General features: G+C 39.3%; 1 protein-coding gene across 7 annotated transcripts; it reads left to right on the forward strand.

The window, feature by feature from the left end:
• Nucleotides 1-16,621: 16,621 nt before the first annotated feature.
• Nucleotides 16,622-110,529, forward strand: PUB49 (plant U-box 49). 7 transcript variants are annotated; one of them, XR_015692687.1, is made up of 13 exons: nucleotides 16,622-16,894; nucleotides 18,439-18,501; nucleotides 48,619-48,722; nucleotides 53,039-53,130; nucleotides 53,251-53,340; nucleotides 94,701-94,776; nucleotides 94,923-95,290; nucleotides 95,385-95,641; nucleotides 107,950-108,238; nucleotides 109,082-109,186; nucleotides 109,326-109,578; nucleotides 109,679-109,778; nucleotides 110,028-110,527. XR_015692687.1 is itself a non-coding variant. In XM_087689839.1 (12 exons), the coding sequence occupies exons 1-11, from the start codon at nucleotides 16,767-16,769 to the stop codon at nucleotides 109,533-109,535; spliced, it is 1,782 nt and encodes a 593-aa protein (XP_087545965.1). In that variant the 5' UTR covers nucleotides 16,622-16,766; the 3' UTR covers nucleotides 109,536-109,578; nucleotides 109,679-110,528. The 7 variants fall into 7 exon arrangements, 5 of the variants coding, with proteins under 5 accessions (XP_087545965.1, XP_087545964.1, XP_087545968.1 ...); XM_087689839.1 differs by having other exon boundaries at nucleotides 109,679-110,528; XR_015692686.1 differs by having other exon boundaries at nucleotides 16,623-16,894; nucleotides 109,326-109,778; nucleotides 110,028-110,526.
• The last annotated feature ends 33,650 nt before the right edge of the window (nucleotides 110,530-144,179 follow it).

The following is a 144,179-nucleotide window of genomic DNA, read 5'->3' on the forward strand; positions in this document are numbered from 1 at the left end:
AGTTGAAGCATCAATTATCTATACTTGCTAACATATTCCTCCATCTTTCCTTGTGCTTGCTTGAGGTTTCTCCACTCGTCCCTTACCTTGAATTTTACCATCTTTGGGATGAAGTAATCTTTGAGCTCCTCCTTTAGTTTCTCTAATGAGAAGATAGTGTGGCCTTGCTCTTGCTCCAACATGTACCAACTAACTGTATCTGCTTCAAGATAGATGGTTGCCACTTCTCCCTTCCTCTCTTTAGTGATCTTGGCATCCTTCAAATACCTATCTACCTTTGTGATCCAGTTCTTCAAAATGAGCCCATTGCTCTCTCCCTTGTACTCGCTCGATTGTGGTATCTTGAACTTCCGACTATAGTCATCTCTTGAACTCCCACTCTCCTCTCCATCATTTGTGCTTTGTCTCTTGTCTTTCTTCTTGTCTCCTACTTCAAATTCCTTCTCTTTGGCCTTCATAATATCTTGGTATTTTCTAGATGCTTCTTCCATAGCTAGTCTATTTGCCAATCTATCTATGATCTCCTCTTGTAGTTTGTATCTCTTCTTCTCTTTTTCTTATTGTTTCCTCCTCTTTATGTATCCTTGCTCTTCTTCAACTTGTCTTTTCCTTTTCTCCTATTCTTTCTTTAGCTACACGCTCTTTTAAATTGAGTCTAATAGGCTTAATATGCCTTCTAACTGCTTTTCTAATCCAACTACTTTCTTTTCTCGAGCTTCTCTCCATTCTTGACCTTGACTCTTCTTCCTCTCTTCCACTACCATAGGCGGATTGGGTGCATTCTTTGAGTTGTCCTCCATGTGATTGTGGGAAGTCATGCTTGGGTTCCGAGTGGTATGCCATGAGGGATTCGAACCTCATCTCTAGGGTTATTACTGCTAGGAAGCTACACTTCACCTATGCGTGGTAGTTGTGCCATGAGGACGCCATGTCATGTCTTTAGACCATATATTGTGTTGTGGCATCACAATGTGGGTTGACGCAATGTGGAGCATCGTGATGTGGGTTGTCGCGATGTGGTTCGTGGCTCTAGATCTTCTCTCTTTGCTTCTATGAGCACTCCTTGACTCCAAGTAAGAGTTGCTCTGATACTAAGTGTAATGGAACTGCTCTCATTCACTCAACACAACATAGAAAGGTAACATAATATATAAGAGCAAGGCATAATGTTGTATTATTTGATGAAATAAATGGTACAACATAGGCATACCCCAAGACTACACCCTTGTGAAACCACACAAGTGAAGGTTCACCACTGGGTAAAAAGAATCACGCATAAAAACACAACGCAAGCATAACTTGAGTGATCATCTATCTTACTTATTATCCTGGCTGGAGGTTCGGTTATCTCCCGAACCTCCATTTTTCTCCCGAGCCTCCAATTTGAATTGCATGAAAGATTTGAATTGCATGAAAGCTTTAATTCTCCCCCACGTCTTCACGTCCTCCCTCTCTCATGATGAGGATGACGAGGATGATAGATATATCGAGGCCAGGAGCTTCATTCAATCGTTTGTGCAGGTGGAAGAGGAGCTTCAAGAGCGAGCAAACGATCGTGATTGCAAGTTGCAAAGGAGCTTCAAGAGCGACAATTGAGGCTGCAGGTGGAAGAGGTTGAGGAGCGAGAGAACAATCGAGCTTCAGGAGAAGGTTCTCTCTCCTTCTCTCTCTTCTCCTCTCAGCACCTCTGTGCCCCGCCAAGTCGCTGCCCCCCACCACCCTCTGAAAGTTGTTGCCCCTCTCCTCTCCCCTCCGCCCCCATCCGCCTACCCTCCCGCCTTTGCCCCCCATCCGCCTGCCTCCCGCCCTCTCTCTCTCTCTCTCTCTCTCTCTCTCTCTCTCTCTCTCTCTCTCTCTCTCTCTCTCTCCTCCGCCCCCATCGCCTGCTCCCGCTCCGCCCCATCCGCCTACCCTCCCGCCCTCTCTCTCCCCATCCACCTGCCCTCCCGCCTCCACCCCCATCCGCTCCGCCCGCACCCCCCGCGCCTGCCGAAATTTGCCTCCGCCTGCGCCCACGAAATCCCCCCCCCCCCCCGGGACGCGATGATGATTAGTTTATTAGTTTTATGTTAATAATGTTAATTAATGTTAAATCACTTAATCATTTAATTGTTAATAATGTTAATGTTAAGTTAATGATGTTATGTTAATTGTTAATGATGTTAATGTCAAGTTAATGATTAATGATGTTATTTTATGTTAAGTTAATTAATTAATGTTAATGATGTTAAATCAGTTAATGATGTTATCAATAATAATAACTATTAATTATTAACATTAACATTAACTTATTATTATTATTATTATTATTATTATAAGTAGATATAGATTATTTATTATTATTGTTATTATTATGTTATTATTATTATTGTTGTTGTTGTTGTTGTTGTTGTTATTGTTGATTGTTGATGTTAAATTATTAATTATTAAGTTATATTATTGTTATTGATTTTGATTATTGATATTATTGTTGATTGTTAGTTGTTAATATAGTCATAGTTTAGTTATTGTTATTATTATTATTGTTTTTGTTTTTATTAATTAGTTAAGTTTTAAGCTATTGTTATTATTGTTATTGTTAAGTTATTATTATTGTTGTTGTTGTTATTTTTATTTTTTATTATTAATTAGTTAAGTTATTGTTATTATTGTTAGGTTATTATTGTTATGATAAGTAGATATAGATTATTTATTATTATTATTATTGTTAGGTTATTATTGTTATGATAAGTAGATATAGATTATTTATTATTATTATTGTTAGGTTATTATTGTTGATTATTGATGTTAAATTATTAAGTTTTATTATTATTATTATTATTATTGTTGTTGTTGTTTTTATTATTATTGTTATGATAAGTAGATATAGATTATTTATTATTATTGTTGTTAATATAGTTATAGTTATTATTTTATTATTATTATTATTATTGTTATTAATTAGTTAAGTTATTGTTATTTTTGTTATTGTTAAGTTGTTAAGTTATTTTTTAATTATTATTGTTGTTGCTATTTTATTGTTAAGTTGTTATTATTATTAATTGTTATTGTTATTGTTAATATTGTTAAGTGAATGTTAATTAATGTTAATAATAATAATTAATATGAATGTTAAATTAAATATTTGATTAATGTGAATGTGAAATGAAATTGTGAATGTGAATGTGAATAGTGAAATAGTGAATGTGAATGTTAGTTTATAGTATATTTTATTGTTTTGATATTATTTTATTTAGAGTTAGATATTATTTTATTTTATTTTGTTATTATTATTTTAGTTATGTTAATAGTTAATAGTTAGTAGTTAATGGTATAGCTAATAGTTATTAGTTATTAGTCATAATTTATTAGTATTTATGTTATGTTATGATTATGATGATATGATTTGATGTTATTATTTATTATTGTTGTTAGTTTAGATGATATGATTATGATTTTTTAAGTTTGTTGTTAGTGTATAGATTATTTTATTGTTGTGGTATTATTTTATTTAGAGTTAGATATTGTTTTACTTATTATTTATATTATATTATTATTATATTTTATTGTTATGAATGTGAATGTGAATGTTAAATAGTCAATGTGAACGTGAATGTTAGTTTATAGTTTATTTTATTGTTGTGGTATTATTATTATTATTTTAGTTATGTTAATAGTTAATAATTAATAGTTAGTAGTTAATGTTATAGCTAATAGTTATTAGTTAATAGTTATAATTTATTAGTAATTATGTTATGTTATGTTATGATTATGATGATATGATTTGATGTTATTATTTTTTATTGTTGTTAGTTTAGATGATATGATTATGATTTTTTTAGTTTGTTGTTAGTTTATAGATTATTTAATTGTTGTGGTATTATTTTATTTAGAGTTAGATATTATTATTATTTTAGTTATGTCAATATAGTTAATAGTTAGTAGTTAATGTTATAGCTAATAGTTATTAGTTAATAGTTATAATTTATTAGTAATTATGTTATGTTATGATTATGATGTTATTATTTATTATTGTTTAGATATTATTAGTTATTTAGTTTGTTGTTAGTTTATAGATTATTTTATTGTTGTGGTATTATTTTATTTAGAGTTAGATAGATATTATTTTAGTTATTATTTTTATTATATTTTATTGTTATATTAATAGTTTTATTATATTATTCATTTTATTAGTTTATTATATATATCTAAATCTAAATAATAATAATAATATCTAATTAGTTTATATGATGGTGATGATGATTGATTAGTTTATTTATATCATGATGATGATGATGTTTAGATTAAGATAAGATTTAGATATTGTTTTATTAGTTTATTGTTAGTTTATTGTGGTATCTATTTAGATATTATTATTATTATTATTAGTTTACTAATATACTAATTAGTTTATAGTTATAGTTTAAGTTTAGTTATTATTATTTATGATTATGATTATTTATTATTTATGATTTTTTTTATCTAATTAGTTTATATGATGATGATGATGACTAATTAGTTTATTTATATGATGATGATGATGACTAATTAGTTTATTTATATTTATACCACAATAGTAATAATAGTATCTAATTAGTTTATATGATGATGATGATGATGATGATGATGACGACGACTAATGATGATGATGATGATGTTTAGATTAAGATAAGATTTAGATTTAGATATTGTTTTATTGGTTTATTGTTAGTTTATTGTGGTATCTAATTAGATATTAGATATTAGATATTATTATTTATATTTATATGATGATGATGATGATAATGATGACGTTTAGATGTTTAGATTAAGATTAGATTTAAATATTATTATTATTATTATATTATTATCTAACTAACTAATTATAGTTTATTGTTATCGAAAATGATGATGATGATGATTATGATTATGACTATGATTGTTATTGTTAGTTTATTGTTATGGTATTATTTTATTTTATTTAGATTAGATTTAGATATTATTAGTTTATTATTGTTTAGATAGATATTATTAGTTTTTATATATATAAATAATAATATAATATAATATCTAATTAGTTTAGATGAATAATATCTAATTAGTTTTGATGATGATGAATTATTTTATTGTGATTAAGATAAGATATAAGATTTAGAATTTAGATTTAGATCATTTAATTAATTGATAATTAATAATTAATAGTTAATAGTTATAGTTTAAGTTTAGTTATTATTATTATTTATAATTAGGATTAGTTTATTATTGTTGTTGTTTTTTATTTGGATGTTATTAGTTATTAGTTTATCACTGTTTAGATGGATATTATTAATTTATTATTTGTTTATTTATGATGATGATAATTGCTATTGTATTGTTTATTAGTTTATTGTTAGTTTATAATTGATTGTTGTGGTATTGTTTTATTTTATTTAGATTAAATATATTAGATAGATAGATATATTAATATATTAATATAAGATTTAGATAGACAAGATTTACATTTAGATTTAGATATTGTTTTATTTGTTTGCTGTTGGTTTATAGTTTATTGTGGTATTATTTTATAGTTTATAATAATAATAATAATAATAATAATAATGATCATGATCATGATCATGATGATTGCTGTTGTATTGTTTATTAATTTATTAGTTTAATGTTATAGTTAAAGTTAATCAATTAATTAATAGTTAATAGTTATAGTTTAATTATGATGATTATTTTCTTATTATTATTGTTTGTTGTTATTATTGTTTTTATTTAGATATTATTAGTTTATTATTGTTTAGATATTATTAGTCTATCTAATTAATAATAATAATATCTAAATAATAATATATAACTAATTAGTTTATATAATTATATAATATAATAATAATGATAATGATAATGATAATAATGATGATGATGATGATTACTGTTGTATTGTTTATTAGTTTATTTATTGCTAGATTATAATTTACAATTTATTGTGGTCTTATTTTATTTAGATTAGATTAAGATAAGATTTGGATTAGATATTGTTTTATTAGTTTATTGTTATCTAATTAGTTTATAGATATAGATATAGATATAGAAGATTAGATTAGATAGATATAAATATTAGTTTATTGTTTTTGTTATCTTATTTTATTGTTGTTTTTATCTTACTAATAAACGTTTTAGGATATGTGGATAGAACTATCCTTTGCCTCATTGATTGCAATTCGTAGGGCATTATTCAACTTAGAAAGCTATTGTTAATTATATTACTATTTACTTATTCGTGGTCGTGACTTTCATTATTGAGAGGTACAACTATCCTTCAGATCAACTCATTGCAATTTGTGGGGTTGGCATGGATGTGGTAACCCTTCATGGCATTAAAAATTTGTTATTGACGTTTTTAAACTTAGGAGATTGTTTAGTGTGTGAATTATAGTTTCATTGGTAGGGGTGGGGCATGATTTTCTAAGAAAGGATATTGTGTGGTGTGCACCATGCAATGTTAGGTACACCACCTAAAATATCAACTCACTGGTCATTGTGGCGTTGGCTTTGATCCTTGACTTTTCTCATTATGCAAGGGGGGTTTTGCATCATAAAATGGATACATCCATTGTGACAAAAAGCCTAATCTCTAAACTAGGGAGCCATGAGAATTTGCTTGAAATAATCCAAATGCATCTTGAAGACCCACTTGAGTCCTATGTGTGGGATAAACAAATTGAAACCTCACTTTAGATGCTGCTTACTATAGCAAATTCTATTATAGTCAATCATATGGTCTAATGCACGTATGTTTAAATTTAATGCATTGGAAGTTAATCTAATGTCATGTACGATCTTCCACTGTTTCTAATTTTTAAGATAAGATAAGAATAGTTGATATGCACCTGGATGTTGACGCATGTGTTTTGCACAGCATAGAGGAAAAAAATGTGTCTGTAGCAAATGTTGTGCAGTGCGCTCCCAGTGTGCAATTGAATGTGTGCAAAGGGAAAGAGGTTGTAAGGAAGAAGACAGTTCGTTGTGCACTCAGGCATATTGGAGGATATGAAAGTTCTGTTAGTTTTTTGAGAGTCATTCATCGCTTGGATGGGCTTGAGAAGCAAGTAAAGGCACTATTTCGACGTCAAAGGGCTTTGATTTCTCTTGGTGAGAGCATTGATAGCCTTCTACAGAGGATTGAGAGAATTTTGGAGGAGAAATATGAAGGAAACCTTTGTGATGGGGTGAGGATACAGGATGAGTTGGAAGAAATCAAGGTTTACATGGGGGAGATATATGACCATGTCCGAAAGTATTGACCACATATTGGATCCTTGGATGATCATGATGAGAAGATGAAAGATCTTATTGACAGTGCTGGTCATATAGAGGATGGCGTATGTGAGTTAATTGCTCACAAGAATGAAAATGTTTCCCTTGATGTGCAACTTGCTTCTTTGAAAGTTTCCCTTAATAGGTTTTCGGCAATGTTAACCCAGATGAATCACCGTGTGGGTTCATTCCCTTTCACTCAAGAGCATTGCCCTTGATGTGCAATTTGCTTCTTTCAAAGTTTATCTAGATAGGTTTTTGGCAATGTTAACTTGGATGAGTCGCCGCTGCATAAGCACATACTTGAAAATCTCCATTTTGATGATGATTATCTATCTCTTCCAAATTGAAAATTGCCACATACTTGATATATATAATCTTTGCAAGACTTTTTAAATGAGTTGTGTAAAGACTTTTTAAATTGATGAAAATCTCCATTTTAATAAACATTGTCTATCTCTTCAAATTATTAAGATTTTTTTATTTTTGATCTCATTTTGATAGTTTATATTTCCATATTTTCACCTTGGTACTCATTCATCTTTGAGCATCGAACATCTTTGGATCTTTAACACATTCGAGCCTTTGCCAAGACCTATGTATGGATCTAGACGAATGAACATCCATTAGTAGGGCTTGCACACAAAGAGAGAGAGAGAGAGAGAGAGAGAGAGAGAGAGGAGGTAAGGCATGGCTATATATTTGGTGAGTGTCATGTGCACATGTGGATGAATGGACATCCATTGAAGAGGGGAATCATTAATTGGATTTTGGTGAGCACTGTGTATGTGTGTGCTCATGCATGATTATTTACACGTGTTCGTGCATGACTGTTCTCCTGGCTTCGAGTCCAACACACTTTCGATTTAGGGTTTTTAGTTGGAAATGTGTTTGTCTTCAATGGCTTAGAGATTTCTCTATTGGGACTCTTATACTCTATGGAAAGTTTCATGCAGTCATCATGGAACAAAGCAAAGCTATGGATGATATTCCAGACATAGTGCATTCGACTCCATTGAATGCAATTGATTTGGTTGAACCAAAGAAAGCAGCGACAACATCATCTCTTCGACGCTTGCCTGCTTAGAGCCATTCGCATGGGTATGGGAGATAGTTATTATTCTAATAATTGTATTTTCACCAAGGTATTTTGTTTTTTTTTTTAGATAGTCATTTGTGTATTTTGTTGGTCATTTGTGTATTTTGTTGCAGCCAAAATGTGGAGTTTAATAGAGTGAATAAAGTTAAAGTGCGAAATATGAAACAAGTGGCGAGGCAACAGGGAGGGCATGTTAGTAAATCCACAAGGACATCAACGATCCGAAGAAACACAAAGGCTGCTTCAAGTTCTTTAGAGTTTAAACGCCTCGAGACCAAGATGAATGAGTTGATGAAATTGCAGACAAGTTTATCCACACGTGTCGATCATGCACTTGCTATTTACTCTGCAGAGTTGCATGAACAAGCTAAGGGTTTGTATGGTGTTGTGTGCGAGACAAAGCACACCCAGAGTGTTCTTCAACAAGTCTCGAGTGGTTTGGGTGGTGAAGTGAGGGAACTTTCAGCAATTGTCTCTGAGACAAGTAGGTTGATAAATTTGTTGTTGAATGATATGTGGGCATCGTTTTGGGGGTATATGATTTGCCAGAGGGGTTGTCGACTACCGTTTTTGCAGTTCCAAATGAATGTTAATAGGTTCAATGCCTTGCTACAACAATTGAGTCGTCAAATGAACGGTCCCAATTGAGAAGGATTTGCTTGGCTAAGGCTTATGATCTATTATTGTCTCGCTTATATCTTGCTTGGAAGTGCTTGGATCAATGTCTTTTTTGTAATGATGTGTGCTTCCTTTTTGTGAAGCTTATATTGGTTTTAATGTAACGATGTGATACCTCTTTCTTGAGGTTTGATATGCATAAAGAATTCTATGGTCTAATTGTAATATTCTCTCTCTCTCTCTCTCTCTCTCTCTCTCTCTCTCTCTCTCTCTCTCTCTCTCTCTCTGTGGTGTTTGGTTCAATTTATTGGGGGTGATGCATTCTTCTCTCTTTTAAAGAGTTTGTAAACATTGATCTATATCTATAGTTTATTTATAGATATAATTATTATGTATTGCAATCTAGAGAGAAAACTTCATTGATTTTTGCAATGTAGTACGTATCAAAGAGTAATATTTTTTGTAAAATACGTTTCAATGTCTAGGAACTTGCTATGGATTGGAATAAGATTGTGTATTCTCTCTTTTCAAGAGTTTGTAAATATTAAGTACATTTTTATTTTTAAGTATATTGTCTCTTTCTTGAGGTTTGATCTATAGAAATACTTATTATGTCTTGCAATCTATAGAGAATAGTTCATTGATTTAAAAATCCTAACGTTTTATAGTTTATTGCGCATTCATGTTGAAGAGTGATGTTTGGGTTTGAGTTATAGGTTGGGGGATCGTGCGCCAGTTGGATATAGTTTTTTTTTTTGTCTTTGGGTTAGATATATCCAATTGTATAGAATATATAAAAATATATGATGATTTTAATTTTGACTACTATTGTTCCTTGCACGTAGGAGCATTGTGATGATTTAAATTGTCGTAGTATTTTTTGGATTATGTGATTCTAGATTGATTCTACTATAGTTGAGTGCCGGAACGTTTTGCAAGGAGGGGCTCTAAATCATGATAGCTTGATTCGTGAGAGACTTCACAGCTTGATTGAGCAGCAATTTGCTAATGATTATAATTGTGATGCTAAAAATCACCAAAACTTAGGAAATGCTGTGATTAATGAGTCACGTGTCAATAATGCACCAACCTTTAGTACTCGAAATGGAGGTTTTTGCTCCATTTTACATGCTTTGCCTCCAATGGATATTCATCCTGCAACTACAATATTGCTATTTCAAGACCCGATTGTGCATTCCATGGGGAGTCTTTCTGAGATGTGTGAGCGATGTTCGGCTAAATTGTAGAGATGTAAGGCTCAAGTACAGGGGTCAGTTTTGTTTGGTAAACATTGTTGTCGAAATGGAAAAGTAATGTTGCCACAGTTGCAATATCCACCACAACTATTGCATGATTTGTTGTATGGTATGCATCCTCAAAGCAGAGTATTTAAAAATAATATACAAGCATATAATAGTGCTCTTGCATTTTTGTCGCTTGGTGCCAATGTTGATGAGCTTTTGCCTCTTGTGGGAAATTCTTATACCTTTAGAGTGCATGGCTCCATTTATCATCGTATAGGCTCTTTGATTCCTAATGTGCAACGACAGGAAAGGCCAAGATTTGCACAACTTTATGTTTATGATACTGAGCATGAGTTATCTAATCAGTTGGATGTTATGCCTAATTTATTGCCAAACTTGCTTGGGGAGCTTCAGTCTATGATGTATCAACACAATGCATATGCACAAGCTTTTAGATCTGTGGATATGCAATTGCAAAACAATCCCTTGCATGATTTGAGAATGACTATTTTTGGGGTTCAACATGCTAATAGACAATACTCAGCTCCAGTGGCAACTGAGGTTGCGGCTATCATGCCAGGACAAGGTGATGAGAATACTCTTGATCATCAAGACATACATGTTTATAGTCGGGATGGACGATGTATTGCTATTTCAAACTTGCATAGGGCATATTCGCCAATGCTATACATCCTTCTTTTTCCTATGGACGATGATGGTTGGCATATAAAGGTACCTTATAGTGGTGTTAATGTCCCAATTAATATACATGGATTATCTAATAAGGACTGTGTTACTCAGATGCAATTTTATGCATTTCGACTACAAGTGCGTGAGGACACTGAGGTGTGCATGTTGGGGGGTGGCCAATTGTTGCAACAATTTATTGTTGATACTTATTGTAGTATAGAGCAATGTAGGTTAGCTTGGTGTCGTCAAAATCAATCAGTTTTACGCTCGGAAGTTTATAAGGGCTTAGCAGATATGGTGGGAGTGATGGATGATGAGCCGATGGGGATTATTGGTGCCTCTATTGGTAAAAGGGTGGTTTTTCCGTCTTTTTTTACTGGTGGGCCAAGACACATGTATCAGTTGTATCAGGATGCCATGGCTATAGTGCAAAGTAAGGGAAAACCTGATCTGTTTATAACGATGACATGTAATCCAAAGTGGTTAGAGATAACTAATGCTTTGTTGCCTGGACAGACTGCTTATGATCGTCCGGATTTGATTGCTCGAGTATTCCATAAAAAACATGCTGATATGATGCATACATTGTTGAAAAGGAATTTGTTTGGAAATGTTGCAGGCTATGTTAGTGTGATTGAGTTTCAAAAGTGGGGGCTACCACATTCTCATACTTTGCTAATTTTGGAGCATCCTTTTAAACCCTCTGAAGCATGCCATTATAATAGATTTGTTTGTGCTGAGTTTCTTGATAGAGAAAAGTTTTCAGCTTTGTTTGAAACTATCTCAAAATGCAATGTCCATGGTCCTTGCGGTGTAATGAATCCCAAGAGCCCTTGCATGCGCAATGGTTGATGTACTAAAAAATTCCCTCGGAGGTTTGTGAATGTAACAACTGTTGATAGCTCTAGCTATCCTGTTTATAGAAGACGAGATGATGGAAAGACAGTCACAATAAAGGGTAATACTATTGATAATTGATGAATTGTTCCATACAATCTGTACTTGAGTAAAAAATACAATGCACATATAAATGTTGAGGTATGCTCAATGGTGGCAGCTGTCAAGTATTTGTATAAGTATATATACAAGGGACATGATCATGCAACGATTAAATTTTCTATTGGAAACTCAGGGTTAAACGGTACGACCTTTTGTGAAGTAGATGAGATCGAGAGTTATTTAGATGCACGGTATGTTTCTGCTTTGGAAGCGTGTTGGCGAATATATGACTATGCATTGCACAATGAGAAGCCTGATATACAGCGGTTGCAGGTGCACTTGCCTGGTGAGAATTATGTGGTGTTTCAAGATACAGACAATATATCAAATGTTTCGTAGAATGAAGATATCAGGAAAACTACTCTTACGGAATGGTTTGCGTGCAATCGTATTCATCCAGAGGCTCGAGCTATTCGGTATCAAGACTTCCCGGTGTATTGGGTGTGGAATGCACAACGAAAGGTATTGACGAAGAGAAAGAGTGGAAATACATGTGGTCAAATATACTTTGTGCCGCCCACATCTGGTGAGCGTTATTACTTGCGAATGCTCTTGATAGTGTCTCGAGGATGTATATCTTTTAATGATTTGTGTACTGTTGGCAACGTGGTGTACAACACCTTTAAGGAAGCTTGCATTGCAAAGGGCATGTTAGAAGGTGATGATGAGTGTGTTGTGTGCTTGGAAGAGGCTGCATCTGTACAAGTTGGTGCCCAATTGCGTGCTTTGTTTGCTGCAATCTTGGTCTTCTATGAGCCTGCACAACCTGGTCAGCTCTGGGATATGTTTATGTCACCAATGGTGGAGGATATTTTGTATAAGTTACAGCTAGAGCATGTGCATATATCTTCTGCAGTTCTACAACAAGAGGCATCAAAGAGGGCTTTATTGCATCTTCAGGATCTTTTGCGATAACATGGGCGAAGATTGTCTGACTTTGATGGATTGCTAGAACCTCATCGAACAGATTCTCACTTGTGTGCTAATCCTCTTTTAGAAGATGAATATGCATATGATATACTAGAGCAACGTAGAGTTTGTGTTTGTATGGAGGCAATGTTGAATGATGGACAGAGGGTTGCATATAATGCAGTTATAGGTGCCATTGGTGGAAACTTTGGGGATGTTTTTTTTTTTAATGGTCCCGGTGGGTCTGGAAAGACATTTCTTTACAAGTGTTTGCTTGCTAGGTTGCACAGTGATGGTCATATAGCATTGGCAACGGCATCATCTGGCATTGCTGCTTTGCTTCTGCAGGGCGGTCGTACTGCTCACTCGAGATTTAAAATTCCATTGGATCTATGTAATCGATCCACCTGTAATATTCCTGTTCAGAGCGATCTTGCTCAACTGTTTAAACAATCGAGCCTTATTTTATGGGATGAGGCTCCCATGATGCACAGGTTTGCATTTGAAGCTGCTGATAGAACTTTAAGAGATATTATGAGGTGTGATAAACCATTTGGTGGAAAGGTTACTTTGCTTGGGGGTGATTTTAGGCAAATCTTGCTCGTCGTGATGAAGGGCTCCCGTGAAGATATTGCTAATGTGGCACTATGTTGCTCTCATTTATGGCAGTATGTTAAGGTGCTAAGGTTGTCTGGGAATATGAGGATGTCAACTGCTGGTGGTGTAATGGATAATGGATTTGTTGGTTGGATTCAAGGGATAGGGGATGGAGTGGGTATTACGAAGAATTGTGATAAGTTACATATCCCATCTAGCATGGTATTGAAAGGGTGCTCTATTGAAACCTTGGTTAATAGTGTGTACGGTGAAGTATCCGCGGTGAGAGACTTTGGGGCATATTTTAGTGGGCGTGCTATACTTGTAGCACGGAATACAGAGGTGGCTTCTTTGAATCATTGTGCATTGTAATCGATGCCAGGAGAAGTTATACAATACTATAGTGCGGATTCAATTGCAGAGACGGGTGATAGCTCATTTTTATACTCTGTAGAGTATTTAAATACATTGGATCTTGGAGGTGGATTTCCTCCCCATCTATTGTTGCTAAAGATGAATGCACCTATTATTCTGCTTAGGAACTTAAATCCAACAAAAGGTTTGTGTAATGGTACACGGTTGATGTGTAAGGCATTCAATAAAAAGGTGATAGATGCTGAAATAATAACAGGGACAAATGTAGGGGAACGAGTTTTTATTCCTAGGATCACTTTTATTCCTAGCACCTTGCAATTTCCATTTGCTATGAGGTGGAGGCAATTTCCTATTCGATTGGCCTTTGCTATGACGATCAGTAAGTCGCAAGGCCAGACATTGTCTGTTATTGGTCTTTACTTAAAGACACCAGTATTTACACATGGACAGTTGTATGTTGCATTTTCAAGGGTGAAATCCTCATGCGGTGTGAGGGTGTTATTGGATGAGGATGGAAGCACTGTGAATGTCACGACGAACATTGTGTACAAGGAGGTACTTCAGAAGATGCAATGAGGTGATTTGCTTTTTTGCAAAGATGCATATGGAGATGAATTTTTTGGAGAGTGGAAGATATGCTTGTATTTTTTTAGAGATGTATCTATTGAATTTTGATGGCTTTGTAGTCCTTACTTGGTGTGTAGGTGAGATAGCCTCGAAGCTGTATTCGGTTGGCATATACTCGATGGTAATTGAGTATATATTCCCTACAATGTATATAAGTGTTTGCTTGACTTTTGCAGATGCCTACTCCAAGTTGGGGTTATTATCCAGCTTTTGAGTATTAGAAGGAACTGCAGTGTAACTTGCGCGCAATGAGACAATGGATGAGATTATAAGAAGAATGCTTGCAAGGGTCATTGAGCATTTGTATGATGATGTCAACATAGAGATTTTACTTCCAGTCTTTATTGAGGTGGTACATTGTGGGTATACTCAGTGCTTTCGAGTGCATATGGGTGAAGCTGAGTAGGACAAGAGGTTTCTGCAATCTCACACTGATAGAATACCGAGGGACGTATGAATTTAAGGACCTCAGTTGTTTTGTGACGCTACATCAAGCTGTGACAATGCCTACCAAGTGGTTTGCAAGTGTTAAGCCATGTATTGTTATTTCAATGTTAAGTGATCTTTGTCAATTGTTGGATGTGCTCATATTTACATTGTGAGCTTTTAAAATTTTAGGCACAAGAAAGAGAGGAAAGACTATCGTGTCCCCTGTACCATCACCGGGATGAGGAGTGGCAATGGGACTTGCTTCTCCTGAGCATGCTGTGTTGGAGAATGGAATTTTTCCCAGTGATTCCTCAAAGAAAAGAAAGCTTCATTTTGGTTAGGCCCGATGCAAAGTTTCAACATCTTTGTAGCATTTGGATGTAGATGTATCTATATCTATTTATCATAGGTGTAATCAAGAAGTGGTACTTCGTGGTTTGTTGATACTTGGATTTATGGTACAAAGTTTTCGGCTCTAGAGCAAGGTTTGGTTTTGGGCTTTGCTTCACCTATCTGTATTTGATGCTTGGATATGGTTACACTTTGTGGTTCATTTTAGCGTAGCAATGTTATTTCTGATTGTAACATCGGATGATCATGTAGAGCTACTTCTAGTTATTGCGCATAGCAGATATTGTTGTTTTAATGTTAAGTCCCATGTACCATCAACAAGACGAAGAGTGGCGATCGGACTTGCTTCGCCTAACCATGCTATATTGGAGAGTGGAAATACTATTATGTCCCCCGTGCCATCAACAAGACGAAGAGTGGCGATCGGACTTGCTTCGCTTGGCCATGCTATGTTGGAGAGTGGAAAATTTCCCAGTTATTTCTCAAAGAAATAAAAGCTTCGTTTTGGTTAGACCCTATGGGAATTGTAAATTTTTTTGTAACATTTGGATGTAGATGCATAGGCATAATCAAGGAGTGACACTTTGTGGTTTGTTGATACTTGAAATTGTGGTGTGAGGTTATTGGTGCAGTCTCTAGAAGAAACTTTGGTTTCGGGCTTTGCTTCACCTATGTGGGTTATTAATACTGAGAGTTTGCATGCAATGCTTAGACAAACTTAAATTTGTGGTGTGGCTCATATATCTTTTATTGGTGGTTCGTTTCACCATAGGAATGTTATTTCTCATTGTAACATCCAAGGATACAAGTTGTTTCTAATTGTTGTGCAGAGCAAGTATAGATACAAGTCTATAAGTTTGGTGCATGGTCATTGCATGTATATATGAGTCTATGTACTTCTTGATGCAAATGCATATTTGGCCTTTTATACATGTGTGTAAGAGAGAGAGAGAGAGAGAGAGAGAGAGAGAGAGAGAGAGGTTGAGTGAGTGAGTGAGTATGGATATAGAGGGGGGAGGTGTAAATGGGATGAGAGATAGAGGGGTTGTGAGTAGAGGAGAGTAAAGCATGTGATGTTTTTGTGATAGCATTATCCATTGTGCGATAGGGAAGCTTCCTTCGCACCCCGCTTCGCGGCGAATCGGGATAGCTTTCCTTGCGCGCGAAGCGCGCCAGGAACGCTAGTTACTCTCTATATAGATGCATTCATAAGCAATGCCATGGAATATCTACAAAGCTCTTATATCCCCAGGATAAGCTATCCTTCTTTTATTGTGGAAAGATTATAAACCGACTAAAAGGATACAAATTCAAGGCTATTAGGGTAGTTTGAAAATTTGAAGTAATTTGGGATTTCCACAATATATAAATAATAGGCACACATATGTACTTGATTTTGCTAATTTTGACATCATACGTTTTCAAAGTGCAAACACTGTCGCTCGCTTGTGGGCGCAGCGCTCTCTCTCTCTCTCTCTCTCTCTCTCTCTCTCTGTTTTTCTGGCTGCGTCTCTCTCTGTTTATGGGAGTTTTATTCAACATCAATCTCTCGTGCCGCTCAGCTCATCATGGGGAAGAAGCAACACAGCAAGGACCGTATGTTCATCACCTGCACGGAATGGGCCACCGAGTGGGGCGGTGCCAAGTCCAAGGACAACCGAATCCCTTTCAAGCGTCTCCCTTTCTACTGCTGCGCGTAAGTCTCCCGACTGACCCACAGACACACACATCTCTGTGCACCTTTCTTTCTCTCTGTGTGCTTGTGTGTGTGTGTGTTATTAACGTTCTCCTGAAGTCCAAAATGACCTATGAGACCATTTTGGCGTGTTGTACTAACGTCTGCTGAAGGCGAAGATGACTTATGAGACCAAAATGACGATTACAATCAATCCATGATATGTCTTACCATGTATAAGACGATTAAACAACAAGAACGTAGACTCATTTATGTGTGTACAAGAGCCCCCGGCTGTGCTTTATCTAAAATATCTAGCATAGGGTTGTCATTAGGAAGGGACCTCAGTTCATATGCAATTCCATTCCTATGACTAAAAGACAATGGCTAGGAATGTGTAGTTTTGACTTGAAATACTAAGCTTGAATGTCATGTCAACATAATGGCCAGGTGTGCTCTGCTGTAGTTGTTGTTGTTGTTGTTTTTTTTTTTTTTTTTTTTTGGTGGTGCCAGATATGAATTAGGAAATGCACACAGGAACTCTACCGTGATATGATCCAATCAAAAATCAGCAGGTAGAAGAGTTGCCACACAGCCATGAAGCTCCTGAACACCTGATGCGGTGTAAATTACGCTCATTCTCTGCGTAGAAACGAAAAGACTTTCACACAATGCCATAAACAATTGTGACAATGCAGACTGTAGACTACACTAACTAATACTTGCACTTGTGCAAATTTCTTATCATGACACATGCCAAAAGGAGATTCTTGATGTCCTCACATAGTTTTGCACGTAAGTTTTGGCTTCTAATAATGTACTACAAGTTTCAATTTGACCCTGGCCGGGATCAGGTTTACTTGGACACACCACATTTAGTGAAGGCCGATAAAATTATGGTAGCTTCTCTGGAATATGGCTTTTGCATCCAGGTAGAATCATACAATTTATAAACCAAATTGTCTCGGTAGTCAATTAATAGCAACACACGTTTTGTATCCAAAATGAGATAGACTTGGTGCCTCCAATGCTTGCCATTGAGTGGATGTGCTTCTACTATGAATCTTTTTCCTTTGTCTTGGTAGAGTTCATTCCACTATTGCACCCATTTTTTAAGTCATGTGAAGATCACACATCCAATCAGGACATAGATTAACACAATGGGTTCATTCAATACCTGAGTGAACTCCTCCAATATATGCTATTGTGTCTGTATTACATCAGTTGTACTTATTCTTCTCTAGATCTGTCGTAAAAGTCTCTTTAACATCCTAATAACCCTTCATATGATTGAAACCCATCATTTAGTTATTTTGCATTCATGTGAATGATTTCTAGATATTTTTGCATTTGATTTTTAACATTCATGTGAAATTCATAATTTAGTCCTTAGTTTGAGTGATTTTGCTAGTGTTTGGAAAATTGTGTACCATGTAATATATTTTGAGCTTTTTGGAAATGTGATTTTTGGTTTCAATTATTTGACTAGCTTCTTTTTCAACATCTTCTCTTTGCTTAGTATACTTGAAAGACAGCTCAATAGCCCGTTTTATTTTCTTGGGTAGGCTTACTTTTACACCATTTGAGGATCCAGTTTGCACAGCCGAAGGCCACATCTTTGATATTGTGTGAGTGATCTACAATTTCCAATATTGAGATTGTCTTCTTTAATAATTGGTTTTCCAATATAGTTTCTTCTTTGTTTTACCTCCATTGATACATAGTTTTGCATTTTTTTGTGGAGCTATAAGATGAATATTGAGTGTTACAAAAGGACAAACTTTGATTTGATGCATAATTTGCAATTCTAATATATGAGATGCATGTACTTTCTAACTTGGCCCCCTCTTGTGGTAATTTTGAGTTTGACGCCTCATGTTAAAGAGTAGAGGCCTGCATATCACATAGATTCTTGTACCCCTTCTTGTACTGCTTTTTAGCTTGACGCCTCATGTTAAAGAGTAGAGGCTTGTATATCACATAGATTCTTGTACTTTACATACTCCCTTTTCCATTAGCACTACACATTTAAAGGAGACTTTGATAATCAAATAAGAAGATGTGTCAATTCATAAAGATTTAAACATGTGATGTGTTGGACACGCCTTTTTGAGGGTGCTTGCTGCTGTATTATTGGCCCTACAACATTAAATTCTTTACCTGCTATATGTGGAAGCTTGAAGGGCTGTTTGGGTCTTGACTCTCACTAGGTTTAAGTTTCCAAACTTCCGAAGTACTTTAGAATAGCTAACTGACAATGCGTAGAAGTGTAGCATTTAGAATGTTTAACCATTGCATGGGTTCACAATACCTATTGAAGAGCAAACTGATAGTCCACAAGAGTGTAGCATTGAGAGAGTATTTGAACACTGCATAGCTTCCCAATACCCATTGAAGCTCCCACTTACCCCCCCGGGTAGGTGGTGTGTGGAAGGAGTATTTGCTTTTCTTGGGTTGTTGTAGATTGGATATAATTGGAGCAGCATATTATCTGGGGGGGTAGCTAATAGATTTGAATTATCAATATTGAATTCAGGCAGTACCACTGGGACTGTGCTGGAATGTGCACACTCTGCTGGAGTCAGCAGTGCAGAATGTAGTGTATGGGGTTGAGATTGAGGTGGGGACTTGCATGGGAATGCACCTGCACCTGGGGTTTGGAACAAATGAGGCCTTGCATCTAGACTGCAAGCAGGCTGGAAATGCGGACGTGAACAGTGAACAGCAACCAGCACAAACAGTAAACAGTCAAAGAGCAAAAGTTTTTACATGAACAGGGCAGAAGAAATCTTGTAGAGGCTGGTCACATGTAGAACTGCTGACCAGTAGTCAATATGGCAGTCAGTACCTGCGGCTGATCACACATAGAACAGCCTATCAGCAGTCAATACGCAATTAGTCAGCACCTTTGTTGGCTGCAAGCTTTAGTGATACTGAGTGCTGGACTGCAGGTAAACTGTGGCAGGTTAAAACGTGGCAGTTCTGTTCCCATTTGGGGCAATCAACAACCATGAAAGTTGGTCAGTAAGAGCAAACAGATAAATTAGCACAATTGCACATGAAGGAACAGACTGAAGGCTGAGCATAACTGCAAGCAACCACAAACATAAAGTAAATTGCTCTCCAGCTAGACACGGGACTTGCTATACATAAACTCATACTTGTCTGAATCTCTAGACTTGTGCATTACAGAGATTTGTGTGGAGTCACTTTGCTAGAATAATGGGTCACTATTTTAGACTTTTGTGCATTTGAAGTATCTAGAACCTTAGATAAGTTATAAGTACTCTAAAGACTGAGGTCTTGATAGAAAGAAACTTGTCAAGGCTTTAGATCCCCTCTTAAGTATCATTGGTTCTATTGTTGAGAGTGTAAGCATGTGAATCCTCCTTATGCTGGAGGGGATAAGGGTAGCTGAGTGTGAATGGTCTTGAGGGGAGGGGGAAACCTTAACCCTAGCTATCTAGGGATATATAAACAACCCATGGGTTTACATCCAACTGATGAGTGAGAGTGACCCAAGTTGTACTTTCATGAGCAACTTGATAAGCAAGACTTGTTCTTGTACTTTTGAGCTCCTCTCCCTCTTGTGCACATCTCAATGTTGCTTCACTCTGATTTTCCACATGGTATCAGAGCCATCTTTGATCTCATCAGCTCTTGCTTTCTTTTGGAGAGTTGCTCTCCAACTCAGGGCGCTTCAACTTGTCATAGCAAACTCCAACATTGGGCAATGAGAAAGGCGGCATTGCTGAAAAATGCAGAACTGATGCAATTTGGACAACGTGAGATTTCATGTTGCAGGACGGGTAGTAGAGGGCACAATCCCTTGAGCCACCATAGGGCTTTGTTAGTCCCCCAAGTGGGCTATCTCCACCTAAGAGGGTTTGGCATAATTCCTTCCTTGTTGCCCACAGTAAGGCAAACCCTAATTGTGTACCTTGTGTCAGCCATAGCCACAAGCTTGAAAGCTTGAATTTCTTGCTTTTTTCTATGTATTGTCATCATTAACAATGATTTTAATCATTGATGCACTTCATCTAGAGCCCATTCCATGTTTGGAGATCCTCGGCTAAGCTTCATTGATGAGGTCGAGTGCATCGAGGTTGACTATTCCGGTTATGGTCAAGCATTACACTAAGATTGCAACTAGTGTTTGTCAACACTAGCACTAAAGTGGTTTGTCATATTTTTAATTGCTGATATTGTCTAGTTAGATTCTCTAAATCAGCAAGCTTAAAACAATTAACGACTTCCTATTAAGCTTATTCCATTTTTTGTAATATTTGTGTGTCCACTTATAAACACACAAATACTTACCCACTTTGTCTAAAACATCTTGTATTGAATTTGCTTGCATTGAGTTATTCCTTGCCTATTGTAAAGGATTAGACATTGTGACTTGCACTTAGCAAGGAGTAAGACCTTCCTATGCCCTTGACCTATGCTGACATTTGTCCACAAATCTGGAAATTTAATGAAAATGACTTCCATCCATGGGAAGTGCTTATCAAATACAAGATGATGGAAAGGGGTTATTGGCCTCTCATCATGGGGACTAGACCTGCTAATCCTTCCAACCTAAATGATGTGGAAGATGAACAATGAGCTCAGGCTATCATTATGCTTCACCTTGATGAATCTTTAATACACCATGTAGATCATCACTCTACATTCAAGGCCAAATGGAATGAGTTGGAAAAACTCTATGGTGCTTGTGGAAAAAATTCACAAACTTTTCTTAAAATTGAAAAGTTCAGCCTAGAATATAATGAAGGGGAGGATCTTGGAAAATTTACCTCCCATATGAAGGGGCTTATGGTCCAACTGGCTTTCAGACAAGCACTGATAGCAAAACCTGATGCTATTGCTATCCTTTTGAAGGTCGCTAAAAAGGTTTTTCCTACTCTTGTAACAATATTAACAAACATCCCAAATCCCAGCTTGGAAGGTACCATCTAGTCATGCTTGGATGAAGAGAAGAGGAACCATAAGGAGGGCACTTCAGCATCTACTTCCTGCGAGCAAGTGTTAGTTCATATAGTTTCCACAAAGTGTTCTTTCTGTCATAAAAAATGGTATATTGTAAGTAATTGTTGGAAGAAGTGCTCGGAAAAAATAAAATGGAATAAATGTAAAAAGACTGGACATATTACCAGTAAGTGTCCCAATGTTCTAGAACCATCTAAGGAATTGGAGGCTAACTTCGCTTCCCAATCAACTGAAGATCAACTCTTTTGAGTCTTGTAAACTCTCTATCTATAACCATCTTTGTAGTCTGATTTATAAAGGCATCTCATTGTGGATCAAGGGGGGGCATCTTGCTATGCTATGTAATCCAATGTCACTTGGCATTGAGGGGGGGTGTTGAGGATGTAAGCATGTGAATCCTTCGTATGTTAGAGGGAATAAGGGTAGCTAAGAGTGAAATGGTCCTGAGGGAAAGGGAAAACCCTAACCCTAGCTATCTAGGGCTATATAAATAACCCATGGGTCTACATCAACTAATGAGTGAGAGTGACCCAAGTTATACTTTCATGAGCAACTTAATAATAAGCAACTTGTTTTTGTACTTTTGAGCTCTTCTCTCCCTCTTATGCACATCTCAATGCTGCTTCACTCTGATTTTCCACATCTACGGTCTCTACCTTCACAAAGTGTAATTGTTGTAGATAACTAAAGGACTTTACCCCCTTGAAAGCCAAGTGTATGTGAAGAAATTCTTAAGTAGAGATAGAGGAGCACAATGTACACAAACACAAAGTGTAATCTAGAACTCAAGATGAAGAGAACTCAAAAGATGAATGAATGCTGTATGTTGAATATGCTACAATGGGGCCTCAAACCTCTATCTTGAGGATCGGGGATGAGATGAGCCAAGGAAGGATTTAGGGACTATGTTGTAGATGCAAAGAATTGAAGAAAATCAATCATTGACTGCTATTGCCCTGTTTCAACAGTTTGTAGATGTTGTCACCTACTATTGATTGGTCTTCTCTTGCCCCTGGTTGCCTTAAAGGTCCTCCAATGGTTGCAAATGAGACCAGTAGTATCTCCTCCCTCTTTTTTGCAAGCTGAATAGACTAAAAGGCCTCTCTTCAGTCTCTAAAGACGTTTTTTAGTCTTGTATGGGCATTTTTGGCAACAAGTGGCAGTCTTTCCAAATGGTTTTTCCAACATTATCCATAATTAAATAATTTTCAGTCTTTAAATACAAAAAATTAATCTAATAATTATTTTTGGTGCCTTGAAAAATAATTTCATTGGCCAATAATTAAATTGACTAGGCAACTTTCATTCTCGAGTGTCTTTGCGTCATCTTTGACCATTAGTTTGGCATTAGGTATCATTAATTGCCACCTCGCTAGTGTCACAACTAATACTTATGGCCAAATGAATGACCTAGGCTAACAACTAGCACCAGATACCACCAAGTACCTGTGCGGCATAACTTATAGTAACTTTTATCTTTGATACCCTGTTATTTCCTCGAGTCTGGGGCTCATAAATTTTCTCTAATCCTAGTTACACCTCACATATGCAACATTTACTTAAACACTATTAAAAATTAATCCACATGTTAAGTGAGGTTTTAAAAATACATGTTCTCATGACACCTCATCACCCTCTCACATTTCCTCTTTGGCATTGGAGATTCATGAAGGATGATTGCATTGCCAACATAATAAAGTAAGAGGAGGGGTAAACGTGTCCCAAAACTTGCTAGACTCCGATCAATGCGTTGGGGAATAGTCCTCTTTAGATCATGTACACCTATATACATTTATAGATGAGGCTACTTGCCCCATCTCACCACCTCTCACATTCCCTCTTTAGCATTGGAGAGTCGTGAAGGATGATTGCATCACCAACATTGGAAAGTGACAGGCAGGGCAAGTGTGTACTTTCCTTTCTTGATAGAAGATAATCCTTGCTAGGCCTTGGTCCTTGCTTGGGTTGACCGAGACGTGAGAGAGTCGAATACAACTGTGAGTCACTGTTGGAGTGGACACTAGCATTGGCTCCCTTTCTCCAATAAGACTTGCAAGTAAGAGAGTATGTTGATAATGGTATTGAGAAGGGAGGAGCCTAACCTATAAATAGGAAAATAATTTGGATAAGATTTACCAGTATTTGAGGGCCTCAAAATATAGGTTGGTTAGCTAAGAAATGTATAGAATAATCAGTCACCCATTGATTCACTCTAAAAAAGAAATGTGCAATCCACTGAAACACAGCCAGATTCACACATTAACTAAGTAGTATACTAACAAGACAATCCTTGACTAACCATCACATGGAAAATAAATCCACCATCAAAGTATCCCAGGTGCTCCACATTCACTTGCTTGCCTTGCTGTTCAAAACTTATTGGATTGGCTCTACCAAGTTGGCCTTGCGTTTGGGATACATCATACTTATTCCACTAGCATCATTTGCTTTTGGTCATTATTTGCATTATGTGCATCTTATGGCTCAAGTATGCCACAAATATATATTATACACACAAGAGGAAGCTCACTTAAGAAAATAAGAAGAGAGATGGAGGCCAAAACGTTCTCTTGTTGGTTTCTTCTTTTTCTTTCATGTACGCTATAACTATGCCAATTGTAGATAGGTACAACAAACCAAATATAATAAGTCATAAGCCAATGGCCATGTGAGGATCATAATGACCACTGATGTGCTAAGTGTAGACATGTGGATCCATCTAACTGGATGGTCCATCATCAATGTTCACACGTGTTGAGGTTGCTATCTCAACACTTGCCCTCGAGCTCAACTGTATCTTTACAACTTCAATTAAGCTTTGAAAATTTCGAATCTTCTCTACATCCAACGCCTTTGTAAAAATGCTAGCTATTTGATCCTGTGTGTTGATATATATCAAGTCATTCTCTCCTACAAGCACCTTCTTTCTCACAAAATGGTAATGTACCTCAATGTCTTTTGTTCTAGCATGAAACATTGGGTTTCTGGCTAACTATATGCTACTCATGTTGTCACAGTGAATGACAACTGGACCATCTTCTTACACATTCAAATCACTTAATAACTTTTGTAGCCATACCACATGTTGCCATAGGAGCACCTCTGTACTTAGTCTTTGTACTTGATAAAACAACTATAGGTTGCTTTTTGTTACTTCATGTTATTGCTGCAATACCAAGGGAAAACATGAATCCGTTGGTAGATTTTTTGTCAGACATGTTGTTAGTCCAATTTGCATGTATGTATTCCAACATCTGTATATCCTTACTTGCCTCATAAAAAAGTTCTTTAAGAATGTACCTTAGCTCACCCTAATCCTTCATCTCAAACTTATTTTTCAAAAGGTCCTTAACTTAAGCAATCCCACTATCATTGTCACTTGTAACAATCAAGTCATCCACATAGATAACTATGATGGCTAAACCTGTATTTTCCTTTCTCACATGAAGTGAGTGATCAACATTGGAAACACAAAAGCCAATGTTAACAAGATATTCCGATTTTTTCAGACCATATTCTAGGTGCTTGCTTTAGCCCATAGAGTGTCTTTTTTAACCTGCACATATAATTGGGATACTCTAAATCTTCATAACTTGTTGGCTGCTTCATATATATTTTTTCTTGGAATTCACCATGCAAGAAGGCATTCCTTACATCCAGCAATCGCGTATTTAATAGTTGCCATCCTAGCAACTGGATTGAATCTCTTTTCATAATCTATGCCATATGTTTAAGCATAGCCTTTTGCAACTAGTCTAGTCTTACACTTGCTAATAGAACCATTTGCATTATGCTTAATTTTGTAGACCTAATTATATCCAATAGCTTTCTTGCCCTTAGGCAATGGTACTAGATTCCAAGTCTTATTGGTCTCTAATATAGTAATCTCCTCATCCATTGCTGCATCCCAATGAGCATGACTAATAACATCCTCAAAATAAGTGGGCTCAATATCTTCAATTACCTTTACTATATAAGCATAATGGTGAGCCGCATAACCTTGAAAACCAAATCTTTTAATAAGGTATTTGACCCTACTAGATCTGTGTATCATTGGATCACTCAATGGAGCTTTTATATGACCATGTGCTCTCTGTATACCTGGTGTCTTGACTGAAGGAATATCAAATTCATCATCCAAACTCTCTGAACTACTGAAATCTCTATCAAATCCCAAATGACACTTTCTTCTTCTATTTGTGTTACCTGCAACACTTGTAGATATACCTGAAGATGTGGGGTTACTCGTTAGTCTCCTAGGCCAAAGGCTAATGTAGATGTAGTATCAGATGATGTTTCTAGTTCACTAAGATTTCATGATTTTTGCTTTCTGTCTGTACATAACTACCATGATTATCATCATTATCCAATATATCACCACTAGGTACATACCAATTGCTCATCTCATAAAAAATAACATCCTTGCTCACTTTGAACTCACTTGTGATAGTGTTACAATAACGATATTCTTTTTGCTCTAAAGAGTATCCAATGAAAATACATTTTTTAGCCTTTGGATTAAAACTCTTTTGCAGCTCATTTGACACATGAACATATGCAATATAAGCAGATACTTTCAAGTGTGACACATAAAGCTTATTGCCTGTAAAGTATTCTTCGAGGGTCATTCTGTAAACTGCAAATTCCTTTCAGCCATCTATGCCCGTGCAACTTTTGCAATATGCTTATTTTTTCTTTCTGCAACTTCGTTTTGTGGTGGGGTATACATGTAAGTAAACTCTCTCTTTATTCCATGAGACCTTGAGAAGTTACTGAACTCATTAGAGAGGTACTCTCTCTCTCCATTCGACCTCAAGTATTTAACTTTGTAAGCCTATTTCTTTCTCAATAGCAATCTTGTAAGTTTTGAAGTGCTCAAATACAATACTCATTTCTTTCATGAAATACATCCACATTCTTTTTGAACAATCATTAACAAACGTAACAAAATATTTGTTGCCACTAAGAGATATATTTTGTGTAGGTTCCCAAATATCTATATGTATGACATTAAGTAAGTTTTATGGTGGGATATACCTACAAGTAAACTGTCTCTTTATTCCATGAGACCTCAAGAAGTGATTGAACTCATTAGAAAAGTACTCTCCATCTTTATTTGTCCTTAAGCATTTAACTTGTAAGTCTATTTTTGTTGTAACAACAGCCTTTAAAGTTTTGAAATGCTCAAATACATCACTCTTTTCCTTCATGAAATATATCCATAGTTTTCTTAAACAATCATCAATAAATATGACAATATTTGTTGTTATCAAGAGATATGTTTTCTGTAGGTCCCTTACACAACATCAAGCATATTCTTGTTGACATTACTATCATGTGAAAAAGGTTGTCTTACTTGCTTACCAAATTGATATGTTTTACACACTTAATGAAATTTTGCATGCAGGTAGCCCTATAATCAATCCTTCGGATTGTATTAATTTCAGTCTTTGTACATTTGTATGCCAAATATATTTGTATCATATTTTAATGTTTACAACCACTCCTTTACCTTTAGCATATATAGTAGTATTCATAGCTGAAATTCTAGTATCTAAAGTGAATGTGCGGCCAACTCTACTTCATTTTATGACTAACTTGTGCTTATCATTAAAGTCTTTCACAAAACAACTTTTTGCATTAAATCAAATTTGAGCCCTTGCTCTACCATCTGGCCAATAAACATTAAATTCTTTGTGATGGATGGTAGATGCAATACATTTGATAAACTCTTTGTCTGATCATCATGTAAGGACAGTGAAACTTTTCCAATTTGTGAAATTGAGTGGCACGAATCGTCATCCGTATACATATAACTTAGATTTTGTAAATTCTCTCTCTCTCCAAATCATTCAGCATGGATGGTCATATGATTAGATGCACTCGAATCAACATACCACACATTATCATATGTCCCCTTTTTTATAACAGTACTCATCATATGTTGCATAACAAACACACGCTCATGTTTATCTTCATTCTTTTGTGAAGACGATGCATAGTTTTCTTGTTGCAATTTACAATTGCGGATATTATCCTTCTTAGTATAACATTGGGTTGCAATATGACATGCTTTGCCACTGTAATGACAAAGAATACTAAAGTTGCTAGAACCTTTGCTTTGCCATCCACCTCTTTCTCTAGAGCTCCCCTTTTCTCTAAAGTTACCACAGTCTTTTGAAACTTGCATTTCACTAAATTGCTGATTTAACTTGTTTTGTTGGTTATTACTAGTACGTTCCATGCCACGGCTTCTTGAAGAGGATTTGCTAGATCCTCTTTTTGAACTTGAGTAAAATGCTTAGACTTGTTTACGACTTTTTTTAAAATGATTCACCCTACATGTTAATCTCTTCAATGATCATGAGAGAGATTAATTTATTAAGATTTGAAAACAACTTCCATATATACACAGAAGTAACAAATGATTTCTAAGTCTTCTCATTATTAAAGTCACTCAAAGAAGATAAAACCAAATCATTATTTATCAAACATTGTATCAATAGCTATTAAGATATTTGTAATACTTCTCACTTTCAAAATATACTCATTTATAGATATCTTTTCTTTCTTTAAAGTATTCAACTATTACTTGACTTGAATCGTTTGTACATTTGTATTTATTGAAAATATGTTTTAAAAAATTGTCTAAGCTGTATGTGAAGTTTTAACATTTTTATATGTTTTAGCATAGTATTATCAATGACTTCAGATAGCCAATACATCACCTTTTTATCTTTTGCATTTCATTCTTTCCACGTCTTTAATTCTTTTGCAATTGCAAGATTACTTTGGTTTGTTTTTTGTTTTTTGTTTTTTTCACTTGAAATGAACTCGTAAAGGTCTTTTTCAATAAGAAATTTTGTCATATGAAACTTCTATGATGGATAATTGTTCTTGTCTAGCTTCTCAATGATAGGGTTTCCATTGTTCTTTGGCATTATTACAAAATCAATTCAAAATAACAAGTCTGTCTTTTACAACCTTTCATAATAAGTGCACAGCAACACAACAAGCAGCCTTTTTCATAGACTATTCAATAGTATATGTAATTTGCAATCTGTTAGCAAATAAAACTTGTGATTGGTTCGAGAAAGATGTAGTTGAGTCTGTGCGTGAGTTGAGAGTGTAGGGAGTAGAGAGTTGAGAGTAGTAGGGAGTGAGAGAGTGAGCACGACACAATGGGTATTCGGTACAATAACAATGTACCATATTTTAGGTTTTGAATATATCTAAAGTACAAAGTGTAAGGGTGTATTTACGCCTGAAGATAATAAAAGACATGATGACCCTTTATTTTCAAGAACCTCCCACCTAAAGGCAACGTGCTTGAAGGTAGAGGAAAGAATCAACTAAGTGTATGTATGTACAAAGTTGAAAGATACATATACTATCCAATCCCCATCATCTGGCAACAGTGAGCAAACCGCTCGTCTGGGAGACCTTTTGTGAGAAGGTTTGCAGGATTATTATTTGTATGTACCTTGATAAGCTCAATGCCTTTGCTGTCAAGGATATCTTTGATGAAGTGATACTTCACTTGTATGTGCTTTGTCTTTGCATGAAAGACAAGATTCTGTGCTAGCATGATAGCACTCTGGCTGTCACAGTGGAGGATAGGAACCTCTGTAATCCCAAGCTCTCTCACTAGATGTGAAAGCCATAAAGCCTCTTTGCATGCCTTTGTGGTAGTCACATATTTCAACTCTGTAGTAGACAATGCAATATACTTTTGCAGCCTAGATATCCAAGAGATTGCTCCTCTTGTGAGCATAAACACATATCTTGAAGTAGATTTCCTGCAGTTAGGATGGCCTGCATAGTTTGTATCTGTGAAACCAACAACAAATGACTTCTGCTTACCAAAGCAGATATACAAATCCTTTGTGCCCTTAAGGTATCTCATGATACCCTTCATTGCTATCCAATGCTTTTTGCCAGGATATGCCATGTATCTGCTAACTACTCCCACCACAAATGCAAATTAGGACGTGTAGCAACCATAGCATACATCAAGCTACCAATAGCTGAAGCATAAGGTATCTTGGCCATTTCAGCCTTACCATCATCTAATGTAGAGTTGTCATTTGCTCTAAGTTTCACATATGGAGGTAATGGTACACTGATAGCTTCCCCCCCTTCCATATTGAAACGTTGCAAAACTTTGGTAATATACTCCTGTTGTGACAGATAAAGAAGACCCTTTGATCTGTCTCTGAGTATACACATGCCAAGAATGTGATTTGCCTCACCAAGATCTTTTATATCAAAGCTATTGTGTAGACTCTACTTCAAGGAGTCCAAGGCATGAACATCCTTGCGTGCAATTAGCATGTCATCCACATACAATACCAAGAGAATAAGGTTGCCATCTATTGCCATCTTGGTATATAAGCAGTGATGAACTTGAGAATGATGAAATCCCTGAGATTGCATAAATGTATCAAATTTGTGATACCATTCGCGTGGTGCCTGCTTCAGCCCATACAGACTTTTGTTGAGTTTACATACCATGTGCTCTTTTCCCTTGGCAACAAAATCATTAGGCTGCTGCATATAGATTTCCTTGTGCAAATGACCATGTAAGAAGGCGGTTTTTATATCCATTTGTATGAGTTTCATGTCCTAAGATGCAACCAAGCCCAAGATGGTTTGCAAAGTAGTCATTTTGACTACAAGAGAAAAGATTTCATGAAAATCAATTCCATGTTCTTACTTGTACCCTTTAGCAACCAAGTGTGCCTTGTACTTGGGCAAAGAACTAGAAGTGACTTTCATTTTATAAACCCATTTGCAGGGTAGCATTTTTTTGGCAAAAGTACCAAATTCCAAGTGCCATTCTTCATGAGAGATTCCATCTCTGATAGCATTGCTTTTTGCCATTTTTTACTATCTTGTCTATCCATTGCTTCCTGGAAGCATGATGGTTCATCACAATCTGTTAACATGACATAATCAGTCACATAGTTGACTCGAGGAACAAATCCATTTGGCTGTTATGGACCCAGTGGTCAATATTTGCTGGCTGTTCAGCTTGTAAATTTGCATTAATAGCTTGCTGTTTTGCAGGTATAGCTTTCTGTATAAGGTGTTCTAGGTGCACATGTTTTTGCTGAATTTGTGGGACATCATGGGTAAGATTTTGTTGATCATTTACAGCATCATTCCCTGCATTTTCAGGGACATTTTCAGTAGGTATTTGTTGCTGTCTAATGGGCATTCTTTGCTGTCCAATTGGTACATCCTCCGGGAATACAACCCTTTTGACTTCCTTTGTTCTTTCGGGCTGTTTGTGCATGCGATCTTCTTGGAAGATGAAATCGTTGCTGTGTACTACTTTTATTTTCACGGGATCCCATAATCTATATTCCATTTCACATTCATCACCATATTCTAGGAAAATACATTTACAAGACTTTGGCTCAAGTTTGCTGTGTTCTTCCTTGTGTATGTGCACAAATGTCTCGCAGCCAAACACTTTCAAGTGTGCATACGAAGGTGGCTTGCTCGACCACAGTTCTTGGGGAACGTCCCCCCTATCCCAAAGACCTGTTTGGTGACTGATTGATCAAGTGTACGGTTGTCATAACAGTCTCTGCCCAAAAACCATGGGGTAAAGCAGTATGTGATAGTATGGTACAGACCTTGTCTTGAATGGTTCGCCAATTCATACGCTCTGTAACACCATTTTGGGGTGGGTATGAGGAGCAGTAAGCTCCCTGTTAATCCCTTTGCTGTCACAAAAGTCTTGAAAGGCTTTGGACACATATTCCCCAGCATTGTCAGAGCAAAGGCATTTTAATGCCTTGTTGGTTTGATTTTCAGCAAGTAGGAATTTTTTAAATTTATCCAAGGCCTCTTCTTTGCGACGGATTGGATAAACCCAAACTTTGCATGTAGCATCATCAACAAAGGTAATAAAATACTTCTCCCTCCCTAAAGATAACCCTGGCATTTGACATATATCTGAATGTACTAACTCTAAGGGTGAAGACTTAAGAGAGAGAGATTTTTTGTGTGACGTTTGAGCATGTTTACCATAAATGCAATGGTTATACTGTTCAAAATCAGCATACCTCAAACACGGTAAATAACCCAAACGAGATAGCACTTTCATTCCAGATTGACTCATGTGTCTCAATCGGCTATGCCACAAAGAAACACTTGGCTGCTCAGTTATGGTGACAACATGGTCACTCACACTAGATACATGCAAAGAATATAGAGTATTACTTTGGACTCCTTGGCAACAATGCGGAAGCTCTTACATATTTTCCATTTGCTATCCCCAAAGGTGGTGTGATAGCCTTCATCATCTAGTTGCCCCGTGCTAATCAAGCTCTTCTTGAGCTGAGATACATGTCTCACATTATGCAAAACAAACATGGACCCATGCTGAAATTCCAGTTTCACTTTGCTAATACCTGTAATTTTACATGCATAGTTATCTCCCAAGTGGACAACACTACGTACAACACCATTGTAGTCAGAGAACCACTCATGATGTGGTGTGATATGAAAGGACGCACCTAAATCAAGTATCCAAGTGTGAATATCATCCTTAGAATTTGCAATCAATGCATGTGCATCCAAAGAAGAAGCTAGAAGTACATCACCATCACTGTCATTATCATGAGTGATTACATTAACCTCTCCTATTTTCACATTGCTCCTTTGGGCATGCTGGTTGTCCTTGTTTTTAGCTTTGCTGGCTTCATTGTTTTTGTTTTTACCCTTCTCTTTCTTCAGCTGAAAGCAATCCCTTTTGTAGTGCCCCTTTTTGCCACGATGATGGCACTCCACATTCTTTCCACGAGATTTGTTGCATGCTCGGTTTTAAGAACTGCTCTTATGCTGAAATTTGCCTCTAGTGTATAATGTATTTGAAGACTTGTTTGCTGAGTTGTTTTGCCTATTGAGTTGTTCCATCAGCAAAGAACTCTCCACATCAGAGTATAACAACTGAGCATTCGAGTTACTCAAAGTTGTCCTGAAAGTATCCCAACTTTTAGGTAGGGTACATAGCAAAAAGGTAGCTTTGAACTCTTCATCGATATGAAAATCCAAAGCAATCAGCTGATTGAAAATCGAGTTAAACTCATTCAAATGTACAGGCATGGTTGTATTCTCTTTCATGCGAAAGTCCATTAGTTTTTTCAGCCAATAAACCATGCTGGTTGCACTTTTCTGAGCATACAATTCTTCAAGCCTTTGCCACATTGCATATATTGAATTCGGCTTCTCAATATTGAAGAGCAAGTTGTCTGACACTGAGAGCTTGATGGTGGAGCGAGGAAGCTCGTCCAAGTCATCCCACTCGTCTTGTTCCATGTCTATTGGTTTGATTTCCTTTGTTTTGATGGGCGTTACATGTTTCTTTTGCACCAAGACATTATAGCATTGTTTTTGCCAGACTGCAAAATTATGGGCACCCTCAAGGTTCTTAATGTGCAAAAGATTACTATTGTCATTGTTTCTAGCCATAATTTGCAGCCCCAAATTGACTAACCAATCACCAAAGGCAAGCCCAAATATGACACGAGTGACCACAATGGACAAGAGTACCAACCAGCAATGAAAATCCCAAGATTGCAGAAATTTTCAGATCTGCAAATGAATTTTCAGAATTAAAAATGTCGTTTGCTGCACTCCTCAAGCAGTTTTTGATACAATTAGAGACCAAGCCACCAGTTACATGTAAAATCCCCAGAATTTCACTGCAATTTCTGCTCCAAAAGCATTCCTAAGCAAAATGTGACAATTTGGGTCAAAAGCCCCAAATTTTTAGAGGGTAATCTGTCTAGATTGCATCAATACATGTACCCAAGTGTGTATATCGGGCAATTCTTGCAAAAATTGATGAAATTCTACAAAAGCCCCAAATTTTACGGGTCTGGTGTGCACAAACTTCACTGAAATTGAAGAAATTTCACTGAAATGTGAAAAAACCCTAAAATTCCATGGGCAAATGTGCACTGGTTTTGCAATTTCTGAGTCAGATTGGCCACTTCTGCATTAAAATCCCCAAATCCAGGAAATGCCCCAATTTTCCAGGAGTAAATGTGCACAAATTTGTATTCTGTGCTTGTACGCGCGAACGTCTGGTAGGGAAAGGAAAGGAAACCCTTAAAAAAAAAAATTTCAAATAAAGAAAATGAACCGTTGACTGGCAAATGGGTTCGTGACCTGCTTGGTCACGAGTGACTTTCGAATAGGTCACCCCGCCTGTCTCGTTGGATTAGCTTGTCTAGTCGTCGTGTCCTGCCCGTCACGTTCGCGCTGAGCCCGGTTGTGTGTCGCTTGGGCGTGGTCTCCTGCAGTGTGTCGCGTACAACTTGCTACTCGTCGAGCCTATGTGCTACTCCTACGACACCTGCAACAACGCCCGCTGGTCCAACTGCCTCTCTTGCACTTGTTGGACACTGATGACTGGTGCTTGAAGCTCTTGCTCGCTTGTCACGCGTGACGATTGTCTCACTGGCTTCGGAAAGTGTATATAGCTTATGAGCTTTGATACCAATTTGTAGTCAACGAGTTTGTGTGTGAGCGGAGAGTGAAGGGAGTAGAGAGTTGAGAGCAGTAGAGAGTGAGAGAGTGAGTACGACACAATGGGTATTTGGTACAATGACAATGTATCACATTTTAGGCTCTGAATATATATAAAGTACAAAGTGTAAGGATGCGTTTATACCCGAACACAAGAAAAGGCACGGTGACCCTTTATTTCCAACAAAAAACACCTCAGAACATACATATTTGAAATATATAACTTGTGTATCCACTTTTGGTTGGTATAATCAAAATCACAATATATCTTAAAACTATTGTTTGCAACCTTGCGGATCTAAACGGGGTCCGAAACAGTCTCAGATAGCCAAAAAGCAGTGGAATAGTTCTAAAGGGTTGACTTGCAAAAGATATAGTGCTTTGCTTGTACACTAAATCTCACAGCAATCTGAGATTTTTGCTATGCCTTGCTTCGAGTGCCTCCCCAGGCACTATCCAAGAGAAAGAGTGGAAGAATAGGAGAGCTTTTTACCCGTTGCTTGTTTGCTTGAATCCTTGCTTCTCTTTCACTTTAGTCTTCAAAACCAGTCTCTCTCAATGGTGCAGCATTGATGCCATGTCAGGAATTGCGTGGTGGCGGAACTTGCTTGAGTTGCTGTCCCAAACACACTGTACACACAAGAGGAGGCTCACTCAAGAACATAAGAAGAGAGATGGAGGCCAAAACATTTTCTTGCTGATTTTTTCTTCTTCTTCTTTTACACACAATACAATGCACACAAAGTATAGATAAAATACAACATAAAGGAAAGTAGCTTGCTAAGTCAAACAGTGCATAATTGACTATTCTAATTGATTGGAGCTATAACTATGCCAATTGTAGGTGGGTGTAACAAACCAAATATAATGAGTGACGAGTCCGTGGCTATGTGAGGTTCATAATGACCATCAATGTGCTAAGTGTAGATGTGCGGACCCATCTAACGAGGTGGTCCATCATCAATGTCTGCATGTTGAGCTTGCCATCTCAACAAAGTGGCTCTTTTTTCGGCATCTCGTGCTGTCTCAAAGCTTTAGAAGATGACTTCTTCTTATTCTTTTACTTCTTGTCTTTTTTGTCCTTTGAAGGAGCATTCAAGAATTGCATAAATTGAGGATTCTTTTCCAATTGTGCATAGAGATCAGCTCTTGTGCTCAATTGTGCCTTAAAATTGATCATCATCCTTCTCTTCTTCTTATTGGCCATCAACATATTGAGGCCTTGAGGGACCCAACATTCTCAGCATATTGTCCATGTGGTGTGCCCATTCTAAGAGTAGGTATTACATTTTCCGCCACACTTTGTGAACCTTTAGACTATGAAGCATCAACATGATTTGAACCCATCTCATTAGAGTATGATGACATGCTTGCTGAAATGCACTCAGTCGATTAGAAGTTTAGGATGAGCAATTTCACTAGTTTTCACATAAGTGTGTCAGGCCCACCTACTCAAGGGAGTTGATGTATCTTGGCAATGGAACCATGAAACCAACCTTCCTTCTCGAATAGGGTGGTAGATGACTTGATTGAACACAATTTACAGCAAGCAATAGAGTTCACAAATCTACAATCTAAACTTTACCAATCAATCTTGGACATTTGAAACTCGATTGATCCCAACAATTGGTGCCCCTTGCGGTATACCTTTATCTTCTATTACTCAAAGATGAAGCACATTGAGATTTTGAGCTGATCTCCTTCAATCTTTAATCCAAAGGGCTGTCACAAATGACCAATAGCAACAAGGAACAATTTGCTCCTCCTCTTGGCTACAAATCCAAGGCATCAATCAATCCTTCGGCTCTTGCATGCAAGCTAAAGCAAATGGGAGTGGGCTCACCCCTTAGATCAGCTGTAAATTCTCAATTCATAGCTACTTCTTTTAGTATGGGGTCTTCAATTATTAGGCACAGATTCCAAGTGGCTAATAAACCCTAATTGCTGCTGTAAGTTAGGGTTTTAGCAGCAAAACTCACTACTGCTCTTCACTAGGGACTGAAATATGCTGAGAATTGTTGAGGGAATGCCAAAGGATGATAGAGAAAATCAGTTGAAGGGAGTATCTTTTGAACGGTAAGGGGGACTAAAATTACAGTGCAATTGGTGAGCCCTCCTCTTCTTATTGCCATTTGCCATTGAGGTGGAAAAGGCTTGCTACCCATGTCTTGCCATGTTGTGCTATTGGTTGTTGCTTGTCTTAGAGCTAATCTGGCAGCCTCAGAATGTACCAAAACTTGTCTAACATAACTTTATACAACTTTTGCCAATGTCACCTACTTCATAGTTTTTATCAGACGCATCTGATTTGCCATGCAAATATCTAAAAAACCTATGAAAACAGAGTATGAAATCTTGTTTTATACTTGATAGACTTAAAAAAAAAGCGCGGATTGGAAAAGGCAAATAACATTACAATTTTACCGAAAAGGTTGTGACATTGCAAAAAGCATACAAATACTTCACGATTTTCACCAAGAAGGTGTCACCTTGCTGTCACGTGCCTTCTCCCTGCCCCAAAACATGGAAAGTTGCTCATGGACTGCCCAATAGGTCGATTCAGCCTTGAGCCATGATATTATTTGAAGAGAAGAGCAAGAGTTCCCAGGTAGCGTACACAAAGAAAATGAGTTGTGTTCAGTAGTAGAGAATGCAGAGAGAGTGGAGAATCCAGTTGGGTGTGTACCAATGTGGTACACACAAAGAATAAAAGAATGTATTTATACTTAGGGTATGATACACTCACACCTGCATGAGTGCGGTCACATGTACAAGTAAATTTATACACAGGAGTAGCAAAAGGGCCTTTACATCCGACAACCTCCCACTCAAAGGTCCTTAGCAAACCTCTAACCAACTCCCACTAGCCGAATGCAATGCTCATGTTGAGCCTTTGCAAGACTTTTAGTGAGAACGTCTGCAGGGTTATCTTGTATTCTGATCTTGGTTGGTGTGACTAGACCATAATCCAGAACCTGTGTGATAAAGTGATACCACACATCAATATGTTTGGTACGTGCATAAAACATGGCACTCTTAGCTAGGCATACAACACTTTGGCTATCACATCCAAGTACAGGTGTTTTGGTAGGTAGTTGAAAATCCTTGACCAAACGACCAAGCCAAACAACTTCTTTCGAAGCTTTAGGGATTGAAATGTATTCAGCCTTAGTGGTAGAAAGTGCTACTATATTTTGTAATCTAGAGCACCAAGAAATGGCTCCACTAGTCAAGGTAAATATGTACCCATTAGTAGACTTGTGAGTATCCAAGTTACGTGCCATGTCTGCATCACAGTATCCTTGTAGATCTAACGTACCCTTTCCATAGCAATTACATTTTCTTTGTGTGTCTTTAAGGTACCGGAAGATGCATTTCACTGCCTCCCAATGTGTTTTGCCAGAATTTGACATAAACTTGCTCACAACTCCCATTGCATGAGCAATGTCAGGTCTAGTGGCAACCATAGCATACATGAGTGACCCCCAAGTTGAAGTATAAGGAACACCTTCATAGAGTTGGCTGCTGTATTATCTTTTGGGCAATTTGCTTTGCTAAGCTTAGGGTATGGTGGTAAAGGAACACCAAGTGGCTTAGCATCTGCTATAGAAAAACAATCAAGTACTTTGCTGATGCACTTTTCTTGTGAGAGAAATAAGAGTTGCGGTGCTCTATCTCATCACATACATGCCCAAAATGTGTTTAGTTGCACCCAAGTCCTTCATGGAAAAGGTTGAATTCAGTTGTCTTTTTAGTGCATTAACTTGGCTTTTATGGTTACTAGTAATAAGCATATCATCCACATAAAGCGCAAGGATGATAAGGCTTCCATCATCAATCTTCTTTATATATAAGCAATGATCTGTATTGCTTCTTTTAAACCCATGTGAGAGTATGAAGGCATCAAATTTTCTATACCATTGTCTAGGAGCTGTTTTAAGCCATCAAGCTTCTCTTAAGCCTACACAACAAATGCTCCTTCCTAGACATAACAAAGCCCTCTGGCTGTTTCATGTACAACTCTTCTTCTAAATCACCGTGCAGGAATGCTGCTCTAATATCCATTTGGTCAAGTTCAAGATCCATAGATGCTACAATAGCAAACAATACCTGAAGGGTGGTCATTTTGACAATAGATGGAAAAACTTTCTGAAAGTCAATCCCCTCTTTTTGTGTATAACCCTTAGCCACAAGCTTGGCTTTGTATTTGGGTTTGCCATCCACACACTTGATTTTATAAACCTATTTGTTAGGAATAGCTTTCCTATCTTTGGGCAATGGAACCAAATTCGAAGTATCACTTGGATACAAAGATTTCATTTCCTCTTGCATAGCTAGCTCCCACTTTTTCTTTAACTCACATGATAATGCCTCTTTATATGTGAGAGGCTCACCCTCATTTGTGAGTAAAATGCAGTCCAAAGAGGGATCAAGCCTCTGTATAGGTCTCTTGACACATGTAGACCTTCTCACCCAATGATTTGTGTTATCAAGCAATCGAACCACATTGAAAGGAATGTCAATGACCTCATTATTTGGTTGCTAAATTGCATTTTCAGGTTGTTGTAGTGCATTTTCAGGCTGCTGTATTTTAATTTCAGCGTGCTGGTTTTGTTGCCTAGGTTGATTTTCAGCATCCCGTTGTTGCCCATTATTTGGCTCAATAATGATACTTTGATTATCAAAACCAGCATCAAGTGGAGCTGAATTTTTAGTGGTTGACGGCAGTTCAAATGATTGATCATGCTGAAATTTCACTTTCTTTTTGTCTTGATCACTAAATGTTGCATTTTTCAGCAGCTTTGACTCGTTTAATACCACATCTTGGCCGCCTAGTACCTTTTACATATTTAAAACCCAAACTCTATAACCTATTTTACCTTCATCTCCATAACCCATGAAGATGCCTCTTTGGGATTTCATGTCAAGTTTGGTTCTACTATCAATAGGTATATGTACGTAGCACTTGTAGCCAAAGAGTCTTAAGTGGTTATATGAAGTAGGTTTGCCAGACCAAACCTCTTCACGGATGCTACTTTCAAGTGCACGATGTGGAGATCGGTTGCAAATATGCACCACAGTTTTAAGTGCCTCTCCCCAAAATGATTGTAGGAGATTAGCTGTGGACAGCATGCATTGAATCTTCTCACATAAAGTGCGATTCATTCGCTCAGTCACACTATTAGATGATGGATTATAAGGGGATGTAAACTCTCGTTTAAATTCTATTTACATTACAAAACTTATTAAATTCTTTAGATACATACTCTCTCTCATTATCTGTTCTTATGCATTTTAATTCTAAAACCTTTTGTGTACTAACAAATGATAAAACCTTTAATAGACGTCCAATGCCTCGCTTTTCTACTTAAGCAAGTAAAATCATAGCTTTTTGGAATGGTCATCAATAAAAAACACGATAATGAAAACCGCTATGAGTTTTTATTGGCATGGTACATACATCAGAATGGACTAAATCCAAAATACATGCCTTCCTAGAGGCTCCATGAGAGTATGAACTCTTTACATGTTTTTCAAAAACACAGTCATCACAAAAGTAAAGTTTTGAGTTTTTCGCATCAACTCTTCCAAGTGAAAAAAGTGTCTGTAAGTTTTTTTGGTGGAGTTACGTGAAATGAAACACCATTATCAACAATCTACGATTGTGACAAATCATCGTGAGCAAACAACAAGGCATCTATCACATCCTTTTTAGTGATATACATGTCTTTTACTATCATAGCATGTGAACTTGAAGATGCAACTAGCAAATCAACATCTTTATTTTCTTTTGTTTCCTCAATAAGAGCATTAGATACCACATTTTCCTTCTCTGTTTCTTTAGGGGTAGAACTGCCATCCTTATCATTTTTTTTGCCTTTTGCATTCGTCTACTTTTTGTGTTCTTGCTTCCTTTTATAGTACCTGCAATCGGGCTTTTTATGCCCTTTGCATCCATATTGATAGCATGTGACATCTTGCTGTTTTTCCTTGTGTTTGTTGTGATTTTTGTCCTTATTTGTAGCATTTGACCTCTTTTTAGTTCGTCCTCTTACATTGTAGACTAATCCACTATTTTTCCCACTTGCCTTGTGTCTAATCTCCTCATTGAGAATAGAACCACACACACCTTCAAATGTCAAGTTGGGGTTGTTGCTCAATGATACAATCAATGCTTTCCATGAATTTGGCAAAGTCATGAGCAAGAAGATAGTCTTCTGCTTAGGATCAAAAGCTGGCAAGGTTGTATCTTATAATTGACTCAAAATACCAGTGAAAGCATTTAAATGCTCTGAGGTAGGCGTAGACTCATTAAGCTTCAAGTTGACAAACTTTCACATGAGATGGACCTGATTGACAGGAGTCGTATTCTCGTACGTAGCCTTGAGTTTCTCCCAAACTGTATATGCAGTGGTGAGTCCATTGATATTAACCAAGATATCATCTGTGATTGCCATTTTGACGTAAGCGATGGCTTTTTTATTCATTTTAGCCCAATCCTCATCTGACAAAGCAACAAGCTTATGTTTTGCCAAAGTGTCATCACAATCTTTTAGAAAAAGTATACCTTGCATATGATCTTTCCAAAGATCAAAGCCATTGCTGTCAAATTTGCGAATCTCAAAAAGATTCTTTGTATCAAATGTAGATGCATTGCCAACCATTTTCAACGATAAAAAGGAAATGCAATAAAATGTTGAATACTTTCAGCCAATAGCAAGGTTACTTATAACAGTAAGTATTCAAACTTGTATTTCCAAAAGTGCCCAAGAAGTAGATATTATACTGCAATTTCTATCCCAATGGCTAATTATAGCATATATATGAACCAAATCTGATTCATATGCATAAAAGACGACTCCCACTTTAATGGTACATCACCACAATGCCCAAACGCAACAACCCAAGTGTTGCATGCAACATTGTTTCATTGCACAATGAGCATTTAGCTATGCATGTACCAAGAGAAGCTGCCGTTTTACAACATTTGATGCATCCCAAGTCCAAAATTTCCCCACTCAGCAGTGAATCTTCTGTAATTTTGTTGTCAAAGCACAAATCAGCTCAAAATGTATCACTGATGCGAAAAGCCCCAGAATATTGCAATAAATCTACTCCAGTTGCAGTATTACACATTCCGAGTGTCAAATATGAGCAAATGTTCCAGAAATTTCACAAATTTTGTTAAACCCCCAACTTTCAGGATCCAAATGTGCACAAATTTCAGTGAAATTGGCTTAGCTGAGCAAAATTTCACTTGTACACGAAAAGCCCCAAAATTTCCGGGGCAAATGCACATAATGTTTGCAATATCTAGATTAAATGTCTCTGTTTTGCATGGACAACATCAAATCTGGGGAAAGCCCCAAAATTTCGGGAACAAATTGTCACAAATTTGAGCGTTGTGCTTAAGTGCTCGAACCCTTGTTAGTAAGGGGTTTGCTGCAGAAAATAATTAAAAAAAGACAAAAAATGCTTGAAATGTGCCAACGTGACCAGTGTGATGGTCGTCACCTGCCACGCAGACTGCTGCTGCTGGTCGTTGCTGATCAGAATTGCGATGCAAATTGTACGAAATGATGCCGGTGCCTGCTCGTGATTTGCGCCTACTGCTGCTTGGAAAGAGCTGGTGTCACTTGCAATCGCGCTGGTCAGAACTAACCGCCGATTGATCACTCAGATTGCCACTTGCCTTTCGCCTATTCACAAAGCTGTTGAAGGGTTGTTGCCTTCTGCAACCTGCTGTTCTCTTTGTGCGCGCACACAGAGACTGACCCGTATAGTCCTTGGGAGGCATGCACACAATGGTCAGAACTGACCGTTGATTGATTACTCAGATTGCTACCTGCCTTTTGCCTATTCACAAAGCTGTCAAAGGGTTGTTGCTTGCTGCAACCTGATGTTCTCTTCGTGCACACACACAGAGATTGATCCGTATAGTCCTCGAGAAGCGTGCACACTCTTGCCATAGCTTTGATACTAGTTTGAAGGGGAGAGCAGGAGTTCCCAAGTAGTGTGTGTAGAGAAAATGAGGTGTGTTCAGCAATAGAGAGTGTAGAGAGAGCGGAGAGAAAATGAAGTGTGCTCAACAATACAGAGTGCAGAGAGAGTGGAGACTCAACTTGGGTGTGTACCAGTGTGGTACACACAAAGAATAAAAGAATGTATTTATACTTAAGGTATAGTACACTCCCACCCGTAAGGGTGTGGTCACATGTACAAGTAAATTTTTACATGGGAGTAGCAAAAGGGCTTTTACACCCAACATTATCTGCCCCAAAGTTGAAGGGCAAGCTTTTTCTCATTGGTTTTCCTCTCTCTCTCTCTCTCTCTCTCTCTCTCTCATCTTTTACATGTGTTGTTTTGGTCTGTTTGAAGTTTTAGATTGTATCTCTCTCTCCCTCCCTCCCTCCCTCTTCCTCTCTGCTCGTGTCTTGACTCTCAAGTTTGAGCGGCTAATTATTGTTGCAAATTTCTTACAGTGAAACAGTAACAGCCATTAACTCTCAAATTCAGTCGTTAACTCTCAAATTCTTGAGACACTCTTTTCCCCCTTAGTATTGGCTTTAAAATCTCTGAAATTTCTGATTTTACAGCTGAAATGGACATTTTAGCAAGGCTAAAACAGTTGAAAATTTTTAGTGTGATGATAAGGAAGATGAGAAGGATGACAATAATGAGGATGAGGACATTGAGGAGGAGGATGAGGAGGGTGCATCTTGTCCATGATCAATATTTCTACTCTTCTTCCCATATAGTTTACTTCAGCCCTCTACTGTAGCTTAGAGTCTAGAATCTAAACTCTATTGTTATGCAGCCCTTTGACTTTTATGGCAGTTTGTTTTGACCTATATATCCTCTTTTGGATTTCTTTCACTTGTAAGCTGTAGCCATTAGTGCTTAAATTGTGTCTAGACTCAAATGATTGGAAATGAGAATCTGAATATGTTTTGGCAAATCAATTTTGTGTCTTGATTATTGGATGCCTTGCTAGTAGAGTAAAGCTATTGAAACAGTGGAATTCCAATTTTCATTCAGCTTGTTAGCTTTTTTACTCAATTTAGTATAAAATTCTAAATCTAAATACATTTTAGTGCAAAAAAAAATAAAATTAGGGCAACGTATGATTCAGCCCTAGGGTGTGAATCATACTCCAACCATACTTTCATACCCGTCTGCGTATGATGTATGATTGCTATATGAGAAAACTATGCTCATCGCAACTTGATTGACTTGCATTTCAGATGTGTACGTTACATTTGCACAACTTAATAATGCCCAAGCTAAGCATTAAAACCGCACCTCCTTGTGACATACACTGTGTATGCATATGTGCACGTGCATGTAGCTGAGCATTGACCCTACAGTGAGGTCCCAGATCCTTCTTTCACTCATAAGTCGCTAGAAAATCAATGGTGTCTTCTCCAGTGTTTTTGATGTGCCAATATTAACCTCCACATCACCTTTTATGGTATCTACTTGGCTATCCATGAATTGCTCTACCCATTTCTTATACAATTGGTGTGGGTATATTTAAAAAAGAACATGTGAGTCTACTGCAATTGAAGTGGATTTTGCATCCTCCAGTGAGTAGCTCCTTTTTAGATAGTTTGCTTCATAGCTTGCCAACACTCAAAGAAAGTAGCGAGCTTAATGTTAATGGCTGCCAATGTGGGGTACTAGGTAGGTATTGCACCTCCACATCACCTCTTATGGCATCTAGTTGGTTATCCATGAATTGCGCCACCCATTTCTTATACAATTGGCATGGGTACATTTAAAAGAGAACATGTGAGTCTGCTGCAATTGAAGTGGTTTTGCAGCTTGCTTTTGCTTTTAATGATTCCACTGTCTTAGGTTGTGATTCGAAGTTGGCAAGAGCAAACCGGTAATGTTGAATCAGTCAATATCATGTATATGTTTGCAACTATGCTAAATCTTGTTATTTCAATTGTTTGGAGCAATCTGATCCTCATTCTGGAATGGATGCATAAAATCTTGATCTGGATGGACAAGCATAAGCTTGTTACACAAGGTCTGCTCTTAGCTGTCATGTTCATGGATGTTCACAAAATGGGTATCCTTGCGTCCTCCATAGCAGCACTTGTGTCAGACCCAGTAAGGTTTTTCTGGCAGTCTTATTGCTGCAAATTGCATGGAAGGCAGAAACAGAATTCTTCTTGGTCCATCTTGCAATGAACACTTAAAGAGTACTGCAACTTACTTCATTATGCATGATTGAGATGGGCTGATTTTAAGGACTTCAGGTTGAGTATGAGCTGAAATGGGCTGAGAATGGGCCTAGATGCAAGGATGCAAGAATTTCTAGATGGCTTGAGATTTCAGCATAGTAGCAGGGAAACGCCGTTCCACCCCCTTGGGAATGCGGGAACGCGTTCCACAATAAATAATGCCAAAGGAACGGGGGAACATTGTGAGGGAACGCTTGTCAAGGGGGAACGGCTGGGGAAATGTGGATATTGCCATTCCCTGAAGGGAAATGTTGGAAGAGTGATGGGTGCTGTCAGGACTGTCGAAAATCATGCATGAGGTGTCGGGATTGTCACGAGTGGCGTGCAAACTGTCAGACTGTTGGGAGCAGGGCGCCGTGTGCTGCGATTCGCAAGCAATTGCGTCAGCCTCTAGGTAAGAGGAAACTGTCCAGCGGGCTGCAATCTCATCTCTCTCTCTCTCTCCCCCCTCGCCCACCCGTTTCAAAACAGGCAGTAGCAGAAAGTTGAAACTCCCCCCCCCCCTTGTTTGGCTACAACCTGTAATACATCACACTCTCTCTCTTTCTAGACTCTCACATAGTACCTCTCTCTAAAACAGCTTTCACAACTCAACTTTTGCCTAACTAATTATAGCTCTCTCTCTCTCTCTCTCAACAAGCTTGGAGCTTGAGATTTTACTGTTTATAGCTATTAGCCTTTTCTTTTACTAATTACATCTCTCTCTCTCTCTCTCTCTCTCTCTCAAAAGGCTAAGTCTCATGGAGGATCTACTAATGCTTTTGATTCTTGAATTTATAGAAGTCATACCTTCCCCGGGATCAAAGCATTCGGGCAATAAGTGATCTTAGCCTAGTTGGTGGGACAAGGTTGAGAAAGTGGACCATTATGCATTAAAGGGAGGTGCAAAGAATGGAACTGCAAAAGGTGTGAGCAATTGAAAACAGGAGGATCCAATCATGTGAAGCAACACTTGCCATGATAACATCGGAGTCCCAATAAATTTCTGCCCAAATACCACATCTGAATGCAAAGGCAGCTCTTGGCAAAGTACCCAAGTAAAGAAGACAATGCATGTGCAAGGAAAAAACAAGAAATTAATGCCTCTTTTTTTGCGGACGAGTTGATGATACAGTCATGGGTGATGGAGCTATGCATTGGGGCCTTGGAACTTTTGCATGCTCACAATCCCATCATGGAAAATGCAGCAAGTAATAAACCTTGGGAACAACTTGGGATCCTCGTAGAAAGGAGAGGGTGGATGTAGTTGTGGCAAGGTTTTTTTACCATGATCATACTGCATTAAATTTATAAGATCTCCCTACTTCCTTTAGATGGTCCAAGAGATTGCAAAGTATGGTCCAACCTATAAGCCGCCATCATATGAGACACTACATACCACTTTGTTGCAAAACAAAAAGCATGCAATTGAATGTGCTTTGGCAACAATGCATTTCTTTGATAGCAGATGGGTACATTGATACTTAAAAACGGTCCATCCATGGAATGATTGCTTATTCCCAAGGAAAGATGCAATTCATTTCCTCACATGATGTCTCAAGTACAAGGAAAGGTGATGATCAACTTGTGGAGGAATGGGCGGAAAAAGTTGGGGCTGAAAATGCAATCTAGTTTATTGTTGATGGTGAGGCAATAAATAGGGCAGGAGGTATGAGACTTGAGGATAGATACCCATACATCACATTCAGTCCATGCTTTGCTCATTGTTTGAGCAATTTGTTGAAAGATATTGGTAGCTTGTAATGGATCGATCCCTTCATCCAAAAGTGCAAGGATATAATCAGTTTCATCCAAAGCCATCAATTCATTCTTAGTGAGTTCCGCAAGAGATCGCCTAAAAAAGATCTCTTAAAGTACTTTGAGACGCGCTTTGGCTATAACTTTCTCATGATGAAGAGACTTGAGAAGGTAAGCTTACCCTTGAAGCAAGTGGTGGTAAGGAATGAGGTCTAGATCAAGAGCTAGTATAGTAGTGGAGAACTTCATACAAGATCATACATTTTGGAATGAATTGAAAAGCATTAATATTGTTATGAAGCCAATCGTGCGCTTGATGTGAATTGTAGATGGATGAGGGTCATGCATTGGAAAGGTCTATGAGGGGGGAGATCGCATGATTGAGAAGCTAGGACAACTTGGTTTGGATGATGCAAAGTATCAAGAATTCCGAGATTTATGTGAGGCAAGATGGAATGCTTATCACTCACCTATGCATGCCGGAGCATATGCGTTGGATCTAGAGTTCCAAGGGTGTGGTCAAGAGAAGGGTGGTGAGGTAATGCAGGGTTGGGACAATGTGCTTTCTAGGTTGGTTCCCATTGATACTAAGAGAAGATTGGTGAAATATTGGCTTGCTTTTTATAGAAATGAGTCAGGAAGGTTTGGGTTTATTGATGCATAAATAGATCGGTTGAAGATTGGGGCTGCCTTGTGGTGGGAAGATTATGGGGCACGTACACGTGAGCTTCAAACATTGGCAGTGTGGATTTTGACTCAAGGTGCAAGCTCCTCTCCCATTGAGCAACTATGGAGTGTATTTGGGCATGCTGTATCTAAAAAGCGGAATAGGTTGTGGACAAAACAAGTGAATGACTTGATAATTGTTAGCGCAAACTTGCGCTTGGTTGTAGATGTGGCTTTCTTGAAGGTTGAAAAGTTTATAGCTCTTGATGAAGAAGAGTTCTCTGATGGTGAGGATGGGGAGACACATTTGCCTACACATATGGCCGATGATCAAGATGCTTTGGAACTTGAAAATACTGATTTTGATGATGATATGGCTTTCTTTGACAATGTGGGTGATAGTCTTTTGGATAGTCTTGTTGCTAGTAGCAGCCATGTATGATCCAATGGTTACTTTGAGAGGCTTTCAAATTTAAAGTTTTTATATATATTTTTTCCACTATAGTTGTTACTTGATGCTTCTTGACTCTTTTATGTAGTATGATCCTAGATTATCATCTATTTTGGAACTTATGTGCCATTTCAATGTAGCTAGCCTTACATGTACGTAAAAGACTATCATGTTTTGCAAATTGTACATGTATTTTTCAAAGAGCTTTTATGAAATGTATGAATGAACAGTTTGAAATATATAAATCATATATATAGTACAAGTCGTTTCCCATTCCCCTTGGGGCTTCGTTCTTGTTCCCTTGGGACCTACGTTCCCGTTCTTGTTCTCGTCCCATTGCTACTATGGATTTCAAAATGTTTGTACTTCAGAAGGTGAGAAGCAAGATAGGGCCTAGGGCCAAGATGATGATTGTGGGTAAAGATTAATAGACATTCACCTAGTTTTTACGAATCCTTTGATTGAGGATGGTTTGGGATGATGTTCCCATTTTTGATCCCCTTTTTACTTTGCTTCAAACAGCCCTGAATCAGTGGTTCAGCATAGCAGTTTGTAAACTGTCGTGAGTGCTTCTACTGCCACAGAGAGCTCCATGCAGCTCTGATGTGCAGAAAGATGTATCATTTGTGCATGACTAAATGCCAGAATTGTATCTATGGTACACTGCTGCCTCTGCATCCACCTGCCATATCTTTAGTGCCCACAAAGATGGGAGATTCTCTACATACCTTCAGTATTTTGCAAACTGTTTTGGCTGGAACAATAGGTTACATCATATTATGTCAATGTTAACTCTCATTATATATATTTGTTGATTTTTGGCGTTTTCCTTCTCGTCTTTCTTCTCCATATCTGCCAAGTGTTACTTTGAACAGGCAGTAGCACTAGGTCGAGTATCTTCCTGTCTTCTGTCTTGTCTAACAAGTCTTGTCTGTTGCACAATGGTTAGGGTTCCAAAGTCTTTCTTGGGACATACTTTAATTTATGTTCAAATGCAGATGTGCTTATTATTGTCAAGGCTCAATTTGACTAGTTTACTTTTGGGCTACTGTATTTGAAAATAAAAAATTTGTTTCCTATGGTTTTTTAAAAAAATCTAGGAATATTGTACCTTATATTCAAAAATTTGGGAAGAACCCTGTGACGGGAAAGCCACTTAGCGTAAAGGAGCTGATCAAGCTACAATTTTACAAAAATTCAGAAGGTAAGCCAACTAAGCAAAAGCACTGAATGTTTGGGATGACACACCCGTATACATGTAAATAGGCATCTAGAAATTGTGTTCATTGTGATGTTGGTGCTAGCTCGTGCTATGACTGAAGGTTTATTGAGTAGGCAAACTTTGTTTCATTGCTCCATATGAAGAAATGCGTGTGTGTTTGTAATCTGTTGGCTTCACCAGTTCTTTACTCTCAAAGTCTTTCATGAATTGATTTGTGGACTCCCTTGCAATTTGCATGCAATATATTTGATAGCAGATTATGTGTTCCCATCTTAACATCTGGTGCAGGTACACTTGGTGCTACACATGCAGATGGTCTCGATTGTGAAATTTTCCTCAACCATTAGTTATCTTCTTTTCTAAGCAGTTATAAAGCAATACTAGAACATTCACTTTTCAAATAGTCCACATAGAAGGGGATAAGAAGCAAAAAATGTCAACATGCCGTTTTCCTCTTTCTCCAGTTGTGGAGGAAGTTACTAACATAATTGTTTAAGATAAGTGAAAGGAAAAGCCCAATCAGCTGGATAGTTTGTTTGTGGGTATGGGCGTTCATGCCATTAACTTGCTTGACAGTGACAATGTGGAATATAGCAGCTCTTGTGTTGGCCAGGCTAACCCAGCTTTTATTGACTCCACTATCCTTGACTCTTTTATTGGAAACAAAGTGAAGGTTCTAGAGAAATCTTCTTGGTTGATTTGTTTTTGAATCTGACCATGTAAGGAAGTTACAAATAGAAAAGGGGAAGTTACAAATAGAAAAGAGGTGTGACCTACCAAGTAGAGGTCATGGTGAAGGAAAGCACAAAACGTGAATTCAAAATGCAGGCAACGTCAAAGTCAAGACACAGCAATGTGGCATTGGTGTAACTGGCCATGACAATGTGTTCTTTGCGAACACTGAGCAGGTTGTTAGAAGGTTGAATGCAGATGGCAACCAGAAAACAATGATTTGTGAAGGGTGATGATGACCAATTGTCATGAAGTCCAGGATAAAGTCAATACATGGCCTGTGAAAATGCATGAGTGTGATTTGAACAGGAATGACCTAGTAGCCTTACGTAACTTATCTTATTGATGACTAGTATATCGAATGTGGCTAGTGAATGAGACTTATATGCTTATGCCAATAAGCATCAAGAGATACAGGCAGTCTGGTGATTGGCACACAAGCCAATTCAAAAATTTAAGCATTTTCTTATGGTTTTTAAGAAAAGTGTGCTTGGAACAACAGCAAGAATGAGTTGCATTTTTCAGTTTTGGGACAGTTTGATTATCTAAAGGTAATAAACCATATCTTTAAGAATATTATTCAGTTGCCTTTTATGCTTATAAACAGCAACTGAGAGCTGCAGAGGAGAAAAGTATGAATTTTTAAAAGCTTTGGGATGATGGTGTGGTACCTTTTCAGTTTAGAGATCCTTGCACACTGTAGAAAGTACTCTTATATATTTCTTACGGATTTGGAGTTGGATCAAGGTCATCATGAAACATTTTATAGTCAAAATGTGTCTAGTACAGTATACTTTTGGAACTAAATGTTGCTGAGATAGGGCAAAGTGAACTGAAATGACCTATATATAATTTAAACATAAATGTTGCACAATTAGTGTTTTATCCTATCCCATTTCACATGCAAGTTTTTTTTTTGATGTTAATAACAGAATCTAGACTTAAGATGTAAGAGAACATTCATCTAGATCCTATGTTAAACACTTTGTTGACACAACTAAATAAAGAAGCAGCAGAAAGAAAGAAGAAGAAGATAATGGAAAGGAAAAGAGGTCTGATGGCCAGATTGAAATGATTCAATGTTAGGTTACTCACAGTTGTCTGTCCTTATAAATGAACACAATTAGACTTGGGACTCAAGAGATCATATTTCTAGAATTTGACTGAACACTTCATGTGGCTGGCTGCTGGCACAACTGAAGAAAGAAGAGAACTAGAGGGAAGAAAGAAGATGAAAAAAAAGGAGCCCTGGTGGCCAGCTGTTAGAAGTTTGGACTCTCGATAGTTGGGGATTGAGAAGCAAGGCAAAGAAAATTTGTAGACAAAATTCTAGAAGAATGGTTCAGGATATGTGTGATGGCTTAGTATGATATCTTAGTATATAACTACATAATGTCTTGCATGTCAAGCACCATCCCATGTGGGACATACTATGCCCAATTAATTTTCTTCAACCGCCAGATCTTAAATCCATCTTTCATAGTTGAAGACTCAGTGTTATGATTACAATTTTCGTTTTTAGATTTGTTTCCAGTGTTCCAACAGCTGGTTTCTAGGCTTTTGGCCATGAGGGTTTACAAAGAAAACATAGGAAGTGTACAAAACATAATCTGGGCTTGTTTATAAAGCTCTACACTGTTTAAAATGTTGTTTCTATGTTTTGCCAGGGACAATAGAAACTTAAACAGTTTCTTTGCCACATGGCAAATTTGGCCATGTCACCATGCTGTGATTTTAAAAGTAGCAAACATGTGGTTAAACTCAAAAGGTTTTGGTCTTTCAAATTTTACTTCTTCCCTGGTCAAGTCAATTTGGGAAATTCATTACTGTCCTATTCTCTTTCAGTTCACAATTTCACTGTTGCTTGTGGTTTCTGCCTGTTCTTCTTTATTTGCTCTCAGAATCTCTATATTTGCTGAAAATTGCAGAGTGCCTGGCTGTACTTTTTGACTTGAATCTACAGTGGAGGAACCACTTCTAGCAGTCCAATGAAAAAGGATCTCCTTTGATAGCACAAAAATGGCCGGTCTCAAGTCTGTTCCTCTACTGCATGATTGTCTTCAATCCCAAACAGAAACTCTACTTCTAATAACCCTTTTTCCTTGTCCTTGCAAAAGCCAAATTCCTACCACTGCCATAAATCTCATGCCCTCTATGATTGGCGAGCATATCTAGAAAACCAGTTGGGTTCAGACTAACCTGCTAGATAAACCTTTTTCCGTTGTCCTTGCAAAACTCTAAGTTCCTACTACTGCTGTAAATCTCAGCCCTCCAATAATTAGTGAATATATCTCCAAATCCTAATTTTAGACTTCAGTTGGGTTTAGACTAACCTGGCTGGACTACCAAAAAAATTGAGAAAGGGGCAAGCTTTTGGTATCTGCTGAGGACACTATTGCGTTGAGGTTCAACTCCTTGGACCATGCAGGATTTTAATACTGCAAAAATTCCTGGACTTCTTGGCCAAGTACATAGACTGAAGCATCAATCTTAGAGCTTGTGTCAAGCGTCTGTTCATTATGTTTATTTACATGGCTGCTTGCACCTAGGCGAGGCATGTGTCCTCATTGTCTGAACCGGCCCTTAGGTTTCATCAGCTCAGCTGCCCATGCAAAACTAATGAAGTCATTGTTAATTAAAATAAACATGAACTTATGGGAATTGGTTGTGTTGTGCATGCTCGTGCACCCTAAAACAAGGGTGGCTCCTTGCTAGCTTGGCTTTATTAGGTGGTAGGAGATGCAAGGACATGATATAGTGCTCTGCTTGTCCATGGCCGGCCATTTATTGGTATCCCTCTTTCCTTTAGTCTAATGGAGCGTTTTATAGGTTTCCATAGTGTAGAGGTAATAGGTTCCACTTTTCGTAACTTTTTTTAAAAGAATTCCAAGAATGTGAACTATTTAGAAACTTGTTCTTCTTCATTACAATGAAACTTTAATACATCTTTTCTCTGCTTGAGAACTTAGGCTGTAGAGGTTAGTTGATCTGCTTTTAGAGCACACATATTTTCGATTAAATGTAGACTTATACGAAATATTCAATCTCAGAATATTATTTGTGGCTTTTCTTCAACCCTCACATTTGGAATCCATTTAGGCAGTCCTTTCCTTGTCATTTTATTGATTTTATTACGTATATATGAAGACTTTGGTAGAGACTTCCACTGATACTGGTAGAAGTAGGGTATTTTGATGAGAATGTGTCATTACTTTCCTTTCAAGGTATGGATGTCTTGATTCGGTACTCTTGGTAATAATCTCAAGTTGTGGCTTTTCTTCAACCCTCAAATTCTGAATCCGTTTAGGCAGTCCCCTTCCTGGTTGTTTTATTGATTATATATGAAGACTTTGGTAGAGATATTCACTGATACTGGTAGAAGTAGGGTAATTTGATGAGCTTAGTGTGTTGTTGTTTTCCTTTCAAGCTTTGAAATTTTTGATTTCGTACTCTTGGTAATAATCCCAAATCAAAATTTTTAGATCGCTTCAGGTTAAAACATGTCTAAACTTTTGGGCTTATAATTGGAAGTTCAGAAATATTTCACACTCACTGTGTTGATGCAGGTGAGTTCCAGTGTCCTGTTTTGCATAAAGTTTTTACAGAATACTCGCATATTGTTGCTTTGAAGACAACTGGGAATGTTTTCTCATATGAGGTTTGTAGTTGCACTGAAGTCGATAAACTCCAGTATCCTTCATATTGGGCTGCTTGTTTCTTATGGTTTTTGTTTTGTGTTTAAAACTTGTCCAGCCTGATACGCACGAGATGGTTGCAGGCAGTGAGGGAGCTCAATGTGAAACCAAAAAACTGGAAGGATCTTTTGACAGATGAGCCTTTCAGCAAAGATGATATCATCACACTACAGGTATGGGTTGGCAGTGATGCTTAATTCTAGAAAACTCTTTTGATTGTTTCATGAAGGATTTTGAGGCAATATATTTTGTGGTTAGCAAATAGGAAATTTGAGCATTTAAGGTCTCGTATTATTCTTTATATTTCATGGAGCTGAAGAAGGTGTGGAAGGCCCAAAGCTGCATAAGTTACAAACATCATTGTACATGTGGATCGTAGTTTATGAAGATACTCATGACAATTTTTCCTTCTGAATCCCAGGCAACTTATTGAGTTTATGCGAGCTCCATATTATGGGCATCATCAGAGTATTTGTGCCCTTTTTGGATGCTCACTGTACTTGCATTTCAGTAATGGCACACTCATTTAGGTTGGCTGTTATGGGTAACAAATAGAAAATTTGGGAATTTAAGGACGTGCCTCATTGTTTGAAAATACTAACATGTCATCAACGAATGTATCCACAAAAGTTGTAGTATAAAATTTTTGGCAATCATTTGATTGAAAGTGGCAGGAGCATTCTTAAGCCAAAGGACATGAAAACAAACTCATAAAGACAAAAGAAGTACGAAAGGCTGTCTTAGACACATCCTCATGCCTAATGTGTATCTGATGGTATCCACTTTTCAAATCAATGTGGTTGAAAATGGTTGACCCTTGTAATCTATCCAAGATATTAGTGATCCTAGGAATTGGAAATCGATTTTTGATCTTGATCTTATTCAACACACAATAGTTAATGCACATATGCCATGAGCTATCCTTCTTTTACACCAAAAGCACTAGAGAGAAATAAGGAGATGAGCTGGGCTAAATTAGCCCCTTCTCTAACAGTTCATTCACTTGGCTCATAATCTTCTCCTACTAGGTTGTACTCACCATGTTTGGTGGCTTATTAGGAGTGCTATTGTTGGGGGTCAAATCTATGGCATGGTTCCCTGGCCTTTTAGGTGGTAATTGTCTTAAAAGTAATTGAGAAAATCAATCAATATACATTTTTAGAAAGGCAAGATTCTTATCCAACTTAATCACATTTCCAACACTTTCATTATCGTGTTTATCCTTTGTAAAAACCTAGTATGCTGAAAGATAAATTTTCATTACTCTTGATATGGTAGAAGCTCATACAATAGGGATAGATTATCCTTTCAATTTTACATCAAGAGTATGGGTCTTGCCCTCATGTTGAAGAGTACTAACTTTGTCATGGGAGTTGATTATTGCATGCACATGGAGACACCAAGGTATTCCAAACAATACGTCGTCTACATAACTGTAAATGTGCAAGCGAAGCTTCCCAATAATATGTGTGGTAGGCTTTGCATAGCCCTTGCATGCCATACCAATCTCTCCCATGGGTGCCATCTCATCCTCCTTGAGGCCTAGATAGGCAACCATATTTGTAGAGGTAAAGCTTGCTCGTGCTTTGTTGTAAAAAAAGATCAATGCATGATGATCTCTAACTTTGCCCTATGCTCTACAAAGTTCCATTGCATCATCGTTGGGCTGATTACTAACTGCATCAGGAATCAAACTAGCTGAGGTTTTGGGCTTTGTCCCCTTAGGATTACCCTTATTTTTAGCATTGCTAGCTTGCTGCTTTTTTGGACAGTCTCTTCTTCACATACAATATACTTATTTGCAGCCATTAGTTCCTTGTGTTGGGCAGTCATTTTTGAAGTATTTTCTTACTGTTTTTATCTCTTTTTAGCCCTATTTTCAGACCTGCCCCTCTTCTCATCCTAGGAAGACTTCTTGGGTGGCTGATCGTTATCGTCCTTGAAGCCCGTAGACTTTCCACATAGCAAAGCATCCACTATACATGCAGTTTCTATGAGTTGTGATATGCGGGTCACAGTGGTCTTTATGAAAAAGTTTTTGATTTCCTTGGGAACTCCACAACAGTACTTCTCTATGTGGAGCACAACACGATAAGAAGTAGTGGGCAGTTGTGCTTTCCAAAACTTATTATTATATTGCTCAAGATTCTTGCATTGTGTTGTAAAGCTTATGCCATGTTGTTACTTGTCAACCAAGTTGAAACAAACAATTGCTCAAACTCAACCTATGTTGACTGTGCTCTATCTTGCATCAAGAGTGTTGACCACTATTGCAATGCATTTCCCTTTAAGAAAGTGTCCAACTTTCAAATCTTGGTTGATTGGGTGAAGTTGCCTCTCAAATAGGCTGCATCAAATTGTTGAATGAAAGTCTAGACTTGCATCAAATTGTTGAATGAAAGTCTAGGCTTTCAATATAACTTACTCACCGCAAAACACTTCGAACTTCATCCCTTTGCAACCCTCATCATTGGGATTGCATTTCATTCGCGTATGGTGTATTTTGTACGGTACTGTATAGGTTCCGTGCGTTCAAATTGTTAAAAAAAAATTGATCATTTTAGAGTGGTTGTTGGTGTTTTTCTTTGAAAAAATGTCTCTTTTATGTCGCTGTTTTAACTTCAAACTTGTAAGTTGTCTCTTCTTTCAACCCTCATCTACTCTTTCACACTTCAAAGTTCAAACTTTCCAAGTTCTTATCTTGATTCTTCTTCCTCACCATAGCCATTGTAAAAGAGCAGCACCTCGAGTCCCCTCTCATCTCATAACACAAATCAGTCTCCCATCTTCTTTAATCTCCCTCACTTGAGCTCAAGCCTCCATTCAAGCTTCATCATCTACTCTCCTTCTATCTCTCCCTTTCCCTCACCTTCTCTTCCTCCTCCCTCCTCCCTCCTCTCTCCCTATCCCTCTCTCTCTTTCTCTTCCTTTTTCTCTTCCACTCTCTCTCCCTATCCCTTTTTCTCATCTCTCTTCCTCTCCTCTCTCTATCTCCCTTCCATATTTTTTTAATATACACATTATATATATATGTGTGTGTGTATGTGTGTGTGTGTGTGTGTGTGTATGTGTAAAATTCAATGCTTAGCTCTTCCATGTGGACCATAGCAGTTAAGAAACACGTTTCTTTAAATTTGAAACTTACGAAACGTTTCTGAGAGTAAAAAACGTGGGCATTTTTATTTTTTAATTTTTTTTTGGTAAGTTGTAACCCAAAACATGGTTTTTTATAAGTGATAGGTCAATAATGGATCATGGATATATAATGTATAATGTATTATTCTCAATTGACTCTATTATCACGCAAGCTCAATTAGCCATTCTTTGTTTAAGAGAGTTCCATAGAGGTTTAGAATCTCTTTTCCTAGTCAAAACTATTAAAAATCCCTATATAAAAAAACCCACGTTTCTTATTTTACCCCCTCTTGAAAGAAACTTACGAAACACGTTTCTGACGTTTTGTTTCTAAACGTTTTTGATGTTTCTAGCTGCTATGATGTGGAACAAAAAATGGGAATGGGTTCACTCTTTAGATTTGCTTTAAATTCCTAATTCACAATTTTGTGAGTCTTCAATTATTGGGCACGGATCTTGAGGTGGTTGAGAATCCCTAAATGTTGTTGTAAATTAGGGTTTCAACAACACTTTTTACTGTTGCTCATTATCAATGGTCGGATTATTTTGAGAATTGCTTGAAGTGTGGGAGAGAGTGAATATAGAGATAGGTGTACCAAATTGTGATGGTACACAAAGAATAAAAAATGTATTTATATGTTAGGGTACAATAAGGGTGTGTTCACACCTGTATAACTTGATACATGGAGATGAAGGGACTTTACATCCAATAACCTCCCACTTAAAGGCTCGAAGTGGTATCTTTAAGCTAACCAATTTCCACTAATTGGATGCAATGCTCATGTTGAGCCTTTGTAAGACTCTTAGTGAGAATATGTGTAGGGTTATCTTGGAATTTGATCTTAGTTACTGTGATAAGACCATCATCCAAGACCTATCAAATGAAGTGGTATCGAACATCTATGTGTTTGGTACGTGTATGGAATATGGCATTTTTAGCCAGTTATACTGTACTGTGGCTATCACAACCAAGCATTGGAGTACGTGAAGAAAGACCAAAATCCTTGCTGAGACGACCAAGTCAAATATCTTTCTTAGAAGCTTCTGTGGATAAAATATATTTAGTCTTTGTAGTACTAAGTGCTATAATTTTTTGTAACCTTGAACACCAAGAGATAGCCACACTAGCCAAAGCAAAGACATACCCACTAGTAGATTTTCCAGTGTCAAGATCTTTTGCCATGTCTAAATCACAAAATCCTTGCAACTCTAGTGTACCCTTTTCATAGTATATACATTTCTCTTGTGTACCTTTTAAGTATTTGAAGATACGTTCAGTGCTTCCTAATGTGACTTGCCAGGGTTAGACATGAATCTACTAGCAACTTCCACTACATGAGAAATGTGGAGGCGAGTTGTAACCATGGCATATATCAAAGATCCACAGGTTGATGCATAAGGTATGTCCTTCATAGCACTAGCAGCTACATCATCCTTTGGGTAATCAACTTTGCTAAGCTTTGTATGTGGTTGTAAAGGCACACCACGAGGCTTAGCATTAGCCATATTAAACCTGTCAAGTACTTTGCTAATATACTTGTATAGTGAGATAAACAACAAGTGCTGCTCTCTATCTCTTTTGATGCACATGCCCAAAATGTGTTCAGCTGCCCTCATATCTTTCATTGAGAAGGCTAAACTCAGTTGTCTTTTAAGAGCATTCAAAGTACTCTTATGCTCTCCTGCAACCAATATGTCATCCACATATAACACTAGTACAATAAGGCTTCTATCATTAGCCTTTTTAGTGTATAAGGAGTGATCTGCAGGATTGCGTTTAAATCCGTGGCTGAGCATGAAGGTATTAAACTTTTTGTACCACTATGCTCTTTCCCTGGAATAGCAAAACCTTTTGGTTGTTTCATGTACAACTCTTCATCCGAGTCACCATGAAGAAAAGCAGTCTTCACATCTATCTGATCCAACTCTAAATCCAAGGATGTAGTGAGAGCAAATAAAACACGGAGCGTAGTCATCTTCACCACTGGTGAAAAGATCTCGTGGAAATCTTTGCCTTCCTTCTGTGTATAGCCCTTAGCAACCAAACATGCCTTGTACTTGGGCTTTCCATCAATACATTTCACTTTGTAAATCCATTTATTAGGGATACCTTTCCTATCCTTGGGCATAGGTACAAGCTCCCATGTGTCATTTGCATACAGAGACTTCATCTCTTCTTGCATAGCAAGCTTCCACTTTCTCTTGTTTTCACACGATTGTGCCTCTCTAAATGTCAGAGGATCACCTTCATCAATCAACAAAATGCAATCCAAAGATGATTGAAAGTCTCTGTGGTTGTCTTTTGACACTTGTGGACCTTCTTACCCAACGATCTGTATTGTCAGATAATGGGCCTACATCCTTAGGTATGTGCATAGAATCACTAGGTGACTGATTTTCAGCATTTCCTTGTTGTTGTAACCTGTTTTCAGCATGTTCTTCTTGCGGTTCTATTCCATCTTGTGCATTTATTTGCTGTCCATTATCTTTGGGTTGTAGCACAATGGGTTTTTGCTCATTTTCAACATCAAAAGGAATAGAATCTTCAGTTGATGATTGCTGAATGGCTGGTTGTTCATGCTGAAATTTGACTTTCTTTTTGTCAAGGTCATCCTGTGTAGTTTCAGTAACTTTGTCTTATTAAATACTACGTCTCGGCTGCATACTATCTTCTTGCCCTGAGGGAGCTAAACTCTATAAATCCAAAACCAAAGACACGCAAATGGTCATATGAAGCAGCTTTGCCAGACCAAACCTCTTTAAGAATGCCATTTTCCAATGCACGATTGGGAGAGCAATTGCATATAGAATTGCAATCTTAAGAGCCTCTCCCTAGAGCTGTTGCGGGAGATTAGCTGAGGATAGTATGTATTTGGCTCTCTCACAAAGTGTTCAATTATATTTTTTAGCCACGCCATTTGATGTAGGATTATAAGGGGTTGTCAACTCCCTCTTAATGCCATGCATCTCATAAAACTTTTTGAACTCATCAGAAATATACTGGCTCCCATTATCCGTTCTTATAGCTTTTAACTTAAGCCCTTTTTGTGTGATAACAAAAGCATGAAACCTTTTAAAGTCATCCAGCACTTTCTTTTTGCTCTTTAACACATATACCCATGACTTTTTATTGAAATCATAAATAAAAGTAACAAAGTATTGTGCACCCCCATATGAATTGACAGACATAGTGCATACATCAGAGTGTACTAAATTAAGAGCATTGGACTTCTTAACGAAACCAGAGTAATAAGGAGACTTTGCATGCTTTCTATATATGCAGTCATTATAAAATTCGAGACCAGAGCCTTTTACATCCAATCTCCTTAAAAAGGAGAGATTTGATGACTGAAAGATGAAAGAAAAATTGTACTTATGATTTCTGCATTGCCTTGAATAAAGTTTTTATAAAAACAATCAACATCGCACTTAGGACATAGATAAAAGAAAATTGATCTTTCTAGATAACATTGACAGTTCAGCAAATGGTCAGACATCGATGATTAAACCATAGAATATGAGTACAATAAAATAAAAAATATTTTTTTATTGAAAACACGCATAATGTTAATATTAATGATTATATTAGCAAGATGATCAATATCATGAGTTGACCCATGTATGAATCAATGAGAAAACCTAACCTAAAATATCGAGAATGTTGAAGGGAAAACTACAATGAAGTACTTAACAACCTTAAAACTATTAGTATTAGAAAATTAAATAAATATTGAAAGTCTGTAGGACTTGTTAGACATTGATAAGAATTTGTCGATACAAATTCTAAAGTCTAAACAGACTTGGAAAAGCATTTGAAATCTTGCTAAGTGCGGGTTAGGGCGCAGGGCAATACATGAATTGCTTGTTATAGGCATAAATGTCCTTATTATCTTTTAGGGTGGAAATACTGTCATGAGGATATGTATTTTTGAAATCTCACTCAACACGTGGATTAATTTTTAATCACATGATTAAGTAAATGTTGCACACCTGAGGTGCAACTGGGGTTAAAGTAAATTTACGAGCCCTGGATCCGAAGAAATCAGAGGATGTCAAAGGGAAAAGTTACTATAAGTTATGCCGCACAGGTACTTGGTGGTATCTGGTGTCAGTTGTTGGCCCTGGTTATCAATTTGACCATAAGTGTCAGTTGGTGACACTAGAGAAGTGACGTTTAATGGTACCTAACGTCAATCTGATGGTCAAAGATGGCGTAGAGACACACTCGGGAATGGAAGTTGCTTAGCCAATTTAATTATTGGCCAGTCAAATTATTTTTCAAGGCACCAAAATAATTATTAGATTAATTTTCCGTCTTTAAAGATTGAAAATTATATTTAATTATGAAAAATGCTGGAAAAACCATTTGGGAAGGTTGCCACTTGTTAAAAATGCCAATGCAAGATTGAAAAACGTCTTTAGAGGTTGGAGAGAAGCATTTTTATAAATTCAGCTTGCAAGAGAGAGGGACGAGAGGCTGCTGGTCTGATTTGCAGCCATTGGAGGACCTTCTAAGGTTGCCAAGGGCAAGAGAAGACCAATCAACAGCAGGTGACAGCATCTACAGGCTATTGAGATAGGGCAGCAGTAGGAAATGATTGATTTTCTTCAGTTCTTTGCATCTACAAGCTATTGTGACAGAACAGGAGCTGCATTTGACAGATTTTCAGTCATTTTTCTTGACAAAACTCTGAATTTTCTCTCTTTACAGCCTTCCCTCTCATCTCCCAGCCATTTCACAGCTTTGCTCCGAAGATCTTATCATTTGGATCCTTGGAGGTTGAGAAAATTCAGATTTCTTTGTTGTAAATTCTAATATGTAGCAGAAATTAGATTTTAGCAGTAGCCTCGAGAAGCGTGCCAGAAATTGAAAGCTCCAAGTCTTGGATTCAACAAGGCTGAAGCTGTTTTTAGCCTATTCAAGTGGAGGGACCAGCAAATAATTGAATTTGGGGCATTTTCCATCTCCATCAAAGCGGATAAAGGCCAATTGATTTGTGTCTCTTGTGTTTGTTTTTTCCTTGAGTATTTTTGGTACAAACTTTTCTCATTGGAGGGGTATTCACCTTTTGGATAGTCAAGGAAAATAGGGCATCTTCGATATACCTCCTCATCCCACTGTTGCTCTATCTGGTAATCCTCATATATGCACTAATCCTCCTGCACGTTTGCCCAGTCCTCACACTCTTTTGGCAGATTTTGTATAGCCCTCCTCTCCATCTGCCCGTACATGAACTTGACTTGCAAAGTCACCAATTGTCTCTCTTCATGGCAGTAACATTGACTTTCTTGTAATTGACACGTGGTCTAATCTTTCTATTCTTCTTCAATACAATCACTATGGGTGACACCCAATTTGTGTACTCAATTTTATAAATGAATCTTGCTCTTTATGACTTATTGATTTTCTCTTTAATGGCGTGAGCATGTTTGGGATTCATCACATACGGTCACTGCTTGACCAACGTTGCATCAGGTGTCATCGGGATGTTATGAGTTACTATACTCAGATCTACCCCTTTCAGCTCATCAATGGACTGAGAGAACACATCTATGTACTCTTGCAAGAGAGCAATAAGAGTTGCCTTGTCATTCTCGATCAAGTTGTCGGCTACGAAAACAGGTCGGTGTGTCTCCCCTACCTTAGATAGATTGACATCCTTGACTTTAGCGGGTCCTTCTATAGGCTCCCTCACTTTCCCTTATCTTTTGGCTCCTAGCAAGACTACTATCCTATTGCCTTTCTTAAATCTCATGAATCATTTTGGTAGGTCTTGTGGCTTCCTCTACTTCCTTAGCTTGCAGATCCCTAAGTTGTTTCCTCCTTTTCTCCTTCAACCTTTGGCGCCTTAGGTGGTCTGGTATGTCTCCTTTGGTGCATTTGGTGTTAGGTGGTCAGGGTATCTTAAGATCTCTGTCTGAGCTTACTTCCAACTCAGAATCAAACTCTGCGTCTTTGCTAGAAGAGGGAGTCTCTACTGGATGTCGTAGCTCTGATGGTGATTCCGTTTTGAGTACTAGTGCAACACTTGGTTGGGCAAGACCTGCTCATTCATAATCAATCGCTCCTATGTGCTTCAACCAAGTGCAATCCCAATCCATTCGCATGACTTGTTTCTTGACTTTGAAGATGCTTTTCTTCTGCATTTTGGATTCTACCCGTATTTGTTCAATCATATGCCCCTCAGTGTTGTACTCTATCACGTCGATCTTTTCTTTGCTTTGATCACTAGAGGAATAGTAGTCTTTTTACTCATCCTCTAAACTATCCTCATCTAGATTCTCGTTATCTCCTAAGTCTTGATACTGCATTTCCTTGTCATCGATGATTATGTGCATCATAAGTTTGACGAATTGGTATTAATCAACATATCTTTGATTCTAGCAGATGGAAATGCACCATTTCAAAGTTGGGTAAGACAAAAGACCTTTTGGGCCATGTTGCAAGACGGCGGAAAGAGATTGCTTTTGAGTTGGGAGGACTACTTTAACATTTGAGTGGAATACGATTTGTTCTTCCAATACACCCAAGAGATAAAAAGAAAGCATAGAGAGCAAATGTTTTGCACTGTCTTCCATGATTTCAAGCCAGACAAAGATATAGAGTCACAGAAGTCAATGAAGTTGGCAGCATGGAGGCTTCTGTACAGGTAGTTCATAATATCCTTCTTTAATAGCATGTCTGTAGTGCTACCTTGCCAATCCATTCAAGATTTTCCAAATTCCAGCCATGCAAAAGGTGCTCCTCTTTGGATTCCTTCCAGGCTCTAGCTTGCAGCCCTCTCTTTGGATTCGTTCTCTCTTTGACTGTTTGAACTTTGAACTTTGACCCTTCTCTCATCTACAAAAAGGTGCTTCTCTCCTTCATACTTCCACACCAATTCAGCAAAGCACTTACAAGTTACCATTCTCATCTTCCTCTTTCCTGCACCCTATCGAAGCATTTGCCATTCTCAAATCTCATCTCCCATCCCCTCAGCCCTCGGGCCTCTATCCCGCACCCTATCAAAGCACTTGCCATTCTCATCTCCCATTTCCTCTCTCTCACTCTTGCTCTTTCAACTTTACCCCAATCCTTGGGCCTCTTGAGTCTCCCTCCCTTTCAACTCTCAAGACTCAAGTTTCAAGAGTCGAGACTCAAGCATGTCTCTCTCTCTCTCTCTCTCGGGCCTCGTTTATTCGTTATCGGCACCATGACTTGTGAGAAGCACGAGGCCTTCAATTTGCATACGATCCATGTGGAGAGGAACACAAAGAAGTCCAAGTTTTACCATTGGACATGCAAGTATTGCGGGAAGCGCTATACAAGTGGTGCAACTCGGCTTCTTCAACATCTTTCCAAGACGGGGGGAAAGTTACACCATGCAACGAGATCCCTCAAAACATTGTGGAGAAGATTTTCGCCAAGATGAGAGGGGGGACTCACAAGAGGAGGAGGAAGTGGCTTATCAGCACCAACTTCTATCCCTACTAACGAGGAAGCATCCAATGTGGGCGTATCTTCAACCGATGCGGGAGAGGCCTCTACCATTGGTTTGGAGGGGGGGGGGGGGGTTTCCACATCCGCATCCGGCTCCGGTAAAAGACTAAGAGTGGAGGCTCATGTGGTGCCGGAGAGACAATCGTCTCTCTCTCAAGCTCCCGGTCATGTGCGTGGATCGATTGCCTTTCTTAGAGAAAGGCAACGACTTGCGGACATTGAAATTGCACGCACGGTGATTGAGTGCAATCTTGCATTCAATGTCCTAAAGCAAGAGCAATGGAAGAAGATGGTAAAAGCCATTGCCAATGTGGGTTTATATGAAGGATGGATCGGTGTCACATACAACGGCATGAGGACGAGAAAGATTGATGAAGAGGAGGAGAGGATTGATAGAGTCCTTGATCCTATTTGGGTTGCATGGATAAAATATGGTTGCTTCATTCTCACCAACGGATGGAGTGATCGTAAGAAACGGGGCATCATTAACATACTCGTCTCATATCCCCTCAGCACTTACTCTTTGCGAGCCGTAGATACCGGGAAGAGGGGGAGAAAAACGACGGGCGCATTCATCTATCACCACATTCAACAAGCTATCATTGAGGTATACATTGCAATTTGCGTTTTAAATTTGTTTCACTTTCTTTCATTATGATAATATCATGACTCATAATTGAAATTTGATTTATACATAACTTGTAATTTGTAAATTTTGGTTGTAGGTGGGCCCCTCAAATATGGTGCAAGTTATTGTTGACAATGCATCGAATTGTTGGCGCATGGGCTGTTTGCTTGAGGCAGAGTTCCCTACAATTGTGTGGACTCCATGTGCAAGTGTAAACGCCCCGAACAACGTAGTATACTTAACAATTATGATATTCGCTTGCTTTCGAGATTTAATATAAAAGAGAATGAACACTTTAAGCTGAAAATGAAAATTACTCACAAAATTACAGCCATGAAAATGTAAAAGTAATGGAGACAAGATTGAGGGTTGAAGATGGGCAACCCCCCCTCGAAGGAATGTATTTTTGCTCAACCCAAGTCCCTTAGGGAAGAGCTCAGTTACAATCAACCTGAGAGTGAGGAGATGTAATTCTCACTCTCAGAAGATCATGCAAAGATGTACAAACACACATGCATTATCTATTATGGAATGATAAGAACTGATTTCTTTACAGTATGAGAGAAGAAAGAGGGGAAATCAGCCTTTCTACATCGTTGATCAGCAGTACATGGATAGGGCTTGCTTCTTGTTGCTAAAATGGAAGAAAGAGCTCGAGAAGGAGGTGCTGTAATGAATTTACAGGCTTGCTATCCTGTAAAACAGTAGTGATAGAAGAGGGAATATGGAGGAATTTGATAATGGAGAAGTGGGGGATGATGATGGGGATGGATGGGGCCAGTTTCTGGCTATCTGTGGGTGCTGTACATGAGTTTATAGCAAAGAAAAATGATGCTGAATGAAGAAAAACGAGCTCTTATTTATAGGAGAGGGAAGAGCTAGTACAAAAGGGGAAAGTGGAGTAGCACAAGACAAGTGTCCAGCCACATGTCATGAGATGTGACAAGTGGTGGGACACTTGGAAACTTATGTAACAAGTGTCTTGACACTTGTCTCTTCTCTATGGCCTTCCTTTTTGGGTTGAATACTGTCAAGAATAGAAACAACCAAATTTAGTAAGCACAGTCAGAGTACAGAACTTACTATTTTTAGAATGACATCCCTATTTTTTAGGACAAACATTTTTAGGCTAATTCGAGGCTCCTAAAATTTAGGGATCCCCCCAATATGGGTGTCATATGAAAGCTTTTTCCGTGTACATCGCAAAAATGATATCTGAATCTTCATGTGACTTTCCTATGCAAAGAAATGTGCATTTCAAGCTTTCAGCCCACACATGCACATTATACAAGCATTTCATGATCATGCCATCTTGTTGATTGTAACTATCTGTTCTGGTGGATCTAGCCCACACTTCAAGGCATCAATCCTTTCTGTGTGCGAGTCTAACCCTGATATGTGTGAGTTCTAGTCACAAGCGCCCAATCGGGCCATATAGGTGGAAGTGTGAACTATCTTTTCTCTAACCCACCGCGTGGGTCCACCATAACCTGTGACCACTCATCAGTGGCCAGCTCCAATGCACTTTTCTTTATATCTAATTAGTGCAAAGGAAATAAATTTAATAAATCATTATATAGACAAATTAATGAAAAAGGATACAAATTCTGTTTCTATAGAGTTGTGACTGTTAGAGAGATCACAGCCAGGTAGCAGACTTTAGCCTGGTGCAGTCGGATTGCATGCAGTCGGACTGCCACGTGGCAGTCCGACTCACTGTAGGCAGTCGTCTGCATTTAATGCAGTCGGCTACATTTAATGCAGCCGACTGGGCATTTCTGGTGCCCTATTTCCTGGCTGTCTCTGGCTATTTATAGTCGACATTCTCAGCAGTCTGCCACACTTCTCTGCTCGTAGATTACAGACCGGTGACACGCACAGATTCCGTCTCTGTTCGCAGATTTCAGACAGGAGACAGTGGAGACTGCAGCGGACTTCGAGGTGAACAGCAGGTTGCATCGTCGAGGTGGAGACATGCAGTCCAGCGCACTGCGCCCGTGTATATATCTGCATATCTTTGTATTCAGCACACTTTATACAGCAGATCTTCATCGTTCATTGTCTCTTTCTCTCTCTTTTCTCTCTGCGTTCTCTCTCTCTCAGTCCTACGCTTCCGCACCGCTGCACTCTGACATGCTATCAGAGCAGTGTTTGAGGGCTGACTGAGCGCAGAATCAACCTAAAGAGGAGTTTCTATCGCGACATAAATTTGCGTTTTTGCGTTTAAGGGCAGATAGGAGGGTTGCACCTTGGAACAAGGTTGAAACGAGTGTGGGCGCACAGGAAAGGAGTCCAGGTGGTGGATTTGCTGCTGTTTGACGCGGAGGAAGTTTGAGTTTTCAGCCTACAAGTGCAGGTTTTGCTTTTTCATCGCCTCCGGCGGGTGAAGAAGGTTCAGGACGCGGAAGAGCCTTAGCAGGTTGAGTTTTCCTAGTCAGAGGGGGCTGCTTTTGTGTTTGTGAAGGCATTACAGGTGAAGATGTCTACACAGATTGACTTGGAGTTCCAGGCGATTATGGACCGGAAGGTGCCTGTCTTACCGGCTCTTCCTGCAGATCAGAAGCTCGACGGCGACAACTACCGCATTTGGCGCGTCATGATGTTAGCCATCCTTGAGTCCTATGATTTGGCGGAGCTGGTACAGGAGGAGATTGACCGGCCTTCGGTAAGAGATGAGTCCAAACTCTCTTCCGATGCTCGTGCGGAGTTGGCCAAGACCCAGTCTCATTGGGACAAACCGAATGCCAGGATTTGTTCCTTTCTCTTTCTATCATGTACTACAGCCGTGATCGCTCACATTGAGCACTTGACGGTGGCTCGGGAGATATGGCTGGAGCTTGATCAGATGTACAATCGGATGACCCTAAGGAAGCGGGTTTCTGTGGAGGTACAGATGCGGACCTTGTCCGTAAATAAGTCTTCTTCGCTACGAGAGCACATTAACAAGCTAAGGCAGCTTCAGATGCAGGTTCAGAATGCGGGGAAGCCGATTTCCTCCGAAGACATGGCGATCACACTTTTGTCCCAGTTGCCGCCACGATTCGGTACATTTTACTCTGTCCTTATTGCTTCGGGGTAAGAGTCTACTCTTCGGTGGGAAGAGTTGGTTCCTATGGTCTTGGACCAAGAGGAACAGTTAAAGGGAGAGAATGCTTCCAAGTCGGAGGCGTTGACAGGTCAAGCCTCTTAGAAGAAGGGGAAGGACCAAAAGAAGAAGAAGGGGGATAACAAGTCCAAGAAGGACAAGGACAAAGACTCCACATGCCATATTTGTGGAAAGACTGGCCATTGGAAGAAGGATTGCCCTGACAAAGACACGAAGGACACCAAGAAGAAGGATACCAAGGATTTTGGAGCGGTGGTTGCATCCTCATCAGTTGCATTTCTTCATTTAGCTGTCATTGAGGACGCTTCACCGAATGCTTCTGATGCTGCGATGACGGCTCTCGAGGCTCGAGAGTGGATCGTTGATAGTGGTGCCTCACGGCACATGACTCCTTCATCAGATGGTGTCGCCCAGTTGCGACCCTCGCGTGGGCAGATTCTCATTGGAGACAGCTCTTCAGTATCTATTGCAGGTCGGGGTAAGATGCAGCTTATTCCCGATGGACGAGGTGGTACCCATACCTCAGAGGTTTTGCATGTACCAGGATTAGGGTACCATCTCCTTTCAGTTCATAAGATTTGCTCCCTTGGCCTTTTGGTGGAGTTTGACAGTACTACGGTGCGAGTCCTTGATCGTGGATCGAGGAAGGTTCTATCATCCGGATATGAGGAGAACGGCATTTCCAAACTGAAGTCTTCCACCGCCCTCTCTACTCTTCTTCTTACCTCTCAGTCACAGTCAGAGTTATGGCATGCTCGGTTTGGTCACCTGAACTATGACTATCTTCGGAGGGCGTCACGTGGACAGCTTGTTCGAGGGTTGCCGGATATAGTGGTGAGCCAGCAGCCATGTGTCTCCTGCATTCGGGGGAAGCAGCATAGGGATGCCATTCCCCACACAGCTTCGCGGCGGTCTACTTCACCGATGGAGCTAGTATCTACGGATCTCTGTGGCCCTATGAGGAATGAGTCCTTGCGTGGGAGCTCGTACTTCATGCTGATCGTGGATGACTACAGCAGGATGACATGGGCCTATTCTTTGGCATTAAAGTCAAAAGCTTTCTCACACTTCAAGGATTGGCTGCTCTTTGAGGAGAACCGATCGGGCCGGAAATTGAAGACCTTGCGATCCGACAAGGGAGGTGAATTTGTTTCTAATGAGTTTGCTCGGTTTTGTGCAGATAGAGGAATTCACCAGGAGTTTGCCAATATCAACACTCCTCAAGAAAATGGCATTCTTGAACGGAAGAACCGCAGTGTGATTGAGATGGCGCGCACCATGATGGAGCACCAACAGACCCCTCAGGTTCTGTGGGCCGAGGCTGTGGCTACTGCAGTCCACATCCTTAATCGATTCCCTACTTCGGCCGTGGAAGGGATGACCCCGTTTGAGGCTTATTTTGGGAGGAAGCCAGATGTTTCTTACTTCCGGGTCTTTGGGTGTGATGCCTATGTTCACATCCCCAAGGCTCACCGTGATAAATTTGAAGCAGCTTCTCGCAAACAGGTATTTGTTGGCTACAGCTCCCAGTCCCAAGGCTACCGACTGTATGATCCTGTCAAGCGGGATGTGTACACTAGCCGTGATGTGCGGTTTGTGGAGGTTCCGGCTACTTCAACGGGTGAGGAGCATCCCGTTCTTGGAGATCCAGGGGAGAGTTGGGCTCCTTCTACAGTTTCACTGGAGCCCGTGCCTTTTGATTATGATTTTGTTTCTGACACAGAGTCTACTGTTCCACCGGACACCTCTGAGGAGTTACCACAGGTGGATATTCCAGAGTCTTCTGCTGATGAAGAAAGACGAGGGGAGGTTCGGCCTCCTCCTCGCTGCGCCCGTGACACACTCCGTGATTCAGGGATCGAGGGGGTTCCTGAGGAGTGGGGACCGCAGGATGGTCCGCGGCGGTCACGGCGGCACCAGGCACATTCTACGGAGCTTGTTTGCTCCAACTATTGTTTGATGACCCGTGTTATGCAGGATCGAGAGCCCACCTCCGTGAAGGAGGCTTTACAGTCCGCACCATGGAAGAAAGCTATGTAAGCCGAGTTGGAGGCTATTGAGAGGAATGGCACTTGGTCACTTGTGCCCCGCCCCCCGCCCCCCGAATAAAAAGGTGATTGGAGTCAAGTGGGTCTTCAAGACCAAATACCTTAGCGACGGTTCTTTGGATAAGCACAAGGCTCGCCTTGTTGCTAAAGGTTTTGCACAGTGCCCAGGGATTGACTGTCATGATACTTTTGCCCCCACAGCTCGTATGGCGACCATTAGAGCTGTTCTTGCTTTGGCTGGCCATAGGAGATGGCCTGTTTACCAGTTGGATGTGAAGTCGGCCTTGCTCAATGGTGATTTGAAGGAGGAGATCTATGTTGAGCAGCCTCTTGGCTTTGGATCTTCCGATGGGAAAGTCTACAGGTTGAAGAAGGCCTTGTATGGCCTTAAGCAGGCTCCGCGTGCATGGAACGAGAAGATTGATTCGTTCCTCCAATCTCAGTTGGGATATCGGCGGTCCAAGGCCGATCCACAGCTGTATGTTCACACTTCCGAGGATGGTTGTGTGCTTTTTGTCTTATATGTTGATGATTTGATTGTCACAGGTGATCATGCACAGCATGTCCAAGAGACGAAGTCAGCTTTACATCGGACGTTCGAGATGACGGACTTGGGTCTACTCCATTTCTTTTTGGGCCATGAGATTTTTCAATCTCAGAGGGGGATCTTCATCTCTCAATAGAGATATGTATAGGAGCTCTTGGTGTCTTTTGAGATGGAGGAATGTCGGGCCCTATCTACTCCTATGGATCCGAATTGGAAGGCCACTTCCCATTCAGCTTTTCCTTTGGCGGATGCGTCCCGCTATCGTCAGTTGATTGGGTCCTTGATTTGGCTTCTCAACACTAGGGTTGATCTATGTTTTGCTGTTGGGCTCTTGGCAGGGTTCATGAGTGAACCTAAGACGGTGCATTGGCAGGCTGCTCAGAGGATACTTCGGTATTCGAGGGGGACGTCTGATTTAGGGATTCATTACCCCGCAGGCACAGATGGTTCAGATCTTGTACTTGCAGGTTGGAGCGACTCGGATTGGGCCGGTGATGTGGACCACATGCGGTCTACTACAGGTTACTGTTTTACCTTGGGTGCAGGTGTTATTTCATGGAGTAGCAAGAAGCAGCCCACGGTAGCCCTTTCGTCTACTGAGGCGGAGTATCGGGCCGCGTCTTCCACCACATGTGAGGCTGTGTGGCTTCGGAGATTATTGGAGGAGCTTGGGTGCCCCTAGACTCGTCCTACTTTGCTGTGATGTGACAATGAGAGTTGTATTGCCTTGGCACGGAACCCTGTTTTTCATTCCCGGACGAAGCACATAGAGATCCAGTACCACTTCATCCGAGAGAAGCTTCTGGATGAGACCATCACTGTGGAGTACTGTAAGACAGAGGACAATCTTGCGGATTTGTTTACGAAGGCACTTCCCCAGGCTCTACTTCGGAGACATTCCAGATCCCTCAGGCTTCTGCCCTGCCCAGGCTCTGAGAGGGGGTGTTAGAGAGATCACAGCCAGGCAGCAGACTTCAGCTTGGTGCAGTCGGACTACACAGTCGGACTGCCACGTGGAAGTCCGACCCACTACAGGCAGGCGGCTCCATTTAATGCAGCCGACTAGGCATTTCTGGCGCCCTATTTCCTGGCTGTCTCTGGCTATTTATAACCGATATTCTGAGCAGTCTGCCACACTTCTCTGCTCGCAGATTACAGACCGGTGACACGCACAGATTCCCTCTCTGTTCGCAGATTTCAGACAGGAGACAATGCAGACTGCAGCGGACTTCGAGGTGAACAGCAGGTTGCATCGTCGAGGTGGAGACACGCAGTCCAGCGCACTGCGCCCGTGTATATATCTGCATATCTTTGTATTCAGCACATTTTATACAGCAGATCTTCATCGTCCACTGTCTCTTTCTTTCTCTTCTCTCTCTCTCAGTCCTACGCTTCCGCACTGCTGCACTCTGACAGTGACAGCCCTCTGGCTTTTATTCAGCTGCCCTCAGCTGAAAAGCTTGTTGATATGGCTGAAGAATGTTTGGGTAATCCTTCATGAAATTTTCATCTACCCACTGTGCATTTGTTGTGGGTAGATTCTTGAATTTTAGTAAGAATTTTCGTGTCACAAGGCCACTTCTCGTGGTTCGATCCTTGAGAAACAAAATCTTTTCAAGTTCCAAGAGTTGCTCTGTTTCTTCAACTTCTGGGGGATCTTCAGTAATGGGTTCCTTTGGTTCTGGTCCTATGTAAGGTTTTAGCAAACTTACATGAAAAGCATTGTGTGTTTTCCAATGAGTAGGAAGCTCAAGTCGATAAGAAACTTCATTTATTTTCTCAATCACTTTGAAGTGTCCAAAGTATCTACTGGAGAGCTTTAGAAAAGATGAATTTTGACCAAAACCTTGTTTGAGCCTGCTTTTATCAAACTTTAGCAAGACATATTGACATTTTTCAAAAGCCAAAGGTCTTCTTCGTTTATCCGCTTGCTTTTTTTGTCGCTCTTGGGCAACTTTGATAGTGGCTCGAACTTGATCCATTGCAGTTTTTAAATCTGAAGTAAACTCATCAGCAGCAAAAATCTTATCTTTAGTGCGAATAATTGGAGGAGGAATCACTTTACCCTGTAATATTTCATTTGGAGCTTTCCCTGTGGATGAGTGCACTATATTGTTGTAAGCAAACTCCAATAATGGAAGATATTTCTCCCATTGTGACTTATGTTTACTAACATAAGCTTTCAACATATCCAAAAGAGTGAGATTCATCACCTCTGTTTGGCCCTCAGTTTGAGGATGAAAAACTGAGGAGAACTTTAAAGTGGTTCCCAAATTCTCAAATAAAGCACGCCAAAAGTTACTTGTGAATTTGGAGTCTCTATGTGAAATGATCTCAGAAGGCATACCATGTAATCTGAAGATATGTTGAATGAAAAGTCTTGCAGCTTGTGGGGATTTCAATGTTTTATGACATGGAATAAAATGTGTTTGTTTGCTAAATCTATCAATTATGACCCAAATCATATCATGACCTTGAGGTGTTCTTGGAATACCTGAGATGAAATCCATTGTGATAGATTCCCATGGATCTTTGGGCACTGGAAGAGGTTGCAACAATCCTGGAATCTTCTGCCTATCATATTTGGATTTTTGGCATACCAGACAAGCCTCAATGAAGTTATGTGTATCTCTTCGTAATGTTGGCCAATAAAAGTAGCGCTCAATTGCACTTAGAGTGGCTGCCCTTCCTCTATGCCCTGCATAAGGGGGTTCATGACTTTCTTTAAGCACCTTTTGTCGAACAGGAAGAGTGACACAAAGGCGATTGTTCATGAGAAGGTAACCGTATTTGATGTAATAATCTGGATGAGAACCTCCTTGCTGTAAATTTGACCAAATTGCTGCAAAATCAGTATCTTCATCATAAGTATTCTTCATCGTTTGAAAATCTTCATGATGAGCCACTGTAATAGTTGCAATGCGAGGCACTCTAGAAAGTGCATCAGCAACTACATTTTGTTTCCTTGGAGTGTACATAATTTGAAAATGAAACATAGACAAGAAATTTTCCCATCTTGCATGTTTCTCTTGCAAATGCTTTTGAGTCTTGAAATACTTCAAGCTTTCATGATAAGTTTTAATAAGGAATTCATTGCCTAAAAGATAATGTTTACATATCTTTAAAGCATGAACCACGGCTAAGAGCTCATTTTCATCAATGTCATATCTTTTCTCCACATCATTTAGACGACGGCTTTCAAAGGCTACGGCATGGCCTTCTTAATTTAGCACTGCACCAATACAATCACCGCAAGCATATGCTTCCACCACAAATGGTTTTACCAGATCTGGAATGATAAGAACAGGTCCAGAAGTAAGAGCTGTTTTCAGCCTTGTAAAGGCTGCCTTCTCTTTTTCCTTCCATTGGAAAGAGATCTTCTTCTTTGTAAGGTCATGAAGTGGAGAAGCTATATGTGCAAAATGCTTGATGAAGCGGCGGTAATAAGAGCGTAAGCCAAGAAACGATCGCACCTCATGTATATCATGAAGAAGAGGCTATTCTTGGATTATCCTGATCTTTTCAGGATCCATCTGAATCCCTTCAGAAGAGATGACATGCCCAAGGTAATTTATTTTATGCATGAAAAATTCACTCTTTTTACCATTTACCAAGAGTTGATTTTGTTGAAGTAATTGTAGAATAATTTCCAAGTGTTGATGATGCTCCTCTTCATTCTTGCTAAAGATAAGAATATCATCAAAGAAAGTACTGACATATTGTCGATGCTCTCTAAAGATGCGCTCCATCATTCGATTAAAGGTGGCTGGTGCATTGGTTAATCCGAAAGGAACCACCAGGAATTCATAAAGATCGTATGAAGTGCGGAAAGCAGTTTTATGTACATCTTGTGATATTACCCTAATTTGATGATGACCACTCTTTAGATCAATGCGGTTGAAAACCTTTGAGCCTCCTAGACGATCCAAAATGTCGTCAATTCTGGGAATAGGAAACCGATTCTTCACAGTGATTTTGTTGAGGGCTCGATAATCAATGCACATCCTGAATGTGCCATCTTTCTTTTGAACAAGAACCGATGAACAAAATGGTGAGCTACTTGGCCTAATTAGCCCACGGTTGAGTAGGTCTTCGACTTGCTTTCTGATTTCTTCTTGTTGAGGACGGCTCACACGGTATGGTGCTATATTAGGAGGAGAACTGCCCGGGATAATATCAATATGATGGTCTTCTGGCCTTTATGGGGGAAGCTGATAAGGAAGATCTTCCGAAAAACAATCTTTATACTTTTCCAAGAGCTGAAGTCGCTCTTGGTTTTCAGCATTCATATTATCTTTTACATCAGTGACATAAAGCAAACAACATTGAACACAATCCTTAATTGCTCTAGAGACTTGCATATGGCTTACCATAGGTATGGTGTCTCTAGAAACTCCAGCTTGGATCTCGTACTTCTTGCCTTTGTTGGTGAGTTCTACCTTCTTTTTCTGAGAGAAGATGGTTGAATCTACTCTATGATTCCAGGGCATGCCAAGAATCACATCGCAACCATCAAGGTCTCCGATACAGAAGGTATCTTCGTTAGTGTAGCCTTGAATTTGAAACTTGAGCTTGCCAATGTAGGGTATCACAGTCTTCACTGTGTCACCTTCATTAGCATTTAAAGCTTGGCGAACTTCTGCCGGAGTGTCCATCTCTTCATTCTTTAATCCAAGCTCTTTAGCTAATTGCAAGGAAATGATATTTTCATTCGCCCCAAGATCTATCAAGAATAGTGCTTGCTTACCTTGCAACTGTCCCCAAGCTTTTAATAATTTGCGCGTCTCTGGAGTGTGAGTCGTGTTTGCAACTACATCTTTGATAGCATTGATTTTCATTGGCGACTTAGGCTTGTTGTCAGAAACCTTGCTTTGTCCCTTGTTTGGACATTGCTTCGCTATGTGGCTTGTTTGTCCACATTTAAAGCAGTTCCCTTTTTTCATGAAGCGTTGCTTTTCTTCTTCGGAAAGTTGCTTTGCTTGTGGGTATAGATTGGAGCGAAATTGAGGAGCATTAGGAGGTGCATAGGGCTTCATCTTCTTTTGATTTGATGGCTGCTTTTGTCGCTGTTTTTGTCCTTCATTTGGGGCTGAATACTCCTCATCGTCAGCTACTCTCTTGTTATCATTCTTTTGGAATGATTTGTTGCCATTGTGCTCCATTTCCCATGTCTCAGTATAGTCAATGAGTTCCCTGAGACTAGAACAATGATAATGATTAAGAGCAGTACGAAGATTAAAATGCAAACCTCCTTGAAACTTCCTAAGCTTTTCCGAACTGCTGATCTTCTTGAAATGTTGGACCTTCAAAACTAGCTCCCAAAATCTCTTGGTATAGTCACCAAGTGACTCATTTTTCCTTTGCCAAAGCCGATCCCATTCCATTTTTACATCTCTTTTGAAATGAACAGGAAGAAATTGGCTTTGTATCACGCGAACAAAGGACCGCCATGATTTTGGGGTAGCATGATCATATTCCAACCCCGTCCGCCAAGTATGGGCTAAGTCGGTTAAATGTAAAGCTGCAAACTTAATCTTTTCTTTTTCTTTATACTTGTCACGACCATACAAAATTTGAAATTGACGAATAAACTTCAGAAGAAGATCAGGATTTCGGGAACCATCATACATACTGAACTTGATCTTCTTTTCAAGTTGAGATAGTGACTTAGTCTTCTTCTTTTTCTTATGCCTTCGTCCATGCCCGGATCTTGAGGTTGAAGATGATGAAGTGCTTGATGGGGATGAAGATGGAGACGAGGGTGAAGAATGTCGATGCCTTTGACGATGATGAGGTCTTCCACGAGAAGGGTGTGACTCTTCGTTACTAGAAGAGGATCCATTAGAATAGGCGCTAGATGACTTTGAAGAAGAGGATGAGCTTCGATGCGATCTCTTTCTTTGTCTTGAAGTAGAATGTGACTGTCTCTTAGAAATAGTTGGACTTCTTGATCAGCTCCTTTCATTGGTATGGCTTTGTCTCCTTGAAGCAGACGGGTTTCTTTCCTTGAATTCTTTGGGATTCTCAACTTTTTCTAGTTTGAGAAGTTGGTCACGAATTTGCAGATTCTCCTCTCTAAGACTTTGAATGGCTTGAAGGATAGCACTCGACTGATCCATTGAGACTATTAAGGAAAAAAAATATGCTCAAGCACTCAATGCAAGGGCTGAAAACAAACAAACTTATAATTGTAAGCACTACCAGTGTTGGGGTGAGGACCGAGCCAAAGCTCTGATACCACTATAAACGCCCCGAACAACGTAGTATGCTTAACAATTATGATATTTGCTTGTTTTCGAGATTTAATATAAAAGAGAATGAACACTTAAAGCTGAAAATGAAAATTACTCACAAAATTACAGCCATGAAAATGTAAAAGTAATGGAGACAAGATTGAGGGTTGAAGATGGGCAACCTCCCCTCCAAGGAATGTATTTCTGCTCAACCCAAGTCCCTTAGGGAAGAGCTCAATTACAATCAACCTGAGAGTGAGGAGATGTAATTCTCACTCTCACAAGATCATGCAAAGATGTACAAACACACATGCATTATCTATTATGCAATGATAAGAACTGATTTCTTTATAGTATGAGAGAAGAAAGAGAGGAAATCAGCTTCTCTTCATCGTTGATCAGCAGTACATAGATAGGGCTTGCTTCTTGTTGCTAAAATGGAAGAAAGAGCTCGAGAAGGACGTGCTGTAATGAATTTACAGGCTTGCTATCCTGTAAAACAGCAGTGATAGAAGAGGGAATATGGAGGAATTTGATAATGGAGAAGTGGGGGATGATGATGGGGATGGATGGGGCCAGTTTCTGGCTATCTGTGGGTGCTGTACATGAGTTTACAACAAAGAAAAATGATGCTGAATGAAGAAAAACGAGCTCTTATTTATAGGAGAGGGAAGAGCTAGTACAAAAGGGGAAAGTGGAGTAGCACAAGACAAGTGTCCAGCCACATGTCATGAGATGTGACAAGTGGTGGGACACTTGGAAACTTATGTGACAAGTGTCTTGACACTTGTCTCTCCTCTATGGCCTTCCTTTTTGGGTTGAATACTGTCAAGAATAGAAACAACCAAATTTAGTAAGCACAGTCAGAGTACAAAACTTACTATTTTTAGAATGACATTTCTATTTTTTAGGACAAGCATTTTTAGGCTAATTCGAGGCTCCTAAAATTTAGGGACCTCCTAAAATTTAGGGACCCCCCCAATATGGGTGTCATATGAAAGCTTTTTCCGTGTACATCGCAAAAATGGTATCCGAATCTTCATGTGACTTTTCTATGCAAAGAAATGTGCATTTCAAGCTTTCAACCCACACATTCACATTATACAAGTATTTCATGATCATGCCATCTTGTTGATTGTAACTATCTGTTCTGGTGGATCTAGCCCACACTTCAAGGCATCAATCCTTTCTGTGTGCGAGTCTAACTCTGATAAGCGTGAGTTCTAGTCACAGGCGCCCAATCGGGCCATATAGGTGGAAGTGTGAACTATCTTTTCTCTAACCCACCGCGTGGGTCCACCATAACCTGTGACCACTCATCAGTGGCCAGCTGCAATGCACTTTTCTTTATATCTAATTAGTGCAAAGGAAATAAATTTAATAAATCATTATATAGACAAATTAATGAAAAAGGATACAAATTTTGTTTCTATAGAGTTGTGACAGGAAGTCATTGTTAAGGAGTGTGGGGAAGGCTTAACTATTGGACTACAATCCCAAAACAAATGCAAAATTCACGATAGACGTTAGGGTAGTGTGTTCCTTAGATGCTCCTAGTTGCGAGGTTGAAGGGTGTGTTCTTTGAGTATAGAGAGATCCGTGGCTAATGCTTACAGTCAATGTCGGGTCGACAGGTGGTGGGTTTGGTCGGAAGCTGCTAATAAGTGGTGGCTTTTGAATCATGGCTATAAGGGACCCATTATTTTTCGTAGTTTCTAATTGGGAGCCGCCTTGAAGTGGTGGATATCAAATGCAGGTTGATTAATACTTCGGTCATCAACATGACACTTAATCCAAGGAATCCCCATAACTCGAAAGATTCCCTCATGGAGGACATTGGGAAGCTCAAGTGGGTGAGGAGGGTGGTCTACATTGTACAAAGCTATATCAATTGTCACATTCTTCACGGTAAAGGTAAAGGTACTTGTGATGTATCGTGAGCATAGCACACTAGAGTTGAATAAGCCTTTTTCAGCTCGCTTTGCTTACATGTGGTTATTGCTGGAGTACCTTTATGAGGTGTAGTTCGCCTTGCGCTAGACAGTGATGTCCACTCTATGGAATTTGTGGGATGAGCATGAGATAGAGGAGATCAAAGCCATTTAGCGCTTGTGTCTTAATGAGCAATTTTGGCAAGAAGTCCGTGCTGTTGTCATTGTCGTGACTCCCTTTATAGGGTGTTATGTATGAGTGATTGGGAGGGGTCCACCATGGGCCTTCTCATTTACTTCTTTAGAGCGGCATTGGCGGAGGTACGTGCTTGTACAGTGATCACAGAGACAGTGTGCACATGTTTTCGAGATAGCAGAGAGGGGATGGGTGTGGATGCATAAACCCATCCATGGTTTTGCTGCATTGGTACATCTAGCCTACAAGTCACCGGCGGTCATGGATGATAGAGGGTTCCTTTCAGAGCAGCTTGCTTATTTGACTCATATGGTCCTTGTTGATAACCACAATGTAGTGCTAGAGGAGGTAGGACGCTATGCAGATTAGAGAGGGCATGTGGCTTTTGCTTCTCCTGCTTGTTGGAGGAGAGAGTCACTTGTGAAGCCTTTATTTTGGTGGCAAAACTTTGGATACGCACTAGAGACCCTTCAGTCCTTAGCCATGAGGGTCCTTGCTCAAGATTGCTCTTCGGGTGCATGTGAGAGAAACTGGAGTGGCTATTCTCTCATTTACACAAAGATTCGCAATTGACTTAGCACACGACAGCTAGAGCGGCTAGTCTATTGCTACACTAACTTACACATGACGAGGGCTATGATGAGCATGGGTAGTTCGAAGCAGGTAAAGTTTAAACACTTAATCATAACATTTAAAATTTGTTGTTTTAACTTTTAAACTTTAAACTTTGAAGTTTAAACTTTACAATTTAGACTTTAGCATTTACAATGAATCATGATCAATCTTACGTGCATCACTACATTGTGTAGGTGAATGTTGATACATTCAAGTTGACGGGTGTCACTCTTCCGAGTATACATAGGGAGGTGGATGAGGAGGAGGAGACGATTTTAGTAGAGCTCTATAGAGAGCTTATAGTAGTAGATACTCGTGACACTCACAATCAACATGCTCGTAGGTGAGGAGTTCCAGTAGGTGGTAGCAGGGGCATGGTCATTCGACACCCTCCATCATCGAGGAGGGGTGGTTCGAGTGGCTTGCAGACATATGTAAGGCGAGGCTTTAGTAGCTCACATCTTGTGCCTCATGATGACATCCCCCCCTTGCCTACACAGCTGCCACCTAGGAAGCCATCATTTGATAATGATGGTAACCTCATCAGTGAGGATGAGTATGAGTCTCTGTCTCATCATCGGATGCCGAGGAGTCATCTTTAGATTGTCTTGATGAGCACTCAGATGGTTCTGATGATGATGATGATGTCAAAAGATGACGTACCAGCAAGATAGTAGGGTTTGCGGGGAGGAACACGGAGTGAACTCAGTAAACATGGAGAAGAGAAGAGAAGAGAAGAGAGAAAAAACTCTCATGAATGAAATGATGAAGTTTCGAATCATGAAGTGAATGTGATACAAGGGAACAAGGGTGCCGTAGCACAAGGAAGATGATGAAGACAGCCACGAACCACGAACCGCAATGTTCTCCTGAAGGGGTGTGAGGGTAGTGGAGAGGCTGGAGAGAAGAGGTGACGGACTGAATTAATTAGCTGCGAGGAAGGAATGAGAGAGTTGCCTATAAATAGGTATACTTAGTCTAGGATGGCGCCTCTTTTTTGGGTTGCAAACCCTAAACGCAAAATGTAGAAACGCAAAAACGCAAATTGCAGGTGAAGGGTAAAGGGTTTCTCAACACCCCCTCTCAGGCCCAAAAAGGGGAACAAGAGAAGAGTGAGGTGGAGATGCAATGTTACATGCTGAAGAATGCTCATGCAGTAGGTGCCATTTGGACAGTGTCCCTCATGGGGAAATGGTTCACTTGCCAAAGCGCCCTAGTACAAAGATGATGAAAACATGCAGTGCATAGGAGGAATGTTAGACTTTGTGTGGTGCTGAGAACCATAAGGATATGCCTGTACTCGATCTTCGAAGGTGGCTTCATGCTAACCAAGTGACCAAGGCAAGAAGAGAAGAGGAGGAAGAAGATGTAGAGGATCCCTAAGATCCAATATTTCCACCGGAATGGAAACCTGCAGCAAAGAACAGTAGACAGAGTGAACTGGAGAAATCGAAACTCAACCCTCGGGAGAGAAGCCACTAGCTCCGTGCATCCATGCTGGAAAGAATGATTGGTCGAAGATCTTGGGTATCAGTAGAAGAGATGATTGGTCGAAGATATGCATCCCAAGAAAGTAGAGGATGGGTGAAGAACTTCATGTGGAGTAGGTTCCCCCTCTGAGGTGGGAGGTGGAAGGGCCCCCCGCTGAAGTCCAAAAAGAAGTAGATGCCCCCTCTGAGGGCAAAGAAATAACATCCCCCTCTGAATCCCCCTCTGAAGTAGATAGGGAATCCAAAAACTCATGGATCACGGACTTTGAAATGTCTGATGACGAAGGAAGTGCCACCGGTCGTGCCGAAGAGCTCCTAGAGGTAGCCTCTCGAACTTGAGTAGTCGAGGGTGGGGAAGGGTAGGGCTCAGAATAAGCAAGAGGTGGGCAACAGTCACTGTCTCTCAGTGCAGCAGTCTGGGTAGCCGAAGAAGAGGAAGGAGTCGAGTAGCCATTGTCTCTCGAAGGAGCAGATTGACGAGGAGACAGTATCAAACAATCACTGTCTCTCGATGGAGCGGACTACAGATCCGTAGGTGGTGGAAGCCACTGCACCTGAAAATAAGTGGGAGAAGATTGCCACTGGCATTGTGATGATCTCCAGGAGGTCATAGCGCCAATCGATTCTCCATGTGCTCAAAAGGACTTAGTGCGCATCGAAAGTGTCTTATTGCCTTGAGCGTAGTACTCTGATAGCCGACACAGAACAATCTCTGTGGCCCAGAAAGGAGAGGTGGCACAAGGAGTGCTTGGTGGAAGACGCATATACCCCGGGGGGGTGGGGAGCAAGGGTCGAAGTCGGCAAGCATTGGTGGTGTGTCCAGTGATGCCATAGTAGGAGCACCCAATAGTTTGGTCATCTAGTGGTAAAGAAGCCATGGATACCAGTGTGCCTTATTGAAGAAGGAAGAGGTCAGTCACCACGAACCACGAACCGCAATGTCCACCTCAAGGGATGTGAGGGCAGTGTGAAGCACAAACCACAATGTCTGCCTCAAGGGGTGGGAGGGTGGTGGAAGGGCTGGAAGTGAGCTGCCAGTGGGAGGAGGATGTGACCAACAGTAAGAGGTTGCAACTAGTAGAAAAACGCAGGTGAGGGAGAGAAAGACTAAAAACGCAAGTGAGAAGAGAGAAATACTAAAAACGCAAGCAACATGTGAGAAAGACTAAAAACGTAGGCAGGATAGCAACAACAGTCAATATGCTGAAATCAGCTCTGAATAGTTTATGATAGGCTGGAAATAGGCGCCAGACTGTTGTAGACAGCAATGGCCAGCTTGGACCGTGATGTCCTCCGTGTGTGGGGTGTGGGCAGCAAGCTGAAATACCTGAAATTTGCAAAAACGAGATTGTTTTTTGAATGGAGAGTGATCAACAACAGCCGTTCTGGTGTAAACAACTGCAAACTGCAGATGAAAGGTTGGAAACAGGCGTCAAACTGTAGATGACAGCAAGGACAACTGAGACTGCGATGTCCTCCGTGAAAGGGGTGTGGGCAACAAGTTGAAAACATCTGAAACCTGCAAAAACGAGATTTTGATGCAGCGGAAGAAGAAGAGAATTGGATGCCAAACCCGCCACCGATCTTTGCCTTCACCGCGGAGTGGAGGATCTTTACCACTGTTTGAGCGGAATTGGCTTTGATACCATGTCTAAAGATGACGTACCAACGAGACAGTAGTGTTGGCGGGGAGGAACAGGAGTGAACTCGGCAAACATGGAGAAGAGAGGAGAAGAGAAGAGAGAAGAAACTCTGAAGAATGGAATGATGAAGTTCTGAATCATGGAGTTAATGTGATACAAGGGAACAAGGGTGCCGTAGCACAAGGAAGATGATGAAGACAGCCACGAACCACGAACCACAATGTCCCCTGAAGGGGTGTGAGGGTAATGGAGAGACTGGAGAGAAGAGGTGACGGAATGAATGAATGAGCCGTGAGGAATGAATGAGAGAGTAGCTTATAAATAGGCATAGTTAGTCTAGGATGGCGCTTCTTTTTGGGGCTGCAAACCCTAAACGCAAAACGCAGAAACACAAAAACGCAAACTGCGGGTGAAGGGTCTCTCAAGAGATGATGATGATGATAGTGATTCCTCATCATAGATTCATCATTCATATGACATATGTCTATCTTTTTTTTTGTATCAGATATAATAGATTATAGTTGTATGATGTATCGCATGTTTTGCGTAGCCCATGCGACGGTGATGGTCATCCTCATGTATTCATCTTATTCTGTAATGAAATGGCTATTTCCACTTTAAACATGCATTCTATGATCTATCATTTAATGATTAATGGTTTTTGTTATTTAAAAAATCATATCAATTTTTTTCTTACTATTATCGTACCGTACCTTATTAAATCATAAGGTATCAATTAGTACCATATTTTATCGTACCGTACCGTATTGTACCTTTCGTACTTGACAACTATGCTTGCGGATCTGAAAAAGAGTTGCAAGTAGAAATCGAAACTTGAAGGCCTTTTTGGCTCATATGGCCAAGTCTTTTGTGCCAAAATTCCATTTGTGAATGAACTTTAGCCACAACCAAGAACTTGCTAGGTAATGCTTTACAATGCAAATAGTACAAAGTCCCCTTTTTACTGCCCTTAACAATTAGCATAGAGCCCTTATGGACCTTCCAAGGTCCACCACCAAAGGTAGTAAAATATCCTCTTGCATCAAGTTGCGCAAGTGACAGTAGACTTTTCTTTATGCCAAGTACATATCAAACATCCTGTAAAATCAGCTCTTCGCCGTTTTCAAGGGCCAAGTAAATAGTACCTACACCCTCTATCTCACATGCATAGTTGTTACCCAAGTAAACCTTGCCTAGGTAACCTGTAGTGTATCGAGAAAATGACTCCAAAGAGGGAGTAATATGAAAAGAGGCACTGTTGTCTACTATCCATGATTGAAACAACCCATCATGAGTTGAAAGTAAAGTATCAATTACCTTCTTTTTGGTGATGTGCATATCACTTGCTGTTGCTGTAATATCTATATCATTGCATGAGGTTGCAACAAGTATCTCTCCAGTGTTAGAGAGCTCTTCAAGGACTACACTAGATGCAATATTTGCCTTTGCAACTTCTTTTGAGGGAGAGCTGTCATCATCTTTGTTATCATCTTTCTTTTTCTTTCCTTGCTGTTTCTTTCTTTATTACTCTTTCTTGTAGTACCAACAATCAAGCTTTTTATGCCCTTTACGCCCATATTGATAGCAAGTAACATCTTGCTGTTTGCCCTTACTTTTAGTTCTACTTTTGCCTTTATTTGTTGTATCACCCGTCTTCTCTGACCTACCTCTAAGATGATAGGATGACTATTGCTTTCTCCATTGGACTTTCTTCTAATCTTCTCATTGAGGATAGAGCCCCTAACACCATCAAAGGTTAAAGCAGGGTTGTTGCTAAGTGAAACAACCAAAGACTCCTAGCTCTTAGGCAAAGTCATTGACAATAAAATAGCCTTTAGTTTATCATTGAAGAGTTGTAAACTAGGCTCTTGAAAACTGACTCAAAATCCTTGTGAAAGTACTCAAATGCTCAGATGTTAGCTTAGACTCATCCAACTACATGTTCACAAGCTTGCGCATGAGATGCACTTGATTTACTGGAGTTGTATTCTCATAAGTATCCATTAACTCTTTCCATATAGCATAAGCTGTATCAAGACGCTTAATGTCTGTAAGTACATTCATTATCAGATACAACCATTTTAATGTATGCAATGGCCTTCTTGTTGAGTCTAGCCCAATCCTCATCTGTTATAGTTGTAGGCTTGGTTTCCAAGAGAGTATCATCATAATCCTTGAGAAACAAAATGCCTTGCATCCTGTCCTTTCACTGATCAAAGCTAGTGTCGTCAAACCTCTTGATTTCAAGAAGGGATTTAGTGTCATTGCTACTAGAAGCATTAGTGGTCATTTTTCAGCAAAGTGCCAAGTATCAATGCTGTATTTTATGACAGCAAATAACACGGTGAATATTCAGCTAATTTCAGCTCAAAATTTCAGGAAATAAGAGCAAGATTTGGTCCAGATACATGAACAGTAGTAGAAAGGATGACTTTCATCAATATAACTGAAATTTCAGCCTACATTCCATGCATACATCACTGCAAGCTGACTCCCACTTCAGCAATATCACCAAAAATGCATTTGCAACAATCCCAGATCTACAAATGATCACTAAGATTTTTGCACCATGAATATTTAGCAATACATCAAGTCAATAAGAGCTGCCTAACATGTAAACTGCATACATGTGTGCCCAAAAGCACTTTCTGATACACAAAAACCATAAAAAATTCTTTGCTATTTCTCCAAAAATTTCACAAGTGGGAGTTAATAAACTCGAATCACATTGCTTACAACACCAAGATTGCTTCAACAATGTCCCCAAAGTGCATTTCACAAATCAAATTTGCCACAATTCACAAATTTCAGCAAAAGCCTCAAAATTTCGCTAAGAGCAATTTGCCTTGATTGCATTAATACATGTTTTCAAGAGCATAGAATAGGCAAATTTAGCAAAATTTTGCAAAAGCCCCAAGTTTCTCAAGTCCAAATGTGCACTAATGTCAAAAAATTCGGCTCAGTTGAGCAAAATTATCGATACATGAAAAACCCCAAAAATTTCAAAGTCAATGTGTACAATTCTTGCAAATCTTGGGTCAAATGTCACTATTATGTATAAATAGCACCAATTTTGAAAAAATGCCAAAATTTTCGGGCACAAATCTGCTCAAATTAGTGAATTGTGCTTACATGCATGAACCCTTGTTAGTGATGAGTAGGGGGACATGCTTGCTAATATATTTAAAAAAATGATGGATTTGGCATGCACTGTCTATGGCTCGTTGACGTGACTTGCAATGAGCAGCGTGACTTGTCGTGAGCTGTAAACAGATTGCTGCCAGTTATTGTGAAGAATTTCTTGGTCCACACTGACTTGAAATTGTTGTGTGTGGCCTGTTGCTGATTGCCACTTGTTGTCGTCTACTTGCAGAAGCGAGGACTTGCTACTCTCTTCGCGTGTGCGAGTTGAAACTGACCCGCCACCTTAGCCGCAGTTGTGATACTAGTATGAAGTGGAGAGTGAGCAATAGAAGTGGAGGTCAAAAGTGCGAGCAACAATGTTGAATTTGGGAGAGAATGAATGCAAAGATAGGTGCACTAGATTGTGATGGTACACAAATAATAAAGAATGTTTTTATATATTAGGGTACAATAAGAATGTGTCCACACCCGTATAACTTTATACATGGAGGCGAAGGGACTTTATACCCAACACTGTTGAGGGAATGTCAGAGAAGATGAGAGGAAGCTAAGGAGAGAAATTTCAGAATTTCATTGCCAGAATGTGCCTAGATTTGTTGTTGCCGCCTTGGCCTTGTACCAATAATTGCATGTTGTTTGATAGCCCAAACCATATTGTCTGTTGCTCCTAACCTTGTGGATGATATTGCATGCACTTTGGTATGCTTTTAAAGTTGTTGACGCCAATGGGTCCTTTGGTGCCTACCAATGGTCCAAGACTACTCTTGATAGGCTTGGAACCTCTCTCATAGCAACTCTCCTCTCTCAATTTCTAGAATTGCCATAGTTGTTAGGTATGAAAGGTACGATATTGTATGGTCTGATAGAATATGATACTAAATGGTATCTTAAGATATTATAAGGTACGATATGATATTAATACATAATTTTTTTTTGGTATTTTGGACTAAAGATGATAGAATAAGTGTGTAAAGTCTAAAGAGCAATGTTATTAGAGTATAAAAGATGATTACTTGAGGGTAACATCCCAAAACCTCTATGGTATATGCCTCATGTGCAATATGTGCTACGATATACAAGTTACAAGTACATAGATGGGATTGGACTTTGAATACATCATACATAAATGATGATACAAATAAGAGAAGTGTAGGCTTGAGAGAGAGAGAGAGAGAGAGAGAGAGAGAGAGAGAGAGAGAGAGAGAGAGAGGACATACGAGCGAGATAGTAGGGTTTGTGGGGAGGAACAAGGAGTGAACTCGATAAAGATTAAGAAGAGAACAGAAGAGAAGAGAGAAGAAACTCTGATGAATGGAATGAATGTGATACAAGGGAACAAGGGTGTCGTAGCACAAGGAAGATGATGAAGACAACCACGAACCACGAACCACAATGTCCTCTTGAAGGGGTGTGAGGGTAGTGGAGAGGCCGGAGAGATCAGTTGACGGATTGAATGAATTAGCCGTAAGGAATGAATGAGAGTGGCCTATAAATAAGCACAATCAGTCGAGGGTGGCACCCCTTTTTGGGGTTGCAAACCTTAAACACAAAATGCAAAAACACAAAAATGTAAATTGCGGGTGAAGGGTTTCTCAACACCCCCTCTAAGGCCCAAAAAGGGGAACAAGAGAAGAGTGAGGTGGAGATGCAATGCTACATGCTGAAGAATGATCATGCAGTAGGTGTCACTTGGACAGTGTCCCTCTTGGGGAAATTGTTCAAAGCGCTCCTAGTACAAAGATGATGAAAACATGCAATGCATAGGAGGAATGTCAGACTTTGTGTGGTGTCGAGAACCACAAGGATATGCTCGTACTTGGTCTCGGGAGTTGGCTCCATGCTGACCAAGGGACGAAGAAGATGCGCCGTGTAATCTGAGAAGACCACCTGAAAGGAGACCTTTGAAGATAGTCAGGAGATTGGATGAGTTGTAGAACTTGAAACTCAACCTCGGGAGAGAAGCCACTAGCTCCGTGACTCCATGCTAGATCTGAATCGGAAGTCGTAGAAGCTGGAGCTCTCTCTGAAGTTGAAGAAGAATTGGATGCCCCTTCTAAGGGCGAAGTAAGAAAATCCCCCTTTGAATCCCATTTTGAGAGAGAAAGGGAATCCAACCACTCATGGTTCACGGACTGCGAAGCATTAGATGACAAAGGAAGTGCCGTTGGTTGTGCTGAAGAAGGTATCTGGGGCTCAAAAGAAGCAGCCGGAAAGCACCCAGAAGTGGCCTCTCAAACTTGAGTCGAAGAGGGTGGAGGAGGAGGCTTAGGATGAGCCAAGGGTGGGGAACAGTCGCAGGCTCTCAAGAGAGTGGACTATGGAGGAGATGTGAGCTGTGGAAGTCACTATACCCAGAAGTAGGCGGGGGAAACCTTCGCGCAGTGGGATGGACTTCAAGAGGGCTTATTGCCTCGTAATGTCTTAGAGCCTCCGTGTGCACAAAAGGACTTAGTGTGTGTCGGTTGCGGCTTGTTGCCTTGAGCATAATACTCCGATAGTTGATGCAGAACGATCTTTGTGGCTGAGAAAGGAGAGGTGGCACAAGGAGTGTGTGGTGGAAGATGCATATACTTCGGAGGGGTGGGGAGCAAAGCTCGATATCGACAATCATCGGTGGAATGATTGTTGTGTTGCAGTAGTAGCACCTAGTAGAAGGACAATTTGTCGGTGGAGACACCATGGTATCAGTGTGGCAAATTGGAGAAGGGAGGGTGGGAGGGAGAAAAAGGATATCTCCCAATACGCAATAGAAATGATAGAGAAATCAAATGTTGATGTCGAACCCACCACCGGTCTTTGTATTCTCTGATGAGAAGGATCTTTGTGGGCAAATGCAGCCAAGGAAGGTTGGATCTGAAGTAGACGACATTGCAAGAGAGAGAAAGGGTAAAAACACAGGTGAGGAGAGAGAAAGACTAAAAACGCAGGCTGCAGGAGAGAGAAAACAGTGAATGCAGGCAGTGGAGAGAGAAAATCTGCTGCAGCCGGCTGAGGAGAGAAAAACAGCAGCCAGATTGCAGAGAACAGCTGCCAGCAGCAGGGAGGAGGTACCAGTAGTAAAGAACAGCCACCAGCAATCTGGCTGAGCTGCCAGCAGCAGGGAGGTTGAGGCGGCAGCGGCAGCCCTGAATGCAGGCTGGAAAACAACAAATGCTGGAGGGAGCAACCGCCAGTTAGGATGAAGAAGAAGAGAAGTGGATGCCGAACCCGTCACTGGTCTTTGCCTTCACTGGAGGGGATGATCTTTGCCGCTGTTTGAGCAGATCCAGCTCTGATACCATGTCAAAAGATGATGTACCAGCGAGATAGTAGAGTTTGTGGGGAGGAACAAGGAGTGAACTTGATAAACATTGAGAAGAGAGAAGAAACTATGATTAATGGAATGAATGTGATACAAGGGAACAACGGTGCCACAACTCAAGGAAGATGATGAAGATAGCCACGAACCATGAACCGCAATGTCCTCTTGAAGGGGTGTGAGGATAGTGGAGAGGTTGGAGAGAAGAGGTAACAGACTGAATGAATTAGCCGCAAGGAATGAATGAGAGAGTGGCCTATTTATAGGCACAGTTAGTCTAGGGTGGCACTCCATTTTGGGGCTGCAAACCCTAAATGTAAAATGCAAAAAACGCAAACTACCGGTGAAGGGTTTCTCAACAAGAGAGAGAGAGAGTTGATCATAAACGAGTGAGAGAGGCCTTTTTTTGAGAGAGAGAGAGAGAGAGAGAGAGAGAGAGAGAGAGAGAGAGAGGTTTTTTTCTGGGGGGACGGGAGAGAGAGAGAGGGGGAGGGGGGAAAGGTTAATGCTTGAAAAAAAGGAGGTTGGGGAGGAGTGTTGCCAAAGTACTCTATTTTTTCGTACGAAGTTGTACTAATACATACTGTATCGTACCATACTACGTATAGAGACAACTATGAGAATGGTTGCCACCACCCTCAGCCAGCCCCAATAGCCTTCTCTCAGCTTGCATGGACAAGTTTGCCACGTGGCAGCCTTTCAAAAGCATTTTCAAAAACTAATTAATGAATTTTTTGAAAATTAATGAATTATTGATCTATCCTTGCACAATAATTAGCTGGTGCCCATTCCCCTTTGGTATGAAAGAAAATTTAACATGATTTAAAAAAAAACCATAAATTGTAAATTCTAAAAAACATATTTAAAGTGAAAATAGCAATTTTATTATAAAATAAGATGAATACATGAGGGTGACCATCGTGGTCGTAGGGGCTGCACAAAACATGCGATATAACTACAGTCTAGGCTCTAGTGTATCATAGTGGCATCATGCATGTGGATACAATGATAGTAGATACAAAAAAGAGAGAGACCTATGAATCTATAATGAGGCATCACATTATCATCATCATCATCATTAGAACCATCTAAGTGCTCATCAAGAGAGATTGAACATGACTTCTAGGTATCGGATGATGAGACAAACTCATACTTATCCTCATTGATGAGGTTATCATCACCATCGTCAAATGATGGCTCCCTAGGTAGCAGGTGTATAGGCAAGGAGAGGGGAATCTCATCATGAGGCAGAGGATGTGAGCTACTAGAGCTTTGCCTTACATATGTCTATAAGCCACTCGAACCACCCCTCCTCGATGTTGGAGGGCATTGAATGACCATGCCCTTGCTATCATCTACTCGAACTCCTCGCCCACGAGCACGCTAATTGCGAGTGTCATGAGTATCTGCTGCTATAAGTTCTCTATAGAGCTTTGCAAAAATCATCTCCTCCTTATCCATCTTGTAATGTACACTCCGAAGAGTGTCATTTGTCAACTTGAATGTATCAACATTCACCTACACAATGCACGTAAGATTGTAAATGCTAAAGTCTAAATTGTAAAGTATAAACTTTAAAGTTCAAAGTTGAAAACAACAAATTTTAAATTTTATTGTTAAGTGTTTAAACTTGCTTCGGACTACCCATGCTCATCATAGCTCTCACCATGCGTAAGTGTGGCAATAGGCTAGCTATTGCAACTGTCGTGTGCTAAGCCAATTGCGAATCTTTGTGTGAATGAGAGAATAGGCACTCCAGTTTCTCTCACATGCACCCGAAGAGCAATCTTGGGCAAGGATCCTAATGGCTAAGGGCTGAAGGGTCTCCAATGCATATCCAAAGTTTTGCCGCTAAATTAAAGGCTTCAGAAGTGACTCTCTCCTCCAACAAGTGGGAGAAGCAAAAGCCACATGCCCTCTTTGATTTACATAGCATCCTAGCTCATCCAGCACTGCTTTGTTGTCCTCCACAAGGACCACACGAGTCAAATAAGCAAGCTCGTCCAAACGGCTCCCTCTATTATCCATGATCGTCGGCGACTTGTAGGATGGATGTACCAATGCAACAAAACCATGGATAGGCTTATGTGTTCGTATCCATCTCCTCTTTGTTATTTCTAAAACATGTGCACATTGTGTCTTTGTGATCATTGTACAAGCACGTATCTCTACCAATGTCGCTTTAAAAAAGTAAACAAGGTCCATGGTGGACCCCTCGCAATCACTCATATATAACACCCTATAAGAGGGAGTCACAACAATGACAATGGCACGGAGTTTTTGCCAAAACTGCTCATTAAGACACAAGCGCTGCATGGCTTTGGTTTCCTTTGTCTCATGCTCATCCCACTCATTCCATAGAGTAGATACCACTATCTAGTGCAAGGCGGACCACACCTAATAAAGGCGCTTCAGCAATAACCACATGTAAGGAAAGCAAGTTGAAGAAGGTTTCTTCAACTCTAGTGTACTATGCTCATGATACATTGCAAGCACCTTTACCTTTACTATGAAGAAGGTGACAAGTGATGCAGTTTTGTGGACCATCCTCTTCACCCACTTGAGCTTTCCAATGTCCTCCATTAGTAAGTCCAAACAATGACTTGCACATGGAGTCCACACAATCGTGGGAAACTCGGCCTCAAGCAAACGGCCTATGTGCGGACAATTCGATGCATTGTCGATGACAACTTGCATCACATTCAATGGGCCCACCTACAATCACAATTTAGAAATTACAAGTATACTAACAATACTTTGAGGTTAGAGAGAGAAAGAGAGACTCGAGAGTTGAGCCATTCAAGTTTCAACTTTCAAGATTCAAGATTCAAGAATAAAGAGAGATGGGGTTGGGGCCTGGGGAGAAAGAGAGAATCGAGATAGATATTAGAGAGAATTTAGAAATTAGAATAGGGAGATAGATAGTTATGCACAAACCAATTATAATAATGAAAGAAAGTGAAACAAATTTAAAAGGCAATGACAAATATATATCTCAATGATAGCTTGCCGAATGTGGTGGTAGATGAATGCGCTCGTCCTCCTCCCCCCCTTTGCTGGTATCTACAGCCCGCAAAAAGTAAGTGTCGAGTGGACATGAGACGAGTGTATTGATGATGCCCCGTTTCTTATGATTACTCCATCCGTCGGTGAGAATGGAGCAACCATATTTTATCCATGTGGCCCGAATAGGATCAAGGGCTCTATCAATCCTCTCCTTCTCTTCATCAATCTTTTTCGTCCTCATGTCGTCGTATGTGACACCAGTCCATCCTTTACATAGACCCACATTGACAATGGCTTTTACCATCTTCTTCCATTGCTCTTGCCTTATGACATTGAATGCGAGATTGCACTCAATCACTGTGCGTGCGATTTCAATGTCTGCAAGGTATTGCCTTTCTCTAAGAAAGGCAATCGATCCATGCACATGACCAGGAGCTTGAGAGAGAGAGGATTGTCTCTCCGGCATCGCATGAGCCTCCACTCTTTGTCTTTTACTGGAGCCGGATGCAGATGTGGAGCCCCTACCACCAATGGTAGAGGTATCTCCTGCATCGGCTGAAGATATGTCCACATTCGATGCTTTCTCGTTAGTAGACATAGGAGTTGGTGTTGATAAGCCACTTTCTCCTCCTCTTGTGGATCCCCCTCTCTTGGAGAGAATCTCCTTTGCGATGTTTTGAGGGATCTCCTTGCATGGAGCAACTTGCCCCCTGTCCAAGTGGTGGAATGAACATTTTCATTTTATGGATATGTTTTCTTTCTTTATTTATACTATATGTATGGATCCATTTTTCTTCCTCTTATATTAGTAATATGAAGCCGGTCTATGACTCACATAAAGTGGTAGTTCCTTCAATTAACACCTGTTCTTTACACATACATACATAAGTAGAGACCTCACTCCCTCGCTTAGCACCAGATTGACCCCGAAGACCGGCGCCTTGCCCTTCTCGATATTTCTTTATCAATTAAAAGATGGAAAATCACAAAAATGATAATGTTTCAAAATACATAACTTTTGAATAGTTAGTTTTCATCTCTTTTGAGTAAATCCCAGCTGCATAAGAACAGTACAACATGTCCAGATCAATATCCCTTTTAGGAAAGCATTTTCTGTGACCAAAACTCAATGATTCCTGTGCAAAATTGCAGTCTGCAAATCTCTGAATTCACTGTTCTTATTGTCCAGCACGTCTTGCATTTTCTGTGACCAATACTCAATGATTCATGTGCAGAATTTCCAAGAAAACACAGAATTGTACCTTTGATGGAATCAGCCCATCATGCGAAGCATTTCCTCTGAGAATAGAGAGAGAGTTGTTCAAAGGGAGCAAGCTCTACCTCTGTACTTGAGTCAGAGACGTAGAAGTACTCTCCATGGCTGATTTTCTTGCTGCAATTTGCCCTCAGCTCCTCAAAACTTCATTCTCCCATCTGCCCCTTATACTTGTTACTTTTTTTTTTAATGCTCTCTGTCTCTCTCTTTTGGAAATTTGTGCCACATGACATATACGTAACAATTTTTCCGTTTAAACCTTCTGGTCTAAAATTCTCCACGATTGATGCAAAATTTGACCTTGGCACAGACCAAAGAATTAATCCTCATGCAAAAAGGAAGATAATGACGCGAACAGATTTTGGGGTCCAAAAATAGTAACTCCCTAAGTTTTAGGGATGGTGACCCCTGCATTCCTCAAGTTGTTCTGAGCAACTTTTATCATTGTGGCCACATCAAAAAGTGTAATGTGGCTTAGTTACGGCGACTTTTATTCTGTGAGCATACTCACATGTTCATCTTCTGTCCTGGCCAGGCTCATTGTCCTACACCATCTCCAGTGGTTGAGCACACAGTCCCAAACCACTAGCATTCTATTCTTCAGTCCCCATTCAATATGGAACCGGTCCTAAGGATCAGACAAACCATTAGTCCAATTTGTCCCAATGGCTGCCTCTTCTGGCCATGCAAAGATTGTGGCTTATTCCAAGAGAACTCTGGGGGTAAAAAGCAACAGCAACAAAAGAAAAGAAAAATAAAATATTTATATAAGTAAATAAGAAAAGCAATTGTAAAAAGTATCACCACTTGGTGACAAATATATAATAATTTTGATTATTATAAATAATATATTTCCAAACCTTGAAACCTCAAGATAGCTAACGAAACAAAATGCGAAATGAAACCTTGAAACCTTGAAACATGAGACAGGATGAAATATTTTTGGTGACTATGTTGGGATTCTATTCTTAGGCCCATTGCATGTTGGGTGTAGTGCACGTTGGAATTTTTTCATTAGAGCCACTCCATCTAGTTCTATATCTAGAGATCCAAGTCAAGACATGAGTGTAGCATAATTTGATGGTCTATGTGCTTGGCTATAGGCTATAGGGCATTGGGATTCTGTAATTGGGTCTCGTCTAGAGAACTAAGCTGAGAATTGAGTGTAGATAGATTGGGGTCTATATCCTTTGCTAGATGTATTTGGATTCTATCATTGGGGCCACTGCATACCCATTTCATATGATGTCATGTGGGACTGAAAGACTTGCTTTTTTATCATTCTGCATAGCATTGTGACTTGGGGGCCTCTCAAATTGGTTTGTATTCTTGATCTATTACCCTCCCTGCTGCCCATAATTTGGTTTATTGATGTTAGTTTAGTGATGGAATAGAAATTTCTTTGTTCCAAGCTATGGGAATTGAGCACTATGTCTTGTATAAGCCAAGGGCCACACAATTTTTGGTTTGCTTTGTCTATGTGGCACGAGGCTTGTTGAAGTGTGGGTACTAGAAAACAGATGTCCAAGATCATAACTTAGTTATTAAGTTTCACCTTCCCTTTCCCTCCACTTTATGTTCATCTCTCTCTTCTCTTAGTTTTGTTTTTTGGAGAAGCTATCTTCTAGATTTTGAAATTTTGGAGATGTGTCAAAGCTACAGTACATATGCATTTTGTTTCTTGACTGCGAGGCTAATACTGGACAGAAGTGCACTATTTGATGAAAACAGCATCCAACCTTGTCCTATTTGTGCAGGATCCACACACACTCGATGCGAAGGTGCTTACAGAATTTGATCATGTCAAAGAGGAACTTAAGGTCGACGATGAAGGTTTGGTTTATTCATGTAGTGTGTAATGCCCATAAATGAATTGATGGAAAATATAGAGCTGGGCTTATACTGATTGAGATATAAATTAACTGCGGCTTGGCTAGTAAAATATTTGCTTCTTATTGTATGGAATATGCTATTGACAGAATTGAAGAAACTGAAAGAAGATCCAAGCTATAACATAAACCTTTCTGGAGATACAAAGGCCATTCTGCGAGAGCTTGGTACAGAAAAAGCAAAGGAGACTGCTAAACTTGGGGGTGGTGGTGGGAAAGCACGAAGTGAACAAGCAGCAGCTCTGGCTGTTCTTGATAAGGCAAGAGAAAAAATATCTGAAGATAAGGATGCTGAGAGCAAGGAAGTAAAGAATGTTGTACCAAGTATTGTTGATGCAGCCTCTGCGGCTGTTTATGGCCGAAGTGCTGCAGCTGCTAAGTCAGCTCCTCGTGAAAAGACCGTAGCTCGTGTTGCTGCCCATTTTGCAGGAGAACTTGCACCTGTGAATGCTAAACTGGTCTGTTGTAACTAGCTTGTGAACCATTTTATTGACTTGATTGTAATACTCATCTGAGAATGCTGATAGGCTGCTTGTGGCTGAATGCTGACAGGTGAAAAGCCAGTATACCTCTGGAAAGGCATCAAGATCTTTCACATCGACAATGTTTGATCCTGTAACTACAAATGACTTTGAATATGTGAAGGTTGAGAAAAATCCCAAAAAGAAGGGCTATGTGCGGCTCCATTGTACTCATGGTGACTTGAACCTTGAATTGCACTGCGACATAACACCGCGAACATGTGAGAACTTCTTGACATTGTGTGAGCAAGGGTACTATGATGGAGTAGCCTTTCATCGAAACATCAGGTATGTATTATTGGTTAAATCAAAATTTTTTTGCTACTTAATTTTACTCTCTCCTTGGACTCTACATTAGCATTATTCTAACTGGTAGGAGAATCATAGCAGAGTATGATGTTGACAAGGAATTCTAGTAGGAATGGTATGCATGAGGATTTGTAGTTATTTAGTGATTACTAATTATCTAAAGGGCTAGAATTGGTATGCATGTGAGTGCAGTCTCTGAAGTTGGAGTCCTTGAGCTGGCACTGCTACTGCTATGATTCCACATTCCTAGTTTATTCTTGCTCTGATATTGCTTGTGCTTCGTCAAAGGAAGGTTTGCACTGGAGTGCCTGGTTCATTTGTCTGGTTGGTTATAAGTCTGGGCTTTGTGGGTCCTTTTGGCTTCTTGTTACTCCCCTGGCTAGAAGAGCATTGAGTCTTACTTGCCAGCCTGTTTTAGGGAGAGGAAGTGAACGAATTGCCCTTACTGCAAAAGTGATGCTGTCGGTGAGCATTGGACTGATACATACTTATATCTCTCTTTCTAAATTAGTGCCTGTTCCAGCCAAATATTAGTCTCTTCTACTCTCAAAGGCAAGGCTGTGAGGCATAGGTAAGAGAGAAGCTTTTGCAAGAGAGAAATGGCTTTGGTGAAGCTGGCTGTTGTACCTCTGTTAGCCTGGGTGTGGAATAGTTGCGCGCGCGAGAGAGAGAGAGAGAGAGAGAGAGAGAGAGAGAGAGAGAGAGAGAGAGAGAGAGAGAGAACACAAGAACACTCAATCATAGTGATGATTATTGAATGCACTCAACATATTGAATCAAAGTAGAATGAATGATAATTATCATAATGATCCGAATCAAAGTAGAATGAACGATAAATCGATCCCAAAGATGTGCTTAAATGACAAAATGTCTTTAGATAGAAAATCCTAGGATTGACTGTACCAAGTGTCCTAAGAAACCGGGCCCTAACTGTGCTAAGCGTACAAACTGTCTTAACTATCCTAAATGACAGTCAGTGTACCTAGGAAGCCTGTACCAAGGGCATCAATAGGCAGCTTAGATGACCAACATTGAAAACTCTATAGTCCAGCACTAGGGGCATCCCATTGTGTGATGCCAAACCTAGGATAATTAGTGGCCTGATGATTGAAGTCATGACATTTAAGGCACTAGTTCCACTAACATGTGACTATGATGAATTGAACAATAGTTGTGCCCTTGCTACAATCTCCATAGCCATTGGTATCATGTTGGTGGTTTTGACAACTACCCTAATCGTCAACACCCTTCCACCAGACATGTCATATGCAAAGGATGCAGGAGGATGGTGCCAAAAATGTGGTGCAAAGGATGATGCTGGTGTGGGAAACCAACATTATGATGCCATTGGATATCCATTATGTAGGTAGGCCGTTGCTTGGAGAACAACCCAAAGTGATCCTTACCCAATCATTGAGACACATATGCTCTTCCATTTGGCTTCCAATGGTTTCATTTACCAACTTTTGAGAGCATGCACAAGAGTTCTTGGTGTGCATGAAGAAGGGATAGTGAGGACCATCATGGTGAGGTAGGAGATGAACCTTGTCATCCTTGCCTTTGTGGGTTGCAAAGATTCCCACTGCCAAGGGAAGAGGGAACTTGGCATTGTTTGCAACTTTAGATATGTGGAGGTTTTGCAGTGGAAGAGCTCTCATGGCAAGAGTTGGTTGTGATGGGAAGTTCCTTGATGGTTGATGAAGAGAAAGAATTGCTAGTTGGGCAGCCTGGGTTGTGAGGGCATTGATGTGGTCTAAGTGAAACGAGTGGCATTGCTTGCAAATTGTTAGAGGGTCTATAGTGGAAAAGCTCTTGTGGGAGGAGTTGGTTGTGATGGGAAGTTCCTTGGTGGTTGATGAGGGTCTACAGTGGAAGAGCGCCTGTGGCAAGAGTTGGTTGTGATGGGAACTTTAGATATGTGGAGGATGTGCAGTGGAAGAGTTCTTGTGGCAAGAGTCGGTTGTGATGGTAATTTCCTTGGTGGTTGACAGAGAGAAAGTACTGCTAGTTGGGCAGCTTGGGTTGTGAGGGCATTGATGTGGTCTAGGTGAGGCAAGTAGATTTTTGTAGGAGTCTCCCATGGGGGGGTGGGGGTTGGGTGACCTACTGGTTGAGGGGGAGGGGAGATGGTTGACCTACTGGTTGAGGGGGAGGGGAGATGGTTGGGCCTTTGGGGGAGGGATGTGGAGGAGGATTATAGTGTAGGATGGGGGTTGGGTGACCTACTGGTTGAGGGGGAGGGGAGATGGTTGGGCCTTTGGGGGAGGGATGTGGAGGAGGATTATAGTGTAGGACATAGTCACAAGTAATGGCCATTTTTGGACTTGGGGATTGCGGGGACAGAAGCTTCTTTCTGTCCCACGTGCCATTCCATGTCACCACATAGTCAGAAGTGTCGGCAATTCTTGCCCGTTCCCGTTTCCTGTCCCCGTCTGGTTCTGCATCAGTTGACTATGGTGTAGGTGGAAGGTTGAGCCATGAGGGGTCTAAAGTGGGAAGCTAGATTTGAGAGGGAAATGGTGTTCTATGGTTAGGGATATGCTTAAAGAGGGGTTCATTGAGGTCTAATGTGGGTTCCATTTGTGGGACAATGATTCCATTGAGCTACCTTCCCTTTGCCTTTCCCCTTGCCCTGACTACATTGGCCAGCATGTGGAGCCTCACGTTGTGTGATCTTGTCACCAAACCTAGGGTAATCTGTGGCTTGATGATTGAAGTCAAGTCATTTGAGATATTTGTTCCACTAACCAATGACAATGACCAGCTGAATGATAACAGTGTCCTTGCTATAATCTTCAAAGTCAGTAGTATTCAGGAAGAGGTGGTTTTGACTGCCCACCTAACCTAACCTTTGGCACCCGTCAATGGTGATGCCATTTTCAAAGGTAGGTGGGAGGGCGGTGCCAATGGCTGAAATCCTGGACTTGGTGGTGAACTCTACCACCAGTCACCAGTCTTGGAAAAAGAAGGGCCATTGAGTATATTGGAAACTTGTGGCTTCGGTGAAAGCATGATATAGTGTGGCTGTATAAGGGTACCATGTAGATGACCTTGGTCTTGGAAACAATTGGGAGCTATCCATCAACTCCCTATCCGCTTTTGGTGTTGAAAGCTGAACTGTGAAGATGCCTTGCTCCATAAGAACAGCCTCCACCTATTTGCAAGGTGCCTATGAGAGTGGGTGAAGTGAGTCACAGAATTGTCTGCGTGAAATGTTTTTCTTTGGTGAGGAGTATGCCACAAGCTATCCAAAGATGATTGTTTTAGACTATTCTAATACTTGCATGTACTTGAGTTGCTTGAATGAAAGAATGACATGCAAGGTAGAAGGCTAGTTACAACAATAGGCTGCTCCAATGCTAGACCAATATTTTCCATTGCATGAAGCAACCGCTATATTCCCCCCAAATTTGGTGCTAAGAAGTGTTAGATGTTATCATTTACATGCTCACTATGAAAAATCATCCTAGCAAAAGGAACATCAAATCTGTCCCATGGTGAAGCTTTCGCCCTTGGCTTGAAACAGCTAGATGTATCATGTCCACAAAAAGAATTTTGAATAAAAAATCAAGGGCTGAAACATACTCACTCTGAAAAATCATCCTAGCAAAAGGAACATCAAATCTGTCCCATGGTTGAAGCTTCCACCCTTCGCTTGAAATAACTAGATGTATCATGTCCACAAAAAGAATTTTGAACAAAAAGTTGAGGGCTGAAACATTAGGTGGCGATCTTGGCTTGGCTGTAACTTGTTCTTATCACCTATCACACTCCCTTCTACAAAATTTCCTTCGTCTGCCCAGCTTGAGCATCGGCATGTAGGCAACACCACTCTTTAGTAGCACACATCATGTATATAATATATGGTCCATCACAATTTCCATCTTGGTGATGTATTTGGACTATTTTTGGAAAGGGGGAAAATAGGGGAAGAGAAGGCAATAAGCTGTTAGAGGTGATCTCTCACTTGATTCTTGGTCCCGAAAAATAGGGAAGCTTTCCTTGATCATCAAAGAAGAGTTTTGATGAGTTTATGCTCTTTGTGTGGATTGTTTTGGGTTATGAATAACAATCAAGAACAGGCTAGCAAGCTGGAAATGGAGATTTGATACTCAAACAAGGCTTCTATTGAGTTTTGCCGCTTGATTTTTAATCTCTACCTTTGATAGACATAGTATAGACAACAAAGATAGAGTTTCTCTTGGATTTGGGGCAGCATCTATATCATGTTTTCCTGTTGTAATAAAACTGTAATTACAAGGCTGAAGTCCTTTTGAAGGGCCGTATAGGGTGTCGGCAAGGAGTAATGCATTAGTGGTTATATGTCTTGCCTATGGTAGATGCCATCTACCATCTACCACTAGAAGATTGATAAACATGTATGAGATTATGAGGTGATTCCTATAAGTTATGGATAATGTTCAACAGAGATTTGTCATATGTCAGTGTGTGTTTTGAGCCATAGTCTCAGTTGTATTAGGCTATTATCCCAAGTGTATGTTTCTACCTATGTCTTGGTAGTTCTATGAGATGTATTACAGGATGATTGCTTTGTTGAGCTTAACAAATGAAATCACTAGGATTCTCCTCTCTTTGCCTCACTTGACTCTACCTATATTCTAAAATCTTTCTATTTCTTTTTGTTGTTTGTCTTTGAATCTTGCCACACCCTTCTGTCTCTTACCTGTGCGGTAGACCTTCAACCTTACACGCTCTGACATTGGTGAATTCAATGTGAATGTCGGCGGAAGTAGTGTTATCATGGGGGATTCATTAGGTGTTGGTTTAGGAGATATTATGCAACAAGTGGTCTTGCTATTGTAGTTGTAGCAGCAGCAAACCCAACAATAAAGAAGGCAGGAATATGAAAAAGTTGATATTGCAGTTGTGCATGCTTTGCAGGATGTGGGACATGAGATGAAACAATATAATGGGCAGGAAGTATCAATCTATCTATGGGTATATGCAAACAAGATGATTTTTCATGGGGTTCCTCAGTATGCATGGAGCCGGTATTTTTCCGTTTCAGTGTGCATGCATTGCAAGAATGATTGGTTGAATTGTATCGAAGAGATTCTGATTGGGTTGCCTTAAGAAGGCTCTTAGAGGTGTTTTTTCTTGAAGATACAAGATTAGTTACACTGAAGACGTCTATAGATTGGGTGGAAAAACCTAACAAGGGTCTTGTTGCTACAACCTTGTTGCGTGAATTTGAAAGTTGCTATGCTCAATTGGATGTGGATGACCAACAATTGTTGGAAACTAAAAAAGTTGAGTTATTGTTGAAAGTTATTGACCCTGTGTTGTAAGAGAGATTGATTGATTGGATAGAAGATGAAACCTCAGAAATTGAGCTGAAATCTGAGTGGGCTCATGTCATCGATGCTATAAATATGATTGTGAAGTGAGAAAGGATGAGATTGAGGTTGGGAATTGAGTCTACGCTTATAGTCTCTATGAAAAGTCTTGAAATTGCAGCAAAGCCTTTTGTATCTATGGTTGAACAATCTGTTATGCTTGCTGGTCTGACCCAAAAAGGAGATGTTATGGATGAATTGGTGAAAAGCTTGTGTGATATGCACTTGAATATGACAGGCCTTTACTCAAAGGCTATAAAATTGGACGAGAAAGTGGAAGAGAAGAGGCGGGCAGTAGCCCAAAGGCTTGTTAAAGAAGGGTTCGAGAGACGATGTATATAGTGTGATAGCTTGCAATATGAAAAGCGGGAGTATATGGCTTATCATGATGCAGAAGCAAAGAACTTCGTGTTTTGGAAATATAGAATAATTCCTGCAATTGAAACGTGGTTGTCTCTTGAGCCAAGGTATGTAGAAGGGTTTGCAAGAACTCGTAGCAAGAAATGTGTTTGCAGCCGTATATGGTGCCACATATGGATTGTAACTTGAGGAATCATATGGTTCTTTGCATGTATGCAAAGCTGATGCAAAATCTGTTGTATGGTCATGTACTTTGGCTTGTGTAGAGAAGGCGAAGACAATTAGGGCTGAATTGACAGGCGCTAGTTTGAGCATATGGAATAAAACTAGATGGGATGCTCTCGTTGATTCATTTATTGCCTATGCATATTTGGCTAAGGTGCATAATATGGATGCCATTGTTGAAGAAAAGAGAAGAAGAGATAAGGATGCAGGTTCTTCCATTGCAGGTCTTTCAAAGCGTATGTCACAAAGCAAGATGGAGCAACAAAAAGTTGCTGAAAAAGCTAGTCCAGAACATATAATGGAAGATGTCTCACATGAAAAGAAGCAAGAGGAAAAAAAGAGAGGTAAGTAGCTTGGTTACAAGTTGCAGTTAGACATAGAGACAACAACTAACATAAAGAAAGTGCTTGAGGAACACATTCTTGGAAGAAAGGTTGAATTTATGTTTGGTGAGGTTCTTGGCATCACTAAGCGTGTGGTCCATGATGAGATAATAGATATCATTAAGCGGAAAAGGTAATTTGTAGGAGAACCTACTCAAGCATTGTTGCAAGTTGAATAAGACATGAATTCATAGGTTATTCAGTTGGAATCTATTGATGATTTCATTGCTGTCATAAAACAGGCTGATGCTGAAAATGGGCTGTATCAGGGTGGAACAAATGAAGTTATGGCTGAAAATGTTATGGTGGGTAGTACTACACATAAGGGAGTTGTGCAGTAGCAGGTTTGTGAGGAAGAGAATACTCACTTTATTTGTAACAACCACTACTCTCGTACACACTGGGCAAGAGGTACAACTAAAACTGTCGTGAAGGTATGTGAGTGGGAGATGCCATGCATTGCTCTCTTGGGACCATGGGTCCAAAATTAATGTAATGGCACGTAGTCTCTATGAGAATGGTGGATGGCTTGTGGATATGGTCTATTGACCTCTATTAAAGGATACCATGGCCGTTGTGGGCACTGTTTTGGTTTCTCCGAGCTGAAGGGCCACGAATCATAACCGTTTGTGTATGTTATGGGACATTGCTCGGAAAAGGCCTGCTTGGTTATATCTTAATTGCTCTGGCATGCATACTTTGTACTTTCGTTTGAAATGGGGTAACTTTGCAGGGCATTGTTTTTCGTGTGGAAAATTGGGGCATTTTATGGCCGAATGTCCAGCGAAGCAACCGACTTCAGATGCTGAACATGTTTTGCCTCCCATGGAAGATGTGGTACTTGATGCTCCGTCGCAGGATGCGACCCAGCCACCTAAAGTTTTGGATAAAGGCAAACAAATGTTTCGGGTTTGGATTCCCGTGACAATGATTGGGTAGATGTACGTGCCAAAAAAGGTAAAAGGTTTGATGCTGGCATGGCGGATACTGTGCCTAATGTTTCACAAGATTCCTTGCGTACTTATATGCGCAGGAAAGACATGTTGTCTTCAGAGCACACTACTCATTCTATGGTTTCTTCTGCTCCTCGCAATCAGCCCACTAGGAAAGTATATATGGATGGTCCGAAGGGCCCACCTGCTAAGTTGGCTTTTGATGCTAGAGGTAAGGTGATTACCCCATGGGATCGTCGTTATCCCTATTCCATCCCCAAGACAGTGGATACACCGTCTACCTCTAAATATGGCCGTCATAACTCTTTTGCCGTGCTAGCTAGTTTTTTGGATGAGGGAGTCCTTGACATTCTAGCAGAAAAGGTTAAATCGAGGCAAGCTTTGTCTCGTTCTTGATTTTATTTTTTGAATACACATGAAGATAGCCACGTGGAATGTGTGAGGCATTTGTTGCAATAAGCAACATGCCATGTGGAGTTTATTGCATGAGAATCAGTGGGATGTCTTGTGTACTATTGAGCACAAGAGTCACGGTGAAGCAGGAAAAGTTGTGGATTGCCATGGATTTCGCTTGTTTTATGCAGGGACACATGCCATGTATTATTCTGGTGTGCTTATGATTGTACATAAGAAATATCAGCCTGTACATGGTTGTTTTGTGGTGATTGAAGTTTTATTTGAAGGAGAGATCTTATGGTTACTTGGGCTCTATGCTCCAAATGATCCTTTATCCTGTCGGGATCTTTGGAATACTTTGCAAACTTCCTTGTCACTTGGCAAACGGGGTTTTTTGATGGGGGATTTTAATGTGTGTGTTGATCCTTCATAGTCCACATGAAAGCATTCGGTGATGGACGCTCCGGAAAGTCGTGCGTGGAATGCGTTTGCTCTTGTCGTACTTAAGCAAGATCTTTGGTCATGGCTACACCCTTCTTCTACCTGGTTTACTTTTCATTTTGCGCAGTATACAACTACGTGGTTGCGGTTGGACCGCATGTACATCATGCAGGATGATGCTTTTTTTCCTGAGATGTTGGAAATGAAAGTGTTGTAGCAATATGCCTTGTCGGACCATTTTCCTCAACAGCTTGAGATGCTTGTACAACCCATTGCACCTTTTAAGCAATTTTTGGATAGACTCCCTTTGCGTTTCAACTCGTCTTATTTGAAGCATTCTATCTTTCAGGGTTATATGCAGCAATTGATTCATAGATTTTTATTGGACTTCTCCTCTGAGGGCAATACTTCTTTTGAACGATTGCTCTCTAATGTGCAGCGGGTTGTCGGCAGTTTTTTATCAGCAGGCCAAATTGCAAAATTTGATTGAGAATTTGCAAGATAGTGCTTGTCAGACTCATAAGTTCTTTCGAGCTCTCCATGCATCTCCTGCTCGAGAGAATATGACTAGACTCCAGGATGCAGAAGGTCAAATGGTCATTGATTCTCAGAGTATTGTGAATATGTGTAGGAATTATTTTCTAGACCTTCTTGGTTCTACTCCTTCACCTTCTGACCAAATTACTCATGCTCGCTCAGTTTTCTATGATTTGGTCCACAATCAGGTTCCACATGATATGTAAACTACTTTGGAGATAGATATTCGTGAGGCGGAGGTTATGGATGTTTTGTTACACTTGCCCAAGGATAAAAGTCCCGGTTGGGATGGTCTCACCAATGAATTCTTTGAGGTTTTTGCTACCCGACTGGTGAAATCATTGACGGCTATGTTTCAGCAGGTTTGGGAAACGGGGTTCATACCTTCCTCATGGAAAGGACTTATCAAACTGCTTCCAAAAGTTCCTTCGCCGTCTATGTTGAAATATTGGCGACCAATTTCTTTGATGGGTTCTATGTATAAAATCTTTTCCAAAGTGATGGCGAATCGGCTCCATAAGCATCTTCCTGCCATTGTGCATCCTCTTCAATATGGTTTCATTAAGGGCCGAAACATTCTGCATAATGTCTTAAATGTGCAAATGGCTATTGACTATGCAAGGTACTCTAATCAGGAGGTGGTATTGATTCAATTGGACCTGGAAAAGGCTTTTGATTATTGAGACTGGTCTTTCATTGTAGAACTTATGTCTACTATGGGCTTTGGTACTCGGATGTCTTGTTTGATCTACACCATTAGTGCTGCGGCTTCTTCGCGAGTTATACTGAATGGTGGTGTTACCGAGCCATTTGTCCTTGCACTCTCTGTGAGACAGGGTTTCCCTTTGAGTCCTTTATTTTTTGCCCTTGTGACTCATCCGGTTCTTTCAATGTTATCTCACATGGCAGTTTCTACTCAGTTGGCTGGATTGTCTCTTCCTTTTGGACAGCACTTCATTAGTCAATCCTTGGCTGATGATAGCTTTATGATTTTGCGTGCGGACTAGGATAATCTTCGCAAAGCATTAGATGTTTGGGCTCTCTTTGGTCATGCTTCTGGTCTTCATATCAATGCTTTGAAATCAGCCATTCTCAGTAACACGGAGTCAGATTTGCAGTCATTGGACTGGCAGGGAATGGTTGTTCCCCGTGGTTCCATTGTGAGGCATCTTAGATACCCTTTGGGTGTTGATGTTCGGCCAAAGCAACTACTAGAGTAGATTTTACAGAAATTGGTAGCTAAGTTTCTGTATTGGAAGTCACAGGCTTGACCCTTCCATGTTTGCCTCAAAGTGGCTCAGACAATTATGTTGCCAATGCTCACATATGTCTTGCCATTGCTGCCTTGGACTACTACTACATTGAATGCTCTTATTCAGTACATTCGTTTCATGTTATGGAAAGACTCCTTGCATGTAGGCGTTTCATCGATTTTTTGGTCGCATGCATGTACCCCCAAACGCATGGGTGGTGGGGCTATTTTGGATGTCGAAACTCATATGCTGGCACTCCGTTGGTCTCTTTTTCGTGCCATGTGCTTGGATCATCACCCGTGGGTCTTGAGGATCACGGGCTTGTGCATGGTAATACCCAAATTCGGAGCTCTTGGTGGCATGTTCTTAATGCAGACTCTCGGTTTTCTAGTCCTTCATCATCCCTGCTCGCTCATTTGGTATGTTTCTGGAAATTGGTTCTCCAGAAGGCTCAGTGGCATTCAGCGGAGGACCGCTTAGCTACTAACTCTTTTCAATTGGAATTGTTGGCAGCCTCACGATTACTTTCTTGGGAAGGCAAACATGAGCTCAGACCAAAATTTAACCGCATGGCACGTTTGGGCTTGACTTCAGTTGCAGATGCCACCCTTGCCAATCGCAATGTGTTGATATCGTTTCGTACAGCCAGGAGGCTTTTCAGGATCTCTTGTGGATACTGTGATTTATGGGGACAGCTTTTGATGGTGCTCCAGAGCAGACAACCCTTTCCTGCCCTTGCTTCGGATCGTCCCTAGCAAGATTGGACCTTGCAGGCGGGCTGAATTTGGAAAAGGCCTCAGCTAACCAGGTGTATCATCTTCTGATTAAAGATCATCAATGGCTGGTTACTAAAGCTAATACTGTATGGGAATTGCATAAATCTCAATCATGGTGGAAGGTAACTGTGATGGAGGGCTGGTTGAACAAGACACCTTTCAAATGCAAGGTCTTTCTTTGGAGGGTGATGATTGGTGGTCTTCCTCTTGCTTCAGCACTTTCCAAGCGTTGAATCTCCAACGGCAATTGTTTCTTTTGCACCACCAGTGTGGAATCGGCTCGTCATCGATTTATTTCTTGCCCTCTCGCTAAGAAAATCTGGTCACTCTTGTTAGCGGTTTGGCGAGCTGTGGTTGGTTTCTTGCTAAGCCCTTTTGATTGGGTTTTTGTGCGGCCTAAATACCCCACACCGGCACAGTCGCATATGAAGATCTTGTTTCACTTTCTCAGATACTGGGGCTGTTGGCACAATTGGACCATTCGGAATGCTTTTCTTTTTGATTCAGCCTCTAATGTTTAGGGACATATTGCTAGGCTTAAAGGTCTCTTGCATTGGCAGATAGATCTCATTCGGCACTCTGACTTACTCCCTCGGGAGGACTTACTTCCCTGGCATATGGCAATTTCCTCTGCGTCTTTGCCATGACTTTTGTAACTTTTTTGTCATTTAGTACTTTATAAATATAACATCCATTACGAAAAAAAAAGAGTACACACGTGCGTGTAGATGTGTGTATGTATGTGTGTGCACGTGCACACATGCATTTTTTTTTTTGGGGGGGGGGTGTGAAGATGGATTTTGCATGCTGGCCAGATTGCCTCTTGTATGTTTGATTGTTCTTAAAATTGGCAAACTTTAGGAAAAGAGAGGTGTAGAAGAAAGGGTCTGGTGGGCAGCAGCTTGATGGCAGGCAGTTTTGACAGTCATCTGGAGTTGGGAAGGTCAACTGAAGCAGGAAGCAGGTTATTGTGAAGTTTTTAACTATTTTTCCCCAAAACAGGAGTTGGTGGATTGGTAGGGAGCAGCCTGAAACTTTCTTACCCATTACTTGGCCTGTGTCTGTACACAAGTTGTTGCATGCAAGTGTCAGATCGGTGGCATGCAAATTACAATTTACACATCGCTTAAAGATACTCTCAATTGATGCTACAAGTTCATGCCGACTATACATAACTCACCAACCTTGGGCCAGGTTTCATACCATGCTATAAGACAAAATGTCCTTATCTGCACTGTCAAGCGTGCAGTTTTCACCATGGCATCATGGAGGTACAAATTGACAGACAACTATCCATAAAAGCTGCTCTTAACAAATCTTAAAATTTAAATAGCAAGAAGTGTCCAAACAAAAGAAAGGAGAAATTCTATTAATAAACACCTCATTCAAAAGAGACAAAGACAAATACAAGATTATAAGGCCTGTAGAGGATAACAATGATCCAACACAATTTAACAAGAAATAGTCTAACACAAGGGATGTGTGAAAAGGAAATCAGATGGTCTGTACAGGAAAAATGTTTTTTCCATTTTAGAATGGAATTGCCAGATTGCCAAATGGTTGTGCAGTGATTCTTTTACCAACGTTTGTTCCTTTTTTCTTGCAGAAATTTTATGATTCAAGGTGGTGATCCCACAGGTACGGGAAGAGGGGGAGAGTCAATATGGGGGAAGCCTTTCAAGGATGAGTTCAATTCGAAGGTTTTGCACACAGGAAGAGGTGTGGTGAGCATGGCCAATAGTGGACCACATTCAAATGGGTCTCAATTTTTCATACTTTACAAGTCTGCACCACATCTCAATTACAAACATACAGTATTTGGCCGAGTTGTTGGTGGCATGGATGTTCTTTCAGTTATGGACAAAGTCCCCGTGGACGATGATGATCGACCTTTGGTATGCCATTTGATATATCCATGTATTTCAGTCTGTGTTGTGCTGATTTTGCTAATTTTTTAAGTGACTGCATGGTCTACAATTGCATGCTTATGCACTTAAGCTATCATTATTTCTTTGCATTCCAATAGTGCCATTTCTTTAAGTTTGTATTGGGGAGAATTTGAAATCTGGAGGGTATGAAGTCATGGTAAAAGCACTTTTAGCCAGAATTGTTAATTACTATTATTTGTGTGAAAAGGATTTGTCTTGATTGCTAGAATTACAGATTCATACTTTTCTCTGAAGCTTGTTCCTAAACATTTCAATTACAAGGTTTATCCAGTTATTTGATTAAAGTAAACGGAATGACAAACTTTTCTGCATGGCATTCCTCCTTGTCTAGAACTTTTGTGAACTTGATCTCACCGCTGTCCTGCGCTGATGATGTTGCCCCCGTCTATGCCAATAGTAGGTTTTCACCACTCAGCTTTTGCCACCATACTAGTTGCTAAGTGCTCAAAATATTGTTGGTTTAACCTTCAGTGCTTGAATGCGAGGGCTTGGTTGGTATTAGTGAAGTTTGTTGTAGCTATAAACTTCTGAGGTTCTAGGCGTTTGATTGTATGTTCTAGCAGTAGAATAAATTTCCTGCTGGTTTGGTCTAGACACAATTGTTCAAGCTCTCTATTGATGCATGTACCATGTTCTGGAATAAAAGGAGGCTGTTGATTAATATGCAGACTGTAATTTGAAATATATCAGAATTATATCTTATAACTACTTTTGGTTGATCAAAATGAACAAGCATTGATTTACCAGTCTTTCTAGTCAATGTCTAAACCTGGATCTCAATTCTTACAGGAGGAAATCAAAATCTTGCGAGTCTCGGTTTTTGTAAACCCTTACACAGAACCTGATGAAGAAGAAGAAAAAACTGCACCAGCAGAGGAGCATGATGAGGATAGTGTAAGTTGCTTCCTTGGATTTGCACAGGCTAATTGTGCAACCAATTTGACTGGTTACTCTTCATTAGTGCTCTCCATGTCTTTTAACATCAACTGTCCCAAGTTTGAAATGGTTTCTGTGGGGCTCTATGGTATGTCAGGAGAAAATTGGTACATGGTACAGCAATCCTGTTTCAGATGTGACTTTAACAGCAACTGGCAATGGTGTGGGCAAATATCTTCCAACTTCAAAAGTGCAAGTATCCACAAAAGAAAGATTGATAGAGCCGGAAAGTCTAGAAGCAAGTGACAGAAAGAAAAGGAAAGTGGCTGCATCTGGGGTCCAGTTCAAGGACTTTTCTGGATGGTGATCATTGTGAAACATATCATTGCAACATTTAGCATTCTATGTCTGTATGTACATGGCAGAGTTCTTGTATTGATCATTCCTAAGCTTTGAGTAGTGCTTCTGTTATCTCACTAGTCATTGTATGGCAAATGGCTTTAACCATAGGAATGCTTGAGGCCTGGCATGAATTTGTCAACTCTCATTACTTCCAACAGTCTTCAGATGCATCACACAAAACTTGGGATACATCACAAGAGAAGTCTAGGTAATGTTGCCATATGCTTTTGCAGTGGTGCTCTTTTCACAGCACTGGAAATTCGAGAATGACTGGTAGGATGATATGCAGCCTGCATATCAGGTGTTGGCATGCGTGATGTTTAGTTAAAATAAATGTTCTTGGTTTTGCAAACATCTGAAAAGAAACACATGGAACCAATGTATATGTAATATGGCATGTGACACATTACAGAACATGGTGCATAAGAGTGAAATTGAGTTGATTAAACATCTGCAGGTATCAGAAAAGAGAAACTGTGCTGGATTAAGTCTCTGCTGTTACCAAAAGAAGAGGAGGAAACAAGGGATGGAACACAATTTAGCTCTAGGTACATGCAAGTTTTTCTTCCCATCAGCAATGGAGGACCATTACCTTGATGTGGCTATGCATGATGTTGTAACTTGCAATGTATGCCTTTTTGAGGGTTCCTGTCCTAATGTTCAAGTTGAAATAGCTCAATTGCCATCACAATGTTTTTTCATGTCATGTAAGAGATGTGTAATGAAAATTATCAGGGACACTGGGCCATCTGTAATACTTTTAGTACCCTCTCGCAGTGTTATGACCCCACATCTTTACTCTAATTTCTGTGATGATGACCATATGATCAAGTATGAAACAGTCATCGTAGTTGATTGGGTCCATAAATTTCAAGTCGATCCCAAAAACTTGGTTGATGTGACCCTATTTCAATTATGGCAGGACCTTTAATTTAAAATTCACAGGCTTATGTTAGGCTTCTAAGAAGAATCCAAGACACACCTATGATACTTTCTAATCGAGTCAAATTGTTAATGGTGTAGATTTAATTCTATGCTCATGTGTGCATTGCATAAATATATGAGAGAGAGAGAGAGAGAGAGAGAGAGAGCTATTCAACCAAGTTGCAGTCTTATCAGCCTTGCCTCTCACCTAATGTGATGGACTGGTCTTTGGCATATTTGGCGGGCTTGCAATACTCTTATCTCTGATTCGGCCTTCCACAGCCATGTGGGACGAGTGCAAGGCTTGCTTGTGGCAGATTCTTCTATGATCTGGCCTCATAATCAGAGAGGTGGCTGCTTCATGCATGGATACCGTTTGCTCCACTCTTGGTGTGCCTTCTTCATGATCCCTTTCTTTTGTTCTTTGGAATGGTGCTTGATAGCCTTTTAGGGAGTTTTGGTTTCTGTAGAATGTTCTGCTAGCCTTTTGGCTTCACATGTGTATTGTTGCTGTCCTGCTTGGCTGGCTTGAAGACTTGATATAAATATTTCCACGCGTTAATTTAAAATTGAGAGAGAGAGAGAGAGAGAGAGAGAGAGAGAGAGAGAGAGAGAGAGAGAGAGAGAGAGAACTTCGGAAAATTTTTACTTCAAAAGTTTAAATTGCCATAATGAGCTCGATTATTGCATCTTTTGGGCTCGGCATATAACTACTCGAGAATTGTGTAAGTAATGCCTTTAGATAGATGTTTCCACAAAATTTTGAGCCATTCTTTTTCATCTCGAGGATGAGGATTCAAATAATGGATATACTAATTCCAAAAACAAAGAAGTATCTAGGGCGCAAGCTTATTGTGGCCTTCTATCAAATTGGCTTTTCTAAGTGGTGGTTTTTATCGTAGCAACTTGATTGTGATGCTCTTTCACAGGGATTGTGTTTTGTATTTCTTGGAAAGCACATCCAAATTATAATCCCTTTGCTTGCCAAGACAAAAACAATACAACATAAGCGTAATGTTCCAAATATAATTTAGTACTACTTGGGAATACCAAACTTAGAATAGAGCCAAGACACTTGTGATGAGCTACTTTTCGTTTTATTTGCCTTTGTGAAATTACATTGGAAAAGCATCTAGGGTGTTTTACAAAAATCCACATTAGTGAAAAGTACTATTTCATTCTTTATAGGTTATAGAATACATGCACAAGTTTTTCAACATACAAGTTCAAAGAGGCTACAAATTGAAGTTACATGTATATTTGTTTTCTTTGCCTTTGTGAAATTACATTGCAAAGACATCTAAGGTGTATTAGAAAAATCCGCATTAGTGAAAAGTAGTACAATTCATTCGTTCTAGGTTATAGAATACATCCATAAGTTTTTCAACATACAAGCTCAAAGAGAGGCTACAAATCAAAGTTGCATGTATGTAAGGGTGGTAATGTGCTTCATAGTTAACTTTTGAAGATATTCTTCTTTGCATTAAGAGGACCTAGTGATGATTGACACCAATCCAATGTATATTATCAATTTGATGAGCCATTATCTCATTTCTTTTTTGGTACACATTCTTGAATCCCCAAACAAGTCTTGTTGGGTGGATTGCTAAGATGTCTCGTATTGAATGTGCATTCAAGTACTATTGGTAAAACCCCTTTGTACCGCATATTGCTATGAATAAAATGACCTCTTTTGCTTTGTATTTAACGGGTTAAGATGTTCTCCCTCACATTAGGATGACTTGTTGACGATTGACCCTAATCCGAGTGGCCCTCATCCAAGGTGTATTATCAATTTAACCAAGATATGTGATAGAGCTATTTTTGATTTAGCCTCTTGGATCCCAATAGGAGCCTCGATGGGTGGATTACTGACATATCTTGTGTTTAATGTGCACTCAAGGGCTATTGGTAAAAACCCTCTGTATGGTATATTGTCATACAAAAAGCCCCACCTAGATACTTGGGAAACCGATATACTTGGATTATAATAACACGACCTTACATGTGACGTGGAAAATCCCAACTTTAGGAAAATGGATAGGAGTCTCCAAAGCTAGTTTTCACCTCTCAATCACAAGTAGTTTCTAGGAAAATTACTCTTAAGAGTCCACATTCACTCTACACATGTAAACGTTGTTACAAGAGTGGTGATCGAGAGTTAGCCTCACTCACAATCTGATAACGAGATGTTAAGGAGTGCCGGTTAGGATAATTGTCTTTGTTCAAAAACAACACAAGCACGAAGAAAGTCAAAATTTTTGCAAACCCCACAAAAGCCACAAGCGAAAACAAATGACCTACAATACCTCTTGTAGCTCAGAAAAAACAAAAAACTCAATTCGGTAGAACATCACACACCTTGTGCAATGTTTGAAATCACAAACTTTGAAACCAACACCAATATTATTTAAAATCTTGTATCTTGAAAAAACTTGAGCGGAGACTCAACACTTCAGCTTCCAAATTCTCAAACTTCTCAATTGGAAAAATAAGAGTCCACACTCGCACACATGCTTTCCTCACAAATTACAAACTGCAATGCAAGGAGTAGGGCAAGGCCCTTAACTCTTAAGAGCTCTTCTACCACATTATATCGATTTTTCATAACACGTTTGTGTTTAGGCTTATTTTAAAGAGCCTAAGCTTTGTATCCGTTGTTTGCTTTCCAAAATCCTTTTACGATTATGAAAAAAACAAAAGCTCAAAGCGTTAAGCTTTTCTAAGGTTCAACGTTTTAAGCTTATGAAAATAATTGAAGCCGCCACCCTGCCTCGTCAATAGCGAAAATGGTCGCAGAATCTTCTACTTGCATTCCTAAAATATGCTGGCTCCCCTGTGTTCGCCATCTTGCGCCAAGAATGCCGCCGTCATTGATCACAGGCCACCATGTCATCTGTGTTTCGGAATCTGTCGCCTTCGTGTTGTCAGAATGCTGCCACCTGCCCGTCATGTACACTTCCATTGCGTCTTCCCACTTGTGCTCTTTAGTGGTATCACAACACTATTCAGGAATCAGAATCCAGCTCACAAGATTCCACAAAGACCTCCTTGGCTCCCAAAGTGTCATACGACTTTCCATCTTGGGTATCTGTAACTGCAATGGACCCAACTGACTGTCTATCTAATTGCTTATATTTAAAGATAACAGGAAAAGTCTCTCAACAATTATCCATGAGGGCAATTCCCTCACTCTTACATCAAATCTCTTTTGTGTACGAGCACTTCCCAAAATCTGTTGAGTTTGGAGGTGTCCAGGTTCACCTAGGGTCGTTTGCCATGCTATTTGCAGTTTTCCAAGTGTATTGCTACCTTCAAGTACCCTCAAAGAACTTGGTCCATTCAGAGGTTGCTTCAACTGGTATAAATAATTGCGAACCCCTCCATTAGCTCTCATGAGATGTGATTGCTTGGTCGGTTCACTTCCAAAAAGATTTAAAAGGAGAATTTTCATCTTCAACTTGTAATACCCTAAAATGGAAGGAAAATTTACATCCTCAACTTGTAATACCCTAAAATGGCAAATATTCAAGACTTAATATCCTCAAAAAATGATTGCCTTGTTCGCCCCATTCATAAGCCCAATCGAGAAGATAGGAACACTCCAAATCCTCAAAACACTTCTACAATGAAAAGATAGGCTCATTAAAATACATGGGAAAGAAAACTTAGGTTAAATCCTTCCAAATGTTGTCCTTGATGAGTGACTACAAACTAGCGCCTCTTTCTTTCTCATTTGGTTTAAACAATCTTTTCATGAGTATAGTTGAAACCAACAATGTCCATACTGGGATCACCTCCATTAGCTTGTCATTGATACTTCCTTCAACTTTTCTCCTTCATAGCACCTGTCAATGTTATTTTGATAATAATCTCCATTTGTCTTCCTACTAATGGTTTCATGCAATGTGGCCTAGTAGAATATGCTTTGAAATTATATGCCCTGCTCTATCATTCATGATTTGAGAAATATGCAATGTTGGATCCATGCTATGCAACCAAAACAAGTGATGCTCATAGAAAATTATGTATGCACTGGAGAAATAGTGCCTAGCCTAGCTACATGTGTACATGTCATGCAAAATGCAAACACAATTCCTTGATTAGAATTAATCCTTAATCCCACCTCTCAACACTTATCAAGAAGAAATGTCGTACTCCACTCCATCCATACCAAAATCTCTTTGCTGCTCAAGAAAAATAATGGTCCTCAAGAGGTTGATGAGTTAAAACAACCCATCTCACAATCGGTAGTGTCTTTTACGACCCTCAAACTTAAACAACCACCTTATTCACTCAACAAGAGGTTCCTAACTTAGTGATGAATATCCCAAACATCATGCGCGCAATAAATAGTGCGTGCTCATTGAAAGGTGCTCTCTCAAGTGCGCGTGTAACTAAGATTTATTGCATATAGCTAAAGCGGGCCACCTCATGTTGTGCTAGTGCTCAATGATGGTGCAAAATGTGCTTCAACCCAACCCATGGCATGGAAGTATTTGAAAGATCAGGAGATGACCCTCAAGTGCAGTGCTCATCATAGGCAACGTGAAGTACTCATGAACCCATAATCCCCATGATGTACAAGTGTCTCGACAAGAAAACTTACTTGTTCCACAATGTTTGACATCTTTTGGCAAACTCTAGCTAGAAGGGTGTGGTATGCTAGAGGAGGCAAACCTCAGGGTGGTGGTGCTGTTCATCAACACCACCTTGTAGTATGTGGATTGCTTCAACTTCGAACACATCAAGGATTCATGCATAGAGAGAGAGAGAGAGAGAGAGAGAGAGAGAGAGCACATTGTCATCATAGCTAGTGCCTTTGCCTTTGGCATGTGCTCTGAGAAGAATAAAGTCATAAGCACAATGAGAAGAATAAAGTCATAACTTGTGGTTTTACCTTTTGGCTTTTGTGTCTAGTAAGTTATGCTATTGATTTTACTTCATCTATGTCATCTTTATCTACTTTGTCTTGGAACATAGTGTTATTCTGCGCTTTGATCTGGCCTTTTATGCTACATTTGTTTCATGTTCTATAGCTTTAACTTGAATCTAAGCTTCGAACATTACTACCCATTTAGCAAGTAAGAATCCAATGTCCTTACTCCAACTACACATGGTTCTAGCAAGGTTGTCAATGAGAGGAACTGGGAGAGAGAAAGAGGAGAGAGAAGACTGTAGAGAAGAAGAAGAAGAGTAGAAGAGAGAGAAAGACAATTATGAGGAGAGAGAGAGACTAGAAATAGAGAGAGAAAGACTAGAAGATAGGGAAGGAAGACGTGGAAGCTTGGAGAGCAAGGTGAAGGAGAAAGAAGACTTGTATATTTATTTAATAATAAAAAAGTAAGTCTCTCTTGCCTTATATACCAGCCAGTGTAGCTAGTATTTCCCCATTATTAAATCCCCCTCTCTTACATTCCATCCCCACCCGAAGGTTTTTGCCCTCAAAAACAATTTGGCTTGTGGTAATTGGGAGGGGCCGATTAGAGTACTACTCTACGACATTATTACAAGGGTACACTGATGAATGAAGAGGTATTATTGTGTATGATGTGCCATGGGGTATGTATGATACATGGGTCTTATTGGGAAGTTATAAACATGAGTTTTTGACCCAAATAACTGGAGTAAATGTGGGTTGCAGACAGTGGACAGCATGATGTTTACTACAGGACCATGTTGTAGTAAATCTGTCATAACTTTCTGTGGGGGGCTGAGAACGGGGTGTGCTATATATCAAAACAGAGCTCTCGAGAAGTACTTTCAGGCCATGTATGGTGTACATTGCTGTCCGTAGTGCACAATAAAATATGCTTTAAGTCAGAGTGTTGTCTACAGTCTGTTTGGGGGGGGAAACAGGGCCATAATTAGCTAGATTTTAGCCAAATCTGCTTCTAAGAGGTATGAGAACTTTTCCAAAACTGAAGCTGGCCTCCAAGAAGCTTCCTCGAGTGGTAAACCTTGCCACTTAATCAAGTATTCCATGATCGAGTGAGAGCGAAGCCTCTTTTCCCTTTGTCCAATGACTTTTTCGGGTATGTATTGAATGATGCCTTCCTCATCTATCGGTGGGAGTTCCTCAACATAGTCCACTGCTGAGCCAATGAAGGGCTTCAACTGACTCACATGGAAGACATTATGGATCTTCGTAGATGGGGGTAATGCCAATCGATATGCCAAGTCTCCCACTCTCTTGATAATCTGGTATGGTCCATAGAACCTGTGTGCCAACTTATTGTTGGACCCATCTTTAAGGGAGGCATATCTAGACTTAGGCACATTCAAGAGCACCAAATCCCCTTCTTGGAACTCCACATCCTGTCTTTTGTCATTAGCATAAAACTTCATTTGATCTTGGGCTCTCTTTAAGTTAGCTTTATACTGCTGTAGTAAGGCCTGCATTCTCTCCAATTCTTCCTTGCTTTGTGGGTTTATTTTATCATTGAAGATAACCATAGGAAGGGGCCCCTTATAGCCATACAAGGACTCGAAATGTGAAACTCCAATGCTAGCATGTGTAGAGTTATTATAGGCAAACTCAGCCAAGTGCAACCATGAGTCCCAAGCATGCTGCACATCATGACAGAAATGCCTCAAGTAAGTTTCCAGCCATTTGTTAACCCTTTCTGTTTGACCATCTGTTTGTGGATGGTAAGCAGTGGAAGGGGCTAACTAAGTGCCCATAGAGCTAAAAACTGCCCGCCAAAAGTTACTTATAAACTTAGCATCTCAGTCATGCACAATGACGTGTGGTAAGCCATGTAATTTGAAAACATATTCCATGAGTTGGCTTGCTACTTGAGAAGCATTATACTGAGTCTTTGTGAGAATGAAATGGGTTGCCTTTGTGAGTCTGTCCACAACTGCATAGATGCTGTCCCAACCTTTCTTGGTCACTGGTAGGTTGGTAATGAAGTCCATAGTGATGTGTGTCCACTTGCCTTCAGGCATAGGCAATGACTGAAGTAAACTTGCTGGTTTTAAGGTGCTGTCCTTGTTTTGCTGACAAGGCACGTAGCCCAAGACAAAGTCTTTCACATCTTTCCAAAGACCCTTCCAGTAAAAGCTTTTAGCAATTTTGTCATAGGTCTTAAAGACTCCCAAATGGCCAGCTATAGGGACTGAATGCATCTCCTGCATGATTTTTTGCTTGAATGGGGAGGTAGGAGGGATGGCAATTTGGCCATTATACCATAAAAGCCCATTTTTCAGCTGATATGAAGAGTTTTCCACACATTGTCCTTGCTGTAATTTTCTGAAATACATTGCTAAGATCATTTGAGAGGGGCTATTGGAAAAGGATGTTTTGCTTGGTGCTGCACTGCTGGACTGCATAATGCTATTGCTGAGCTGTTGAGGGAAGATCCCTTCTTAATGTGCAACTGGGATGCACTATTAGAGCAGCTTGCTGCAGCCACACCAGATTCTACTCCAGGTTCCAAACAGATATACCATGCACTAACCTATGGGTGGTTTTGTGGTGGAATCATTGAGAAAGCTACTGGAAAAGTTACACAAGCTGCTTTTGGAATTGGCAGAGCAGAAAAAAATTCTAGGCATCCAGGTCTGTGCTTATAAAAATGGAAAAGTTATTATTGATTCAGCTGGGGGGTTTCTTGGGAAATATGATTCCCGCCCTGTCCAGCATGACAATTTATCTCCCGTATTCTCAGCTACCAAAGGTGTGACAGCAGGGCTTCTTCACTGGTTGATAGATCAAGGGAAATTGAAAGCTTGTGGTAATAATGGGGCCGCTTTTCTGTAGCAAAAAGCTGCGTGCTGTATGGCAAAAAGGGGGGAAAAAGAACACTATTTCTGGGAAGGAAACATGGTGATCTTCGTTTGGTCTGGGAAAAAGGGGGCGATCTCTGTATTGAAGGGGAGGCATCAAGGTTCACCTAGGGTTGTTTGCCATGCTATTTCTAGCTTTCCAAGTGTATTGCTACCTTCAAGTACTCTCAAAGAACTTGGTCCATTCAGAGGTTGCTTCAACTGGTATAAATAATTGCAAACCCCTCCATTAGCTCTCATGAGATGTGATTGCTTGGTCGGTTCACTTCCAAAAAGATTTAAAAGGAAAATTTTCATCTTCAACTTGTAATACCCTAAAACGACAAATACTACATCACTCAATATCCTCAAAAACTCATTGCCATGTTTGCCCCATTCATTAACCCGATCAAGAAGATAGGAACGCTCCAAATCCTCAAAACACTTCTACAATGAAGAGATAGGCTCATTAAAATACACGGGAAAGCAAACTCGTGTTAAATCCTTTCAAATGTTGTCCTTGATGAGTGACCACAAACTAATGCCTCTTTCCTTTTGCTTTAGTTCAAACAATCTTTTCATGAGTATAGTTGAAACCAACACTGTCCATATTGGGATCACCTCCATTAGCTTGTCATTGATCCTTCCTTCAATTTTTCTCCTTCATAGCACCTGTCAATGTTCTTTTGATAATAATCTCCATTTGTCTTCCTGCTACTAGTTTCATGCAATGCAACCTACTAGAATATGGTTTGACATTATACGCCATGCTCAATCATTCATGATTTGAGAAATATGCAATGTTGGATCCATGCTAAGCAACCAAAACAAGCGATGCTCACACGAAAATTATGTATGCATTGGAGAAATAGTGCCTAGCTAGCTACATATGCTCGTGCATCATGCAAAATGCAAACATAGTTCCTTTATTATAATTAATCCTTAACCTCACCTCTCAACACTCATCAAGAAGAAATGTCGTAGTCCACTCCACCCACCCAAAATCTCTCTGCTGCTCAAGAAAAATAATGGTCCTCAATATCTTGACCATATAAAACAACCTGTCTCACAATTGGCAGTGCCTTTTACAACCCTCAAAACTCACCCAACCACCTTATTCACTCAACCAGAGGTTCCTATCTTAGTGATGAATATCCCAAACATGATGCGTGCAATAAACAATGCGTGCTCATTGAAAGTTTCTCTCTCAAGTGCATGTTGTCGGAGCGTGTAGGGTTGAAGGTCAACCTAGGGGTTTGAGAGAGAAGAATGTATGAGGGATCAAGAGCTTGAACTCTGAAGTTGGTAGAGATAAAAGAAGGGTTGAAGGTTTTAAGCCAAGTTCTCAAGGATGTCAATAGAGTTTCCAATTGCATGTACCTAGCAAAGACCACAAGAGTATTGCCTCTTAAGATCTACTTTAAACCAAGCTTGTTTTATTGACCATAAGAGCAATCACAAGATACGTGTTCAAGTACAATATGCTATCATGTAACATAAACAATTTTGCATTCCATCAATCACACATGATGCCAAAGCATGATTCAACTTTGTATGAATATATTTAATGTAGACTGTAAGGGCCAAACAATTATGAGTTAAATACAAGCTAGTTAGAGCAAATGAGACTTGCTTGAAGATAGCTTCAAATAGAGTTTCAAATAGGGGCAAGTTACTTCAGCCAAGAAATAAGGCGAAAAAGCACATCTTAATCCAACTCAAAGCCTTTATGAATGGTCTATAAACATTAGGGGCACATAAGACTTACATATCTTTGACAAGATGTCTTCTGAAGAGCAAGAAATGAATCAAAAAGACCAATGTTGAAGCTAATTTTTTGATTATGGTTGAAGATATCAACCCCAAATTAGCCCAGATATCTTCCAGAATTCACCTCTGATAATAGCATAAGCTTTCCCTAACATGGAGTGTAAAGATCAGCAAAATACAGGTGTCTATCTCACTGTATGAAGAAATAGAGAAGGAAAAGGACCGCTGTCCACAAAATCCCTGTGTGATTGCCTATTTTAGTCCATATACATGGCATCAACCTTCCAAGAAGACACTTTGTTGAAGTACAAAAGCAGCCCCTAGATTCAAGAGCATGTAACAAGCAATAGGTAGCTTGTAATAAGCATGTAGAAGTAGGAGAGGAGGAAATCCTGTTGCCCTTGTCTGCCTTGTTATTAGCTACCTATTTTAGCCCAAGCATGTATATAGAGCAATCAAGATGCTCTCTTGATGCCCCTTCCACAATCCTTATGAAATGTCAACTTGCATCAAGCATATCAATGTTGAGTAAGACCAATGATTGATCATGAATCTTGAAGAAGAGAAAGAAATGTACAGTTGCCCTCAATTCTTTGTTTGGGCTACCTATTTCAACCCACTTCCATCACATTTCCAAGTCAAGAAGGCTTCTAGATACTCCTCTCTTCAAGCTTCTTCAATGGTGGCTTCCAAGAGCAAGAATGAGCCCTTGATGAAACAATATTAGACAAGAATGCAAGGAGATGAACCTCAGCCCTTCAGATTACAGGTTTGGACAGCCAAAAGCAGTCCTCATTCAACTCTTATAGAACTCAAGAGGGTAAATTTGTTGCCTCCCTTGGCATGGGAGATCAGGCTCAGCATATAAACGAATACCCAAATCAAGAATATATATTCTTCAAGAATCATCAGAGAGCATTTTGTAAGTATGGGCTGCTGCCCTTAAATACATAGTTCAGCCCTGTTTTACACAGCCAAGGGTGGCTTTCAATTTCATCAGTGCGTAGGAATAGTGGTACTTACATGTCAAGTGGAGTCTTCTTCAGATGTTTGTGGTTGCATTGCTTGAGTTCCTTTGTGTATGAGCTTCATTCTCCTCCATCCAGGATGCTCCTTGTTTCAGTCCCGAAAAATGTGATGCTGATCACGTTGCCCTCTTGTTTCTTTGTTGACTATTTTACATGTATCTTTGGTCACACAACTAAGGTGTAAGACACATACAATGTCCAACGCTTAGTCAACTTAGATAACTCCATCTTCCTTGTGACTTGGCTCGTGAATACACTTGAAACTCTTGAATATCTTAAGTTCATAACCTCGTCATTGGCTTTTGGAAAAATGTAACCCAAGGGAACCTACCAAGTCATCTACTCATGATCATATTTCTTCTTGTTTAATGTTTCCATGACTTAGAGAACTTGTAGCAACTTCATGTAAGCAATGCAAGGAAGGTTAAGGGTAAGTAACCAAAATCAATCATCTTGTCAATGACCCATAATAAATTTATTGTATTTTAAGGCAGAGAGCCCCATCTCAAATACACCATACCATATGCTGGTGAGCTTAGGTTTTTAAGACTTATTGCACTAGGCAAGTCTCTATGTAGCATGTCTAGATTACAAGTGACTAAGTGATATATGTAAAGGATAAAAGTTTTATGTTTAGACCATGGGCAAAGAATCCCATGACATTCACCCCCTCCTAACCTGCACATCCTCCGGCATGTGCCACTTTATGTATTAGGAGCTTTCTTCTTCTGTCATATGCTCTTGTCCATTTTTGATGTCATATTCTTCTTCCGTGTCTTCATGCTCTTGGATTATATCCAAGTCTTCTAACTCATATGTTGAACTTTCTCTTTCCTGGAAGAGCTTGATTCTTTTTCCAGCTATGGGTATCTTCATGCTTGTCCCATCCAATTCAGTGAATGAATATGTAGCATTGTCATGTACTATCTTTACCACATATGGGCCAAACCAACGCTTTACCATATTTTTAGAAGCACTGCATTGATTGTCTAGGCTGCTGTTATAGACAAGCACCCAGTCATTTTCTTGGATAGCTCTTGGCCGAAGTCGATGTTGCCTCTATCAAATCTTCTTTTGTTCTTTAGTCTTGTTGTTTTTAGCTTCTCAATGGCTGCATGAACATCTTCAGGCCTGCTTTCTAGCTGCCATATGCATAAAGTCAGTAACTCTTCTCTATTGATGCCTTCCTCCCAAGTTAGAAGACTCCATGTGAGAATAGATTCTTCCGTTGGCATAATTGGTTGCTGCCCATACATGAGTTCAGCTGGCATATAGGGAGTTACGGTATTGTGAGTAGTCCAGTCAGCCCATAATGAAAAATGTAGCATTTTTTGCCATTCTTTAATCTTTCCTCTACAAGACTTTGCTAGAGATTTGAGAATAGGCTGACGCCCTCTCTCACTCTTCCCATTGCCTTCAGGATTGTAGGTTGATGTCAAAGCCAACTTGATATCCAATTGAGTAAAGAAGTTGCGTGCCTCATCGGCATCCAACTCTCCTCTATCTACGGTTACTTTACTGACACAGCCATATCTGCAAAGTACTTCTTCAAGCAAAAAATGACAAACAACTTGAGTGGTTTTGGTTGTTAAAGCTTTACCTTCCACTTGATTGGTTGGATCTTCTCTTGCAAGCACTAAATACCACATATTCCATATCCTTGTAGGCATGGTTACAAGATCAATAACTCATCTATAATGTATAGACAAGGGATAAGTCGGTTGTAACCTATCTCGATGCTTAATCATAGAGTACATCTAACACACATAATAAGTTTCAACAAAATGCTCTATGTCTCGATACATGTTTTGCCACCAGTATTTGTCTTTGAATTTAATAAAGGTTCCCAATATGCCTCTATGGCTGGCCCACAAACTTTCATGAAATTCCTTTATTACATGTTGCTGCAATCTTTTGTTACCTACAACTCGGACATGCGCCTATTTCTTCTTCTTTGTGTGCTTCCATAGATGCCCATGTTTAAGAAAAAAGCCATAAGTTTTCCTCTTAATATGCTTGAACTCCTCATCAGTCCAAGTCTGCTTCTTCTTCATTGTACTACTCAAATATTGGCCGATCTTCAGCCAAATCTTCTTCAAGGAAATGAACTAGAACTTGAGTAATGCAATGAGCATGCTGGCATCTAGGTGACCACCCTTCTTCCATAGGCAAGTCTTTATTCTTTACTACTATTTTTTTATTTGATTCGGTTTCTTTTTCTGTTCTTGCTATACTTAATATTGTACCATTAAAAAGATCAGCTGCATTTGCTGTTTTCAGCATTGGTTTTGCATATGCAACAACTAAAAAGGTAGTTTCACTCTTCTTTCATTAGCTCCTCTTCATTGTCATATCTTGCGCATGACAACATGTCAACAACTGGATTCTCCTTTGTTGCAATATGCTTTAATTCAGGGTTGATAGGTTTAATATATGCAATCTATCTTAGCATAGTAAATTACTTCTAATATATTTGTGCATTTTTTTTACATTCTGTTGATGGAATCTATCTTGATTGGTGAAGTTTTACATCCATAGGGGCCACACAAATGTCCAACCACCAGGACTTTTTCAACTCCAAAAATCAATTTAGCTCCACAAAGGGTAAGATGAATCTCTTTTAACCTTGTCAAAATCCTGTCACAATCATGAATATGGTTAACTATAAATGCCATGCAACCATGTTCGTCAAGCTCCTCATTCTTTTCATAGACTTCACATCCCTTGATAGGTACATCATCAAGAAAAGGGAGAGTAAGCTGTGGAACAAAGTCTGTTAAGACTTTGTGCATGGCGTTCATCATGTGAGCCATGTAATTTGTTACACCTTGCAGTAAGGTACACATGTAGACCAACCCAAGAGGTGTCTTCATTGTGGTAATGTCTCGGATCTCTAATGAAAGCTGAAATTGATCATCTCTTGAATATATGTCACCCATGTAATAAATTACTCTCCATGCAAAAGCTTCAACAAACTCATCAACAATTGGACCCGAACCAACATTTCGGATTGTGACTTGATTAACAGGCTGTAGATCTTGAATGAATCATAGAGATCCATTTTTCTTGGACAAAGTAAACCACCGATTTGAGTAAGGTGCTGAAGAAAACACCATATTGGGGAATATGGAAATTTCCCATAAGTTTGGGACATATGGTCAAATCTTTGCATTTGTCATAAATTGAACACTATAACTCCAAATTGAGCGCTTTATAGCTCAATAGATTCCATTTTTCAAGCACTTTCCAATGATAGGTCACATCATATGGTTTTGAGAAACTTATGGGCATGTTATCTAGGTGCCACCTTTTTAGTATTCAAAAAATAGGAATGGGGAATTCCCAAACTTACTAATATTGTGTTAGAATGTTCTAAAATCTTCATTCTGATCTTTTCATTTAGAAGTTCTTGTAATTTGGGCAAATGCGCCCTTGGAACAGGAATAGGCTTGAGATTCCAAAGTACATGTGGAACCGTAAAAATGACCATTGGAGCCACAATATTTGGATCCACACAGCCTATTTGATTTGGCTGAAATGCAAAAGCTTTTCCATGCTTCATTAACATTTGCACAAAAGCTGATAAAAGGAAAGAATTATCACCTATTTTGAGCTCTTTTATACTTTCAGATGTAAACTTGTGACCAATGTTGCAAGGATCACGAAGACTTGGCTGATTTGCTACCCTATCAGCCAGCCCTTCACTTTCAGGAGGCAGCAGGATTGCCACAGGCTTGACTTTCTTATCTACTGTTTTGTATTTTGTCTCCGCTTGCGTTTCAGCTTTGTTGAGTAAACCAATATCTTTCCATTCAACACATTCTTGAATTGTTTGATAAAAATCCAATGTACTTACTTCTATGGATTGATTATCAACCCAATTTTCTGCATGAACAGCTGTATATATTTCAACCAATGTGTCAGTAGTAATCGGCAAAAAAAAAAACTAAAATATATTCGATTTCAGTTATCATGTCATAAGTTTTGAGCTCCCTTGTTACAGGGCATAAGTATTTTCTTTTAGCTTTAATCATGGCTGAAAGAGACTTATAACAACCCATACTGTTGGCTAAACATACATGTAGATTTGCTAGAGACACAACTTCTGTAGCATGAGGAGGCACAATCTTTTTACATGAAGCACTACAATAGCCTCCTTTTATAGCAGTGCTGCCCAAAAACCCTTGAATTCTCGGGCATTAGGAGGCACAAGATAATCTCGCAATTGATCTCTGTTTCGATGATGATTAACACACACAATAAGAAATTGGACAGCTCGTTCATTATCCTTGCTTCTGATTCGAGCATAGGAAGAACCGTCATCAAGAGATTTTGTTTCCATGCGGGCTTCAGAAATGTAGGGTTTCCCAAGAATGATAGGGTAACTACAAGAGTCTTGAAGAAATAAGTGAGAATTATGTCTTCAATAGTTACATGCACATTAGGACATGTAGTATATAACTCTCTAGAAGAATTGTTTGCGGCTCTCATTTGCCAACCTAGATCAACATCTATGGGCCATTCGCCACTTTCACAGAGACTCCTTGCCATGACGTTTATCTCAGAACCATGATCTAAGAGTGCAATACATGGTGTTTCTTTTTCTCCAATTTTGACAAATGTCTCCGTTGTTCCTCTTGTGCAATGCGTACGGGAGTAGTGATTGCTTGGAATGAATCGAGCTTCTTCCTCATTATGCATGTGTTGTAGACAACCTTCTTTTTGAGAGGCAGACTGCCCAATTGATTTGGACCAGCCGACCATTTCATTTTCAGCGTTTACTTCTTCAATTTTCACTTCCATGCTTTCTTTATCTTCAGCTTCAATTGTTGCAATTAATTCTTTAATTTTTTTAAGCTAAATTCCTTGTGCATTCAACTTCTCTTCGTTTGCACAAATACTCGAAGAGCTTGCAAAAAAGCATGCACTGTTTCTTTAGCATCATCACCAACATATTGCCTTTTTCTTTTGATTACATTAATAATTACATCATGAAATTCATGTTTGAAAATTCCAAGAATTTCGCTACTCAATTTTACTTTCCAGATTTGTTCTCTTAGGACTTGTTTGAGATTGGTTGCAGATTCTATGTGTCAGACTACAATTTGTAGCCTTAGCTGCTTCTTTCCTTTGGCCTTCTTAGTTTGTGGCATATCTTTCATCTCTTGATATGGCGTTACTTTTTCAATGGGCTTTGGTTGTTCGGGCGTTCTTTTAGTTACCCGTTTCGGAGGGCCAGAAGGGGAAGGACCAAGATCATCTTCTCTTCTTCTCTTTTCTTCAACCAATACTTCTTTATATTTAACTTTAGCCAAATGTGCAAAGGCGGAGAAAGAATCTACCAGTTCTTTCCAACCAGTTATTCCTTGAATGCACTGACTGGTGTTAGTCAAATAATCTTTGACTGCTTTGCCACGTTCCATTTGATCTAATGCCTGTACCCATACTTTAGATTGCACATTAGCTTTGCATGCTTTCAAATTAGATTTAGTTGGCTCAATTTGCATCCCATAGGTAACTGCATCAATTGCTGCATATGCATTCTTTACAATTAAATCTTCTAGTCTTTTCTTCATTCTGCCTTTGCCAAAATTTGGCTGCAGTGGAAGACTGATTTTAGCTGTAGGCATTTTTCTGTCTTTCCAAAAGATGAGCTTTTGTGCTTCAGGCTCACGAAAGGCAAAACACTCCCTCTTGTTATGTTATTGACTGTCACACCAAATACAACGTCTCTTAAAGCCTTCTCTCATGGGTCTTTGAGTTGATGATCGTCCTTGTTCTTTAACTTTAACATCCAACTTTTCCACCTTGAAACTAATTTCTATAAGATTCAGATGAAGGTCTCGCATGTTATTAATGAGTTCATTCATTACATCATTTTTAGAGGAAACATAAGAAAAAAGAGTTAGTTGATTAGTTAAAGAGATAGGTGTTTTTGGAGGTGGAATGAGCTCCATCAATGGAGTTGTTGAAGTAGAAGAAGAGCCTTATCTTAGTCGCATATGCTTTCTTCGAGCAATCATGTTAGCTGCATCAATAACATCTGTCCATGCAATTTTGATTCCTGTTTTGCAGGTAGCTGATGCCAAGAGATGCATATTTCACGGTGGATTCCATGAGACCATAGTGGATTTCATGAGGTTTTGTGGTGGATTCCGTAAAACTATATTTATTTGTCAGGGCTCGTACACAAGGTGGATTCCTTGTGTGAGAAGTTGACGGGGATGCCTATTCTTTTCGGGCATCATGCTCATTTAATGTGTACGTGGGTGACTCCACAGCGGGTGATTCCACAAATTACTTAATTAAATTAATGGATTTTTATGAGTTTTGAGTGCACTCATATTAAATTAAGGTTAGGACAGAGTTCCAATCTATTTATTTATTTTGTAGCTGAAGATTGCTAGGTATTCACTTTTATCAGTTTATTTTTATTATTTTCTAACAATTATGAATGCTTCAGTTGATGTGTAGAGCAGGCAACGGTGGCATTGGGAAACATTGGGTGATAGCATGTATTGAAATTACCTAGAAAAAATGATCATTTTTTATGGGTGTGTGTATTATCATTAAAGACGTGGCGCTAATATTTATTTAGGCGCGCTTATTTATTGAAGCACTTGACAAATATTTCTTATTTTGTATGTGTATGAACATAGGGTTTAAATATTTTATTATTGGACATTGTATTTGGACACAGCCGACTTTTGGGGCGCCCAACCACTTTATTCTTTATTTGGACAAAAGCAAACACAAAAGCTAAAGCATGCTTATTGTGAAATTGGGCTATTTTTGAGCTTTGAGATTAATAAATTTATAAATACATGCCTTGTAAAGCACTTACACAAGGCATGGGGGGAGATTATACCCAATTTGTCTATTTTCTTCAGGTCGTGTAAATCTATCTTCATGCTTTTGAGCTTGAGTAGAGTTCTTTTGTTCTTGGGGACCTTTTGCCACTCGCTAACGTACGCATCCAACATCCGATTTGCGCATCAGTAGTATTAGAGCAAAGTTGAGATCAAGGGTTTCCAATTGCTTACCATCTCGTGCGAAGGTGAATCTCCTGGAATGAACGGCTCTACAATTAACCGTCAATGCCAGCGTGTTCTTGATGGTGAAGAACCCGCTGTTGTGTTATTGGATCGCGAAGGACCACTCTTTGACGATGGAGGATCACTTCCAAAGCTCCCTTATCAACATGTTTTTTCTCAGAGTTAGCAGAGAAGAAAGATAAGTCAATTGAAGTTTAAAAGCTTAATAAGCTTTATAAAAAAATCTTAAACTCTCCAAATTCTATCGTGAGCGGCGACAGTATGCATTGAACAATGTCGATGTCAGCCCAAATGTGTCTCTGTCGTGTCAAAATCCCAAAAGAAATATAAAGCTTTTAAGCTTACTAAGGCTCAAAATTCCAATTTTCAATCTTTCCCATAGTGGTTGTTCACAGTAAACCAATCCTAAACCGGTTCTATAACTCCAACAAGCCCCTATTTGTACTTGCACTTTGATAGAACCAATTTCCAGCAAACAGATTGCTATACGAAGTCTACAAGGATGAAGTATTCGTTAGTAGAAGGACTTCATCAATTTCCATATTGATAAAAAGAAGAAAGATCGCAAAAAGCCATATTAAAAAGAAGAAGAAGCAAGCCTTGTAAACCCAAACTTGAGCTACGCTCATTCTGCTAAGAAGATTTCGAGTGTGTGAAGTTGTTTGAAATTTTGCAAGATGTCTGATCAAGATATGGAGATTTTATGACCAAAGTGATTTACTGGAATCAACCATGGAGCAAAAATTGGACCTACTTATGATGCAGCTTCAAAAGGAACGAAGAGCACGTCAAAATTTGCAAGCTCAACTGGCTACTCTTCAACGATTCACTGTCGATCAAGATGGACCGCAACCCGAAGATGTTATACGATGTACAATTGATGCGACACTCGAAGCAGGAAAGAGGCCAAGATAAGTAAAAGAAGATTCAAATTCCGTACTTTTAATGGGCTATGTGATGGAAAAACTGTTCTCACTTTTATCAATCAGTTTGATGATTATTTTCATGAAGAGTAGTATGCCGAAAAAGATAAACTCAAGTGTATCACTAACCATTTAGTGGAGAGAGCATCATTATGGTGGACTGTTGTCTGCAAAAGTATTGATTGTCCTACTACTTGGGAGGCTTTTCAAAAGAAAATTTTGCAAAATTTTCTTCCACCTCAATTCCATGAAAAAGCAATCAAATAGTGGGATTGCAACAAAGAGATTGTAAGCCTATTTTGCAATACACTAAGCATTTTTGGAACGCCTTATTACAACTTCGAATGCTTGAAGACATACCTAAGGCGATCCACAAGCGCAAGTTTATGTTTGGTTTGCTTGGTCACTTCTATGCAGAGGTGAACATGTTCAAGCCAATGACTCTGGAGGATGCAATTTCTTTGGCCCATGATGTTGAAGACAAAATTAGAGGACGAGAGAAGCGACCACAACAATTTCCAACTAACGATAACTTCGGTACAAAGCAATTGAATTCTAACTTTCGAAGATTCAATCAAAATCACTTTGTTTCTCCTTTCCGTAAATCTTGGACACGATCCCTTGCTTTACCGTGAAACACAAATTCAAATCCTAAGCTATCTTTCCAACCAAATCCCAACATACCTAAATTCACAGCCATTATCAATAATGTTTCCAAAGCCAAGCCTATAGTCTACTACAAGTGCCATCAACTTGGATATCTAATGGTGAATTGTCAATCCAAAAAGCCAACTGTTCACATCAACTACTTGGGAGCAACTGAAGATAAGGATCATGAAGAAATGTCATATTTCACAGAAGATGATGACGATATCGGTATTACTTTAGATATTTTACTAGGTATGCCAAACCCTCATTCATTATTAACGATGAAATGTCTTGTGTATGGTAAATAAAAGATTGTTTTGCATGATGATGGAAGCACACATGATTCTATTTTTGCAAAATTGGTCAAAGAATTGAATTTGCATACTATTCCAACTCATTATTGCATAAAGACTGCATTCTTACGTACTAGATACAATGGTACACAAGAAGTTCATGATTTAGAAATTAAAATTGACGGTTATGTTGAGCACATAAATTTCTTGGTTGTGCCTTTGTAATCTAGTGATATTATTTTAGGAATTCATTGGCATCATAAATATAATGCTGATAGATTATTCCACGCATTCAATGAAGATTCATTCTAATGGAAAACAAATCACATTACATAGTATGCACACTTTAGATAATTTTTCATTGCTTAGTCACACATATGCTAAATGTGTATTAAGAAAATGTAGTAAACCATACTTAGTATGGGTGAATGAAATTGAAGCTAAGGAAAATCAGATGCATCCTAGGCACACACAATTTCTTTCACAATTTAAAGATTGTTTTGCTGCTAACTTACCACCTGGTTTACCACCTACATCTCCTGAAGATCATAAAATAGATTTAATCCTAGGTTCTTAACCACCATGTAAAGCACCCTATAGACACAATCAAATTGAACAGAAAGAAATCCAAGTCTAAGTTGAAGAACTGTTAACCAGAGGACTCATTAGGCCCAGTAGTTCTCCTTTTGGTGTACTGTCCTATTAGTCAAAAAGAAAAGTAATACCTATAGGATGTGCATTGACTATCGTGCCCTAAATAAGATTATTGTCAAGAATAGATATTCGATCCCTAGGGTAGACGGCCTCATGGATAAACTACAAGGAGACACAATATTTAGCAAGATAGATCTCAAATCTGGATATCATCAAGTACAACTGGATACACAAGATATTTTCAAAACTGCATTTAGAACTCAATTTGGTCATTATGAATTCCTTGTTATGCCTTTTGGTTTAACTAATGCACCAGCCACATTCAATCGTATGATGAATCACATATTTTTGAAGCATCAGCATTGTGTAATTGTTTTCTTTGATGGCATATTGGTTTTCAGCAAGAATGAGAATGAGCATTATGAACATTTATCTTTGGTTTTCAAATTATTGAAAGAGAATCAATTGTATACTAACCTTGAAATGAGTGAATTTTCCCAAACCCACATTGAATACTTAGGACATATCGTTTCTTTTGATGGTATTTAAGTTGATCCTAAAAAGATAGAAGCAATTTTAAATTGGCCGATCCCTAGAAATGTACATGAATTATGTTGTTTCTTAGGTCTTGCTAGCTTTTACAGAAAAATTGCAAGAAATTTTTCATTGCTTGCATTACCTTTAACAAAATTATTAAAGAAAGGTATTGTATATCATTGGTCTGATAATCAGCAAAAGTCTTTTGATTTACTGAAACATGCTTTAACCCATACCCCTGTTTTGCAATTACTTGACTTTAATAGACCATTCTTTCTAGTAGTCACTGATGCTAGTGGATCAGGCATAGGAGCTGTCCTTATGCAAAATTCACATCCCATACCCTACTCTAGCTGCAAACTTAAACCATTTGAACTGAAGTATTCTACCTATGATGAGGAATTGCTAGTTGTAGTATAAGCTTTACGTCAATGGAAACACTATTTAATGGGATCTAAATTCATGATTAAAACTGACCAACAAAGTATCAAACATCTCCTTAGTCAGCCACACAAATATCTGACTGTCATATTAAATAGGCTGCTTTTATTCAAAGTTTTCATCCACTTATCCAATATCAATCTAGAAAAAAGAATGTTGTTGCCAATGCCCTAAGTAGAAGACAAAGTATTCACAATATTCTGTTCTATCTTTTGATTCTCTTATCCCTATGAAAGATACCTATGACCAAGATCCCAGTTTTCAAGCTGATTGGAATAAATTAGTTGCTAATAACTAGATTCTAATAGATTCATTGTCTTATTTTGACGGATTTATATTTTATGAGAAAAGGTTGTGTGTAACTGTTCCATTTAGATAATTTGTGTTGCATGAAATTCATTGTCCCCTATATCAATGCCATAGAAGTATTATTTCTACTTTACGTACATTGGTTGAAGATTTTTACTGGCCACATATGGAATCTGATGTTTCTAACTTTGTATCTGAATGTTTAATTTGTCAAAGAGTTAAGTGACACCATGGTAAGCAATATAGTTTATCAATGCCTTTACCAATTCTTGAACGACCAAGGGAACATATTTCAATGGATTTTATAACTGGTTTGCTTAACACCCAAGCTAATGATGATATGATTTGGACTATTGTAGATTGATTTAGTAAACAAGCATATTTCCTTGCATGTAAGAAAACATTGACTGCATCTCAAGCTGCTCAATTGTTTTTGAGAATTGTTTTTACTAACCATGGTCTACCAAAAGTTATTATTTCAAATCATGATTCTAGATTTTGTAATAATTTTTGGACCACTTTGTTTGCTAATTTAGGTACAAAGATTTATTTCTCAACTACATTTCATACTGAAACTAATGGGCAAATAGAAGCTACTAACAGTACAATTTTAGATCTTTTGCACGCATACACAATTTCAAAACCACAAACATGGGATACATATTTGCATTTACTTCAATTTGCATACAATAATACACCGCACATAGCTACATAAAAAGCACATTTTAAAATCATTTATGGACATAGATTACCTACATCTATTACATCATTATCAAACAAAGTTAAAGCTACTGATGATATTGCCAATATACATGCTACTATTTTTGCTGAAGTCAAATACATGATTGCAAAAGCCCAGCAATCATATACTAAACAAGCTAAAAAGAAAAGAAAAGCTATGAGTTTCAAAGTCGATGATTATGTTTGGTTATGCATTGAAAAGAGAAGATTGCAAAGTGTTGAGAGACACCATGTTGTTAAGTTAGTCCCTAGATTTTATGGGCCTTTCAAGATCATTCACAAAATCAATGACAATGCATTTAAAATATAACTACCCCAACACTGAAAAATCCACAATACTTTTCATATAAGTTTGTTATGAACTTTTAGAGGCCAATTACCTATTCATCCTGTTTATGAAAACCCTCCTTTGTTAGAAGAAGAAACTGAAATCCTTGAATATGAAACTATTCTAGACACTAACTTTATGACCACTAGAACTAGTCGTAGATACTCTAGATATTTGGTTAAGTTTAAAAATCATCCTGTTGAAGAGGCCCAATGGATGTATACCCGCGACGACCTGACTGCTTAACATTGAGCTAATAGCAATTGAGAACAATTGCTATCCCACCCCGGGGGTATGATGCAAGGAGGTATATTCCATGGTGGATTCTGTGAGACCACGGTGGATTCCATGAAGTTTTGTGGTTGATTCCGTAAAACTATGTTTATTTGCTGGGGCTCATACACAAGGTGGATTCCTTGTGCGAGAAGTTGGTGAGGACGAATATTCTTTTCGGACGTCATGTTAATTTAATGTACATGTGGGTGACTCCACAGCAGGTGATTATGCAAAATACATATTTAAATTAATAGATGTTTATGAGTTTAGAGTGCACTTGTATAACATTAAGGTTAGGATAGAGTTCCAACCTATTTATTTATTTTGTAGCTGAAGACTGCTAGGTATTTACTTTTGTCAGTTTAATTTTATTATTTTCTAACAATTGTGAATGCTTCAGTTGATGTGTAGAGCAAGCGACGATGGCGTTGGGAAGCACTGCGCGATAATGTGTATTCAAATTACCTAGAAAAAATTATCATTTTTTGATGGGCATGTGTCTTATCATTAAAGGCATGGCGCTAATATTTATTTAGGCACGTTTATTTATTGAAGCGCTTGATAAATATTTATTATTTTGTATTGCATGGGCACACGGTTTAAATATTTCATTATTGGACATTGTATTTGGGCACAGCCCGACTTTTGGGACGTTCAACTGCTTTATTCTTTTTTTGGACAAAAGCAATCACAAATGTTAAAGTATGCTTATTGTAAAATTGGGCTATTTTTGAGCTTTGAGATGAATAAATTTATAAATATATGCCTTGTGAAGCACTCACACAATGCATGGGGGGAGATTATACCCAATTTGTCTCTTTTCTTCATGTCGTGTAAATCTATCTTCTTGCTTTTTGAGCTTAAGTAGAGTTCTTTTATTCTTGGGGACCTTCCGGTGCTTGCTACATACGCATCCAACATCCGATTTGTACATCGATAGCATCCTCTAGGTGATTAGCAAGCTTCTCTTGCAGGATGGGATTTGTAGCCTTAAGAAATAATTCAATCTTCTGACCTTCCGTACTTTGTTGGTCTTCAGCATCAAGTTGCCCAAATTTACTTTCACACTTATGGTATAAAGCTGTTGCAGCTTGTTGGGTTTCTCAACCCAATCAGTAAATCTTTTCTTTGTCATAAGGCCGGAGTCTTCTAAGAAGAATTCTTTGCATAGGGCTTTTTTGAATGCAGCCCAATCCGCATCTAGTTGAAAAAGTCCTTGGATTCTCTCTTGAAGACCGTGCTTGGCTAGTCTGGCAGAATAGGGACTCCATGCATATTGTGGTACACCAAAGAAGAGTATTTTCTCAACATATAAACGAATAAAAACAGAGACATTTTGACCATTAAAATTTTTTAATTCTGGCCTAACTTCTTCTAGGGCCTTAATAGTTGTAGAATCAATCTTCTCTTTGTCTTGCCTTTGTTATTGTTGTAACATTTGGATTTATTGTTGTTGAGTCTACTGCATTATGCGCATCAACTGTTGTAGAGTATCTACTGAAGAATCCCCCAGCTTGGAGTTTTCTTAAATCCGACCTTTACGTCCGGTTCACCAATGTCGGAACGTGAAGGGTTGAAGGTCAACCACAGGGTTTTGAGAGAGAAGAATGTATGAGGGATCACTCTGGAGTTGGTAGAGATAAAAGAAGGGTTGAAGGTTTCAAGCCAAGTTCTCAAGGTCTTTAATAGAGTTTCCAATTGCATGTACTTAGCAAAGATCACAAGAGTATTGCCTCTTAAGATCCACTTTAAACCAAACTTGTTTTATTGAGTGTAAGAGCAATCACAATATATGTGTTCAAGTACAATATGCTATCATGTAACATAAACAATTCTGCATCCCATCAATCATACATGATGCCAAAGCATGATTCAACTTTGTATGAATACATTTAATGTAGACTGTAAGGGCCAAAAGATTATGAGTTGAATACAAGCTAGTAGAGCGAATGAGACTTTCTTCAAGATAGCTTCAAATAGAGTTCCAGATAGGGGCAGGTTACTTCAGCCAATAAATAAAGAGAAAAAACTCCTCTTAATCCAACTCAAAGCCTTTATGAATGGTCTATAAACATTAGGGGCACATAAGACTTGCATATCTTTGACAAGATGTCTTCTGAAGAGCAAGAAATGAATCAAAAGATTACTGCTAAAACTAATTTTCTGATTATGACTGAAGATATCAGCCCCAAATCAGCCCAAATATCTTTTAGAATTCACCTCTGATAATAGCATAAGATTCCCCTAACATGGAGTGTAAAGATCAGCGAAATACAAGTGTCTATCTCACCATATGAAGCAATAGAGAAGAAAAAGGACCTCCTGTCTACAAAATCATTGTGTGGTTGCCTATTTCAGCCCATATACATGGCATCAACCTTCCAGGAAGACACTTTGTTGAAGTACAAAAGCAGCCCCTAGATTCAAGATCATGTAATAAGCAATAGGTAGCTTGTAATAAGCATGTAGAAGTAGGAGAGAAGGAGGAAATCTTGCTGCCCTTGTCTTCCCTATTATTGGTTGCCTATTTTAGCCCAAGCATGTACATAGAGCAATCAAGATGCTCTCTTGATGCCCCTTCCACAATCCTTATGCAATGTCAACTTGCATCATCAAGCATATCAATGTTGAGTAAGATCAATGATTGATCATGAATATTCAAGAAGAGAAAGAGATGTATAGTTGCGCTTAGTTCTTTGTTTGGGCTACCTATTTTAGCCCACTTCCATCACATTTCCAATTTAAGAAGGCTTCTAGATTCTCCTCTCTTCAAGCTTCTTCAATGGTGGCTTCCAAGAGCAAGAATGAGCCCTTGATATAACAATATTAGACAAGAATGCAAGGAGATGAGCCTCAACCCTTCAGATTATAGGTTTGGATAGCCAAAAGCAGTCCTCATTCAACTCTTAAAGAATTCAAGAGGGTAAATTTGTTGCCTCCCTTGGCATGGGAGATTAAGCTCAACATATAAAAGAATACCCAAATCAAGTATATATCTTCTTCAAGAATCATTTGAGAGCATTTTGTAAGTATGGGCTGTTGCCTTTGAATACATAGTTCAGCCTTGTTTTACACAACGAAGAGTGGCCTTCAGTTTCGTCAGTGCATGGGAAGAGTGGTACTTACATGTCAAGTGGAGTCTTCTTCAGATGGCTGTGGTTGCATGGCTTGAGCTTCTTTGTGTATGAGCTTCATTCTCCTCCATCCAGGATGCTCCTTGTTTCAGTCCTGAAAAATGTGGCACTGATCACGTTGCCCTCTTGTTTCTTCCTTGACAATTTTACATGTATCTTTTGTCACACAAGTAAGGTGCAAGACATATACAATGTCCTATGCTTAGTCAACTTAGATAACTCCATATTCCTTGTGACTTGGCTTGTGAATACACTTGAAACTCTTGAATATCTTAAGTTCATAACCTTGTCATTGGCTTTTGGAAAAATGTAACCCAAGGGAACCTACCAAGTCTTCTGCTCATGACCATATTTCTTATTGTTTAATGTTTCCATGACTTATAGAACTTGTGGCAACTTCATGTAAGCAATGTAAGGAAGGTTAAGGGTAAGTAACCAAAACAAATCATCTTTTCAAGGACCCATAATAAATTTATTGTATTTTAAGGCAGAGAGCCCTCATCTTAATTATAGCATGCCATATGGTGGTGGACTTAGATTTTTAAGACTTATTGCACTAGGCAAGTCTAGATTACAAGTGACTAGGTGATATATGTAAATGATAAAGTTTCATGTTTAGACCATGGGCAAAGAATCCCATGACAATGTGCAATGAAGATTTACTGCATATAGCTGCAACGGGCCTCATGCCGTGCTAGTGCTTATTGATGGTGCAAAATGTGCTTCAACCCAACCTGTGGCATGGGAGTATTTGAATGATTAGGAGATGGCCCCAGAGTATAGTACCTCAGACAAGTGCAACGTGAAGTGCTCATGAACCCATAATCCTCGTGATGTGCAAGAGTCTTCGATAAGAAAACTTACTTGTTCCACAATGTTCAACAGGTTTTGGCAAACTCTAGCTCCAAGCTGACCAAACTTGACCAAGGCTATCAAGTTTCCACACTAAAAAGAATAAAATAAAAAAAAATGAAAAAACAAATCCTAAGCTAGACAAATACATAAAATCCAACTATGAAACGACAAAACAAACAGTCACACAAACCTCTAAGCTAACATAAATCAAACCTATCTACAATTTTTCTAGGGGTTATCGGTTTTTAAAAAAACACTTGACATCATTTTGGTCTTGATAATTAGTTATGTTGAGGGAGATACCTATTTGTTTGGCTTTGAAGCCGATTCATAATTCTTGTAAATGATCTCCTTGGGACAATGTATGGGGCTGGAAAAGATGTTAGAATTTGCCATGCCTAAGTCATGGTGGAGGGCATTTCACTTGGATAGATATTCTTAATCATGCCAAGAATATATCGTTACGTCTTTAAGAGTAGTTCCTAGTATAGGCACCCATTAAGAGTTACCTCCTTTAGTGTAGGTGTGTGGTGAACTAGCCTTACCCCTTACCTTTTAGTCTAGTGCCCTTGAAGCATACTCTTCACCACTTTGTTGGGGGTAGAGTAAGGGGTGGCCAAGAAAGTGACAACTCCCCAAAAGAATACACAATTCACCCTAAATGAGTGATAATTTTTACGAGTGTATAATTTTTCACCACTCCAAAATATGATAGAAATTCTAATATATTAGATATAGTTTTAATGTGATTCAAAAAATTGAGCAAAGTAAACTTCTTATATTTTGGATTTTGTAAAATCTTAAAACAACTCATCCTAACTGCTAGTCTATTGGCCCATCATTGTCACTCTTTTGTCACTCTTCATGTATACAAGGACTACTTGGATAAAAATATAAAAATGTCTCAAGAACTTTTGTATTAGTGAGATATGATGTAGAAACTTTAATAAAAAAGGATATATTGTATAACCGACCTTAATCACAAAGATCTAATGGGGTTCCATTGAATGTCACTCAATTAGACCCTTGACCCTTGTTCTCACCTTTGAGAGGGGAGTTCCTTGCCCACATTCACTTAGCAGTTTTAAAAAAAAGGTGAAGTCTTCATCTTCTATTTAGCTTTAAGAGAACATTAGATAATATTGTCTTGAGTTTTCATCAAATGAGGACATGAGGAGCCAAAGGAGGAAATGTCATGTTTTGTGCCTTAAGGTATTTTGGATCTAGTAAGTTTTTAGGATTGTGGCATTTTCTTTTCGAGGATATGGTTTTGGGGTTATTTCTATGGCTAGAAAGATTTTATAGGGTCACACTATCTTTGTTTGAAAAGAACAAGTCTTCATCTTCTATTTAGGTTTAGTGAATATAAATTTGTTTTGTCTTGAATTTTCATCAAAATAAAGATGAGCTAAAACATTTTTTGCTTCTATGTTATGGTTTTGGGGCTATTTCTATGGTTAGCGAGGTTATAATGAGGACTATGATGATGCTTTGAAGTCTCTAAGACCTCATGATGATATTTTAAAGTTCTTTTTTGATGAGAGTATGTATTAAGATTGCAGTTTCCTTTGTTAAAGTGAAACTTGCAACGATGAAATAGAACAAATGAGAAAAGTATATTAATTCAAAGTGCAAATGCACTAGCAAATTAGTCATACTTGTACACTAAGTAATTGCAATACAACACAGTAACTGATTAACTACTAGTGAATTAGTTATATTTGTACACTAAGTAATTGCAACACAATACACTCACTAAATAACTAAATATACTTGATTAATTAATACACTAACTACAAGGCTATGGTACACTAGAGGAGCAAAGCTTAGGGTGGTGGTGCGTGTAGAGAGAGAGAGAGAGAGAGAGAGAGAGAGAGAGAGAGAGAGAGAGAGAGAGAGAGAGAGAGAGAGAGAGAGAGAGAGAGAGAGAGAGAGAGAGAGAGAGAGAGAGAGGGAGGGAGAGAGGGAGGGAGAGGGAGAGGGAGAGGGAGAGGGAGAGGGAGAGGGAGAGGGAGAGCGGGAGGGCGGGAGGGAGGGAGGGAGGGAGGGAGGGAGGGAGGGAGCGAGAGAGAGAGAGAGAGAGAGAGAGAGAGAGAGAGAGAGAGAGAGAGAGAGAGAGAGAGAGAGAGAGAGAGAGAGAGAGAGAGAGAGAGAGAGAGAGAGAGAGAGAGAGAGAGAGAGAGAGAGAGAGAGAGGGAGAGGGAGAGGGAGAGGGAGAGGGAGAGGGAGAGGGAGAGGGAGAGGGAGAGGGAGAGCGGGAGGGAGGGAGGGAGGGAGGGAGGGAGGGAGGGAGGGAGGGAGGGAGAGAGAGAGAGAGAGAGAGAGAGAGAGAGAGAGAGAGAGAGAGAGAGAGAGAGAGAGAGTGTGTGTGTGTGTGTGTGGCACATTATCATCATAGCCCATGCCTTTGCCTTTGGCATGTGCTCTAAGAAGAATAAAGTCATAGCTTGTGCTTTCACCTTTTGTGTGTTGTCTCAAAACAAGTGTTTTATGCTTTTTGGCTTTTGTGTCTATTTTGCTTCATCTATGTCATCTTTATCTACTTCGTCTTAGAACATGGTGTCATTTTGCGCTTTGATCTAGCCTTCTATGCTACATTTGTTACATGTTCGGTTTCTTTAACTTGAATCTAAGCTTCAAACATTATTACCCATTTAGAAAGTAAGAATCCAATGTCTTGACTCCAACTACACATGGCTCTAGCAAGGTGTTATTTTACACATGTTTCTCTCTTGCACTTTTGATTTCTCTCTTTTTTAAATTGATTCTTCGATTTTAACAACTATCATGGAAAAATCTCATGTGAGTGCAGTTTGCCAGAGTGGATGAGTTGGGCACTTGAGAGGTAAGTAGAGACTTGTGATGAGGATTGGATTGTGAAGAGGTGAAGCTTCTAGGCCATGATGATGCCACAAGAGGCACCACCATCGCCTTGGTGCTAGTCTTCACCCATGCCATCATTGTAGCCATCAATAACTGTGGACAAAGAACCTTGTTGGCCATTGATGGAAGCTTGAACTTTTGATGACAAACTCCTGTAGCTGTCCCCACTGCTTCTCTCACTCGCAACTCCTAGCCTCCCTCATGCAACCGCATGCCCTATCCCCCTCCTCTATCCTTAGCAAGGTTATTTACATTGCTAGCTTCATCAACTCGGACTCCATGAACTATAGGCTGCGTAGTGAGTAGTGGATAAAGAGCTACACATTCGCATTATCATCGATGTTGCACATGGTTTATATATGTTATCTTAGCACCTTTGTGGTTTGCATCATAAATTTTGTGTTGGCACATTTATGTCTCATACCATTGCATTTTCATCACAAAATTTAGATTTAAAAAAAAGAGAAAAATCAAATGTATAAGAGAAAATATAAAGAAAAGTGCCATTTAACTACACGTCATATTGTTCAATATGGCAAAAAAAAAAGTAGATTCTAACATTGTGAAATATTGTACCTATCAAGATTGCAATAGCCTTTGTTGAAGTTAAACATGCAATGATGAGATAGAACAATTAGACCACATTAATTTTAACTAGAGAAATTCACTAATTTCACATTGAAAACTACTTGAAGTAAGTATTACATTATTAACTTAGCATATGGTATTATTATATTGACTATCATCTCTAACTATAATGTATTAACTTAGCATAGTTTAGCTATTTGGTATTAACTAAGCAAATATCAATTTAATATCAATTTAACTTGCTTAATATATGGTATTATTACGTTGACCTATCAATTCTAACTACATTATATTAACTTAGCATATTTTTGATGCCAGGAGGCATATTCCATGGTGGATTCCGTGAAGTTTTTATTCCACGGTGGATTCCGTGAGGTTCTTCAGTGGATTTCGTAAAACTATATTTATTTGTCGAGGCTCGTACACAAGGTGGATTCCTTGTGCGAGAAGTTGATGAGGACGCTTATCATTTTCAGGCGTCGGATTAATTTAATGTACACATGGGTGATTCCACAATAGGTGATTCCACAAAACACATATTAAATTAATTGACATTTATGAGTTTAGAGTGCACTCGTATTAAATTAAGGTTATGATAGAGTTCCAACCTATTTAATTATTTTGTAGCTGAAGACTGCTAGGTATTCACTTTTGTGGGTTTTATCTTATTATTTTCTAACAATTGTGAATGCTTCAGTTGATGTGTAGAGCAGGTAGCAGTGGTGTTGGGAAGCATCGGGCAATGGCGTGCATTCAGATTACTTAGAAGAATTATTATTTTTGATGGGTGCGCATCTTATCACTAAAAGCATGGTGTCAATATTTATTTAGGCACGCTTATTTATTAAAGAACTTGACAAATATTTATTATTTTGTATGCACATAGGCGCTCGGTTTAAATATTCCATTATTGACATTGTATTTGGGTGTAGTTTGATTTTTGGACCCCCAAACGCTTTACTCTTTATTTGGGAAAAAGCAAATACAAAAGCCAAAAGCATGCTAATTGTAAATTGGGCTATTTTTCAGCTTGGAGATTAATAAATCAAATATATGCCTTGTGAAGCGCTCACACAAGGCATGGGGGGAGATTGCACCCAATTGGTTTTTTTGTCTCTTGTCATGCAAAATCTCTTTTTGGCTTTATGAAGCTTTTGTAAAGTTCTTTGTTCCTGGGGATCTTCCGATGTTCACTACGTGCGCATACAACATCCGATTTGCATAGTAGTAGTATCAGAGCGAAGTTGAGATCAAGGGCTTCCAATCGTTTACCATCTCACGTGAAGACGAAGATCCTAGAAGAAACGGGCTCTACAGGCAATCTCGTGACAAATTGTCAATACAATCGTGTTCTTGGCAGTGAAGAACTCCTTGTTGTGCTCTTAGATCGCGAAGGTCCTCTCCCAGGAGGCGGATGACCACTCGGGAAGCTCCTTTTTGAAGACATTTTTTTTCCCTCTCTCAGACAGAAACTATTAAGTTTTATATAAAGTGTCAAGGTTATTGTTTAAGCTTATAAAGCTTAAGCTTTACAATTCTTCAAATTTGTAACTCGGAATGAACTGATCAGTTGTTTGAGATTTTGAGTATGTGAGGTTGTTTGAGATTTTTGCAAGATGTCCGATCAAAACATGGAAGATTTTACGGGTGAAGGTGATTTGCCAAAGCCGATATGGAGCAAAAATTGGATCTAACTATGATGCAACTTCAAGTAAAGCGAAGAGCACGTCAAAATTTGCAAGCACAACTAGCTACACTTCAACGATCCACTATTGATCAAGACGGAGCGCAACCTAAAGATTTTATTCAACATATGATTGACGTGGCACTCGATGCACAATCTCTCAGGAAAGAAGCCAAGATAAGAAAAATAAATTTCAAATTTCATACTTTTAATGGGCAACGTGATGGCAAAATTGTTCTCACTTTTGTTAGTTAGTTTGATGACTATTTTCATGAAGAGCAATATGCTGAAAAAGATAAACTTAAATGTATCACTAACCATGTAGCAGACATATCATCATTATGGTGGACTGTTGTTCGCAAGAGTGTTGATTGTCCCTCTACTTTGGGAGGCCTTTCAAAAGAAAAATTTGCATAATTTCCTTCCACCTCAATTCCATGAAAAAGTTATCAAACAGTGGGATATTCTACAACAAAGAGATCGTGAATCCATTCTACAATATACTCAGCATTTCTGGAGTGTCTTACTACAACTTTGAATGGTTGAAGATGTTCCTGAGGTGATCCAGAAGTGCAAGTATATGTTTGGTTTGCTTGGTCACTTCTATGCGGAAGTGAATAGGTTTAAGCCAAGACTTTGGAGGATGCAATTTCTTTAGGGCATGATGCTAAAGATAAAATTCGTGGACGAGAAAAGCGAACGCAACATTTTTCGACTAATGGTAACTTTGGTACAAAGTAATTCAATTCTAACTTGCGAAGTTTCAATTAAAATTGCTTTGTTCCTTCTTCTTTCCATAAACCCTGGACTCGACCTCCTGCTTTACCATCAAACACAAATTCAAACCCTAAGCCTTTGCTCTAGTAAAATCCCAATATACCCAAATTTCCAATCATTATCAATAATGTTTCCAAAAAGAAAAGCCTATAGTTTGCTATAAGTGTCATCAGCCTGGACACTTAGCAGTGAACTATCAATCCAAGAAGCAAGTTGTTCAAATCAATCACTTGGGAGTGACTGAAGGTGAAGACCATGAAGATATGCTAGACTTTGCTGAGGATGATGATGATATCGGTGATGCTTCAGATACTTTACCAAGTATGCCAAATCCTCATTCATTATTAACGATGGAATGCTTTGTGCATGGCCAAGAGAAGATTGTTTCGCATGATGATGGAAGCGCACATGATTTTATTTCCGCAAAGTTGGTAAAAGAATTGAATTTACCTACTGTTACAACTCATTATCGCATAAAGGCTGCATTCTTAGGCACTAGATACAATGGTACACAAGAAGTTCATGATTTAGAAATTAAAATCGATGATTATGTTGAGCCCAAAAATTTCTTGGTTGTGCCTTTGCAAGCTAGTGATATTATTTTAGGAATGCCTTGGAGTCACAAATATAATCTTGACACAGATTATTCCACACATTCCATGAAAACTCATCTTAACGGAAAACAAATCACATTACATGGAATACACACCTTTGATAATTTTTCATTGCTTAGTCACACACATGCATTGAGAAAAGGTAGCAAATCATACTTAGTATGGGTGAATGAAATTGAAGCTAAGAAAAATCAGACGCATCCTAGGGATGCACAATTTTTTTCACGATTTAAAGATTGTTTTGCTGTTGATTTACCCCCTGGTTTACCACCCATACATCCTGAAGATCATAAAATAGACTTAATCCCAGGTTCTCAACCACCATGTAAAGCAAAGCACCTTGTAGACATAATCAGATTGAACAGAAAGAAATCCAA

This window comes from Lygodium microphyllum, chromosome 12 (genome assembly GCF_053477565.2).
Source record: "Lygodium microphyllum isolate KBCC chromosome 12, Lygodium_microphyllum_v1.1.10, whole genome shotgun sequence".
In the NCBI taxonomy this organism is placed as follows: domain Eukaryota; kingdom Viridiplantae; phylum Streptophyta; class Polypodiopsida; order Schizaeales; family Lygodiaceae; genus Lygodium; species Lygodium microphyllum.

Bases quoted from the DNA above. Each gene is read 5' to 3' on its own strand.
- PUB49 (XM_087689839.1), top strand. From the start codon at position 16,767: ATGGGGAAGAAGCAACACAGCAAGGACCGTATGTTCATCACCTGCACG. The intron at 53,131-53,250 runs GTTTGTAGTTGC...AGATGGTTGCAG, and splicing joins GGAATGTTTTCTCATATGAG to GCAGTGAGGGAGCTCAATGT. The intron at 53,341-94,700 runs GTATGGGTTGGC...CTATTTGTGCAG, and splicing joins ATGATATCATCACACTACAG to GATCCACACACACTCGATGC.